The sequence below is a fragment of the Homo sapiens genome, chromosome 8 (genome assembly GCF_000001405.40).
Source record: "Homo sapiens chromosome 8, GRCh38.p14 Primary Assembly".
NCBI classification, from domain to species: Eukaryota; Metazoa; Chordata; class Mammalia; order Primates; family Hominidae; genus Homo; species Homo sapiens.
Genome location: NC_000008.11, coordinates 81,650,717 through 81,762,718, shown reverse-complemented (window position 1 = coordinate 81,762,718; position 112,002 = coordinate 81,650,717). Strand labels below are relative to the sequence as shown.

The 112,002-nt window shown below is 38.0% G+C and overlaps 4 protein-coding genes across 12 annotated transcripts, besides 5 other annotated features; 3 read left to right on the top strand and 1 right to left on the bottom strand.

Moving 5' to 3' along the window:
• Nucleotides 1-3,203: 3,203 nt before the first annotated feature.
• Nucleotides 3,204-30,271, bottom strand: CHMP4C (charged multivesicular body protein 4C). Its single transcript, NM_152284.4, has 5 exons — nt 29,903-30,271; nt 9,478-9,655; nt 7,235-7,349; nt 4,424-4,577; nt 3,204-4,239 (listed from the first exon to the last, which is right to left on the bottom strand). Exons 1-5 carry the CDS (start codon nt 30,090-30,092, stop codon nt 4,175-4,177), a joined length of 702 nt encoding a protein of 233 aa, NP_689497.1. The 5' UTR covers nt 30,093-30,271; the 3' UTR covers nt 3,204-4,174.
• Nucleotides 41,415-61,388, top strand: ZFAND1 (zinc finger AN1-type containing 1). 7 transcript variants are annotated; one of them, NR_033193.1, is made up of 8 exons: nt 41,415-41,492; nt 44,495-44,537; nt 47,605-47,732; nt 47,824-47,915; nt 48,680-48,801; nt 53,890-53,931; nt 59,595-59,750; nt 59,854-61,388. NR_033193.1 is itself a non-coding variant. In NM_001170796.1 (8 exons), exons 1-8 carry the CDS (start codon nt 41,438-41,440, stop codon nt 60,022-60,024), a joined length of 786 nt encoding a protein of 261 aa, NP_001164267.1. In that variant the 5' UTR covers nt 41,415-41,437; the 3' UTR covers nt 60,025-61,388. The 7 variants fall into 7 exon arrangements, 3 of the variants coding, with proteins under 3 accessions (NP_001164267.1, NP_078975.2, NP_001164268.1); NM_001170796.1 differs by lacking the exon at nt 53,890-53,931 and adding an exon at nt 45,431-45,470 and having other exon boundaries at nt 59,616-59,750; NM_024699.3 differs by lacking the exon at nt 53,890-53,931 and adding an exon at nt 45,431-45,470 and having other exon boundaries at nt 41,419-41,492; nt 59,854-61,382.
• Nucleotides 41,441-42,385: an enhancer, noted in NCBI's record as "NANOG-H3K27ac-H3K4me1 hESC enhancer chr8:82632569-82633513 (GRCh37/hg19 assembly coordinates)". NCBI's record gives its function as "activates a minimal SCP1, AML or CMV promoter by ChIP-STARR-seq in primed H9 embryonic stem cells {active_cell/tissue: H9 hESC(primed)}" and the evidence as "EXISTENCE:reporter gene assay evidence [ECO:0000049][PMID:30033119]".
• Nucleotides 41,464-41,513: an enhancer, noted in NCBI's record as "active region_27584". NCBI's record gives its function as "activates an Ori minimal core promoter by ATAC-STARR-seq in GM12878 lymphoblastoid cells {active_cell/tissue: GM12878}" and the evidence as "EXISTENCE:reporter gene assay evidence [ECO:0000049][PMID:35858748]".
• Nucleotides 41,684-41,753: a silencer, noted in NCBI's record as "silent region_19331". NCBI's record gives its function as "represses an Ori minimal core promoter by ATAC-STARR-seq in GM12878 lymphoblastoid cells {active_cell/tissue: GM12878}" and the evidence as "EXISTENCE:reporter gene assay evidence [ECO:0000049][PMID:35858748]".
• Nucleotides 41,784-41,923: a silencer, noted in NCBI's record as "silent region_19330". NCBI's record gives its function as "represses an Ori minimal core promoter by ATAC-STARR-seq in GM12878 lymphoblastoid cells {active_cell/tissue: GM12878}" and the evidence as "EXISTENCE:reporter gene assay evidence [ECO:0000049][PMID:35858748]".
• Nucleotides 61,389-67,660: 6,272 nt separating the features above from the next.
• On the top strand, nt 67,661-69,088 carry SLC10A5 (solute carrier family 10 member 5). Its single transcript, NM_001010893.3, has one exon. The coding sequence runs from the start codon at nt 67,747-67,749 to the stop codon at nt 69,061-69,063; it is 1,317 nt and encodes a 438-aa protein (NP_001010893.1). The 5' UTR covers nt 67,661-67,746; the 3' UTR covers nt 69,064-69,088.
• Nucleotides 76,148-76,648: an enhancer, noted in NCBI's record as "H3K27ac hESC enhancer chr8:82598306-82598806 (GRCh37/hg19 assembly coordinates)". NCBI's record gives its function as "activates a minimal SCP1, AML or CMV promoter by ChIP-STARR-seq in naive H9 embryonic stem cells {active_cell/tissue: H9 hESC(naive)}" and the evidence as "EXISTENCE:reporter gene assay evidence [ECO:0000049][PMID:30033119]".
• On the top strand, nt 76,394-105,805 carry IMPA1 (inositol monophosphatase 1). Of its 3 annotated transcripts, NM_001144878.2 has the most exons (10): nt 76,394-76,467; nt 76,756-76,956; nt 81,135-81,221; nt 81,936-82,069; nt 83,489-83,593; nt 86,440-86,485; nt 88,770-88,878; nt 91,672-91,780; nt 102,052-102,203; nt 103,253-105,805. In NM_001144878.2, the coding sequence occupies exons 2-10, from the start codon at nt 76,804-76,806 to the stop codon at nt 103,366-103,368; spliced, it is 1,011 nt and encodes a 336-aa protein (NP_001138350.1). In that variant the 5' UTR covers nt 76,394-76,467; nt 76,756-76,803; the 3' UTR covers nt 103,369-105,805. The 3 variants fall into 3 exon arrangements, with proteins under 3 accessions (NP_001138350.1, NP_005527.1, NP_001138351.1); NM_005536.4 differs by lacking the exon at nt 76,756-76,956; NM_001144879.2 differs by lacking the exons at nt 76,756-76,956; nt 91,672-91,780.

Sequence of the window (112,002 nt, the reverse complement as noted above, 5' to 3'; positions counted from 1 at the left end):
CAGCCGGGCGCAGTGGCTCATGCCTGTAATCTCAGCACTTTGGGAGGCCGAGGCAGGCAGTTCATGAAATCAAGAGATTGAGACCATCCTGGCCAACATGGTGAAACCCCATCTCTACTAAAAATACAAAAATTAGCTGGGTGTGGTGGACGCGCCTGTAGTCCCAGCTACTCAGGAGGCTGAGGCAAGAGATTCTCTTGAACCCAGAAGCAGAGGTTGCAGTGAGCCAAGATCACACCACTGCACTCCAGCCTGGTGACAGAGCAAGACTCCATCTCAAAAAAAAAGTAGATTCAATGGTACATGCCTATAGTCTCAGCTACTTGGGAGGCTGAGGCTGGAAGATTGCTTGAGCCCAGGAGTTTGAGTCCAGCCTGGGCAATATAGTGAGACCTCATATCAAATAAATAAATAAATAAATAAAAAGAAAGAAAGAAAGAAAATAAAAAGTCAATTCACATACCCAAGGAGTTCTGAACATACTTAAAGTTTTTTAATAAATGAATCGTGTCAGTTTTTACATTTAAACTAACGAAAATTAAATGGAATTATAAGTTCAGTTTCTCAATTGTACTAGCATTTATTGAATGCTCATTTCATGTGGCTAATGGATACTCTTTGGATCTCACAGGTCTAGCTAAACCGGCTAGGTATGTGTATTTTAATTAGAGTAAGGAGAGACATTCAGACATCTCCCAGACTTCACTCATGAGATTTCGACATTTTAACATTCTACAATAACTTTTGTTATTGAAGGATACAGGGATTTCTGCTTGAGGTATGTTGAGTTTCATTGGACTGTGGTTTATAATTTTTAACAAATTTGGAAATTTTTTGGCCATTATTTCTTCAAAGGTTTTTTTCTATTCTGTTTCCTCTGCCAAATCGCCCCTCATCCACCCAGCCCACCGTCACCATTTCAGAACTCCAATTACCTGCATGTTAAGCTGATTGATATGGTCCCAGAGCTCACTCTTGCTCTGTTCTTTTTTTCCTTTTTTTTTTTTTTTAGTATTTTTCTTCATTTGTGTTTTATTTAGAATTGTTTCTGTTGCTACGTCTTCAAGTTCACTCATCTTTTCTTCTGCAGTGTCCAATCTGCTGTTAATGTCATCCGTGATATTCCGCATTTTTCACTTCAGATCATGTATTTCTCATCTCCAGAACTTCAATTTGGGTCTTTTAAAATATTTTCCACTTTTCTCTTCAACACAATCATGCTTTTCCTCTCCTTTCTTGGACATATTTCACAGTCTGTTCCTACTGTTTGTCTCCTGGTTATAGATTGTATTTCCCTGCTTCTTGGCATGCTTGAACATTTTTGACTCAATGCTGGACTTGGTGAATTTTATGCTATTGGATGCCAAGGTTTTATTCATTGTGTTACTGTTAATTGATAGTTTTTATATTTCTTTAAGTATTTAGGGGCTTTTTTCTGGGATGCAATTTAGTCAATTGGAATCATTTGATACTTTTGAGGTTTGCTTTTAGGCTTTGTGGGATGTGCCCTTTAGTCTAGGTGTAATATGGCCCCACTAGTGATAAATACCCTTCTGAGAACTGAACCTAATGCCCCCTGTATTAGGAGGTCTTTCCACTCTGGCTAGTGGGCATATAAGCTATTCCTGGACCCGTGTGTGCTCTGGAGATTGATCCGCCTGTCTTTCCAGCAGTTCTTCTTGGTGTCAGTAGTCTTCTCACACATGTATGCAGATCGGTTCTCAGAGGAAGATTTGAAAGTACTCTCCTGCTGAGTTCCAGAGTTCTCGCCTCTCCTTCTCTCTCTTCCCCCATCCCCCCACCACCACTTTGCTCTCTTTGTCTCTCTCTCTCCTTTTGTCTCCCTCTCTCTTTCTCTGTCTTCTGGGATTGCCATAACAAAACATCATCAACTGGGTAGCTTATTTCTCATGGTTCTGGAGTCTGGGAAGTCCAAGGTCAAGACATCAGCAAATTTGGTATCTTGTGAGGGCTCACTCTTTGGTTCATCAATGACACCTTCTTTATTGTGTCCTATTGTGTCCTCACATGGAGGAAGGTTATGAATGAGCTCCCTTGGGCCTATTTTATAAAAGCTCTAATCTCATTGATCATTAATGATATCAACTCCCAAAAGGCCCCACATCTAATACTATCACTTTAGGGGTAAGGATTTCAATGCATGAATTTAGGGGGTGGGGACACATTCAGACCACAGATAGCTCATGCCTTCCTGCTTACGGCTCTCTTTCTCTGTCTCTCAATCTCTCTCTCTCTCTCAATCTCTGCAGAAACTTCCTTACTAGCACTCTTCCACACAAATTTTCTCAACTCAGCAAGACCACCAGGCTCTACTTGGGTTCCCTTTCCCTGTGTAGGCAGGGGCTGGGGCCATGGAAGTGCTCACATTACTGGTTTCCCTTCCCGGGAAACATTGTCCAGTGCTGCCTGTTGTCCAATGTCTGAAAAAATTTTGTTTCCTGTATTTTGTCCAGTTTTCCAGTTGTTTAACAGTATAAGGTAAATCTAGGTCCTGTTATTCTATCATGGCCCAAAAGATATAAACTGTTAATTGCCATTCATTTAATAAATACTGACTGATTGCCTGCTCATGAGAAAGTGCAGAATGCTGTGAATCAACTATTGAACTAAAAGAAATGCAGTCCCTGCCCTCGTGGCTAGCACAGCTCAGCAGGGAAGAGCAACAATAATTAAAGATTTGTTCAAGTAAATATGTAATATAAACCATGAAAAGAAATGACAGAAGGTAGAGCACTGCAACAGCATATAAGGGAAAAACTGACTTTGGGCAATCAAGCAAAGTTTCCGAAAACAAGGACATTTTTAACTAAGATTTAAGGAATAAATAAGATTGGTACCTGCACTGTGCAGGGTAGGAAGACTGCCAAGGAGAACAGAATGTGCAAAAGGCCTGTGGCAGGAAGGAATCATTAGAAATCATCCAGTCCAATCCTTAAGTTTGCCAGTGAAGAAACAAAGGCTCAGAGAGTCTAAGGCTCATGTTAGTGTCAGAGCAGGGACTAAAACCCAGGACTCCTACCATCGGGTCTAGTGCTCTTTCCATTCCACCATGTTGGTAAGCAAATGTAGAGAATACTAAAATATCTTATTAAATGATATTTGTCATTTGATGGTCCATGATCTATTATGGGTAATACGTAATTTTGTAATTTATTTTCATTTAAAAATAATAACGGCCAACATTTTATTCAAGATGTACTTTTAATTGCCAATATTTTTATGTATTTACAAGAAATATTCTGTAAAGGGTAAATAAATGTACAAGAGAGCACAAAACAGAACAGAAAGAATACTCATGCATTTATACACTGAAGCTGTAACAGCATCATAATGGCCTGGGAGTGTTCACGCAGTTCCCTAAGTGGCTAAATTACACCCAGGAGATTCTCATTCAGCAATATAAGCTGTTAGTGCTTTCACACGTTTTGGGAAATGCATCCATTGCCCCATTCCAAGCTTAATTGGTATAATAAATGTCAATTAAAGCTCCTTTAAGATTTCAAACTGCAAAACTCAAGTGAAACTACTTATGTAGAGACTCATATAAGACTCCTCTACTAAAAGGCTCTCCCAAAAGAGACACAGTATATTTACATTTACCATGGGTACAGGGATACACGTCATTCGCATAGGAAATAACATTATTTCTCCCCCCCACCCCCCGCTATACTAAATGTATTTTTTTTTTTTAGTTTTTGAGACGGAGTCTCCCTCTGTTGCCCAGTCTGGAGTGCAGTGGCATGATCTTGGCTCACTGCAACCTCCATCTCCTGGGCTCAAGCGATTCTCCTGACTCAGCCTCCCAAGTAGCTGGGATTACAGGTGCCTGCCACCATGTCCGGCTAATTTTTGTATTTTTAGTACAGACAGGGTTTCTTCATGTTGGTCAGGCTGGACTCGAACTCCTGGTCTCAACTGCCTCAGCCTCCCAAAGTGCTGGGATTATAGGCATGAGATACCGTGCCTGGCCTCCATCACTGATTCTATGTATGCACATGACTCCTTTTTTACTTTTACTTAGGAGGCTTAAAACACAATTATTCATTCAATATAATTATAAAGCAGAGTCTTTGTTAACTTCTGAACTTGGTAAAAACATTTTTTATATTTTATCTATAGCTCATTAATTTAGGTATCAAAAATGTGTTTTAGTTTAGGTAGCCCAAGCTGCCAATTGTTTGATATCATCATCCTCTTCTTCTGCCCTCTGGGAAGATGCTGGAACATAAAATAGATAAAAATTAGTAATTGGTGACATTCACACTTTCAGCATAGAAAACAGGTATGAATTACATATAAAAATGTGTTCAGTTTGAAATCAAAAACATGTGCTAAAAAGAATGGGCCTGGCTATCATTTTAGGCAACTATCTGACCACATGTAGTTGAGCTGGGTAACAGACCTGCTCGGGATCGACGTGCAGTGGACGACATGCCTGGTTTTCTATTTGGCTGTGCTGGGAGAGAAGAGGAAGGCACATTTGGAAGGCGGATATTTGTCATCTTCTTATTTAATTCCTCCTGTTCCAATTCTTCAAGTTCTGCCATCAACTCATCCTGAACACAGGAGAAAGGAAGAATTATGGAGTTAACGTTTCAAGACATGGGTTTCCTCAAACACAATAACAAGAACATCTGCTACCCAATTGATATGTGAGAACCCAGTGAAATGGAATATTTATTTTAAAACTAAGTCTTTTTTGCAACACTGAGCAATGATTAAAAAATGAATATTCTGGGTTGTGCAAATTTGTTGTAGTTAATCTTCTAATACTTCAGTAAACAGCCATTCAAGTAATTTGTGCTAGCTGAATATATAACCTCCCCACAGTTTCTGGGAAACTTACACCTTGTCTGTCATCTTTCCAATGTGTTCTTTTCTACTGTTTAGAATCCACAAAATGTTAACTGGTGGAAATAAATGTTTTTCTTTGGGCTAATGCGATTGAAAATAAAACAACAGGTATAGCAAAACCATAACGTACAGAAAGTAAAAGGAATTAAAGATACTATGGTTCTTTTATCAAATCACCAAAGCCAATATAAATTATGCTGTGCATTTGGGTTAAGAAAAGTTCAATTCAAGATAGGTATACTGTATTTCCTTCTTTTAGCAATAGTCCGAGAGAGCCTGGTTTAATCTTAAACTACTCTCTGTCCCAAAAACTTTTGAGAGACAAGGCTAGTTTGAGACCTTAAAAATGTAAGTCACCTTATGCCAATTCTGAGATGACTCAGATAGTTCAGATCTCACTGGCTCCATAAGTCCTGAAGTAGAGTCCAACCCCTCTCAGAGAGAATTTGGGAGTCACAACTGAACTTGTCATTGATGGAATTATGAGGTTGTCACTATTAGAAATGACTTGGGACACCTTATATTCAACCAAGTAGATTTTTCTTTCATGGATGAATAACGAATGAGAGAATTCATTCATTCATTATTCAACAAATTCATTGAGCACTCACTCCTGGGCAGATTTTGAACTCAGTGCTGGGATGCAAAGTTGAATCAACACTCCCTATATTCAAGGAGCTTACACTCAAATGTGGGGGGAAGGCACATAAACAAATAATTATCCAATATTAAAGTGAGAGTAATAACACTGTGGGGAAAGAGAGAAGATATTTAAGCCAACCACAACATTTGATTAAGTCAGTGGGTATCAGAATTGCAGCAAGCTAAAGATTGTCTGACCTCTATTAAATTCGCCTCATAAAAAGGGAAGAAAATATGAAGGTGTATAGCATTGGGCCGTATGAAATAGCACAGTCAATATAGTTGTGTACTTGATGGATCTCCACAGGCTATATGACTAAAATGGAACAGAATGAATACCCTGGCGTCCTATTTCTGCTCACAAAACAATCAGGGACAAATACCATAAATATAGTAATGGCAGAACAAGCTATCCTATGCCGAATGTATGCCCACAATTGCCAATAGTGCATCATCGTTATCAACAGCAGCAGAAACATATTAATGTTTTCTTTAGCAATATGGTAACAACAGAGTAATCATCTCCTCCATCATTTTCATCCTTTAGGTACCAAACACTAATTTGACCATTGAGAATAGAATTTTGGAACTTAAGATGTTTTGGAGATAATCCAGGGATCCAAAAATCTTCATTATCACAGATAAGAAAACTAACAGTCAGAAAAGTAAAAGAGACTTACACAAAGTTTTTAACAAATGATAGAGCCCAGATGTCCACATAAGCCCAGATTCCTTTCCACCATATCATAATGTACTCACTAGATGCTTACTAGTCTACATCAGGAGTTGAAAAACTTTCTCTGTAAAGGCCCAAATAGTAATATTGCAGGATTTGCAGGCTGCATGTTTTCTTCTGCCCCATAGTCTCCTTTGTTGTTATTGTTTTCTACAACATTAAAATTGTGAAACCCATCCTGAGCTTTTGGGATATACAAACAGGTCACGGGAAGAATTTGGCCTGCAAGCCATATTTTTGCTGACCCCTTGTCTACACCATTTTTAAAAGGTATTGATACCCCATTCTCATTTTTGGGGATTCCATGGAACCAGGTCTTACTTGCTAAATGTGTTATTTTTAATATCACATAGATGCAGGAAGTTGGATTCTTTGCCATGCTAATCCAAGCTTTGGAAATGTTTCTAAATGTGTACTAGTCCTACTTGTGTGTGCTTTGAGCAGAACAATTGAAATTCACAGTGCAGACATCACCATTATAATTATAGTCTGTCTGTATTATTGGACTGATTAATCTAAATGGAATGTGTGTGTTAATAATGCCACTCCACATTTATTTGGTTTCATAGCCTGAGTAATAAACAGAGGCAGCCTAACCTCTAATTTAACAGCTACAGAGCATGATACGTCTGTTTCATGCAGAATGACGAAGTCTACTTTGTTTTGCCCAGATGTGCAAGCACTCAGTTCCTCGTAATGGGGCTGTTTAGGCTTCAACCACTAAAAGTCACTAACTTTACACAATCACATGCTGTTCTTTCCTTAATAGCTGAAAACTTAATCAGGCCACTGTTTGCCAAACTGTATTCATCTTTCCTTTAAATCAGAGGTACTAACACTTTATTTTTCTCTTAAGAGAAGTACCTTTCTTACAAATATCACTTGTTCTTTCAGTAGTAAGGGAACATGCCTACTATATATGACAGGAAGCTACTCTTTATAGCAGCCACAATCCTGCATTCTTCATATTGGGTTACGTACCTCATCAAAGTCATCACCAAAGCCAACCCGTTGAGAAAATGCTTCTGAGATTTCTTGGGCGATATCCTGTTGCTCTGTGATCTCTTGCATCAAATCATCTATTTTGTTCAGATCCCTGGGAAATCATATTTTGTTGAACATTTTAGAATTTTAACTTATAATTATGAATTTAGATATAATCCTATATAAAAAGTCAGTTCATTTAATATAAATTCTTAGTTATTTGAGTAGGATAAATATTCCTGATGATATTTATAAACTTTAAAGATAACTTATATTTTAAAAACTTAATAATCCATATATTATAAACATTAAGTAAATACCTATTACATTTGGAACTCACTAAAAATAAAAGTATTTTATAACTATCACTATTTGTAAACCCATTTTGAAATTTTGTCTGATAGGGCATATGACAAATTTAAATACATGCTGCTGTGTATCAACTCTGCAGGAAACACTACCACAGACCACCAGGACCACTGTAACTAGATGAGCTTTGGCAGCTTTTAGGAGCCCCTATCTGACAGCGGCCCTTTGTTGAAGCTAAACACTGGGTCTAGAGATCTATTTTTTGTAACACTTAGCAGCTCTGAAATCCTGGCTCCCCAAGGGTTTTTGCATAGCGGTGATGCCCTGAGAGGTTACTAAAGAGAGCAGGATTAAACCTATACAGCCCTCAGAAGAATTAGCAACTGCAGCAAATAAATCTAGGTAGCTACTTGCTCAGGATGGACAGCCACTTTGAAGACATTTTCCAACACCTGAGCTTCACTGGCTCCTAAACACCCGCCTAAGCATGTCGGTGTCTACATGCCAGGTTCTGGTATGTTTCTATAGTAGCTTATCTCTGAGTAATTCCTCCAACTCTGAAACTAGGCCAAACTGATTGGATATAAGAGAACTGACAATGTCCCTCATTATTAAGTAGCCTAAATACCAAAAGTTTGATTCCCAGTGGAAGTAATTTTTTTGTGAGTTTCCCTGACTCTGTAAGAGCTATTTTGACATATTTTCATGCAATAATCAAAAAGAATACTTTTACCTCCCTCTGACCATCCCTTATCTTTAAACCTTATTATTCTATTTATACTGAATATAAAACAAATATATTTTTAAAAGGAATATGAAAAAATGTATGGCTCAACTTTGGGCCTGGGAACAAATTTTTCTCAAATGTAATACAATGGTATGATGCTGCCAAGCTGCCTGGAGGGAAAGGCTGATTTTGTGACACATTTTTGTATCCAAAAGCAATAGAGAATTTTGACTCTGATAATGAATCTAATGTCTACCTGAAGCTGTCAAAATGGAGGCTGATTGTTAATGAATTATTCAGAAAAGAAAATGTTAGCAAAGTTGTCTTCACTGCCCCCAGCCACCACCTTTTTCACCTTTTCCCACTCTACAGAAATTTGTCTGCATCTCTTAGGCACTCATTGCTCTTGTGCATCCTTGCCCCAGGTTCCACTATCACATCCAATATCAGGAAAGGATCCGGTCCCAGACATATTTCCCAGTGTGAATGTAAAGCAAATTGTGAATATTAATTATTGAGTGCTCACTTTGTGCCAGGAACTATACTAAGTGCATTATATCTAGTATCTCATTGAATCTCACAATAACCACGAGGTAAGTAAGTACTATTATAATCTCTAATTTACATATAAGGAAACTGAATAAAGTATAATAAATTGCCCAAGGGATAGTCAGCAGTTGACCTGGGATTATAGCCCAGAAAATTTGACCCCCAAATCCATGCTCATGACTATTCTTCTGTGTCAGTGGTTCTCAGACATTGGTTAGCATCGGAATCACATGGACCCAAACACTTTGCAAGTTCAAGTAGCCTGGGCATCTGTGTTCTCTTTATTTATTCTCCAGGTGATTCTGATTCCCTCCAAAGTTTGACAGCCACTATCCTATAAATCCAACACCCTCACACAGGTTGAAATCGAAGCCTTTTTTAAACTGTAGAATTAAAATATTTACAGGTACAGTTTCCAGCAATCATAAAGTAATGGGGAAACATTACAGGAAAAATGAATGCCCTTTCTTTTTTCATGGTCTTTTTTGTTGTTGTTGCTATAACCTTTAATCTTTCTCTGAGACAGTATTTTATTCAACATGTCAAAGAGCCTCAAATGAGTAAACCCATTCCTGCCAAAACCATCATATGGTTCCAAAGGTTCTTCCCAACACTGAGGGAATTTATGATTCAGAGGGAGACCAGAGTCACTCACATGTTTTCATGAACAGATTTCATCGCTTTTGCTGCAAAGCCCATGTTCCTCAACACCTCAGTGTTGGTGTGTGAGTTCTCCAGGGCTTCTCTCTGGAACTCAATGGTAGAAAGTGTGCCATCAATCTGAGTGAGCTGTTTCTCGAACCTCTTCTTTCTCTTTAGTGCCTGTAATGCAGCTAAATAAGAGAGAAGCCACATTTATTAGGAAAGAGAAAGAGACACTAAATCAAGAGATGTTTGCTCAGCACCACTATGGACTTAGACCTTCTGATAACTAAGGACAACGAGTATACCAAAATAAACCTGAGAAATAAACAACTCATATTGTCCTCTCAATTACCTATACCAACTAGTACCGTCTCCAACATTTTATTATTCTTTTCTTCCAAAGATCTGGCAAGTATAAGCAGATGGAAAGTCAGTTTTCCTATTCCAAAACATATGCCAAAGAAATGTTTTGTCAATGTCAGATTTTAGAAAAGGATAGATAAAAATATGAGTAAAAATCATACAATAGAAAAGTAAACCATTAGAGAACGTAAAGACCTTAATGGCCTTTGATTCTAGCCCCATTTTCTTAAAGGCAAGTTCATTGAGACCAGAGAAGTGAAGTGACTTGCTTAAAGGCAGACAGTTAGTGGTAGCTGCAATAAGAACTCAGAATACTGAGCTGTATGTCTTGGTCTGAAATGATTTTGAGATGGCTATTGAGGTTACATCTAACCGTGAGCATCCATGAATTCAGCACTGCTAGAGTTGTATTCAAGGATTAGATGGCACAATGGTGAGAGAAAAGAGCAGGGCCTTCAGAGAAATGATAACCAAATAATCTTCCCATTAACATTTTAACAAGATAACCTAACTTGCCTCACTCTAAAACCACCAAACAAGTAGAGCCCTCTTGACTGTGGCACCTTGGAAGGCAACCAAAAAAAGCCCTAAAATATCTGTTTTGATAATGCATTTAGGGAGAGAGCAGGAAAAGAGCAGCAGCAGAATGTTAATACGAAAATAAGTGATAATTAAATGGAATTGGCAAAAGAACTCAAATGGTTTTAAGGTTTCAAAGTAAAGCAGGTAAGTTATCACAACAGAGATTTTGGAGAGAAGTCTCTCTTCTAACTGTTTTCGTCCATTTCTTCTTGTAATTGCAACAAATTTGATTGATTCATTCCAGTGCTTTTTCCATGGTGCACAAAGACTCAGCCATTATACTTTCTTGGTGGATTTTATTGTAATCAAGTATTACTCTCTATCCCATTCATTCTTTTTTGCTTTGAATTCCATTTTGTTTTATATTAAGTTAATATGCCAGTTTTTTATTACAATTTGTCTCTAAAAATTTTTACATAGACCACTATTTCAACATTGTTTTATTCTATTTTTATATACATATTAAAGACACCTATATTTCGCTACATGAGTGTTTAGTTTTTATGATTGTTTTTGACCCATTTAGATAGTCTCTGTTACTTAATGTAAGATTTTCACTCAGTCTCATTTATTGTAGTAACTGCTATGCTATCAGTACTGTTTCTTTATTGTCATCTTTTTTGTGTTTTCTGTTTGTTATGCTTTTTGTTCTCTTTCTGCTTTCTTGTCTTTATGTAGATCGATTAAATTGTCTTTGTTCATTTTTTCCCTTTAATTGTTGGGCAATTGTATATACTGAATTTTTTCTCTTAATGGATACCCTTAAGACACATATAATTAAACAAGTTTTCTTCTATGTTGAAAGGAAATTAATCAGTATCTATAATTTATTGTTCCCAAATAAGATTCCCTTCCCACTCCAAACCCTGAAAGGTTTGATTGAAATCATCTGCAATTTTATTAGTTCCTGATGATTCATAGAGTTTTTTTATTATACTTTCCAATTTTAAGGAAATCTTTCTTAACAATTGCCCTAAGCTTCATAGACACAATTTTAACAATCATAAGCTTCATAGACACAATTCTAGCAATCATTTATAAATTTCTTACTATTGCTTCTTGTATTCTATATTGTCCTCTTTCTTGGATTGCTTCTTTATTTTACTGGAGTAAAACTTTACAGTATTATATTTTCCAGAAAAGGTGCATTGATATAAATTATTTGAATGCCTATAAGTCTGAATATGTCTTTATTTTGCCTCAAACTTGAGTGGCAGTTTGGATTTTTACAGAATGCTAGGTTCAAAATATTTCAAAAGATTATCTTTTAATAGCTAACTTTTTAAAAAGTTTGATAATAAAATTATCCTCATCCCTTTGCAAATAATCTCTTTTCTTGTTTCCTCTCCAAAAATGTTAAAGACTTTCTTTTACACTTTGGAGTTAGGAAATTTAACTGGTATGCATCTAGGTATGTATCTTTTGTTTTTTGCTTTTTCCAACTGAGCATTCGGTGAGTATTTTCGGTCTGAAGGCTCAAATCTTCCCTCAGCTTGAAAAAATTGTATCCTATTATTTCTTTTATCACTCTTTTCTCCTCTGTATTTCTGTCTACTATCTTCTGAAATTTGTATTTTTTTATTTAATTATATATACAATTACACACACACCCTGAAAACATTCTGTTTTCTCTCTTTTGAAATGCCTATAATATAAGATGAACATTGTATTCTTTGGCTTTGTCCTATATATTTTTTTGTTTTGACACAGGGTATCACTCTGTCACTCGGGCTGGATGCAGTGGTACAATCACAGCTCACTGCAGCCTTGAACTCCTGGCTCAAGCAATCCTCCTGCCTTAGCTTTCAGAGTAACTGCAACTACAGGCACATGTCACTGTACGGAGTCTTTTTTTTTTTTAATTTTTTTGTAGAGACAGAGTCTTGCTATACTACCCAAGCTGGTCTCAAATTCCTGGCCTCAAGCAATCCTACTCCCCTTGGCCTCCCAAAGTACTGAGATTGCCGGTGTGAGCCACCACACCCAGCCCTCCTTGTCTTTTTGATCTATGTTCTGGGAGAATTCCTTGACTTTATTTGCAGATCACTAATTTAGTCTTCAGCTATATTCATTCTACTTTTTTACCCTTTTTTAAAAGATTATGTTTCTAACTTCTAAAAACTTGTTCTTTAGTTGCTCATTTTTTAATGGCAGCCTATTCTTGTTTTATAGATGTAATAGCCTCTTTAATCTCCCTGCAAATCTCTGCAGCAAGCTTGAATTTCTCCCCAGAAAATGAGGTTTTCTTTTCTATTGCATCATCAGGCTGCAAATTTCCCAAACTTTTATGCTCTGCTTCCTCTTGAACACTTTGCCACTTAGAAATTCCCTTCACCAGATACTCTAAATCATCTCTCTCAAGTTCAAAATTCCACACATCTCTAGGGCAGGGGCAAAATGCCTCCAGTCTCTTTGCATAGCAATAGTGACCTTTACTCCAATATCCAACAAGTTCCTCATCTCCATCTGAGACCAACTCAACTTATGTAAAGCCACATAGCCTTACATGTGAATGAGGGAGCCCAGATTTGAAGGTAAACAACCCTAGAGCATGATGTTCTATTGTTGTCTTCTAGGTACTGTTGTTCTTGTCATGCAGGTGAGGGAACATCACTTAAAATGAGTACAGGTCATGCATCATGATTATTACACACAGGTATTAAGTGGTTTAGGTAGAATTAAAACGTAGGTCTAGAGCTTCAGAGCTCCACCCTTTATACCAAATTGCTTTTCCGTATCTGCTGGTGCATTTATCACACTATAGTAGAATTATGTCTAAAATGTATCCTACCTCACCTCTCCTATGCCTAATTATAAGCCCTTGGAGAAAAGAGACAGCATCTTATTTACCTGTTTCCCCAGCACCTTGTCCATTTCCTGGCACCTGGCCAACAAAATACATAACAAAAACTAACATTTATGGAGCATTTGCCATATGTTCAATTGGTGATAAGTGCTTTATGTGCATTATGTGATTTATGACATTTAATTCTCACAAGAATCCCAAGAGTAGATATTGGTCATTTTACAGAAATAAAATGAATAGATATTAGTGAATAAATTTGATAATTTTGCACATAGAACAAGGACAGCATGATATAATGGAAAGAGTGTGGCCTTTCAACACCAGAGTGCAAATCCCTCTTCCATGACTTCACAGATGTGTGTTCTTGGGCAAGTCACATCCCTTCTTTAAGCTTTAGTTTGCTGTTCTGGAAATAGTGATTATATCAGGCTGCGTGATTATAAGAATTAGTGATAATTTATGGAAAACACCTTATATAGTCCCTGTGAATGATAGGGATGTAGCAACTAAATAAATAGTAGCAATTTATACAACATTCATAATTACTAAGCTTGCATTTTTTTTTTTTTTTTTTTTACACAGAGTCTCACTCTGTCACCAGGCTGGAGTGCAGTGGCGCGATCTTGGCTCACTGCAACCTCCAACTCCCTGGTTCAAGCAATTCTCCTGCCTCAGCCTCCCAAGTAGCTGGGACTACAGGCATGCGCCACTATGACAAGCTAATTTTTTGTATTTTTATTAGAGATAGGGTTTCACCATGTTGGCCAGGATGGTCCAATCTCCTGACCTCGTGATCGCCTGCCTCGGCCTGCTGGGATTACAGGTGTGAGCCATCACACCCAGCCCTAAGCTTGCATATCTTATTTCTGAGACTACCGCATAACAAATTACCTATTTGTTTTTACCATACCTTGTTGCAGGAAGTCAGGGACCCCAAATGGAGGGACTGGCTGAAGCCATGACAGAAGAACATGGATTGTGAAGATTTTATGGACATTTATTAGTTCCCCAAATTAATACTTTTGTAATTTATTATGCCTGTCTTTACTGCAATCTCTAAACGTAAATTGTAAAGATTTCATGGACACTTATCACTTCCCCAATCAATACCCTTGTGATTTCCTATGCCTGTCTTTATTTTAATCTCTTAATCCTGTCAGCCGAGGAGGATGTATGTCGCCTCAGGACTATGTGATATTTGCGTTAACTGCACAAATTGTACAGCATGTGTGTTTGTGTAATATGAAATCTGAGCCCCTTGGAAAAAGAACAGGATAACAGCAATTGTTCAGGGAATAAGAGAGATAACCTTAAACTCTGACTGCCAGTGAGCCGGGCAGAACAGAGCCATATTTCTCTTCTTTCAAAAGCAAATGGGAGAAATATCGCTGAATTCTTTTTCTCAGCATGGAATATCCCTGAGAAAGAGAATGCGCACCTATGGGTAGGTCTCGGGACTGGCCGCCCCGGGGCGTACCTGTCTTTTATGGTCGAGATTGCAGAGGTGAGATAGACTCCGGTCTCCCATAGCGCTCCCAGGCTTATTAGGAAGAGGAAATTCCTGCCTAATAAATTTTGGTCAGACCGGTTGATCTCAAAACCCTGTCTCCTGATAAGATGTTATCAATGACAATGGTGCCCGAAACTTCATTAGCAATTTTAATTTTGCCTTGGTACTGTGGTCCTGTGATCTCACCCTGCCTCCACTGGCCTTGTGATATTCTATTACCCTGTTAAGTACTTGATGTCTGTCACCCACACCTATCCTACCAACGTGTGATGTCTCCCCTGGACGTCCAGTTTTAAAATTTCTCTCTTTTGTACTCTGTCCCTTTATTTCTCAAGCCAGCTGATGCTTAGGAAAATAGAAAAGAACCTATGTGATTTTTGGGGCAGGTCCCCCAAAAATACCTCATCATAACAGAAACATAATATTACAAAACATTTCTACATTTCAATAGGTACAACAAACAGTACTATTCAGCAGAGTATCCTATGAAGCTAAACTCTAAATATACATCCCCACCCAACATACCCGGAAGTGGAATCTTCAGAGTGCATGTCTTCCCTATCTCGTCAGGCTGGTTCAGTGCCTATACATATTTGGAACCGAACGGGTACCCATTGACCCTAAGGCTTTACTCTTTTTTTTTTTTGAGCAACTTTTTTAAGTTCTCCATTTAAAAATATGTCATATTTCTTAGTAAAAATTAATTTTAGATAACTTTCTGAAAATCTAGAAAAGCAATTTGGTATAAAGGGTGGAGCTCTGAAGCTCTAGACCTATGTTTTAATTCTACCTAAACCACTTAATACCTGTGTGTAATAATCGTGATGCATGACCTGTACTCATTTTAAGTGATGTTCCCTCACCTGCATGACAAGAACAACAGTACCTAGAAGACAACAATAGAACATCATGCTCTAGGATTGTTTACCTTCAAATCTGGGCTCCCTCATTCACATGTAAGGCTATGTGGCTTTACATAAGTTGCTTACTGAAAAATGGAGATATAACTCATTTAGTTGTTGAGAAGTAAATGAAATAGCATTCATAAAATGTTTCGTTCAGTGGCACATAGTGAGTGATTACTAAATATTAGGGATCTTTATCATCATCATTTCCTTTGTAGGTTGTCAGAACCACATGGTGGGACTCTCATGGTATGACACTGAACCTTACAATTGTTAGTCATTAGTAATAATAAGTTCTGGTTTGGACATAATTTTAAACACCTATGTTAGCATATGGTTTCTGCTTTTCAAAATATTTGGGAAATTTTTTAAAATTCACCAACATTTGGGATCTCAACTTACACTGTAATTCCCATACCACACACTACATGTTGGCCCAACCAGAGTCCCAAACTCAGAGGGAGCCAGGCAGATAATGAAATTAAGTGAAGCAGCTAGAAGGTCAGGGAAAAGTCCTTCTTTGTTTTTTCTCCTGTGAGAAAGAAAGAAAAAGAGAGAACTGTTTCTCTTCTATAAAAATAAAAACTAGTGCAATGGTGGCAATACAGAGCAACAGACACTGGCCTCAGTATAAGGGAGTCAAGAGGAAGAACTGGAGACCCCAGTGATCTGGGAGCATAAACCTGATCTAATGGAAGCAGCACTGTTGGGATTCAGTGCCAGGCTGCCTTGCAGACCTGTAGTCCCAGCCTACCATGTGTTCAAAAGAAGCAAGACATCTGGATTTCCATGCAAAATTCCCCAATTTTTACATGCTATTTTACATTTTTCTAAAAACCTGTGTGAATGAAACCAGTAACTTCTGCATGGCTGGATCAGGTCCTAGGATACCTGACATTTACTATGATTTCTGCCTGGCACGTTAAGCTTCTCCCAAACATTAAGACAGGAGGCTTTTGTTTTAAATAACCAAGAAGTGTATGTGAGTCTCTCAGTGAGCTGTTCCTTATATGAAACGATGATGCCACTGATACATCATGAGCTGGACAGGCCTTAACCTTGTTCCCTAATAAACAACTTGGGAAAGAAGCAGCTGTATTTTTTCAAAGGCATGCAACAAATGCTGCAAATCAAGCATTGTTACTGATTTGGCCAAAAAGGACATTTTCAGAGCCGTGAAATTTAACCTGTGTAGAAGGTGCAGTTCAATCTTCCAAACTCCTGTATGTGCTTTTAAGCAGCTGATGAGACCTGGACAACATTCTTTCTAAGACAAAGGAATCTACTGTATTCCTTTGTGGTAGAGAAACAGCCAGGGGTTTTGTCTCCTTGCATAACAGTGATGTTCCTTCAGCACTGGAGTTGCCGAACAATGTCGTTTATGTACTATTGCTAGCAGGATACGTGAAGAGTCCTTACTGCAGCCCATTGGGGATTGGAACTAAAATGCAAAAATTATCCATTTGAACCAAAATTTAACTATTCCTATGCAACTCCACTATGCTGCCAAGGGACGAAGGCTTTCAGTCATTTATGCCAAATAATTTAAACTAGCAGAAAAGAGTTTCAATTTCATTGCTCATGTAATGTATAGGACATTTTGGTTTTAAAAGTCAACCTGTTCTTCGTTCCTTTGGGGTGGATAAATGTGCACATTGTTAATCCATTAGTCAGCACACAGGAAGAACCTTTTAGGAACCATCATATCCAGTGAACACAGACAAACCTGTTTTTGAAAGGTGAAACTGCATTATAATAGCTTTTCTCTGTCCCAGGAATGATCTCTAGAGAAGGGCTAAAAGATGAGGCTTTAAAGAGTAAGCCCAGATATGAGAATGCTTAAGAGACATGTCACACATAATTGCTTATGTCATTTTTTGCTTTTAACTGGGAAGGCTCGTGGTCATGTTTTATTTGAGGAACTTTAGTGTAAGCCCTGTTCTTACTCATATACAAATCACCTCATTAATTAAACAATACCTTCAATTTATGGCACATTGTTTTGGTTTTCAAAAAGCACAATCTGAATAAGCATCATCATAGACATTTCCCAAATGGAAAAAAAACAAAATATATCTGCTCAATGTCACAGGTTAGATTGAAAACAACTGGGGAAATAGAAAATTTTAACACGCATTTGGCCAGAGGCATCCCATTATGAATTTCACTGAACGTCTTTACTTTTAAAAAATACCTTTATTCATTCATTTCAGTCACTTAACAAGTATGTATTAAAGATCTATGACATGCCTGGCACTGTGTTAGGCACTGGAGGGACAAAGAAATAAGGCTCCAGTCTCAGAGAGAGACAAAATATGAAATGGGCAATCACCTATTCATCATTCAGTAAGCATTTATTAAGCACCTACTATGCTATAGGCACAGTTCCTAGGGATACTAACGTGTGTAAGTTACATTCTTTACCTCAAGTAGTAGAGAAGATGTAGAGGAGAATAAGAAGAGATATGTACAAGGTGCAGTGGGTACCCAGAGTAATTTGCAGGCTCTCTCTGGAGGGTAAGGGAAGGCTTCACAGACATCGCTGTAGCAGTAACCTTGTTCAACAGGCCTTACTCGGTGAGCAGTTCTATTTACATTACCATTTCTTTTCATATATGGAAAGAAATATGGCTACATTTCTTCTATGTAGATAAAGTCCCCAGTGACTGTCTATATGTATACTCAACACATTGATAAATAAAGAACATGAATGATGAAAAAGGTATTACACAATGGGTTCCTTCCACCCCCAACCCTTTCTCCTACTACAAATCTCATACCACTGAAAAGTTTCTGTCTGAGATATATTAGAAATTGGGAACTATAAGCCTCAAATATAGAGCACATCTTCGTTTTAAAGATTTGCACTCCTGCTTGCCACAGCAGCTGAATCTTATATGTAACCTCCATATTTTTGGAGGTCTCATCAATATTAAATGTCACATGGAGGGTAAATAGCAATCTAGAAGAAGACCAACACACAACAGTGATATATAGGATTATATAATGCTAAAGCAGATGCCTGAGAAAGCAGTAAAAAGGAATGAGATTGCAGAAAGTAAATAAGAGATATTCTAAGGGCATTTGGAAGTGCAATATTGCTATAAGCAAGCTAGTAACTTTGGACTGAATTTTGTGTTTAAACAAGGTGATTGATTAATACTATAAAGTATAAAAGAGGAGAAAAATAGGCTGGCTGATCAGTGCCCTCTCTTCTCCAGAGAGACAGCAAACGGGCAAAGGAAATTAAGGTTATTTTCCAACAGAAATGATGCTCCTTATTCTAAAGAGCTTGAGGTTGTTTTTGAAGATGAGGCAATTCTTGCTACCAGGATATCACGCAAGAGAATATTTAAAAAGGTAAATCTGAGAAGGGAAGTTCATGATCTAAAAGTGCCTTGAGTTGTCAAAAAAGGAAGAAATGCTTGCATAAAAGACTTATTTTAAATACTCACTAAAATTCTCATCTCTTGTAATTAATTGCTTCAGAAGTCAATTGCTGGGCAAGAGAAATTAACATATTTGACCAACATACCAATACACTAATTAAAATCTATTTTATATTCTTTGTAAAAATCTAATTAATTGTTTGATACCAGTCAGAATATATAACTAATTGAATAAATGAGTCTTTTATTTGCTGCTAGTGTTATTAATAACCCCACAAATTGTTAAATTTTGGGGGCCTGTTATCATCTAGAATATTTTTTAAGTATAAGTATGAAGCCATATTTATATATTTAACAGAAAAACTCAGAAATAGCTGATTATGCTTAATTTTACAAAGTAGATGTGTGTACCTACAGATGTAATTTATTATATATAATATATTATGTATATATTTAATATGATTCAATTATCTACTTGTAAAAAAGTATTCCTTAGTCATCTTATGCAGCAATATATCATAGCACTGTGCCTGTGGCTTGCAGATGCTCTAACACGTGAAGTTCAAGAACCAGCAAACTGTATTCCTTTAGCCCCTCTCAGTTCTCACTGTCTGTGGTTCTATGACTATTCCTTTGAGCCCCTAACGTCAAAAAATCTTAAAAAATATATAGCTCCTCAAGTTAACTGTTAGTATTTGAAATTCTTTAAGAATAGATTTACCTTGAAATTGATGATGAACTATACTATTCTTTAATGTTTTCAAATACAAGTAACACCAACAAATCAATATAGTTTTCATAAATAAACCTTTTCAAACTGCTCACAAAATGATAAAGCATAGGCTCTTACATACGGGGTCTTTGAAATACTTGCAAATTAGTTGACCATAATCATAATTTTTTTTCTACAGTTAATACAGTAGAAGTTTTGAGTTACAATAATATCTTTGTTCAAACTCCAAGGTTATATTTACTTTCACTTTATATATATTAAATATATGGAAAGAAATGATAATGTAAATAGCACTGCTAAGTGAGCAAGGCCTGTTAAACAACGTTACTGCTGCAGCAAATAAGACGCACCCAGTATGACTACGTAGCATATAACACCATGTGATAGAGCCAAAAAGATTCACTAAGACTTCATATTTAAATAAAGAATAAAATGTCCAAAGTACTTCTTAAATGTTTAGTTGCATAATTTTACTCCTCTAAATTTCCATCTAGGTTAAACATACACATGTAAACTTTATTTCATTTAAGCTAGATAGCTGACATTGAATTTTAATTTTTAAATCAAGAATTTAACTCTTAATGCAAGGCTTCCCAACTGTTAACAGAGAATGACCTATTTTCCTTGCCTGTAATTTTAAAATTACCATTCTCGTTTGCTTGCTTTTTTGGGGCTTGTTTGTTTTGCAAGTAGTGATTACAGTGTTGGTATTTTAAGTCACTAGATTCTTAGATTGGGGAAGAGATGTTGGAGGTTGTGCAGAGTGATAGTAGTGGGGGCTTCTAGCTACCTGGAAATTCCTACAAATGAGAAATACCTGCAAAAAGGCTTAGCAGTGGTTAAAAAAGCCATTGGTCTAGGTATAATAGCTCTTACTGCTTTAAACCATGATCTTAGAAGCTTTGGACAGGGTCCTAAATCTTTCCAACAAGCAATTCCCTATCAGCACCAATTGCTTGAAGTAAAGAATCAAAATGTCTAGTACAGGAAAAGTCAATTATTCAAAGAGTGGCATACTGTATGTTTCATATTTAATTCAGACTTTTGTTTGTTTTAATTTTATTTTTTCTTCTTCTGCAAACTTTTAAACTAACTGTGTATTTGTTAAAACTTCTCTCAAATGATAAGCAGAAAAGGTAGGAGAAACGAAAATTACCAGTAGGCATGAAAAGTATGAAACTAGTTAAGTTTACTAAAGCAGATGAGACTGTGGCATTTAAAAATAAATCAACAATATCATCTGTATATCTTAAGTTCTGTGATAATTTTATTCCTTAAAAGTACAAATAGATTCACATGTACTTAGGCATAGTACAAAAAACGAATGTCAAAATAGATCATTCTTACCCATTCCAAAGCTGACCCCCAAAGCCAAACCTTATAATTTTTTTAACTGAGTATTAGATCCCTTGTCTTATTTATCACTGGTTAGAGTATCTGGTACTTTTATCTTAAAAAATCACCTGAAATAAGTGGTCCTAAGTACTGAGAAATAAACTAGTAGTACTAAGCACATCTGTAGGTAAGCTCACAGTACTCTCTTGCCATAATTCCTTGTAACTGTGTAAATCCTATGACTTTGGCATAATCATGGTGTTAGTAATACCTTTTCTAACTTATTCTACCTTATTTTGATTGACTCAATAAACTGTAAAATAGTATAAATGAAGGGAATTATATTATTTGCTTAATGTAAATATTTCCCCAAATGTGGTGCCTTTCATCCTTGTGGAATTTAAATGAATAATGATAAATGTTCAAATATTTACAATACTGCTCCAAATTCATGAAAAAAAACTAGATGTAATATTATATAACATAAGAAACAGTAGCAATTGCTCTTCTAGAAGTTGCTACAATCCATCAGCAAACTGTGTCACACACACTAAAAGCAAAATTCTAGAACAAAAATACTCCAGTTTCTGACGAGTTAGAAGATGATGATTACCCTAAGCCAATATGAGTTCATAGCTATGAAAAATACCAAAATAATTTCATAGGCTTCTTTTCTTTTGGTTGCTGGATACTGACTCAAGGAAAAACTGTAGATCATCCACTAGCCTCCAAGCATTACACACTTCAAAATCACCCCATCTTTGAGTACCAAGATCCTGAACCTTATTCCAGATCCCTTGAAACAGAATCTCCTGGTGTGGCATTTTTAAAAAGCTCTCCAGAGAATCTGATGAAGGTAACACGCTATCAGTTCAGAAGCCAGCATTTGTGAACCCCAGGTGTGTAAATACAGTTCAGTTTTAGGAATATTATTCAGAAGGAATATTGAGGGCATTGCTGAATAAAAGAGAAAAAGCTGGAGAAATAAGATGATAAGGAGTAGAAATGTGGGTCAGGTGTATTTATAGCTAGATGAACATCTGAATTCATTGAGTGTTGATCTGTCAAACTGGGATTATGCCTTAGCTCCGGGGGTTCCCAAACCCCGGTTCATGTCCTGTTAGGAACTGGGCTGCAAAGCAGGAGATGAGCGGCAGGCCATTAAGCCTTACCACCTGAGCGCCATCTCCTGTCATATCACCAGCAGCATTACATTCTCATAGGAGCGAGAAACCTATTGTGAACTGAGCATGCGAGGATCTAGGTTGTGCACTTCTTATGATAATCCAGTACCTGATGATCTGAGGTGGAACAGTTTAATTTCAAAACCATTCCCCCTACCCCCCAAACAGCCATGGAAAAATTGTCTTCCATGAAACTGGTCCCTGGTGCCAAAAGGGTTGGGGACTGCCGCCTCAGCGGATGAAACACGGTTGCTATCATGCAAAGGCCATCCTGAAATGAAGTCTCTAGTGGCATGCCAAGGTTCTGTCCTTGGTTCTGTCTTATTCAATATTTTAACAACAACTTCTACAACAACAATAGAGGCTGCAGGTCAAATTTGTGGCTAATTTAACTAAAAGAAATAGCTTGCATATAAGACAATAAAATTGGAATTAAAATCTTAATTCTAAAACAACCGAAAATAAGAGGACATTTAATAGAAATAAATGTCAAATACTAAATGCAGCTGAACATATTGATTTCCACGGGAGTGTGGGGAATAATTTGGCTGGGAGTTTTAGCTCTTTCCACATCCAATGGGAAAAAGGCAAGTGAAATGGGTATCTGAAAAATCATATTCAAATTGAGACAGTATTAACAGAACAAAATAAATAACAAGCCCAGGCCACTCTGTGCTGTCCAGTAACTAAGGGTGCAAGTGCAGTGTTAGTCTATATTGGATCCTTGCAATGGCTCAGAAAAGAGAGGGAGATAGTGGGGAAGCTCAAAGTTTAAAACAACAACTTAAGTGAAGAGGGTTCCCAGGGCTAGGTGCCCATGTCTCAGGTTTTCCTACTGTGGGGTGAAAGCCCAAGTGGAGCTTCTGGTAAGGGAGGGAAATTAGGGATGAAGGTTGAGGGGAGGATCATGTTTCCATTGATCTATCTTTTCCAGGAGAGGGGTAGTTGACTGGAGAGTAAGATCTGGCCTAGGTATTGGTTGTTAATGCCCCAGGGATAAGACTTTTTTTTTTTCCACCCCCCCCCACAATCCCCCAGGCCTTAGAATACCGAGTATGGTACAAAATAATCAGAAAATCAAAGGCACACAAAGAAATGTATTTTAATGACTGATTCTAATTTGAATACTGGATAAGTCTGACACAGGGTGAAAACCGTCTTTACTAAAAATTAAAAAAAAAATAGCTGGGCTTGGTGGCGCACACCTGTAGTCCCAGCTACTCAGGAGGCTGAGGCAGGAGAATCACTTGAACCCGGGAGGCAGAGGTTGCAGTGAGCCGAGATCAGGCCACTGTACTCCAGCCTGGTGATAGAGCAAGACTCCATCTCAAAAAAAAAAAAAAAAAAGGGAAAAGAAAAAAAGAGTAAGCAGAGGGAAAGGTGGATAGATATTTCATCCAATTATCTGAGTGATGATAGAGGAAGGGAGAAAAAGTACGAATGGGTGAGGAAGAAAATAGAATAAATAGAGAGTAATCCCTTCCAGTTTAACAGCTTATTGAATAATACTTCATAAATTCTCAAAGTGGGGAGCAGTCATTGAGTTACTTGTTCAAAGTCCAAATTTCTGGACCCTATAATTAACCTACAAAATTAGAATCTTTAGTGAATACTTATGAGTGAAATAAACAGAAGGAATTGTGATGCAGGTGATCTGAGTATCACATTTTGAGAGATTGTCTTAAGAATGGAGGTTACTAGGTAAGTTATATCTCCCAGGGGAACTTCCATCAAGCTCTTGCAGTCCATGGCTGTGTCGTTTTACCTGAGCCATGGTTTTGCTATCACTAGTTTGACATTCAACTAGCTGAATCTCTTTACACAGATGTCCTTCTGATCTGCAGTGTCTGAGGACTGCAGAATTGAGCTCTATGACAACTATGATAAAAAGCAAAATTAAGAGACCGAGGAGGTTCTTCCCACTGAACTAAGAGTGGGATTGTGCACACTCCTTCTCTCCAAAGAAGATCAAGTCCACATCATGATTCTGAAAACAAATTCATCCTTACCAATACAGCCCAGGCTTCAAAGTGAGAGAGCTTATTCAATAGAGGACTTCTGTCCTGGAGACTCACTTCTCCAAACAGACACCTGATGAAGAGGTAGAACAGCTTCTGAACCCAGTTTTCACTGGAATCGTGTGTAATGATATTGAGTAGGGGTTTTGGCCAAATTTGCTTTCTCTCCATCTCAACCCTTAATCCTTATCAGCCTACAAATCACCCCAGACTAGATCCACTCATTTTCACATATTTACATATTTGGAGTTACTGCTAAGCCTGGGATATGGCAAGCAATAGAGCTAGGACTAGGATGAGGGGGAAAAAGAGGCAAACTGCAAGGAGGCACTCACTCTCAGGGTCACACAACTGTGTCCTAGGCATCTCACCTGCCTCATCCTTGACCTGCCCCTAGTGAGAAAACCTCAGCACAGTAAGGAGTCACTGAGGAGGGTGAAAAAGGTAGGCAAGGAACAGGAGACTTGAAGAATTGATTGCTGTCATAAAATATGTGAAAGGCCTTCAGAGGACAGATGAAGTAGATTTATTTGGTGGTATTCCAGAAGACCAAATTTGGCCAAAAACTGGGCCAAGTACAGCTTTTTAAAATGTAATTAGTTTATACCAAGAGCTAATGTTTATAAAGCACTGCACTGAATGCTTTACCCAATAATGTCATTCATCCCCACAACTCCGAGGATTTATGTCATCGTTGCCATTATGCAGATAAGGAAACAGGATTAGACAAGTCAAATTATTAGTCTAGGGTCATTGAGCTACTAAGTGGCCAGGCAGGGATGGAAATCAAATGTGGGACTTTATTTGGCTGTCTGCTTTGAAGCCCAGGCTCTTAACTACAACACCAAGATACTTTCTATTAAATATGCAAAAAAATGGATTGGGATATTATATTTAAGCAAAAAATAAATCAATAAATAAAGTTGGAATAGTGACCTGTAAGGTGTGTATTGCCAGATCAGTGTGGCAGGAGAGTTCTGCAGTGTGCTGAGATATTGATACCCTTTAGCTCCCAAGGCCGGAAGCACTGGGATAGGAACAGATCTTGTTTTTCCATCTCATTAACATTCCTATGGATTTAGGCTTCCCATCCTTAACCCTGGCCCACAGGTCAGAATCAGGTGGGGGCACTTTAAAAAAAACAGATGCCTGATCCCCACTCCAGTCAATTATATCAGAATAAATGGGGGTGGGCCCCATGCATCCAGGTGACTATTTAAGACGCAGTGCTCAGAAGAAGTAGAACAAAAAATTAAATAATATATAAAAAGTTAGCTTTTCCACAAAGTAGATTACCACCTATAAAGCAAGAGTTATAGCATAGTAATCTAAATAAACTGCATTCAAGAATCTCTGGCCTCCTAAAGTTTTTAACCAAATTATAACTCAAGCTCCAACTGTTACTCTTTTGATCAACAGAGGCTTGGATAGCAACTGTTGCAAAATCAATTTGTTCATGTTTACTCAAATTCTTTTTGCTGGATGATGATGGTAACTGCCAGATAAATTTGAAGGGAGGAGAAGTAGCTACCCCTGTACTATGAGTAGTAATGAGTTGTAATGAAAGCAAGTTTCAGACTAAATTCTGCATATACATTATTAAACAAACATACACTAGCAAGCACAAAAAATAATTTGCCAACCTGTCCCATGAGCTCAATGAAGTCCCAACTCTAGGTACTTTGAGGTGCTCCAATTCACCCTGCATGAAAGGCTCACTGAGGAAGACAGCAATGTTCCCTGGCAGGTGCTGTGCCCTATTAGAGGTGCGCACCATCAGAAACCCACCTAAACTAAGGACTGGACACTGCACTGATTTGAGATCTAGTTTCAGGCACCATTCTAGTGTTAAGTTAATTACACACCTAGTAGATTCATCCTGTTCATACATGGGGTGGGTGCGGAGGGTATTGGAAGTGTCTCTAAACTGTTTTAGCAATCCACATATTTAGAATATGTAGAATTTCACCAATTAGGCCAGGCCCAGTGGCTCTTGTCAGCACTTTGGGAGGATGAGGCAAGAGAATTGCTTAAGCCCAGGAGTTTGAGACCAGCCTGGGCAACATAGGGAGACCTCACCTATACAAAAAAAAAAGAAAATTAAATAGCTGGGTGTGGTAGTGCGTGCCTGTGGTGCTAGCTACTCAGGAAGCTGAGGTGGAAGGATCACTTGGGTCTCGGAGGTCAAGGCTGCAGTGAGCCCTGATCACACCACTGCAATCCAGCCTAAGTGACAAAGCGAGACCCTGTCTCAAAAAAATTCACCAGTGAGATCCCGTTTCTAACATTTATTTATTTATTTATTTATTTATTTATTTATTTATTTATTTATTTATTTATTGAGACATAGTCTGACTCTGTCGCTCAGGCTGGAGTGCAATGGCGCGATCTCTGCTCACTGCAACCTCCACCTCCCAGGTTCAAGCAATTATTTTGCCTCAGCCTCCCAAGTAGCTGGGATTACAGACACGCTCCACCACATCCGGCTAATTTTGTACTTTTAGTAGAGATGGGGTTTCACCATGTTGGCCAGCCTGGTCTCAAACTCCTGACCTCAAGTAATCTGCCCACTTCAGCCCCCCAGATTGCTGAGATTACAGGAATGAGCCACCATGTCCTGCCCCATTTCTAACATTTATTATGCTAATTAAAAGTTTTTCATTTTACCAGTAAAACTCATTTTGACATTTAGAATGCTGTCAAAGCTTCTGTTGTTGTAGAGAAATTGATCTTTGAAGAATCTGAAATGGCTAGGAGTGTGGCCTTTTCTGATATAATGCTACCTGGCCATTCAGAGAATATATTAGCTGACCAACCATCTCTAATAATAAAACTTCAATTGCACATAAATTATGTCACCCTGATTATCATATAAATTACAGCCATTCTAGCAATGGCATTGTGCCACACAGGGGCCATTTAGTAGTAAGTATATCAGGTTTTATTTTACTATTTTATATCACTTGGTGGCTAATAGAAGACAGTTAACTATGTATATGAAGTTATGAAGTATATGAAGTTATCTGGTTTATTTAGAAGGTTCTGATATTGAGCGTGTTACCAACGCAGGAGCCTAAGATTGAATTCTTTCCATAGCTTAGATTACAGATGACCTCATGCTAACCAGCCTCTTCTTACTCCCAGAGTCACTCTAGAAGCTCTGGGAGTTTCTAGACACTAACACCAGTGAAGCTTCTGAAGACAGAGTTAATGACTTTTCTATTAAAAATTAGGGCTAGGCGCAGTGGCTCACACCTGTAATCCCAGCACTTTGGGAGACTCAGGCAGGAGGTTCACTTGAGGCCCAGAGTTTGAGACCAGCTTGGCCAACATGGTGAAACCCCGTATCTACTAAAAATACAAAAATTAGCTGGGCATGGTGGTGCACGCCTGTAATCCCAGCTACTCGGGAAGCTGAGGCAGGAGAATCACTTGAACCCAGGAGTTGGAAGCTGCAGTGACCTGAGATCCTGCCACTGTACTCCAGCCTGGGCGATAGAGTAAGATCCTGTCTCAAAAAAAAAAAAACTTATTTGCCATTCATACTTGCATCTATAACTTTCTTGATTTAAGGAAGTTAGATTGGTAGTCTTAATTAGCACTGTCTTTAAATTTTTTGTCTTTATTCATAAAGTCAAATTGAGATCGAATTTTTGTGCATTGCCAATTGAAGAGTACCTCTGAAAAAAATCAGTAAAACCCACATTATTTTGCACTCTGTCTTTGAAAACAAATTTACATTTTTACCACTTCCTAGAAGGAAATGGTCAATTTTTTAGATTTTTAAAACCAACATCAGCCAGGTGCGGTGGCTCACACTTGTAATCCTAGCCCTTTGGGAGGCCAAGGCAGGTGGATCACCTGAGGTCAGGAGTTCGAGACCAGTCTTACCAACATGGAGAAACCCTGTCTCTATTAAAAATATAAAATTAGCTGGGTGTGGTGGCACATGCCTGTAATCCCAGCGACTCGGGAGGCTGAGGCAGGAGAATCGCTTGAACCTGGGCGGCAGAGGTTGCGGTGAGCCAAGATCGCGCCATTGCACTCCAGCCTGGGCAACAAGAGTGAAACTCTGTCTCAAAACAACAACAACCACCACCAATATTTGCTGAGCAACCATGGTAGACAAAGCTGTACACAGATCCAAATAGATGGCAAAGGGAAGAAAACCCTTGACAGACACTAAGCAAACGTCAGAGTGTGTATCAAACTGAAGAGGAAGGGCCAAGGAGCAAAATGACCAACAACATTTTTAGCAAGCCATAATGACATGGTCTTTCTTTAGAAATTGCCATTGCATAACTTCCCAGAATATTTTCAGACACAAAGTAAAAGTAGAAATCAGTACTTACCTCTAAAACAGGCTATAATATGCACAAAAGTTATATGCAATAAAACAGCCTTCTTATTGTTGGTGGTAAGTGGGCATAAATGTAGCTGGCACACTTTTACAGAAAGAGGCAGAGTTCTCAAGTTCATCTCCTTGAGACTTCATTCCTTTCCTGCATTAAACAATGGCAGCATCCTGTAGAGTGAGCCAAATCTTCCCAAGGCTTCATTATGACTAAAGAAGCCCAACTTGAGGGTGCAAATGTTTGGGTTTGGTGGTAAGCAGAGTCCGATATTGCCACTTCCTTTTCTGGGTCTGCCATGAACCCGGTGTTACAAGAGCAAATCACTTCAACTTCTCACTGAGTTTTTATCTGTGCCACAGGTGCTGTTTAGAGGTATTCCAATAGAAGGAGCAGTATACTGAAGAAATCAGTTAACTCTGGCAAAGAACAGGTGTTCAAGGTGCAACAGGAACACCAAGAATCATTACTGACTCAAAGTCTCTTGTGTGTGCCAAAAGTCAGTGATAGGAAATTTAATAATTAATTCCTCTACCTTTTTTTTTTTTAAGACTTCAACTGCCGAACATCCAGCTAAAGCTTTCCACAGCTGAGGAGCAAGGTAGACCACAACGTACTAGAATATCCTTTTCTGAAGATTTACGTGCAAGTTAAAATGTGTAATTTAATATACAAACATACAGCAGAAAACTTCATGGTTAGTGTTGGAGTCAGCAAGGCTGGCCTAGAAAAAGCTGGACCAGGAGCAAAATTTACAGGGGTGCGAAAACACTCAGTAATCAAGACAAATAATATTTTAATGCAATATTTTTAAAATTCAAAATTAATATTAAAAAATCCACGATGAACAAATCATCACATTATAAAAAATAATTTTAAATAAAGATGTGCTGCACATAACAACATAAGAGCTAGAGGCAAATGAAAAAAATCAATACCAATCTTGTCTTTATTTAAAATTTTGATATTTTCTTCATCATTTCTTTTTTGGCATTGGTTCTGAGTCCTTTAGGTATTGCATTAAAGTATTGTTCATCTTGATTACTGAGATTTTTGGCGGCCCCTTACATTTTGCCATCAGTGCCAGTGTCTAGCTCAACTCACCCTAGTCAGTGCCCTAAGAGTCAGTACCAGTTCCTAGAAAAGACTGCAGGAGCAAACCTGGCCACCTGGGGACCTCAGTGGTGTGGGCCGATTGTCCCCAAGGGAAAGGCTAGAGGCAGATGGGCTCCCGCCTGTGGGCCAGACCCCAGCCTACCTCGCTTATTCTGCGTGCCGTGCTTCTTGGCCAGGGCGATTTCTCTCTGGATTCGATTTTCCAGGTACTCTTGTTTCTTGCCCAGCATCTCCTCAGTCTCCCGAAGTCGGACCAGGGCCTCCTGGGGACTGGGAGCGGCTCGGCTCTTAGAAGAGCCGCCCCCTTTAAAGAACTTGCCCAACTTGCTCATTGCTGTGGAGTTCGGAGGGCCAGCGATCCCGGGGGCCTCTCGGGAGCTCCCCGGGGCCGCGCCGAGGGGACAGGTGAGCAAGGCAGTCCTCTCGGGGACCCAGACCGGAAAGGCGGCCCTCCTGGGAATCAACAAGTCGTCCTGGACAGGTGACACACACTCCAGGGCATTTCCTGGCTGCCAGTTCGGCCCCGCCCCGCTGCACAGCGGCTGGGCGGGGAGGCCACCGCTGGGACGTCGGCTGGCCGGCGCCACCCGGCCCTCTGGGAGTTGAGCGAGAGCAGAGAAAAGTTGAAAAGACCGACAAAGACTGTGGGAAGTTGGCTTTTATCCACACTAGGGACGGTCCCAGGAACGAGGAACTAGTTTGTGAATGGCTCAAAGAAAAGCAAACCGATGTCCAGGGGTCTTGTGCAGGACCTGAAAGTGTAAGTGCGCAAGACTGGATATGCAAAATGCTTTATTCCATGCGTGTCTTTTGTGTGTACGTGAGCATAGTGTTCCTGTATTCAGGCCTCTGTTCTTGTGAATAAGAATATTCAGATCTTTTCCTCTAAGTGTATGTCATGTAGGTATGAGTGTGTGGACACAAAGGCTTCCAGGATATTTGTCTGCCACTAGGATGCAGGTGTGTGGGCAAGCTCGGAGCAGCTGCTGCTACTGGGCTTGTTTCTGCATTTGGTAGTCCGGGCAGGTTGATGTGTGCCTGGATGCTAGTTGGCACAGTGTAGATTCTAGATCATCCTTACAGGACTTGAAGTGGGTGAAAGATGGTGGCCATCTCTTTTCCTAATGTCAGGACTTCTGGAGTGTGTTGGTGGTTGGATTCAACTCTATAACTAGGAATCCGAAGTTTTCTGAATGATCCTCAGTGTATCAAAAACCTTAAATGGGGCTGCCCTGGTGTTTGGCTGTATGTCAAATGCTATTACATAGATACTTAAGTAACAAAAAGTAGAGAATATCCTGGAGAAGAGAAACATTCTTTTGTTCATGCTCACTATCTCAGCCCATCTATTAGATCTGCTGGCAAATAATTTAGTAAGATGAAAGGACAGCCATATGTAATGCTTATAGATGATGCAATACTGCTGCAAACCTGTGTCAAGCACACTACAAAGAAGTGGAATTATCTGTGTTTTACTCTTCAACGATTGCCATGTGCTCTGCATAATATAGCCGTATTTGAGCAACGTTACCCAACATTACCAAAACCTATTTTTGATTGTTAGCCAGCCACTGTTTAAGAGAAAAAAAAAAAAAAAAAACACCCATTACTCTGACAAATTCACCTTGATACCCAAGATCAATAACACAATTTTGTCTGCAAGCATACAAACACAAAGCAGCAAGTTAATCTATTTATCCAACATTGGCATAGATAGCATAAAATTTTGCCAAAGAAATTGAACACTTCCATAGGAGGCTTACAGTAAGCATCTTCTAACACACAAATATGTGAACTTATCATTTCACAGTAACTGCAGCCAGCCACCTCCTATCATTTCCTGGCTGGCCATGTAAAGCATGTATGGTCTATAACACACATTTTGCTCTAATTTCATGTATAAGTTGTCGTAAGTATTGTTTTTCTTTATTATCTAAATATTTCATGAATAAGTTTTGGAGTGTATTTTCTTGATTAGATTTTTAAGGCCCTTGAGAGTTGAGAAGTAGCACATATTCTGCTATTGTTCCCGTTGCTTTTCAGTTTAACTAGCCTTTATTGAGTGTAAGGTACAGGGAATGCAAGTATAGTCTGCCCTCTAAGAGCTTACCTTCCAGTGACAGTAATAACAGCTACCATCTTTTGAGCACTGACTATGTGTCAGGCTTATCAATAAATATATGCTTATCACTAATCCTTACATAAACCCTGCAAAATAGGTATTGCTGTTTCTGTTAGACAGAAGAAGAACCCAAGGCTCAGTTGATAACTTAACCAAATTTAACAGGCAGCAAAAGTGAAAGAGATCTTTCTGTTTGAAAACGCATGGTCTTTTCACTATTTACATGATGGTATTTCCCTCTGTGCAACTTGGACTAGAGGAAAAACTCATTAAGTATTTGTTTAATTAAATAGCATGGGGTGAAGAGGTAATTATTAGGCATTATCTTTAAGGGATCCTCCAAGCATTATTGAATTCATGGAGGAGTGCATTTAAATAAGAACTTATCCAGAATACTAAGGCATTCTTTGGGGTTCGTTAGTTACTTTTTTTGTTGTGAGAACATTGGACAGTAGAACAGAGAGACAAAGTTATAACTGAGGAATTGCCTAATCCACACATCCATGGTTTCATTCAACTGATGCTTATTAGGTGTCTCTATGATCCAGGCATTGTGCTAGTGTTGGGGATACAGGTAAGAGTAAGAAACATTGTCTGTTCCAACAGAGCTTACAGCTTAGGGGAGAACACAGAAATTAAGCAAATTATCTCACAAACAATAAACTTCATAAGTTGGGGTTCTAATAAATTATATAGAGAAGTACAGGATCTATAAGAATAAATAGTAGAGGAACTTGACCTTGTCTTGGGGTCAGAGTGGCCTGAAAAAGTGATATTTAAGCTAGAATTTGAATGATGAATAGAAGCTACCTGGTTTTAGGGAAGGGAAATTTGTATTCCATTATAAGGAATTCCTTATTCATTTACCAATTTATTTATTCATTTATTCATCACTTTTAGATGTAGAGATTCAGCAGTGAATAAAAAGACAAAAATACATTCATTTTTGGAGCCTACTTTCTAGCTAAGGGAAGATGGACAATTAAGATAGCAATGTACTATGTGTACTATATTTTAAAAAACAAGGCAAAGAATGTTGGAGAATTAAAATTTTAAACAATATGTGCAAAAATCTTGAGTTTGAAGTACTAGGGGTTGAGAAAAGGTCACTGTCGCTGGCGCTTGGAGACAGAAGAGGAGAGTAGGAGAGTGTGGTGAGGTCCCTACAAAGGTAGACAGAGTCCAGATTACATAAGGTCCACATGATGTGCTAAGGATCCGCATTTTATTGAAAAAGCAAATGAAAATCAATCAGACATTAAAACAAAGAAGCTAGTCATTAATTTGTAATTCCATAGGAAAAAATAATCAATTTAACCAATTTAATGTGTAGCTCTTTCAGAAACACATGTGGTGTGCAAAGCAAGATACATTTAAATTAAAAATCATTTCCTTCCATTAATACATAAGCTCAAAGAGGAAAAGATAATACTTGCAAGCAAGTAAACCAACCAAATATATATTAGTGTTTAATCCAGCAGCAGGATGTAGAAAATAAGTTTTTAAATCACTGATTTAGAAGCCAAAAATAACACATTAATCTTCATTCAGTTCTCATCCTACAAATGTGGTTTCACAAAGAGTTCTTAGCATCTAGTGTATTTTTCATTTTCTGATCTCAATTGATCTCAGCTAATAAGAGGCTGTTGTTCAAAAGAATGATCTTGTTCAGGATAATTTACCATGATTAACAGGGCAAAGGAAACTGAAATTTATAGATCTGTTAAAAAGACCTAGTTGTCAGGCTAATTGATACATTTTGGCCACCCCTTGAAATTACGTCCACTTTTACAATGCCAAATGAACTCTCTAAGGCAACAGAAGAAGGATTGTTCTTTAAACATACTGCAGAATTCATCATCAAATAGTTATTTATTAAGCAGCTCAACAAGCATGTACAGATTCTTTTTATCAGCAGTTCTGTTTCTTAGAACCAAATATCCATCGTATATAATACTCAATCACACTTGAGTACAAAAGTAGCTATGATTTAAAAAATTATAATTTTGCAAAATTAAAAGTTTGATTACCCTAGTTCATAATGAAGATGGATGGTGCCTATGACTGGGTTTTGCCTGCATAGCTCTTTATTCATGTGTTTCATACCTTTGTTCATCCCTGATCAGAAAGAAGTTAAAGATCCTGAGGTTCAGCTGGGCATGGTGGCTTATGCCTGTAATCCCAGCACTTTGGGAGGCTGAGGCGGGCAGATCACCTGAGGTCAGGAATTCGAGACCAGCCTGGTCAACATGGTGAAGCCCCGTCTCTACTAAAAATACAAAAATTAGCCAGGCATGGTGGCGGGCGCCTGTAATCCCAGCTGCTCAGGAGGCTGAGGCAGGAGAATTGCTTGCACCTGGGAGTTGGAGGTTGCAGTGAACCAAGATCGTGCCACTGCACTCCAGCCTGGGTGGCAGAGCAAGACTCCAACTCAAAAAAAAAAAAAAAAAAAAGATCCTAAGGTTCATCAGACTTAAATGTAAACCATTTCATTTAATGGATCTAAAGTGAAATATAGCCCCCTACCTCAATGTTACTCTTATTGCATTACCTACTTAAAGTTGATTTCTAAACTTTCCTTTACCTCTAGAGTTTCACTATACCGGAGTACAATCACATGAGATTTGTACCTAATCAAGAAATACACCTAATCTCTCCAATCCTGCTCCTCTACCTCTTAGTTAATAACTCCAGGCTTCCTTTTTCTCAGGCCAAAAACCTTGGAGTCAACCTTGACCCACATCCCATCCATCAGCAGATCCCGTAAGTTCTAACTATGATGGAAACCTGACTGCTAGCCACCACCAATATAACTAACACCATGCTTCAAACCACTGTCATCTCTCACCCAGATTATCCCACTAGACTTCTGACTATCCTACAAACACCTTGACCCTATTACAGTCTCCCTACATAGCAAACAGATGGAGACTGAGACAAAAACCTCCAGTGACTTCCCACCTTACTCCAATTATAAGCGAAGGTCTTCACAAATGTCTTCAAGCCCCTACATGAAATAATACTGACTCCTAAGTTTACTTCACCTGTGTCTCCCTTTCCATACATCCCCATCCACTCTGCTCCAGCCACACTGGTGTCCTCACTTTGGCTGGAGTATACCAAGCATACTCTCATTGCACAGGCTGCTCCTCTGCCTAGAAACCTGCCACCAGACACCCATTTCATTCACTTCTTCACCTTCTTTAGATCTTTATCACATTTTTGTACCACCATATCAGAAACTGCAACCCTATTGTCTCACTTCTGTACCGCAAAAGAACTCTAATCCTCTTTCTCAGCTTTATTTTTCTCCATAGTACTTACCACTAACTATCTTACACTGTTTCACATTTTTAAATTTTTATTTTCCATTGCTTCCCCACCACCCCTAGAATCCTGGCCCTGAGGGGAGGAATTTTTATTTGTTTTATTTTCACCAGTATTTTCCCAGTTCCTATAACAGAGCCTGGCACATTGTAGACACTCTATCAATATTTGTTGAATAAATGAATGAATAAAGAAATACAACATAAGTGATAAAATATCCAAATGATTGTACAGCATATGAAAATATTTGGAAACACATTTCCTAGATCCAAGAATCTGTGTTATTCCGATAATACAAAAAAGACACCTATAGTTCTAAGCATCAAATCTTAGAACCAGTATGCAAAGACTCTCACAAAGTGTCTGGCCCACCTTATTTTGGGCAAAAACCCCACAGAAAACCAAAAAACTTTGGACAGATATTGCACCTAGCATTAGAGAAGGAGGTGATCACTTCCTCTTATAAGAAATTTACTCTCTAGGCTGGGAGAGATGGCTCACACCTGTAATCCCAGCACTTCGGGAGGCCGAGGCAGGTGGATCACCTGAGGTCAGGAGTTTGAGAGCAGCCTGGCCAACATGGAGAAACCCCATCTCTACCAAAAATACAAAAAAAATTAGCTGGGCGTGGTGGCACGAACCTGTAGTCCCAGTTACTCGGGAGGCTGAGGCAGGAGAAGGGAGGCTGAGGCAAGAGAATCACCTGAACCCGGGAGGCAGAGGTTGCAGTGAGCCAAGATCGTGCCACTGCACTCCATCTTGGACGACACAGTAAGACTCTATCTCAAAAAAAAAAAAAAAAAGAAGAAGAAGGAAATATACCCTCTAGAAGCTAGTTCATATTTTAAAATATTTGATTCTTTTCATTGCTGAGGATTTTAAGGAGTAATGTTAATAGTGGGTGTTGTTGCAACATCAGAATTTTTTTCTATAGTTAGATTAATTATCTTGAATATCCCATTAGTGCCAAAATGCAATTTAAGCCATCATTTCAAAATAATTTTATGTATGCTTATCAGGACTAGTAAATTTGTCTCTCTAAAGAATAATTACCTGAGAAAATGTTACAAAGTTACCTGCTAAGGCAAACTATTGCTTAAAAAAAATAATGCTTTTCAAAACTCACCCACCCAACTGCCGCCATGATAATAGTAGGGATTATAGTTTTGATGATAGGTTTTCCTTTGCTTGACACCCTTATTTATCTCTACTGCTTCAGCCGTAAACATTATAAACTCTCAGTTTTACATAATAGTTTTTAGTTCCTTCGCCATCCTGCTGCCTTCTTTTAAATATATGCCTCAATTTGCCTCTTTCACATTTGAAGTATGGTTCTCAGAACCAAGCAAAATATTCCCAGTGGTTTTGAGTGGCCAACCATAGTGAACAAACTACCATGTTCATGTTCTTTATTCTGAATTTTATATTTTTATTAATACCGATTGAAAGTATAACAACATTGGGGGCAGTTGTATATCAGTGTTGACTTGTTCATTCATTGATTCAGTGGACAGATATTTTTTGAGGTTTTACCATGTGCCAAGCATTGAGCAATGAGATGGAGATATAATGAATAAGACACAGTCTTTGTTCTCAAGTGACAAAGAGGAGACAGATATTAATCAATAATCATGCAAAAATAAACTCAGAAATTGTGATAAATGTTATGGAAATACTATGAGAAATATGAGAATGTATACTGTGGTAGTTAAAACAATGGCCCTCAAAGTTATATACATTATAATCCATGAACCTGTGACTCTGTCACCTTACATGGCAAAAAGGACTCTGTAGGTGTGATTAAGTTAAGGCTCATCAAATGAGATTATCTTGAAATGTCTAGGTGGGCCCAATGTGATCACGAGGGTCCTTAAGAGAGGAAGGCAGAAGGGTTAGAGACAGATGTGGCAAAAGGAGAAATGGTAAGGGTTTGGTGAGGAAGAGATTTGAGGATGCCACTTTCTGGTTTTGAAGACTGAGAAAGGAATCATGAGCCAAGGAATTTGGGCAACCTTTAGAAGCTGGAAAAGACAAGGAATTTGATCCTGCCCAGAGCCCTCAGAAGGGATGCAGCCCCATCAATACATTGATTTTAGGACTTCTGACCTCCAGAATTTTAAGATAATATTTCTGGTTTTTGTTTTGTTTTGTTTTGTTTGTTTTTTGTTTTGAGTCTCTCTCTTTAGACCAGGCTGGACTGCAATGTCATGATCTCGGCTCACTGCAACCTCCACCTCCTGGGTTCAAGCGATTCTCCCATGTCAGCCTCCTGAGTAGCTGGGATTACAGGCACTCGCCATCATGCCTGGCTAATTTTTTTTGTATTTTAGTAGAGACAGGGTTTCACCATGTTGGCCGGGCTGGTCTTGAACTCCTGACCTCAGGTGATAAGCCCGCCTCTACTTCCCAAAGTGCTGGGATTACAGGCATGAGCCACTGCACCCAGCCTAAATTTGTGTTGTTTTAAGCCACTAGATTGATGCTAATTTGTTAAAGCAACAATAAGAAATCAGTACATAGAACAAAGGACCTGATCCAATTTGGGGCAGATCCTAGATACCTCTTTTGAGAGCTGAAGGATGAGGAGGAGATAACCAGGCAAATGTGGGGAAAGAAGAAAGCATTCTAGACTATAGACTGGTCCCTGAGGTTGGGCAGGGGGACAACTGGTAAGTCCAAATAATTAAGAGGTCAGTGGGGACATGAAAGGAGAGAGTAGTTTTAGATGTGGGAGGGAGCCAGGAGCTGAGTCATTTTTATAAGCCATTCTATAGAATGGGGATAATAGTATCTAAAAGTGTTGTTGTGAAGATTAAATAAAATAATCCTTTTAAGTGCCTGGTACATAGTAAGTAATAATAAGAATTGCAGCTGTTATTATTAAAGTTTGAATTTAGATTCGATTTTGAATATGATATGCAAGATATACTCATATCCAGAAAGGAAAAATGATTCTGTCATGTGAACTATGGAATATCTCACTTTTTATTTGTTTTATTCATTGCTTGTATATTAGTCAGATATTGCCATGATGATGCTGTGTAACAAAACATCCCGAAACCTCAGGACATACAACAAAAGGATTTATATTCATGCTCACAGACCTGCAGGTCTAATGAGATCTCACTGGGCTAGAAAAGACTTGGCTTGGTAGCTCTTCTTCAGTCTGGATTGACTGAATTTACTTCCAGTCTGTGGGCTGGGTTCAGGTGTATTCCACATGTGTTCATTCTAGGGCCCAGATTGAAGAGCAGTAGCTACTTGCCCCATGTTCCTCTCATGATGGAGCACTAGAGCACAAGGGCCAAGCCAAACCTCATGTAAGGCCTCTACCTGGGTCAAATTGGCCAATGTTCTATAGGCCAAGGAAAGTTACATGGCCAAGCTCAAAATTAAGGAGGTGGTAAAGTACACTCTGCCCTCAATGGGATGGAAAGAGAGATATTTGCTGACCCATAATTCAAAGTCACACCTGCTAGTTCATAACACTTTGTAAATATTCATATTAAGGGATAATAACCTCAATTAACAACTATGTTCTATTTTATCCACATTTATTAGTATTATATTTAGCAGAAATTTTTCATATGAGAGATTTAAAATCTATACATAATAATATAACTTATAGTGAATGATCACTATAATATGGAATTTTAATATAAACATCACGGCCTTCTTTTCAAATGTATGACAACACATGAGGCATTTTTCCCCTCTTAATTTTAATTTTTAAATGTTATTCTTCAGCAATCATAACTTTTTTTTAAAGGGTGGTCACAGTCACTGAGGATAACTACAGAGACTAAGTTCTTTTTTTTTTTTTTTTTTTTTTGAGATGGAGTTTCTCTCTTGTTGCCCAGGCTGGAGTGCAATGGCTTTACCTCGGCTCATTGCAACCTCCTCAGGTTCAAGCGATTCTCGTGCCTCTGCCTCCTGAGTAGCTGGGAATTCAAGCACGTGCCACCACGCCTGGCTAATTTTTGTATTTTTAGTAGAAACGGGGTTTCTCAATGTTGGTCGGGCTGATCTTGAACTCCCGACCTCAGGTGATCCACCCGCCTCAGCCTCCCAAAGTGCTGGGATTACAGGTGTGAGCCACCGCGCCCGGCCTAAGAGACATTTCTGAGGGAGAATTGACAGTGTTTAATGGCTACTTCCATGAGAAGTAAGAAAGGAGAGGTGGAGAATAAATCCAAGATTGATTGATTGGTTGAATGAAACAAGTATGTGGCAGGCTGCCTTTGTTAGAAAGGGGATGATATGGTAGGAAATTATCCCATTTTGGGCTTAAGACACCATGACAAATGAATGCACATAGATAGATCTATCAGACAGTTGGAAATAGTTACTTCATGTTTGGTAAAGTGTTCTCAGGGCTGAGAATATGGGTATGAGAGTCTTTAATATGGAAGCCATGGGAATTTCACTTGCATGAGGATGTAAATTGATAAATGGACCAAAGACATAAACATAGTGAAATAGATGTGTTTAAGCAGCACCTAGAGAAGAAATCAGCAAAGGAGACTAAATAGAGAAAGCAGAGGTAGCAACTGCAATCTTGGCTACGCTAATCATCTGATGTTCTATGAGGTGTCCAATAACTGAAAAAATAAAAACATATCCATAATAATTGGACTGATAAAACATATATTTGCCACCTATCTAGAACATTCCAAACACCTAGTAAAATTCCAGGAAACCTGTTATTGATTGATCTGATCAACTTAAACATAAAATCTAGGTAAGCCACTGATCCCTAGATCCAAGAATACCAAAAGTCTTTAGTACTTGCATTTTTTGTCCTGGTTCATCCACTAATGTGAGCCAATCATTTAATGTCTATGAACTGGTTTTCTCATCTTAATAAAAGAAAAGCTATGGAGGCTGGGATAGCCAGATGACATCTTATAAAGTTTCTCCAGAGACTCAAGCAATTCTGAGACGGAAATCTTAAATAGATTGGCTCAAGAGCAAATGCAGAAGAAATGATTCCCCTTTCCTAGTGTCACCCTTCGCCCTTCCTCAGTGATTATTGATTGGGAATCTCCAAAGGTATATAGGAGGCATCGAATACTTTTCTAGTTCCTGTCAGGAGTGCAGGTGATTGTCACCCATCCACGCTGAATGGTGCCTGGCATCACGTTGGTGGAATGGCATTCATATGTACCCCACCCAGAAGTACCTCTCCTTCAGTACCTTTGCAGTGGCTCACCAGGCACCTGATACTCCCCTACATCCCAGTGGAATCCCATAAGCTTTCTTCAGGTAGTTGTGCTAAATGAGTCTGGGTTCTCTGAGGAACTCTGTAAGGTTCAGTACACATTCAGGGGCTCAGGAGTTAAGACTTTTTTTTTCCCCCTACCAGAATTTAAAAAAAAAAAAAAAAAGGACAAAGATAAAGAAATATTAACTTTTTAAAAAGCCTGATGACTGTTTTGCAAGGGGCATGTATGTTACACTACATAATCAAGTAACACTGGTTGAGGGATGGCTCAGGAATTGAATAACCCATGTCTGTCTCTTTTGCTTGATTATTGCAACACTGTGTGCCCGGCACTGTTCTGGTTCCTGGAGTTCTACTAACTTTTAAAAAAATAAATGTGAAGCCGTTGCTGATTTTCGTGGCCGTATGCAGGGAACCGCGGTAAGCAGTCGTCCAGAAAGGCAGGTGGGCATTTCTTTTTCATTTTCTTTTTTTATGTTTTGAGACGGAGTTTCGCTCTTCTTGCCCAGGCTGGAGTGCAATGGTCCAATTTTGGCTCACTGCGACCTCCGCCTCCCAGGTTCAAGCGTTTCTCCTGCCTCAGTCTCCCGAGTAGCTGGGATTACAGGCATGTGCCACCACGCCCGGCTAATTTTGCATTTTTAGTAGAGACGGGGGTTTCGCCACACTGGTCAGGCTGGTCTCGAACTCCTGACCTCAGGTGATCCGCCCGCCTCGGCCTCACAGGGTGCTGGGATTACAGGCGTGAGCCACCGCGCCCGGCTGCAGGTGGGTATTTCTTTAAGGACTAGGCGAGAGGCCTTCCGCTCCGAGAAGAACACTCACAGAACAGTGGCCTTTCCTGGTCACGGCGAATGCACCTAGGACAAATCGCACAGCTGGTTTCCAGGCCCCGCCCCCACCTGTAGACTCCGCCTCTGGGTCCGCCACTCTCCCGTCAGGCGCCGCGCGCGCTCATTGCCCCGCCCCTCAGGCTTTGCCCCGCCCCTTACGGCGCCGGAGAGATGGCGGAGTTGGACATCGGGCAGCACTGCCAGGTGGAGCATTGCCGGCAGCGAGGTGATCCGGGAGCTTCCAGCCCCCATCCCCGGCCGCGGGAGACCAGGGCTCCGCTTTGGCTCCGCGGATGGTGGCGGCGGGTGAAGGGAGGCCACAAGGCTGGGCAGGGCCTGAGGAGCGGGGTGGGAGCGTTTCTTCTGGGGCTGCAGTGAGATCGGTTGGTGCGGGTTTTTTTTGGCCGTGAGCTTTTGAAATGACGTGTGGTCTCCTTGGAAGGAAGCCATGCAATTCCTGAGGCAGGGCCTGAGGAGCGGGGTGGGAGCGTTTCTTCTGGGGCTGCAGTGAGATCGGTTGGTGCGGGTTTTTTTTGGCCGTGAGCTTTTGAAATGACGTGTGGTCTCCTTGGAAGGAAGCCATGCAATTCCTGAAAACGTACCTTGCAGTGTTCATTTTGGTGTTCGAGTGTGCCGTGTCCGAGCAGTGCACGAAGCCCACTGCTGGATCGCGTGGCTCACACTTACTCTGCTGAGCGCGGGTATGGGGACGCGTAGGTTTGGTCTGGGACTGTTGTCTTTTGGCTTTGCCACTGCGACCTACGGCCAGCTACTTTCCCATACTTTTTTTTACTTATCTGTTACGTAGCTGTCAGGAGGAGTTGGGGGAGGTCAACTCGCCCAACTAGTGTTCACGTGGATGTGTGTCCGGAAGAAGGCCCTTCCTTAGCTTTTATCAAATTCTCAAAGGCATCCTGATCCTCAGATTATTCCACCAAATGGTCATCATGCTCTCCCAGCTCTGTCATTCCCTGATTCTCATTATTATTGTTTGAACAAACATTTACAGATTATTGATTTTGGTGCTTGGACCACATAAGGGTGTAAACTACAGTCTTTTACACGGAAGACCTTTCCAACTAGTAAGCTGCATTTTAGAGAGAATTAGTTAATAATATGGCAATGGGCTCTCCCCATTGCACTGAGAGACCTTGGGATATACCTAGTCCAAGGTGATGTGGCATTGGCTTCAGGATGCCATACACCTTGAAAAGGCAAGTTTTTGAAGCATTAGAACCACACAGACTGCTCAGTCGTTGTTACTAGGTTTCACACACTACATAAGGTAGCAAACAGGTTTAATCTCCCCTTGGAACTTCAGTCATTGGTATCAAGTGCCTGAATTACCGTGTCAAAGACTCTTGAGATTTAGCCCAGTTTCAGTGGAGTTCCATAATTGATTAGTGATTTCTACTGTGGGAATGCGTGATAGGACAGGTGACACAATCCCTTCTAGGTTCTTGTTACTTATAGCCATCTATCTATCTATCTTTCACCACTGGCTGTAATAACAAGCCAGTGTGACTTTTTTCATGTGGAAGCTTAGCCATTTGGGTTTTGACTGTGAATTATGTGTGTCTATGCCTGATCCTTCGCTAGTGAGTCCAATACACATTATATGCCATTCATGACATAGTTCATTTTCCTTTCCAGCTATATATGTCTTTAGTGTCAATAACTGAGATGAGGCCAGGCCTATCTGTTTGGGACTAGTGGAAAGCAGTTAAGATTTAGACTACGTCAAGTGTATATCCTAAATTTTATCTACCTTCTGGAGGGATTGAAGGATGGTATCAGGTGCTGGGAAGTTGTCTTGACTTAACTCTTTCCCCTGGGTCCTTCTGGTTTGCATCTAATACTTGATTATTAAAAGTCGCAAAATATTAAGCATCTCCACCCAGTCACTGCAGTATTGTCCTTTTTTGTTTGTTTGTTTGTTTTGTTTTGAGATGGAGTCTGGCTCTGTCACCCAGGATGGAGTGCAGTGGCGCGATCTCGGCCCTCTGCAACCTCTGCCTCCTGAATTCAAGCGATTCTCCTGCCTCAGCCTCTTGAGTAGCTGGAATTACAGGCATGAACCACCACGCCCAGCTAATTTGTGTGTGTGTGTGTGTGTGTGTGTGTGTGTGTGTGTGTGTGTGTTTTCAGTAGAGATGGGGTTTCGCCATGTTGGCCAGGCTGTTTTCAAACTCTTGACCTCAGGTGATCCGCCCCCCTCGGCCTCCCAAAGTGCTGGGATTACAGGCTTAAGCCACTGTGCCTGGCCCCTTGCAGTACTGTTCTGAGTTGAGTATACTCAAAAGAAGTTAATTGTTGTATTATTCTTATTAATTATAGTTACTGTATTACTATTCTGATCTTTCATATATATCTCATTTGGTTTCTGTAAGTACACTGTGAGGTCGGTGTGGCATACAGCATAGATACAGATATAGATACACATGCATACACACATATACATATATACACAGAAAGGATGTGCTTGTATCTTTATATCTGTCTCTGTATCTACCTGTCTATATCTTTCTATTTTTCTTACCCAATAAAAGAGCTTTGGTTTTGTATATGTTTATTTACATACATATATAGAAACACACACACATATACTTTATACTAACTGTACTATATATTACATCAAATTATATATATTTGAAATACCATAAATCTTATAGGTGTATATATAAATATAAATATATTTGAATATAGTCAAGCTTTGGCGATATATATATATATATGTTGTTCACACACATATATATTAGTACACAGATATAAATATATATATTTATTGGATATATATAAAAATATATATATCCAAAGTTTTACTGTTAAGTAACTTGCCTAGCACTGTTAGATTAGTAAGCAGTGGAATCAGAATTGAATCCCAGGTTTTTCACTCCAAATGCGGAATTTTTGCAGTATACAGTCATCAAAAACAACACCTAGTAAATCTGGGAAACAAAACAAAAAAGAAAAAGAAAACCACTAGAACTTATTTTTGTCTGACTTAGTAAAGTTACAAGTAACATCTATTAATACCTTATGTTAATCCAATTACTTTCTGTCAGTTATTGAAGTTGTGATTAATTTTGTTAGAGTGGTTACATAGTGCTTGCTACACTAGGATATTAGTCAAAATGGGAAGTTTTTCCATAGAGGTTGTCTTCTTGCTTAAGAAAACTAAATCAAAATCAGATACTGACCAGTATATACATTTTCTCTCAATTTTAGATTTTCTTCCATTTGTGTGTGATGATTGTTCAGGAATATTTTGGTAAGTTAAGTTTTTATGCAGGATTTGGGAGTAATTTTAGTGTTTATTAATATGAGGTTATTTCTGAAAAGTAGAATGATTTAAAATAATTGTTACTTTAGCCATTGATTATTGATATTCAGTATAGTTATAGACTCTGATTACTTCTCCATATATATGACTGATTTTTAAACTTCCAAAAGTGGGGTTATGTATGTGAATTTTATATAAAAGTTATATTTTTGTCTTTTAATTACAAGGAGAAAATAATATTCACAATATAAAGAATATGGTAAAGATCCAGTTATAATTATTGCTCTTTATTTTAATTAATAAAATGAAAAGAGCCCAACCTATAAATGCCTTAAAATAGGAATCACAGCATTTGACTACATTACATGCCAAGTAAAACCTGGGAATTAATGAAGAATTTTGGAAAATGGATTTTCCTTACAGTTAAACTTTAAAATGTCAAGCATTTAAATTATAAAATAGAGCACTGAAAGAATGAATTTTTTTCAGAATGTAATTCAGAATGATTTGTTGGAAGTAAATAAAAGTAATGTATATTTTTAAATTATTTGGAATTAGAGCACTTTTCACATTTTACTACTGATGATCTTTTAGAAATAAAAAGAGCTGAAAGATATGTTTATATTTTCATGCAACGTAAACGTAATTTAGGGTGGTGAATTGTTTTTACTCATATTGAAGTTGAACATTTGTGTTTTAAAACTTTTGAGACTATAGATGCTCCATCTTTATCTGACATTTCAGTTTTTTCTCATATTCAAAGTTATTAATGTAGTATGAGCATAATGTATCTTAAGTATACTGAACATTAAAATATCGCAAATTTCTGCAGTTATCTTTAAGTATGTTATTTAAATAAACACTTGCTATTATTATTTAAGCCTTGAACACAGAAGCAGGGAGTCTCATGGTTGTCCTGAGGTATGTTAGTATTTTTCCAATCTGATAAAATGTATTCGTATTTATGTACTTTCATTCAGAATTTGATTAGATTTAAAGGCAGTCAGTATCACAGATTAAAGTTTGGCATACTAAACTGATTAGGTAAAGAGGCTTTTGCTTCATTTATATTATTTTTCTTTGTTTGAAAGAAAAATTGTTTTACTTGGTATTTGTAAATTTTTATCCTCATAATTTTTATTCCTTAACATTTGTTTAGGTAGCCCACTTACAGTATAAGGCTATATATTTATTTATTTGTTTGTTTTGTTTTGTTTTGTTTGAGATGGAGTTTTGCTCTTGTTGCCCAGGCTGGAGTGCAGTGGTACGATCTCGGCTCACTGCAACCTCCGCCTCCGGGGTTCAAGTGATTCTCCTGGCTCAGCCTCCCGAATAGCTGGGATTATAGGCACGTGCCACCACGCCCGACTAATTTTTGTATTTTAGTAGAGATGGGGTTTTACCATGTTGGCCAGGCTGGTCTCAAACTCCTGACCTCAGGTGATCCACCCGCCTTGGCCTCCAAAGTGTTGGGGTTACAGGTGTTAGCCACCGCGCCCAGCCAAGGCTATATATTTATAAATATACACGTAAGTTAATGTCCTCCTTATATATTCCCTCCAGTTCACTGTGTCCTTCACTGTTGTGTTCATTTTCACTGATGCCTGCTGATAGGATCTGTGGTAGTAAATCATTCTGGCTCAGTCGACTTAAGACAACCAGGAAGAAACCTATAGTTTAATAAAATTCCTACCCTAATTTTGCACAAATCATAAGTTAAGAAAGGTCTGGCAAATAGAAGTCAAAATATTACCCTTATTACTGGTAAAGATAAGTTGAATGATGAAGTTCAGCATAGAGCAAATGGGTTTGCAAAGAATATCCAGAATTAGGCAGACTTGCCCAGCAGTCACAGCAGTACTGGACCAGGTTAGGCTTTCTCCCTGAAGGCAGTACAGTTCCAAGAGGAAGAGAGAAAGCTAAGCCCACCATGTTCAATGTGTTCTAACACTTTTCAGTGGACATTTATTCCTGCCCACCATTTACCAAGTGCTTTACCAAATATTTTCACATCTGTTCTCTCAGTTATAGAAAGTTATTAAAGTTACATGAGGTTCAGTTGAAATCTGATTCTTTCCAGTTTAAATGATCAGTCAAAATCTGACCCTTTGAAGTTTACGTGATCTATTTGAGGAAAATTTGAATTACCTAGCATGTTGATTTTATGCAGCATTAATTGGAGGAAATATTCAGTCATACAATAAAACTTACTGAAGTTTCTTGCAGTTTATAAATCTATCCTGTGTTTTCTTTTTTCTTAGGATATAATTTGATTCCTCTGAATGTGTCTCAGATAATTAGGTCTCGTTAATTAAATATTGAAACATCATTAGGCCATTGCAACAAGTTCAAAAAGATACTTAAATTAATTCCAACAAGGTGTAACTATTATTTATAAAAAGGAATTCCCTTTGGTTGTAGTTTTCAAGCAATTATTTCCCTACGTTTACTCGTCTTTAGAAACCTGGTTTGTTAATGCTCAGAATAGCCTGGCTGATTTAGAATTTTTTTTTTTTTTTAGTCTTATAAAATCTTTCTTCCTGTAGTGGAGTATTTGCTGGTAATAAAAATATGAAATAGGGCATAGAGAATAATATATGATTATGAAAACCGTCTTTAACCTTTTATCTCACAAATAAATAAATATTTTTTAAGTGTTTTATTCTCTGAGTTAAGTGTTTCATCTCCTAAAATTAGTGTGGAAATTAGGTTGACTTGCCATTTGAGGGTTGATGAGATAATTACCTGAGCATATCATAGGGGCACCTTTGTATGAGACTGTTACAAAGCAGGTTAAAATTATAGAGCGTAATTAAATAGTCATTTCAACTTGACTTAGAAGACAAATATACCACAGTAGGAAAATTATGAAAGTGTGGAACAGTCAGTATAGTAATCATTTGTCACATAAAACATTCTTTATAATCTTTGAGAGTAAGTAACTTGCTCTAATAAGTTTAAGCAAAAATAAAATGAATACTGCCTTCTAGAATAAGACACATTGATTTGTTTTAGGTCTGAAATGTAATACATTTCCTCCTTTTTGCATTTTCAGGTGACTGTAATCAATGAGAGACTGAAGACAGATCAACATACATCTTACCCATGCTCTTTCAAAGACTGTGCTGAGAGAGAACTTGTGGCAGTTATATGTCCTTATTGTGAGAAGAATTTTTGCCTGAGGTGATTGATCACTTAGGCTGTTCACACTTTGTATATCTGTTTAAGTGCTATACAAACACATGAACTAGTGTCACTCTTCTGTTGCTCATAGACACCGTCATCAGTCAGATCATGAGTGTGAAAAACTGGAAATCCCAAAGCCTCGAATGGCTGCCACTCAGAAACTTGTTAAAGACATTATTGGTAAGTATCTAGAAAGCGTGTTTTGTTGCTTTCCTAGTTCCAGAGCTCCTGCTTCTTATATCTACTTTCCAATTATGGGAGGCATCATTAATAACCCCAGTGGTATTCGTATTAACTTGTATTTTGATGATATTCTTGTGACAGTATTTCTTATGAGGTCTACCTGACCGATGGAAATTTGGAAATTATTTGGAGGTACTCCACTGTAAGTACTTATCTCTTTTGCTGAGCCACTTAGATTAGCTAGTTAACCATTGGGCTAGAAATGGTATTCATGAGATTGAAGTAGTCAGCTGCTTTCTCTACAGATTAAACTCTAAGCCTAGTCAGCTGTTCTGTGAATGCTGCTGATAATAAGAGATACCAGGAATGAATGTATCTGTGACTTAAATCAGTCTGCCTGCCAGTATGTTAGCTCAGAATTTTTATTCCATATTAAGGATAGTACCTTTATTACAATCTTGCATAACCAAATCTTAAGGTTGTCTGTAGAAGCATTAATGACTGCTTTAGGTTAAATAGGCTTAAGTTGAAAAGAAGCACATTATAGTGGATTTTTTGATGTGGAGATTGCCTAGATCAATCTCAATGATATTTTTCCATTGACAATGTAAATACAATACCTATACAATGAATGTGGTCTCTGTATATCTCTCTTGTGTGTAATTTATATATGTTTCTGAGCCATAATTAATAAGTGTATTATAATAAAATTCTATTTGTAATGTGAAAGTTTTATGTGATTACATGCTTACACTTCTTAGATTCCAAGACAGGAGAAACAGCAAGTAAACGATGGAAAGGTGCCAAAAATAGTGAAACAGCTGCAAAGGTTGCATTGATGAAATTAAAGATGCATGCTGATGGCGATAAGTCATTACCACAGGTTGGTCTTAGAGATTTTTTAAAACACAAAAATTTCAAATATAGTTGAAGTCCTCTTTGTATTCCTCCTTCCCATCAATTAACAACTAACCTAAACCTGGTATGTATCATTCTTAATGTTGCATGGTATATGTCTGCATAAATAATACAAAGTTTTTTGAGTTTTTTCACTTTATAGACATGATAGTGAACCATATGTATACTTCTTCGAGTTGTCTTTTTTTTTCCCACTTGGGATGTGCTGTTAATGTTTATCCATGCTGAGATTTAGTCAACAAAATTCGGATTTTTTTCAATTTTTTGCTATTATAAACTGTCTATGGTGACCATCCTTGTGTATATGTAGAAGAGTTTCTCTAGGACTGTTCCTTTAAAACTTCACAATATCAGTTATTTTATATAACAACCCAATATATATATATACATACATACCTTAACACAGTTGAGTGTTATATGTGTTATATTATGATATTTGTTATTCTGTTTTAAAGATTGTGGCTGGGCGTGGTGGCTCACACCTGTAATCCTAGCACTTTGGGAGGCCAAGATGGGTGGATCATGAGGTCAGGAGATCGAGACCATCCTGGCTAACACGGTGAAACCCCATCTCTACTAAAAATACAAAAAAATTAGCCAGGTGTGGTGGTGGGCGCCTGTAGTCCCAGCTACTCGGGACGCTGAGGCAGGAGAATGGCATGAACCTGGGAGGCAGAGCTTGCAGTGAGCTGAGATTGCACCACTGCACTCCAGCCTGGGCGACAGAGCGAGACTCCGTCTCAAAAAAAAACGAACAAAAACAAACAAACGAACAAACAAAAAAAGATTGTTAGAACCTATCAGGTTGATTTTCCAATCCCTAATGGATTGAGACTACTGTTTAAAAAATGCTACTTTAGGGAATATACCTAGAAATAGAAAACCTGGATTATGGGCTTTGCTGATCTTCAGCTTTACTAGATATGGTCAACTTCCTGTTGTCAGTGATTGTACTCATTTGTCTCTTTCTGTTAGTGCTTCCAACAATGTCTATTTTTGGCCATTTATTCCTTAATAAAAATTTTAGGATCACTTTGCCCTGTTCGGTGAAATTATGATTTTGGTAGGAATTATGCTGAATTTGAGATTAGAGAGAGTTGACATCTTTAGAATTTTGACTCTTCTCATCTATGTCTGTGGTATATCTTCCCAACTTTTCTTAAGGTTTCCTTTTATGTGTAATTATAGAAGTAACCTTCTATAATGCTTACCATAAATATTTACATACCTTTTCCTAGTTTTATTCTTAGGCTCTTTATAATTTTTGTTGTCATTATAAATAATACCTTTTTAAAAAAATTACATTTTCCTAGCTAATTATTGTTGGTTAATGTTATGTTGCCCTTCTATCCAGCAAATAAATTCCTAATAGTTCCCATATTTTGTAGATTTTCTGGGCTATTTTCTGTGTAGTCATATCTTCTCCAAATGCCAATTTTTGTGAGTTTTTTCTGCAGATTTTCTCTTCTCTTGTGTTCATTATCATTGTTTGTCTTAATGTTGAGATCTTCAGAACAATGTTGAATAATATGGGCAATAGAAGGAATCTTAATCATGTTTCTGACTTTAATGCAAATGTATCTAAAGTTTCATCAAGTATTAGATATACTGTGAATTTGTATAAGTAGCCTTTTTCTTGATACTATTATTTCTTTCTATTCCTAATTTGCTAGGAATTTACACTATGAATGGATATTAAACTTTACTGTAAATTTTTTTATTACATCTAGTAAGATGATCATTTTTTCCTCATCAATGTAATAAATTTTATCGATCAGTTTTTCTGTCGTTAGATCATCAAATATTCCAGGATAAATCACTGACTCTGGTATATAATTCTTTTAAAATGCACTGAGAAATTGATTTGCTAACATTATTTAGTGTGTGTTAGTGACATTAATAGCAAGATTATGCTTAAAAATTAGTTGAGTAGCTTTCTCTCTTCTATTCTTTGAGGTAGTTGTAGAGGGTGGGAATTTGTTCTCAAAGGTTGGTAACACTCAGTTGTAGTAACTCTTGGAGAATTTTGAATACTATTCCAATGTGTTACTTCTTGCTTTATCTGGATAATCTATTTCTTCTGAAGTCAATTTTGGTAAATATTTTTCCAAAAAACTGTTTGATGTAGATTTTTCAGTTTATTATTTTCAACTTGTTCAAGTTATTCTGTTATACTTCAGAATCTTTATGTGTCTTTAGTCATTCTGCTTCTTCCTTAATATTTTTCATTTGTACTTTTCCTTCTTTCTCCTTTAGACAGAACAGCTAGAAGTTTATCCTTATTTTTTCGTAGTGTTTTCAAAGAACCATGATTTGGATTTAAAGACCTCTGTGTTTTGTTTTCTGTTTCACTAATTTTTGCTTTTATATTATTTCCTTCTGCTTTGTTTAGATTTTTCTCTGACATCCTTTTTCCAGCCTTTCACATAGAATGGTAATTTATTGATTTTATTTTCGTTTTGTTTTGTTTTGAGACAGAGTCTTGCTCTGTCGCCCAGGCTGGAGTGCAGTCGTGCGATCTCAGCTCACTGCAACGTCCCCCTCCCTGGTTCAAGCGATTCTCCTGCCTCAGCCTCCTGAGTAGCTGGGATTACAGGCATGCACCACCACGCCCAGCTAATTTTTGTATTTTTAGTAGAGATGGGATTTCACCACGTTGGTCAGGCTGGTCTTGAACTCCTGACCTCGTGATCCACCCTCCTCTGCCTCCCAAAGTGCTGGGATTACAGGCGTGAGCCACCATGCCCGGCAGTTTGTTTATTTTTAATATACTTGTTTAGGTATAACAATATACTTATTTGGTGTCTTTATTTTGTTACCATTTCAAACACAGGCAAGTTACAAACATAGTACAAATAACTTTTCCATATTCTTTACCCAATTGTACCAATTATTTATATTTTGCTGTGTTTGCTTTATCATCTGCTGTCTCTTTCTGTCTATATGTACCATATGTATATGTGTGTACTTAATTTTTTGTCCACTTGATTTATCACTTTCTCAGGTTAAAATCTCCTACTATGGATGTGTTTTTGCTAATTTTTTTATATAACTCTAATAGTTTGTAGAGTTACGTATTATCAAGTACATAGAATTTCTTCATTGTTATATGTTCTTTATGAATTTTGCCTTTAACCCTATTTTGAATTATAATATTGTTTCACTAGCTTTCTTTTGGTGAATATTTAACAAGTATGTAATTTTTTCATCGCTTTATATTTCAACTTTTTTTGTTGTTTTGTTTTAGGGTGTCTCTTGTAAGCAGCATATAGCTGAACTTTGTTTTTTTTAAACCAGTTTGATAGTATCTCTCTTTTGTAGGTGAATTGAATCCTTTCTTGTTTATGGTGGTCATTGGTGTATTTGAACATATTTCTTCCATCATGTATTTTCTGCTCATCACCCTTTTTCTTTGACTCTTTCTCTTTCCTTTTGTATTGAATTTGTTCTGATGGCTTAGAAACAATTGATTACAGTTTTCTTATTTTATTGACTACCCCTGATATTTTCCTTTTTTGAAATTTTGTTTGATTTTTTTAAAATTGCAAAGGTAGTATAAGCTTTTAACAAGTATAACTATCAAAAGATGCATATGGAGAAAAAACATACACACTCCTGTGTCTCTCATCCATTTACATCCCCTAAAGCAGCAGTTCTTAACTGAAAGCAGTTTTGCTCCCTAAGGGGACATTCAGCAATGTCTGGAGACATTTTTAATTGTCACAGTTGGGAATGGGGTGCTACTGGTATTTAGTTGGTAGAGGCCAGAGATGCTGTTAAATTCCTACATTGTAGAGGACAAGGCCGACAACAGAGAATTTTTTCTTGGCCTAAAATGTAAATAGGGACAAAGTTGAGAAGACCTGCTCTCAAGTATTCAGTAATACTTACATTACTTTGCAATTCTTCTATTACTTAAAACATAACAGTAAAAACTTCTATAAGACTTACTTTGAGGCAATCTTCTAACATATTTCATCCTTGCAACAAGTTTATAAGGTATGCACTATTAACTGTTACCCAAAAAGAGTAACATTCTATTAACATAGCTAGTAAGTGGAGAACTACGAATTGAAACTAGGCAGTCTGGTTTCACAAACCATCTTCTTCACACACTTAACAATATATCATAAAGCATTCTATAAGTTTGTAGATAAAAGTTTTTCCCTTTATTATTAATGTTTGTGTGTGTGTAAGTATAGATATACTAGAGATATATGTGGGTGTCTTATGTGTTTATACATACATGTATAATATATACATGCATATTGTATTCATGTATATACGTATATGTGTAAGTGTATTTGTTATATGTGTGTGTATATCATTTTACATAAATGAAAATGTATTCTACTTGTATATGTGTGCAAAGGCATAAAGAATATTTTTCTGTCATTATTTTATAAAAATGGTATCAATCATTTAGTCAACACACTTAAAAAAAAATACTTTCTATATACCAAGCCCTGATAATACAGTAGTGAATAAAACAGAATCCCTTCTGCCCTTATGAACCTAGAGTTCCTGGAGTTTATATGCCACTGGGCTGAGATAGATATTAAATATATAATAATTCATGTAGTGATTAGGGCTATAAATAAAACTAAAGCAGGTTTGGGGTAGACTATATATCCTTCTCTCATTAATGCCTAGTAGAAATTCCCTCAAGTGAGTTGGTGTGGCCCTAAATCATTTTCTTTACAAACTGCATTCTCTTCTGTGGTGTGGGTGTACTGTGGCTTATTTTGTCATTTTTCAATTAATGAGCATTCACTTTGTTTCCAGTTTTGGCTACTGTGCTAAATAGGCTGTGTGGTACTTTTCTTTCTGTGAGATAAATTCCCAAGAGTGTGTTTGCTGTGTCAAATGGTACGCATATTTTAGATTTTAATAAAAATTGTCAAACAACTTTACAAAGAAATTACAATTCACATTTCGAATCAAATTTCATTGACGGATTGCCTATACTAAGTATAGTTTTGTGGCTCTAGTTTTTTAATCATCTTTAGTACTTGCAGCTCTTCTGAGATATATTTTTATCCTAATTTCACAGATGAGTAATCTGGAGTGAAGTATTTTTAAGAGCACTAACTTGGTAAGAGCCTGCCCTTCTAACCAGTTCCGTATACTGCCTCTTGTGGCCAAACATGAGAGTACCCTTTTTCTCCATGGTTTCCAGTAGCTATTAGCATTCTTTTTAATATTTTACAGTCTGGTGGCTATAAAAAGATATTTCATAATTGCTTTAATTTGTATTTTCCTGACTACTATTCAGTTTGGACAACTTTTAATATGTTTTTTAGGCATTTGGGTTTGCCCTTCTCTGAATTGTTAGTGAGTATGCTTTGATCATTTTTCTTTTGGGATATTTTTCTTTTTATTTTGTTTGGTCAACTTATAGGAGCTCCTAGACTATAAAAGATGTTAATCCTTTATCTAAAATCATTATTTGTAAATTGTTTTTCAAATCTATCAGTGTATTGATATTACTTATATTTCTAATTGACATAGCAATATTTTACATTTACATTTTCCAAGTTCTGTCTTTTCTTTCATTCCTGTTGTGGTTTTCCTTTGGGTTTTGTGGGTATGTTTGTTTTGTTTTGCATTAGCCTTTTTTTTTTTTTTTTTTTTGATGGAGCTTTGCTGTTGTTGCCCAGTCTGGAGCGCAATGGTGCGATCTCAGCTCACTGCAACATCTGCCTCCTGAGTTCAAGCAATTCTCCTGCCTCAGCCTCCTGAGTAGCTGGGATTACAGGCATGTGCCACCATGGCCCGGCTAATTTTTGTATTTTTAGTAAAGACAGGGTTTCACCATGTTGGTCAGGCTGGTCTCGAACTCCTGACTTCAGGTGATCCACCTGCCTCAGCCTCCCAAGGTGCTGGGATTATAGGCGTGAGCCACTGCGCCTGGCTTGTTTGGGATTAATGTTTAATCCACCTGTTTTTTTAATTAGCATATGATGTGAGCTGAGGGCTTAATTTTATTTTCTTCCAGTTGTTTAGGTAGTTTTGCCACCACTGATTATTTAATAAGTTATCTATGTTTTATTGGATTGAAATATCAAAATACCACCTTCATGAAAAGTTGAACATTTTATTTCTGTATATGGATTTATTTCTTAATTTTCTGTTACAGTCTACTCATTTATTTTTTACTCATAAGTTAATACCAAATTGATTTGGTGCAATAGCTTTATAGAATGTTCTATATCTGATCATGCAAGTCCCATCCATATTTTTCCATTTTTTTCTTAGTATTTTTATTAGCATTTGTTAATCCATCTGAATGTTATGATTATTATATTCAGATTTTAAAAAATACCACTCTTAGGATTTATAGGTTATCATAATGGGGCAAGGTTGTGAATAACAGACTTCAACATAGCCTGTTAAAGAAGTTGGACTCTTTAAAAGCAAAATGTGGAAGCTGAGAGTATGATTATAAAAAGCAACAGATAGCACAGCATAGTCTTAGACAGAAATGTGGCTTCCTACATCCCCTCATGTTTCCCACAAGGATGTGATGAGTGAATATTGCCTGGAGGAAGTGAGGATTTGACCATTTATTTGAAGGCCCCTTTGCCATTCTCCTGGAGATTTTATACCATCTTGGCCTCCTTTTTTATGTCCTGAGGATTCCAGCTCCTTTCCTGCTCCTAAGCTTCCAGTAATGCATGCAAAACATCCTTAATGAATACCTGAGTGGGTTCTATGAAGTTAGGTGAAGTACAGTTTGAAATCCCAGCAGTATCTACTAGCAAGTCTAGGCTTTTGGCCTGACTCAGAACCATTCCTGAAGGATTCACACTGGATTTGCTTTATATGCCATACATTAATTTTGGAAGAAATGACATTTTTATGACATTGTCTTTCTGTAAGGACCTTATATGTCTTTATTTATTCAGATGTTTTATTCCCTTCTGTAACATTTCATATTTTTCTTCTTTTATATTGTATTCCTTATTTTCATTGCTACTTATTTTACGGTTTTTGTTTAGGTTGAGAACAGAATATTTTCCCCACTTCTATTGCCAAGTACTTATTTCTAATAAAGAGAAAAAAAATCTTCAGCTCTGTATACTCATATTATTCAGCTACATCACCAAAATCTTTTATTAATTTTAGAAGTTTTTTCTACTAGTGTTTTTTAATTTTCTAGTTAAAAATTATTCCTCATTAACAAATAAGAATAGCTTTAATTTTTTAAATAATTATACTCATTATTTCATTTTTCATACTACATTATCTATAATCTCCAATATAATATCCTAAAATGATAATGGTGATAACAACTATGTGCTTACATTCTTAACATATATAATTAAATATCAATGTTTTTCTCAAAGCCTGAAGTTAGTTGGTATTATATCCTCCTGAATACGAGCTTGAAAGGCTTTATCCAGTTGACTCTCTCCTATCCCATCATCTTTTTTTAACATAAAAATTAATTCTAAGTTAATAGCTATTAAAATTTACCAACACTTCTTTTTTTTTTTTTTTTTTTTTTTTGTTTCTCCTTCCTTAGGGCTTACTTGTATTTTTACTAAAGTACATTCTTTAGCAGTTCATTTAATAAAGGTCTCTGGTAATAAACTCTATGAGTCTTTTTTGAACATGTCCTTATTTTGCCCTTACTTTTAGCTGGATTGCCTATTAAACTTTCTCAACACTTTTAATATACTTTGTCATCTATTATTGGAGGAACATCTGTGTCAGTCTTACTCTATGAGTAATCTATCTTTTTTGGTAGCTTTTAAGATTTCTTGTGATATTTTCCAATTTCTGTGGAATGTTTCTACGTGTGGATTTATTTTAATTATTCCGTTTGACACATTGTAAATTTTGACTTTTTGGAAAATTTTACTCATTTTCTCTCTAAATAGTGCTACTTCACCATTTCTTCTTTTCTGAATCTCTTGTCGACATATTTTGGGGATCTATAATTGTTTTTGTTTTTGTTTTGAGACAGAGTCTCACTCTGTCACCCAGGCTGGAGTGCAGTGGCACAGTCTCGGCTCACTACAGCCTCTACTTCCCCGGTTCAAACAATTCTCGTGCCTAGCCTCCTGAGTAGCTGGGACTACAGGCGCGTGCCCCCACACCTGGCTAATTTTTGTATTTTTAAGAGACGGGGTTTTGCCATGTTGGCGAGGCTGGCCTCGAACTCCTGACCTCAAGTGATCTGCCCACCTCAGCCTCCCCAAGTGCTGGGATTACAGGTGTGAGCCACCATGCCCAGCCTATAATTGTTTCTATCTTATGTCTCTTTATGCGGTATTGTGGATGACTTCCTTATATCCATCTTATAATAAATTAGGCCTTTTTATTGAGGATTATAGAAACTTATCTATAATAAATTTTGAATGTTTTACTCCAGAAACTATTTTTTAATTTTCATTTTTTGACTTGGATCTTCATGTCTTTTATGTTTTATTTGTGCCTATTTTGGTTTTATAACTTCTTGTTTCCTTTTTTATCTAATTGTGCATCCTAACTACCTTTTTTAAATGTCTTTTTAAAGTTCAGCTGTCTTCATTTGCCCATAATGAGTTAATCTTCAGTTTGTTTTGAAATTTCAGTTAATGCATTTAAAATGTTCATCTTGAATAGGAGGTTCTTCCTATATTTCTCCTTCCTCTCACTCACAGATCCCTGTCTGGCAATTTTATACTTAAGTCAGCATTCAGCAGTAACTTTAGCTGCCCTTCCTAGAGCAGAGGTCCCACACACTCCTCTGCTTCCGAGCAGGGAGCCTGACCCAGGAGCTTTATACTTATCTCCCTGTGGTGCTGTTATTTCCCACTTACCTATAAGCTGACCTCCTCCTCTTCTGGAGCCCTGAAAGCCTGTGGCTTAGCCAGCCTATCACTTTGCATTTCTGTTTCATTTTTGATCCTCATACATATTTATCTTTTTTAAAAAAAAAAGATAAGGCTATATCTTATCAATTTTCTCTTTCTATATTTATCTTCTTGCTGCTTTCTTTTTGGAGCAGGTAATATTTGATTATAGAGGTGGCTCACAGTTTGAATTTCCAGTGATTTCTTGTTTTTTCTTTTAATACTCGTTACCTGTAATAACACACCCCACTGGTCTTCAACAAATCTAAATTCCTTAGTGCTGAGTTGGGAATTGTGTTGGATTTATTATTTCTCAGAATAATTGTGATCTTTCCCCCACAAGTTAGAGATGCTCCTGTTATGCCAAAATTTTTGTTTTAGCAAGAATTGACCTGTAAAGCCAGCACTTTTAAAAAGCAGTTTTTCGGAATCAGTGAAGAGCAAAGGCCAAGCCTTTTGCTCCTACTCATTCTTTCCTGCTTTTTTTTTTTTTTTTTTTTTGAAATAGGGTCTTACTGTGTTGCCCTGGCTGGAGTACAGTAGTATGTTCACCACTTATTGCAGCCTCGACCTTCTTGGGCTCAAGTGATCCTCCCACCTCAGCCTCCAAAGTAGCTGGGACTACCAGCACACACCACTATACCCAGCTAATTTTTTGTGCTTTTTGTAGAGATGGAGTTTTACCATGTTGCCCAGGCTGGTCTTGAACTCCTGGGCTGAAACAATTTGCCTGCCTTAACCTCCCGAAGTGCTAGGATTATAGGCATGAGCCATCATGCTCAGCCATCCATTTGTTAATTAGGCAAGAAAATACAATATAAGGAGAGGGCAGATAAGATATAGAATACTAGAGAAATCCTTTCCAAGTCCTTTCTTTTGTTGATAAGGTACTTGGGGTTTGGAGGTCTTTTTCTATCTCTTTTTTTTTTTTTGTTTTTAATGTTTCCTTGTTCCGAAAAGTCCTTCTGTCTAAATACATAGTGAGGTCTTTCACATAAAAAGAAATGTTGTATGTGTCAGAAATCTTTGAATTGCAAGTGACGGAAACTTGATTCCAACTAGGAAAATCAAAACAAACTTTTTTCCTCATATAATGGGGAATAATGAATTGATCTGGTCTTAGGGGATGAATTCAGGAACTCAGATTATGTTGAAAGAGCTCATCTGTTTTCTTGTTATTTCTCTTTCTACATTGACCTCATTTTTTCCCATTCGAGGAAACTTTTTCCACATTGGTTCAGGAATGGCTGTTAGGTGACGGGGTTTGCTGTAGGCAACTCCAGGTTTAATTTGATAAAACTTAAAAAAATAAGGAGAGGCCGAGTGTGGTGGCTCACTCCTGTAATCCCAGCACTCTGAGAGGCCGAGGCGGGTGGATCACCTGAGGTCAGGAGTTCAAGACCAGCCTGAACAACATGGTGAAAGCCCGTCTCTAGTAAAAGTACAAAAATTAGCTGGGCCTGGTGGCACGTGCCTGTAATCCCAGCTACTCAGAGGCTGAGGCATGAGAATCACTTGAACCCTGGAGGCGGAGGTTGCAGTGAGCCAAGAACGTGCCATTGCACTCTAGCGTTGGCAACAAGAGCGAAACTCCCTCTCAAAAATAAATAAATAAATAAATAAGGAGAGTGCTCTTTGTCTCCTAAGCTGTTGAACATAAAATCCCAGGAACAGATCTGATTGGCCTAACTTAGGCCACATATCTGTCTTTGCACAGATCACCCTGGCCAGGGTCTTGGTCCTATGCCCATGCATTTATGTGTGTTTTTGGCTACTGTGATTGGTATTCCAAGTAGCAGATACCTTGTTAGAAGGTAATTCTGCTCTGACCAGAAGAGAGGAACGGTTGGCACCAGACAAAAACTGATGTCTATTTTGTCTATGTAATGGTTGTTTTAACTTTTTCTTTTTACAGACAGAAAGAATTTACTTTCAGGTTTTCTTACCTAAAGGGAGCAAAGAGAAGAGCAAACCAATGTTCTTTTGCCACCGATGGAGCATTGGAAAGGCCATAGACTTTGCCGCTTCTCTAGCCAGGCTTAAAAATGACAATAACAAATTTACAGCTAAGGTAACATCTCATTATAATAATATTTCTATATTAATAAAGGTTTTATGATGCTCCATTCAAGCATGTTTATTTATTACAGTATGACTTACTTCTCCCTTCACAGAAATTAAGGCTGTGTCACATTACTTCAGGAGAAGCCTTACCCTTGGATCATACTTTGGAAACCTGGATTGCTAAGGAGGATTGTCCTTTATATAATGGTGGAAATATAATCTTGGAATATCTTAATGATGAAGAACAATTCTGTAAAAATGTTGAATCTTACTTGGAATAGTCATTCAAAGATTCAAGTCAGAAATCACAGGGAAAATTCTATTACATGTTTAAGTCCATTTATTTTACTACAAATACTATTTTTGTAATTTTTAAAAGTTGCTTTTTAACTTATTTCCCCTTATGTCACATTTTAAATTATGAGTTTTCTATTAGAGTTTTTTGGTTTTAAGTTTAATTGTGTACGGATCCTCAATTATTAGCAAATTCTTATATTTAATTAGCTTTCATTAGTTTATGCTGTAGTGACAACAACAAAGATGTATTTCCTGGTGGGGGATGTCAGCTGTTGATTGGCTGTGACACTGCTTTGTGTCATCTTCTTACCATGATCAAAGGCAAAGGAAGGGATCTCTTTTGGGACATTGTGATTGTTTTAGCAGAGAGAGAAAGAGATGAAATACACTTCGGTTTTCTCTTAAAAGATGCATGTATCATACGTGCTTTAAGCAAGTCATGTGGCCAAGCCTAGCATCATGGAGCCAGAAAGTATAGCCTTGCTGTCTGTCTACATCATGATGTATAAATTGATATATCTACATGAATTATAGAAACTTAGAAGTGATCTTTATTCAGTCTTATAATTTTTACATGAAGAATCTTAGGCCTAGGAGGAGAAAATGATTTTCTTTCTATTACCTAACTAGATTGGGGCATATTTCTGATAAAGACCCACCTCTAGTGAGATTCATCTTTTTTGTTTGTGTGACTATATTCCATAGAGAAGAAAGATGGGATAGCTCAACTTCATTATATACCAAAGCAAAACACATGCCAAATGATGACTACATTTTACCAACATATTTAGACGAGTATTCTTGACTAGTGTTTACTATCTATACCCCCAAAACTACTACTATATAGACAGAATGGAAAGTATTTCTATTTGTCCTTTTTTTGTTTTCTGTTCTAATTGTCAGGGACATATGTAGTGGCTATAGGTTTACTTAAAAGGAATAAATTTGGAATGCTCATTTGGTTTATTTCCTTTCTAATTCTTCATATTATTTTTATGTGAGGAATGGAGATAATTTCCAACTTTTATTATGTTCTTGTACTTTCATTCATTAGCATAGTTATTTGAGTTCCCACTAAATGTAGGGATTTGTCCTAATTGCCATGATTAATACAATGATGATATGTATACATACAGGTATACCTTGGAAATATTGTGGGTTCAGTTTCAGACTACCACACAAAGCAAATATTGGAGTATATTGAGCCAGACAAATTTTTTTTTGTTTCCCAGGGCATATAAAAATTATGTTTACACTATACTATAGTCTATTTAATGTGCAATAGCATTATGTCTAAAAAATGTATATACTTTAAGTAAAAAAATACTTTATTGCTAAAAAATGCTAATAATATCTGAGCCTTCAACAATTTGTAATGTTTTTGCTGATGGAGGGTCTTGCCTAATTTCAATAGCTACTGACTGATTGGGGCGGTAGTTACAGAAGGTTGGGGTGGCTGTGACAACTTCTTAAAATAAGACCACAGTGAAGTTTGCCACATTGATTGACTCTTCTTTTCATGAAAGATTTCTGTGTAGCATGCAATGCTTTTGATAGCATTTTTTCCTGAGTAGAACCTCTTTCAAAATTGAAGTCAATCCTCTTAAACCCTGCCACAGCTTTATCAACTAAGATAATGGAATATCTAAATTTTTTGTTACCATTTCAACAATGTTCTTAGCATCTTCACTAGGAGGAGATTCTCTCTTATTTTATTTATTTATTTATTTATTTTTTCTGAGGTGGAGTTTCACTCTTGTTGCCCAGGTTGGAGTACAGTGGTGTGATCTTGGCTCACTGCAACCTCCGCTTCCCAGGTTCAAGTGATTCTCCTGCCTCAGCCTCCTGAGTAGCTGGGATTACAGGCATGCGCCACCACACCTGGCTAATTTTGAATTTTTAGTGGAGACGGAGTTTCTGCATGTTGGTCAGGCTGGTCTGAAACTCCCGACCTCAGGTGATCTGCCTACCTCAGCCTCACAAAGTGCTGGGATTACAGGCGTGAACCACCATGTCCGGCCGAGATTCCCTCTTAAGAAACCACTCTTTGCTCATCCATAAGAAGCAACACCTCATCCATTCAGCTTTTGTTAAGAGATTGCAGCAATTCAATCACATCATCAAACTCTACTTCTACTTCTTGTTTTCTTGCCAATTCCACCACATCTACAATTATAAGATCACTAATTGCAGATCACAAAAACAGATGTAATAATAATGAAAAAGTTTGAAATATTGAGAGACTCACCAGACTGTGACACAGATACACAAAGTAAATGCATGCTATTAGAAAAATGGCTCTGGTAGGTCGGGCGTGGTGGCTCACACCTGTAATCCCAGCACTTTGGGAGGCCGAGGCGGGTGGATCACTTGAGGTCAGGAGTTCGAGACCAGCCTGGCCAACATAGTGAAACCCTGTCTCTACTAAAAATACAAAAATTAGCTTGGTGTGGTCGTGGGCGCCTGTAATCCCAGCTACTGGGGAGGATGAGGCAGGAGAATCACTTGAGCCTGGGAGGTAGAGGTTGCAGTGAGCCGAGATCATGCCACTGCACTCCAGCCTGGTGACAAAGCAAAAAAGACTGCATTTGATTTAATCTGATGCAACACAAAATGGAGTGCCATAACATGTGCTATGTTTGCACTTACATACAAAGTAGTGTAGCGGATGCTAATTTAGTAGATAATCAGTATGCCTATGTTCCAATAACTCTTTTATCAGAAAGTATAACACTTAAATATATGCCCAGATACCAATAAATTTTAGTGACAACTAATACTGTAATGCTTAGCACAATTACTTGCACATACGAGAAGATCAGCACATGGTCATGCAGTTGACTAAAACTATGCCAGAAAAATAATGAGGTTGAGAAGTGGGGAAGTAAGGCTGACAGGAATTGAGTTAAACCTAAGGAGAATGAAGAAGTCCTATCAATGATTAGATAGAAAAGAGACAAGGCAGTCTGGATGGAAGGACTTATATTATTAATATTAGCAGGCTTACTGGTGGTAAGTTAGGTGTGGTCCCAGATAGTGGAGCAAACTAGTCTGGTGGAGACAGGAGCTAGCATCCTTAGTACTGGGGACTGGTGGCTGCAGCAGGAACTGTCTCCTAAAGAGAACAAGATGTGGGAGAAAGGGAAAAGACTCAGTTTCTAGCCTCTATTTCTAAATTACTCAGAAAGCAGACAACTTTCTCAGGCTTTCGATTAGGGTTTTCAGTTGAGGATGCTTAGAAAAATTTTAAAGATTCACTCTCCCCACTCCACTCTAGCATCTTTCCACCTGCTTGCAGACAAATTTCAAGTAGCAAATCCACAAAGAGAATAAAAGTGTTTTAAATTTACATAAGTAATGGAAATAACAATATAATAAAAATGAGTTCTAGTTTAAAAAATCAGGCAGCAAATGCTAGGGAACTTCAAAAAGTTCATGGAAAAACTGAAAGATAAAAATAGGCCAGGGCTGGGCACAGTGGCTCAAGGCTGTAATCCCAGCACTTTGGGAGACTGAGGTGGGTGGATCACTTGAGGTCAGGAGTTCAAGACCAGCCTGGCCAACATGGTGAAACCCATCTCTACTAAAAATACAAAAAACTAGCCAGGCATGGTGGTGCATGCCTGTAATCCCAGCTACCTGGGAGGCTGAGACAGGAGAATCACATGAACCCAGGAGGGGGAGGTTGCAGTGAACCAAGATTATACCATTGCACCCCAGCCTGGGTGACAGAGCAAGACTTCGTCTCAAAAAAAAAAAAAAAAAGGACAGGTGTGGTGGCTCACACCTGTAATCCTGATACTTTGGGAGGCCGAGGCAGCAGGATCACTGGAGCCCAGGAGGTCGAGGCTGCAGTGAGCCATGATCTTGCCACTATACTCCAGCCTGGGCAATAAAGCGAGACCCTGTCTCAAAAAAGAAAACAGATAAAAATATAAAACATAAACTTTATTTTTCAACATAAGCTCCATCAAGTTTAAGACACTTTCGTAAGCAATGACGCCAGCCACTTAGTCCATTGCAAAATAACTGATGGTCCTGGATATTTAATCATGTTAATGCAGTCTGTTTCTTAACTAAAGAAAAATGGGTGCCCTTTAAAGTTTTTTTTTTTTTTTAAAGATTAGGAAACAGGAAGTCAGAAGAAGCAAAATTAGACCTCCTAAGGTAGATGCCTAATGATTTACCATCAAAATTCAAAATTTTCCTTGTTTTATGAGAGGAATGAGCAGGAGCATTGTCTTAGTGGAGAAGCAATCTCTGGTGAAGCTTACCTGGGCATTTTTCTGCTAAAACTTTGGCTGTCTCTAAACATTCTCATATTTTTTTTTTCTTTTTGTAGAGATAGGTCTTGCTATGTTGCCCAGACTGGTCTTGAACTCCTGGCCTCAATGGATCCTCCTGCCTTGGCCACCAAAAGTGCTGAGACTACAGGCATAAGCCACTGTACCCAGCCTCATAACACCTTTATAATAAGCAGACGTTATTGTTCTTTGGCTCTCCAGAAAGTCAACAAGAAAAATGCTTTGAGCATCCCAAAAAATAGTTGCCATGACCTTGCTTTTGACTAGTCCACTTTTATTTTGACTGGACCACTTCCACCTCTTGGTAGCTATTGCTCTGTTTGTGCTTTGTTTTCGGGATTATTCTGGTAAAGCCATGTTTCATCTCCTGTTACAATTCTTGGAAGAAATCCTTCAGGATCTTGATCCCACTTGTTTAAAATTTTTATTGAAAGACAACTGAAATTTTAAGTAGAAAACCCACCAGGAGAACAAAAGTACTCTTGTCTGTAGCTGATCTGGGTGCAATAGTTTCGGTACCCATCAAGTGGAAAGTTTGCTCAAGTTTAATTTTTCTGTCAGCATTGTGTAAGCTGAACCAACTGAGACATCTATGATGTTGGATATTGTATTAGTCCATTCTCACACTGCTATAAAGAACTACATGAGGTCGGGCGTGGTGGCTCACACCTGTAATCCCAGCACTTTGGGAGGCCAAGACAGGTGGATCACCTGAGATCAGGAGTTCGAGACAAACCTGGCCAACATGGTGAAACCCCATATCTACTAAAAATACAAAAATTTGCTGGGCATGATGACAAACACCTGTAATCCCTGCTACTCACAAGGCTGAGGCAGGAGAATCACTTGAACCTGGGAGGCGGAGCTTGCAGTGAACCGAGAGAGCACCACTGCATTCCAGTCTGGGTGACAAGAGTGAAACTCTGTCCTCCCAAAAAAGAATTACCTGAGAGTGCGTACTGTATAAAGAAAAGAAGCTTGACTCAGTTCCACAGGCTCTACAGGAAGCATGGCTGGGAGGCTCAGGAAACTTAAAATCATGGGAGAAGGGGAAGAAAGCACATCTTCACATGGCCAGCAGGAGACAGCAAGTGAAGAGGGAGGTGCTACACACTTTCAAACAACCAGATCTTGTGAGAACTCTATCATGGGACAGCACTAGGGCGATGGTGCTAAACCATCAGAAGCCATGCACATGATCCAATCATCTCCCTCCATGTCCCTCCTCCAACACTTCCTGTCATTACACTTCTGCATGAGATTTGGGTGGGGACACACAGCCAAACCATATTAGATATTGTCTGTGCTTTTTTTCTTCACAAATTGCTGTGAATGGTCTGCTGCTACGGGCTTCATCTTCAACATTGTCTCATCTCTTAAAATGAGTTATCCATTTGTAAACTGCAGATCTCCTTGGGGTATTGTCTCCATAACCTTTATGTGAAGCATCAATGATTTCACCATTCTTCCACCCAAACCTCACCATAAATTTGATGTGTGTTCTTCCTTCAATTTTAGCAGAATTTATGTTTCTCTGATAAAAGAGCTCTTTTCTAAATGTCTTATCATAGTTAGTGTCCCTCACTAGATCCTGTTCAGACATGTTACAAAAAGTTTATTCTGGTGCAAAAAAAAAATTGAAATTCATACACACTTTTTTATAATACATATTTTCCATGAAAATTTAGAAGAACACTTATATAGATGAATGATAGATTATCAAAGTTTTCCTAGATTTGTCAGGCTTTGTTCTTCACGGTTTTCAAATGAAAGGGCCTGGAGAAACCGAAGAACTAAAAGGGTTGCAGAAAGAGTCCTAAGGGGAAAGAAAAACTGATATACTCACATCTTCGACCTAGGCAACAAAAGTTATGAGTCAAGATATTTGGTCACATAACTAAAGATAACTTAGGTTTTATGACATTTTTGTTTTTTGTTTTGTTTTTGTCAGTTAAAATAGGGAAATTTTAACTGAAATATCAATGAACAGTCCCATTCCCTATCCTCACCATTGGTACAGCGGATCTTGTTTTTCTTAATGTGGTACATATTAATAAAATTTATGAGACCTAAGGTCTACTGCATTTGAAAGATTAACCGACATAAATGGTATACTTTTATAAAACTCGTTAAAATGACAAAAAGGTTTCACATTTTTGAGGAACAAATGATCTAAAATACTTAATACAAATTGGCATTACCTTGAACACATTGCATCATGATTACATGAAAGAGCTGCTGAAATGGTCATGTGTTCAGAGACTACTACATCTGTAGGCTTAATAGTAAACGTTTGGTTGGTTGGTTGGTCGGCTGGTTGGTTTGCTGCTTAGCATCAGGACACCCACCCCTTGTGTGGGAAATATACAAGTGTGTGAGTCTATGGGTTGAAATCCAAAAAGCCTGATGCTTTTTCTCATTCCTGGCAACCAAGGGATATGACCAAATTGGGTCAATTGAATGCCCTTGCCCCTAACTGTGAACAGAGAGTAGTGTTACAAACAAGGAATAAAAGATTAGAATCAATGCCAGTGTCTTTCCATTGCCCCATCGTGTCAGGGTCCAAGTGTCCAGTAGCTGTGGTCCCTTAACCAGCCTGTACCTTTGGCCGTGGCACCAGCTACCTACTTTCCCTATGTCCCCAAGTTATCTGGTAACCATTCAGGAATTTTTTTTCCTACTTAGGTATACAAAAAACAGTGTCAGTTTTTGCTTGACAGATTAAATCATCCTTCAGAGATGCAGGAAAACTATTAGCAGCCAAGGGATGCTGCCAAGGCCAGTGTCTGGGCTCTGCAGTTTTCTAACTTGTGATATTGGGTCACCCCACTAAGCTCCAGGAGAGCAGCGACTGCATCTGGCTTAATCATTATGGGATGGCCAGCTCCCAATTCCATGCCCTAGGCAAAGAGACATTCAGTGAATATTGATTTGACTTCGACTTGATTGAACAAAATGGTAACACTGAACTCTAGGTTTCCTCAGTGTCTGTTACAGATTTCTTGATCCTGACTGCTTTTAATTTTTTTTTTTTTAGCAAGAAATAACTAACGAATGATGACACTAAGCTTTAAATTCAAGTAAATAGGAGGCTTTTTTTTTTCGCATAAGCAGAAATGAGGAAATCAAGAGGAAGAGATTAGATTTCTGTTGTGATAAATCGAATCTGTTAAATGCCATGACTTTTTAATTGTCTTAATCACAAGTTAAACCGGTTGTGTTGCTGCTTAGATGGCTATATATTTGTTTAAAAGTACAGCAGTCCCTCCTACTGGACTTTGATCCTACAAAAACAACTGTTATCTAACTCACCCTCAGACTGTCACTGGAACACCTGCATGAAGAATGTTCTTTCATTTTTTAAAAACGATTTTGCATATATGATTTATTTCAGCTTTCAAAATGATTAGAAAACTTTTTATTGTTCTACTTTTGTTGCTTGTGACTATAGAAGAAGCAAGGATGTCATCGCTCAGTTTTCTGAATATAGAGAAGACTGAAATACTATTTTTCACAAAGACTGAAGAAACCATCCTTGTAAGTTCAAGCTACGAAAATAAACGGCCTAATTCCAGCCACCTCTTTGTGAAAATAGAAGATCCTAAAATACTACAAATGGTGAATGTGGCCAAGAAGATCTCATCAGATGCTACAAACTTTACCATAAATCTGGTGACTGATGAAGAAGGAGAAACAAATGTGACTATTCAACTCTGGGATTCTGAAGGTAGGCAAGAAAGACTCATTGAAGAAATCAAGAATGTGAAAGTCAAAGTGCTCAAACAAAAAGACAGTCTACTCCAGGCACCAATGCATATTGATAGAAATATCCTAATGCTTATTTTACCACTAATACTATTGAATAAGTGTGCATTTGGTTGTAAGATTGAATTACAGCTGTTTCAAACAGTATGGAAGAGACCTTTGCCAGTAATTCTTGGGGCAGTTACACAGTTTTTTCTGATGCCATTTTGCGGGTTTCTTTTGTCTCAGATTGTGGCATTGCCTGAGGCGCAAGCTTTTGGAGTTGTAATGACCTGCACGTGCCCAGGAGGGGGTGGGGGCTATCTCTTTGCTCTGCTTCTAGATGGAGATTTCACATTGGCCATTTTGATGACTTGCACATCAACATTATTGGCTCTGATCATGATGCCTGTCAATTCTTATATATACAGTAGGATATTAGGGTTGTCAGGTACATTCCATATTCCTGTTTCTAAAATTGTGTCAACACTCCTTTTCATACTTGTGCCAGTATCAATTGGAATAGTCATCAAGCATAGAATACCTGAAAAAGCAAGCTTCTTAGAGAGAATAATTAGACCTCTGAGTTTTATTTTAATGTTCGTAGGAATTTATTTGACTTTCACAGTGGGATTAGTGTTCTTAAAAACAGATAATCTAGAGGTGATTCTGTTGGGTCTCTTAGTTCCTGCTTTGGGTTTGCTGTTTGGGTACTCCTTTGCTAAAGTTTGTACGCTGCCTCTTCCTGTTTGTAAAACTGTTGCTATTGAAAGTGGGATGTTAAATAGTTTCTTAGCTCTTGCCGTTATTCAGCTGTCTTTTCCACAGTCCAAGGCCAATTTAGCTTCTGTGGCTCCTTTTACAGTAGCCATGTGTTCTGGATGTGAAATGTTACTGATCATTCTAGTTTACAAGGCTAAGAAAAGATGTATCTTTTTCTTACAAGATAAAAGGAAAAGAAATTTCCTAATCTAACAATTAAAGCATTACTGAATTCCTACTCTGGGTAGGGCACTGTGGGAGAGTAAAAGAATAACTATAATGATACCTGCTCTTAAGCCACTTATAATGTAATTAAAAATCTGACATTGGGGGGTAGAGAATACATATATATATATACACACACACACACACACACACACACACATTCGTATATGCTAAGTACTCAATGAGTGGTGGAGATGATAATACAGAAGTTCAGAGGAAGGAGACAACTTTGCAACTGTGTTGGTTTGAGAATGTTTTATAGGCTATGATGTCAATATGATACTTTCAGTGGTCTCCTAAATGAGACAGAGCAATAGAAAACTTATTTAGTGATTATGATATATCCTAAGTATTAAAAGAAGGAACACCCAGATAGCAGACATTTGACAAATTCTCACTCGGTGAATGAATTTGTAAATTTCATTAGCACATCAAAATAAGTATGTTTTAAAGTAAATGTGGCATCTCTGCCCTCAGAGCTAAGCTTTCTCCTGTCTTCCATGTTAACCCACCAAAGGCATTACTGTTTACCCCACAACACAGGGTCAGCTCTTCAACCTCATCTCTCTTCTGTCTTCTTTCTTTCTTTCTTTATAGTGAATGTATTTCCTACAGAAACAGCCTGTAATTCAATTGCCAGTGCTCTTCTCAATTCTCAGTGCTATCACTTTTTTCTGCACTATATTGCTTCTTCCCTAAACCTTTCTAAATTGGCTTCTGGCCTGTCTCTCCACCCTCTACTCACTGTCAGATTAATTTTCCTAAAATCTAACATTGACCATATAATTTCCCAGCAATGAAGACTTTTTGCTTTTTAAATGAATTTGTATTTCTTAATGAGGCATTTATTATACTCTACTGTCTGACCTTAACCTAGCTTCCCAGTTTTATTTATTATTATTATTTTTTTTTTTTTTTTGAGAAGGAGTCTCACTTTGTCACACAGTCTGGAGTGCAGTGGTGTGATCTCGGCTCACTGCAACCTCCGCCTCCCAGGTTCAAGTGATTCTCCTGCCTCAGCCTCACCAGTAGCTGGGATTACAGGCGCCTGCCACCACTCCCAGCTAATTTTTGTGTTTTTAGTAGAAACGGGGTTTCACCATCTTGGCCAGGTTGGTCTTGAACTCCTGACCTTGTGATTCATGTGCCTCAGCCTCCCAGAGTGCTAGGATTACAGGCTTGAGCCACCACGCCCAGCCAGTTTCCCAGTTTCATTATATCTCCTCTCTCACCTCGTTACACATAGTCTTTTACCCAAACAGAATGACTTAGTATGTTATGAGTATTGTTCATTCCAGCTAACCTGGCTTGTTTTATGACTATTTGTGTCCTGTTTTAATTTTCCTATTTTGCTCTAAGTCTTTGAGCATAATAACTATGTTTATTCATTTTGATATTCCCTATCACATCTAACACAGTATCTTCTGTGTGCTTATTCAAATAATGTGTTGAAGCACAGACTAGTGTCCAAATAAATAGTGTGCTTTTCAAAAACCTCCTTTTAATCTTCAGTGAAAATTTTTATTATCTAGGGCAAGTCTACGATCTTGTGCAAGAAAGTGTGGGATCGAGAATAGGAAATATCACTCTAAATAATCCTGCTTTCCCTATTTCCTAGCCTTATGGCAAATTCTTTGATCTTCTTATAGTCCAGTTTTCTCATTTAACAAATGAAGCTAATGGTGTCAACTCCATAGATTGTCCTAGGAATTAAGTGAGAGTATACATGTAATGTGCTTGGAAGAGTGCCTGGGACATAGTAAGTGCTATTGTTTTATCAGTTTTAACTTTCAACCCTGGTAGATCTGCTGCTAGTTTGAAATAGCAATCGTATAACTATGTATGGAGCCTAAAACTTTCAACATTTTCTATCAGTACTATTCACCATCTTGATCATAGAATTAGAGAATTTTTGTTTACTTTGCCAGTTGATAAGATAACCAAGGTTCTTTTTTCTTTAAATGCCACCAAATCCAGTATATGACTACCAAAATTTGTATAAAATCTGATATAAACCAAATAGACATGATAGATGTTTATTTGGTTTATAAAGTGATAATTGTGTATGTAGAATATTTTACTCCTTTAAACTGAAATATCCACTATAGGTTTAAAATAGAATTACATTTGTACAAATTTAACTTACATAATGTTTTGGGTTTTTTGTTTGTTTGTTTGTTTTGTTTTGTTTTTCTGAGACAGAGTTTTGCTCTTGTTGCCCAGGCTGGAGTGCAATGGTGCGATCTTGGCTCACCACAACCTCCACCTCCCAGGTTCAAGCGATTCCTGCCTCAGTCTCCTGAGTAGCTGGGACAACAGGCATGCGCCACCATACCCGGCTAATTTTGTATTTTTAGTAGAGATGGGGTTTCTCCATGTTGGTCAGGCTGGTCTCAAACGCCCAACCTCAGGTGATCCGCCCACCTCGGCCTCCCAAAGTGCTGGGATTACAGGCCTGAGCCACCGTGCCTGGCTGACTTGTTTTTTTTTTTTTTCTTTTTTTTTTTTGGGCGGGGGGACGGAGGCTCACTCTGTTACCCAGGCTGGAGTACAGTGGCATGATCTCCACTCACTGCAACTTCTGCCTTCCAGGTTCAAGCAATTCTCCTGCCTCAGCCTCCTGAGTAGCTGGGATTACAGGTGACTGCCACAATGCCCAGCTAATTTTTGTATTTTGGGTAGAGATTTTTGTATTTTTGTATCTGGTTTCGCCATGTTGGCCAGGCTGGTCTTGAACTCCTGACCTCTTGGGCTGCACTTCTAGCTCCATCATCTTACCAGCTGGGGAACATTTTGGTCAAGTTACTTGATTTCTCTATGCCCAAATTCATGCTGAAAATGGCGATAATGGTAGTACCTACCTCGTGGTATTATTGTGAGGATTAAGTGAATTAATATGAGCAAGGTCCTCATAAGAATGCCTGACACATGGTAAGCCCTATTATTATTTTTGTTACATTATGCATATTTAAATGATCTTATAAAGCAGTTGCAAGGGCATGGATGGAATTTGGAGTATATTTTATTTCTTTAATAGATGTATCAAGGAGGACAGATTTTACATAGTAAAACTTGTCCAAAAATATGGATAGGGATGGGGTGACCCAAGTTATTCCTTTTTAAAAAAATAAGAATGAGAGGCATAAAGCAGACTGACTAATCAGTTGAGTTCATACCAACTATTTTCCACAGCCACGATTCTATAAGATAGAATAACGATCCAGAGATAGAATGGTTATGCCAATTTTTAAAAAAGTTTCTTTCCAGCTCTTAAGAGATGATTCTATGATACACTCTTCCAAGAATAACAATTTTATGATATATATTTTTATATCTTGGAAAGCTGTTGGCCTTATAAGGGTATGTCAAAGTCTTAACCAATATATGCAACTCCAATCTGTTATATCAAACATGAGATCTTATTAGATATCCTTGGACACTCCACCCCTGAACAGCTGCCATGGTGTATTTATATTTGATCATTTAAATCAAAGTCCACTTAAATAATTATTATAACCAAGAACGTCTTCGCATGTGGAACCTGAATTATTTTTTAGTGAAGAGAGTGGTTATTTAAAAAGAAGTCATCTCCAAAGACTAAGTGTAGTTGGCAAGATGCCCACAATTTCTGGGGAAGGAATTCCTATGGCCCCTCTTTATTGTACAAATACAGAACAAGGAAGCACCTATTGCCCACTGGGAAGGATGACCAGACCACTTTGTGGCTTCACAGGGCCACCCTTCCCTAGAACTCTCTTGTGTACACTCAGCTGTCTGGGGAGGTGTCAGGGGCATTGGATCTCACCTCTCTTTCATTCTGAGGTTCAGCGTAATTACAACCTCTCTCATAGATGGGAGTCAGCTGACAGGAAAGGATACCAAAGGCCTCCAAGAGGGAACTCCCCTTAGGGAAGGTTGGAAGAGTGAGGAGCTGGACATCATGCCAGGAAGCAGAGTTTGTGCTGCTGTCCCCTGCCCCCGACAACCACCTGGGCACAGCAGATATTCTTAGGTTTGGGAACAATGGCTGCAGATGGGACTGTAGTTTTAAAAAATGCCCCTTTGGGAACTCAAGGGCCATGCATCCTGTACTGAGGTCTCTGCAGCCATGTGAACTACCTTCACAGCATCAGAGAAAAGATCCTTTGGATTTGTGAGACCAGTTTCCAGCCCCACTATAATCGAGCCTGAACACTAAGACTTCCCTGTGCACCGGCAGATTTTCACTTCACTTTCGGTAAGGCATTTGGAAGCAGAACGGCCTCTTTGGACTGAAAAATACTGAGTGAGTTACCTGAGAACCAATGTGAAGTAGCTGTTGAGGTGAGGCCTCTTGGAAAAACTGGACTTCCTGCTCACCTGACATAGGAAGCTTGTAAGGTTTTCATTTGAAGGGATATTTGATATTTAGTTTATTTTACTTCAAATTGTTTATGCTGATTTTAGCAGTTTTTTCAAGTCACTGAAACCACATTCATTTACATAAACTTAGATGACCGATGACTTTTCTGTTAAAACTTTGGAAATATTAGTTGGTTACGAATGAGCACTTGTCAGCATGCGGTTGGCAATATTTTTATTTTAAGAAGATTGGCAATGAAGAACCGAAAAACTAGCCTCAGAAGCCTTTTTTTTTTTTCTAAGAAAATAAAGTATCATTTGATAGACATCCAAACCGGATACCTAAGGCATCACTCTTTTTGGATTAAAGATGTTTATTGGTCCTTGTGAGGTGTGAGAATTGAGTCCAGTCCAAATTACTCATCTCTAAGACATTTCATTTGAAATATATTGGTGACATTTTGTCTTTTGATTAAACAAACAGAAACAGTAACTTCCTAAGCAAAGAGCCAAATAACTAACTTACTTTCCTGGTCCAGTTGTAGCTAGGACATCTTATATCTGTGCAATGCTTTTTGCACTATGATGGTGTATGTACCACGATGTCGCTCTTTCTTTCTTTCTTTCTTTCTTTCTTTTTTGAGATGGAGTTTCACTTTTGTTACCCAGGCTGGAGTGCAATGGCGCTATCTCGGCTCACTTCAACCTCCACCTCCGGGGTTCAAACGATTCTCCTGCCTCAGCCTCCCTCGTAGCTGGGATTACAGGCACCCACCACCATGCCTGGCTAATTTTTGTATTTTTAGTAGAGACAGAGTTTCACCATGTTGACCAGGCTGGTCTTGAACTTCTGACCTCAGGTGATCTGCCTGCCTTGGCCTCCCAAAGTGATGGGATTACAGGCATGAGCCACTGCACCTGGCCAACTCTTTCAAGAAGAAGAAACATTTTAAGACCATAACTAGTCCTTGTACCTCATATAATGTGATCTCATTGTGCCATATATTCTCAGTGTGTAAACTTTTGTAGGGCCAAAGAAAAAACTTCCCTTTTGTCCTCTGAAGGTTTGGTGAAAATCAACTGACAAAAGGCAGATAAATAGAAGAAAAGGATTTTATTTGATCATAGTTTTATGTGACTTGGGAGCCTTCAGAATGAAGACCCAAAGGTATAAGGGGACAGTCCATTTTATGCTTAGTTTCAACAGCATATGGACAGCTGTGTAGAATATGGTTGGACAAAGAGGGTATAACCTAATGCTATTAGACTGGGGAAATCCAGTAAGACCTGTCTGCTTAGATTCTTCTTGGCCTCTCTCCATAGGACCCTCTTTGGAATGGGGGTCTTATGACCTAAACTCAGACAGGGTGAGTCATATAATTTCTTCGTGGTCAGATTTTACATAGAAACACAGGGAGAATGCTAGAGTAATATCTATCTATCTATCTATCTATCTATCTATCTATCTATCTATCTATCTATCTATATCTCTCTCTCTATATATATATATTTTTTTTTTGAGACGGAGGCTCCCTCTGTCGCCCAGGCTGGAGTGCAGTGGCGCGATCTCCACTCACTGGAAGCTCCACCTCCCAGGTTCATGCCATTCTCCTGCCTCAGCCTCCCGAGTAGCTGGGACTGCAGGTGCCAGCCACCACACCCGGCTAATTTTTTTGTGTTTTTAATAGAAACGGGGCTTCACCGTGTTAGCCAGGACGGTCTCGATCTCCTGACCTCGTGATCCGCCTGCCTTGGCCTCCCAAAGTGGTGGGATTACAGGCGTGAGCCACCTTGCCTGGCCTAGAGTAGTATTTTTATGTTTTATGGCTGGCTTTATAAAAAAGGGGTCCTGATTTCTGGGACCTGATTTGGGAAAGAGGAATTCTAGCTTCTATGACTAGTCTGGGGAAGAATGTGGGACCAGAGACAGGAGACCAAAAGGAGTCAGAGGAAAATTTTTCCTTCTAAGGCTGCTTCTGAGGCCTTCATTGTGGGGTATCATTTTCTGAACCCCAAAACTTTGAACTCAGTGTGTTTCACTCTCTGCTCTTGCTGTGTGACCTGAGGACAAATCACTTAACTACTCTGAGCCTCAGTTTCCTCATCTGTCTGACAAAGCTAATCATACCTTTTTCAAGAAACTGTTAAAACTTTAAGGAAAATAATGCATATAAAAACACATTTCGGCCAGGCGTGGTGGCTCATGCCTGTAATCTTTGGGAGGCCGAGGTAGGCGGATCACTTGAGTCCAGGAGTTTGAGACCAGCCTGAGCAACATGGTGAAACCCCGTCTCTACAAGATACAAAAATTAGCCGGGCGTTGTGGCAGGCGTCTGTAATCCCAGCTACTCAGGAGGCTGAGGCATGAGAATCGCTTGAATCCAAGAGGCGGACGTTGCAGTGAGCCGAGATCGCGCCATTGCACTTCAGCCCGGGCGACAAAAGTGAAATTCCGTCTCAAAAAAACAAAACAATAAAACCCCACACAATTGCTTGAAGCATAGTAAGTCCTCAATAAATAGTATGTAAGTAAATTATCAAGAATTGGGCAGTTGGTTCTGGTTATCAGTTTATTTTTTTTTAATCTAGTATAGGTTTACCAGCTTTAGGTTAGCACCTAAAAGCTGCATAATCGGAATCATATCTGCAATCTGGGTTTTGTCAAAATAGTACTATAGAATAAATGGGAGAAAGAAGAAAGCAAGCTAAATGGGAAACCGTGAATGAATGGAGGACGAAAGAAGAAAAAGGCAAAGTAAAGAGAGAAGTAATGTTTAAAAACTGAGAGATGAAAAGACAAGCAGGAGAAAAGAACCAGAAGCTAGAATGAAGAGGCAGTATCCCATGCTCCAGCGCGGGTCAGGACCCGGCCCGGCCTGGCAGAGGCTCGCAGGGCGCAGCTCGGGGCGGGGCCCAGCAAAGCAACCACGCCCCCTCAGGAATGGAGTTTTTAAGGGCGGAACTTCCTGTTGCGAGTAGCCCCTCTACCTCCGGAAGAGACGAGTGCGGTAACACCGTTCACAGAGCTAGCCGGACGTCCTCCGACTCAAGGTGAGACCGTTATTTTCCTCACCGCACCCTCCGGGTTCAGCGGGCGCTGTGGGTTTCCAGGGAGGCCCCTTCCCTCCTCAGGAGCGGGCGCGAGCGCCGTGCGCGGTCGGCGCCTAGGGTGGAGGCAGCCTCTGGGTGACCCCTGCCTGCTGCGTTATCCGGAGCTGCCCTGGGCGACCGGGAACAGTTCCGGCATTGGAGTAGCGGTTCGCTCACGCGACCTCACTTAACCTCTGTGGCGGCTTCTGTGGAATAATTGCCCCTTTTTATGTCCCCAACTCCGAAAAGCTCCTAGAAACTTGGTGCATCCCCAGGCCCAGGTAGTCACTCTAAGTGATGGGGCAGCGCCCAGGTCCTGTGCTGCCCGCAGTCGCGGTGCTGGGACAGGTGGCAAAAAGGAAGGTGGCCTGGCTCCTACGCTGGAAGGCTGTGACCAGGACAGAAACAGCAGGAAACAGTTCAGGTGTTTATGGCTTTGGGAAAATGAAAGTGAGTAAACTACGGACCCTGCCCATCAATAAATGTACTGTGATTTATATATATATAACTATTCATATATTATATATAACTATATATAAAAATATATATAAAATGTACTTATATACTTTATATATAGTACATAAATATACTTATGTATAGTATATATACTTATATATAGTACATAAATATACTTCTGTATACTTATATATAGTACATAAATATACTTACGTATATATACTTATATATAGTACAGAAATATACTTACGTATATATACTTATATATAGTACAGAAATATACTTAGGTATATATACTTATATATAGTACAGAAATATACTTAGGTATACATACTTATATATAGTACCTAAATATACTTAGGTATATATACTTATATATAGTACATAAATATACTTACATATATACTTACATATAGTATATAAATATACTATATGTATAGTACATAAATATACTATGTATAGTATATATACTATATATACTATATATAGTATCTATACTTATGTATAGTATATATAGTATCTAAATATACTTATGTATAGTATATATAGTATCTAAATATACTTATGTATAGTATATATAGTATCTAAATATACTTATGTATAGTATATATACTATATATAGTATCTAAATATACTTAATGTATACTATATATAGTATCTAAATATACTTATTTATAGTATATATATCTAAATATACTTATGTATAGTATATATACTATATATAGTATCTAAATATACTTACGTATAGTATATATAGTATCTAAATATACTTATGTATAGTATATATACTATACATAGTATCTAAATATACTTATGTATAGTATATATACTATACATAGTATCTAAATATACTTATGTATAGTATATATACTATACATAGTATCTAAATATACTTATGTATAGTATATATACTACACATAGATACTATGTATAGTATATATACTCCACATAGTATCTAAATATACTTATGTGTAGTATATATACTCCACATAGTATCTAAATATACTTATGTGTAGTATATATACTCCACATAGTATCTAAATATACTTATGTGTAGTATTTATACTCCACATAGTATCTAAATATACTTATGTGTAGTATATATACTTATGTGTAGTATATATACTTATGTGTAGTATATATATACTAGATATATATATCTAAAGATACTTATGTGTAGTATATATACTACACATTAGTATCTAAAGATACTTATGTGTAGTATATATACTACACATAGTATCTAAAGATACTTATGTGTAGTATACTGTAGTATCTAAAGATACTGTGTGTAGTATACTATATATAGTATCTAAATATACTTATGTATAGTATACTATATATAGTATCTAAATATGTATGGTATATATACTATATATAGTATCTAAATATACTTATGTATGGTATATATACTATATATAGTATCTAAATATACTTATGTATGGTATATATACTATATATAGTATCTAAATATACTTATGTATGGTATACTATATATAGTATCTAAATATACTTATGTATGGTATATATACTATATATAGTATCTAAATATATAGTATATAAAGTATATTTACTGTATTATATATGTGTATGTGTGTGTATGTGTGTGTGTGTGTGTATGTGTGTATGTGTGTGTGTGTGTATATATATATATATATAGTTTGCATCCACCATTCCTGGCTCATAACTCCCATAGCCCTTGACAGGAATCTTGGCCCACCTTTCTGTCTTAGAACTAGCCATGAAGAAATTCTCTGACCTACCTTGTCTGACTGTAGATCGTAAGACCTCCATTTCACAAGGGGTCTTGCCCCATATACAGGAGAAAGGAATGCTGGACAGAGAGGCCAAGATGAATCCGAATGGACAGTCCTTGCTGGGTTTCCACAGTCAGTCTGTTCCATTTGGATCATACTGATTTTGTGGGATCACATTTCTACACAGTTGTCAATCATGCCTATCCAGTGATTATCCAGACTCAGGACCTCAGTTGCTGTCTACTCAAGTAACTTACATGTTTCTACATGGAGGCCATACCTCTCCTGTGAGCTCAGGATCCATGATTCAGCTGCCTAACTGACATCTTTTGATTTTACAGAGGCCTCTCATCTTCCGCTAATTAAACTCCTGATCTCTCAAACTCCTACCTATATCCCAAACTTGACTCTTTTTTTGTTGCTCCCTGTTTCAGTAGACTGTGACGGTTATCCATACAGTTGCCAGAGTGGGAAATCTGGACATCCAGATTCAGAGGAAATCTGAACTCTTCCTGTCCCTGGTACTCTGTAGCCAATCTGTTAGATTCCCTCAAAACAGGTATCTCTGACTCTCTTAACTTCTCTACCAGCAAAACTTCCCTCCCAGGTTTCAGCCAATCATCAGGTATCCTCCCACTACTGCATCCTGAATGTAAATCTGCTGACCCTCTACCAACACCCACTTTCTACCCTTCTGTTGAGTAGCCACAATGAAGTGATTCTTGAAGCCCCTTCAATCAATGTCTTATCCCTAAGGCCCCCCTGTAGAGGATGATCCCCACTACCTCCCCAGCTTTATCTCTCCTGTTTCCCTTAATCTGAGCTGTCACTCTTAGGCTGTTCAGTTAGTCTTCATGTACCAGGCATCCTGCAGTTGATTGAGTTCATGCCTGTTCACTTGTTCTCATCTTGGTTTAATCTTGTCTTCAGGGAAACCTGATCTGATGCCTAAGTCCAGGTGAAAGCTCCCCTGTTAGATGCTTCTCATTGCACTTCTTCTCCTTAACTTATATTATTCCAGTTGTTATTTTGCATGTAGTCTTTAGTTTTTGATTGATATTGAGTCCCCTCCTAGAAAGTGTGAACAGGACCTGATTTTCCTCCCCATGGTGCAGTGTATAGCATACAATAGGTATTCAGTAAACATCTATTGAAGGATGAAGGACATAGTGACTTCTGGGTGGAGAATCCCTAGAAGTAGCTTTTGAAATGGGTCCTGAAGAATTTGTAGAGTTACATTAGTGCTGTTAGAAGGCGGGGGTGTGAGTGGCTTGAGCTGTTTCTGGCAGGAAAGCAGGTACAGCTTGAGAACATCTAGTTCTGTTAAGACTAGTGGAGCAGAATGGGAGTAAGAGTGAAAAAAAAAAGTTTGGAAACAATTCTTGAAGAGCTTGAAGGAGTTGCTTATATGACTCATAGAGTGGCTTCCTTTAAAACAAAATTTTAAAAAATGCTTTAATCAGGAAGAAAAAGCATCAGGAAGAAATTTAGCGTGTGGGTCTTTTGCCCTCCTTTCCACTCCTGTCCTCTTTCCTATAATGTGGGCCCCAAGATAGGAGTTTCTGAATAGTCTTCAAGATGTAACTCTGTGTCTATTATTTTCTATTGGAAAGGAGACAAAATTAGGGTTGTTTTATAAATGGTGCCACAGTTTTTAGTCTGACAGCTTAAAAAGCTTTACTGTGCTAGGTACAGACTTCAGAGTGTGATCAAGCCAGTGGTGAGTTATTTTAGTCTTCAGAAGTCAGTGGAAAACTGGACAGTTTAGAACACAAATATATGTTGGGTTTTTTTTTCCCTCTGTGAAACTCAGGGAAATAAATTTGCTTTTTTCTTATTTTTTTTGGTCCTGGAATTTTCTTTTCTCAGAATGTTATAATAGAAAGAAAAATGGACTTTAAAATCAGAATTGAATTCAAGTTCTGTGTCATTTGTCTGTAATTTTGGGCAAATTATTTCTCATCTCTGAACCTTAAGTTCTTCATCTTTACACATAATTTTTTCAAGTACCTTTTGCTGCTTCCCTTCAAGCTTCTTTTATTTCAGTATTCCCAGTGTTCTTTCTCGTTTTCACTGTATTCTCCTCCAAAATATTATCCTAACTTTTAAAGTATTTCTTGTGTTGTTTCTTATCTATTCTCCAAACGAATGTTTTGGTTTTTTAAAAAAATGTAATATGGTACAGACACACTGGGAAGCAATTTCATAGAATAGTCTTTATGAAAATAATTTGATATAGAAATTAGGTAATTTAGGTGAGAAATGTTTTTTACTGGGTATAGGCATAAATCTTGGGAAAAACTCTAGGGCAGGGGGTGAATCCTGAAATGACAGTCTGTTTCTAATTAAGACGTTTTTGTGAACTAACTATTCTATAATTAAGACTTCTAAGACAGTTATAACTACTTTGTACAGATATTTGTCAAATATTTTCAGAAGATGGCTGATCCTTGGCAGGAATGCATGGATTATGCAGTAACTCTAGCAAGACAAGCTGGAGAGGTATGAGCTAAGATTTTGTCAATTATAATCAATTATAATGTGATTGGTGGGTATACTGTGTTGTTGCCTTGTTTTGTTTGTTTCGATTTGGTTTCTTTTTTTGAAACGGTCTTGCTTGTCACCCAAGCTGGAATGTAGTGGCAGGAACATGGCTCACTCCAGCCTCAACTTCCCAGGCTGGGCTCAAGTAATCCTCCCACTTCAGCCTCCTGAGTAGCTGGGACTACAGCAGGCATGAGCCACCATGTCCAGCTACTTTTCATTTTTTAAATTTTTGTGTGGAGATGAGGGTCTCGCTGTGTTGTCCAGGCTGGTCTTGAATTCCTGGACCACCTTGGCCTCCCAAAGTGCTGGGATTACGTGCGTGAACCACCATACCCAGCCTGCCTTGTTAAATAAAATATACACTTTGATCAATCTACATTTATTTTCATTTTACTAAATACTCTTGCGTGTATACCCTAATTTTATATGATAAAATTTTCTGTGATGACAGTTGTGAATCTAAAATAAGATGTAAGATTATATAATTTTTGTTTTTAGAAAGACGTAACTATTAAAGGCTTATTTTATAGATATATTTGTAAGACATTTTTAAGAATGTCTTTAAAGAATATTATTTAAGACAGATTGAATGTCTTAAACCATTTATGTATTTTATCTTTTTGTTTAAAATTATGCCTTTTCTATTTGCTTACCAAAACCTCTTTTTAGGTAGTTTGTGAAGCTATAAAAAATGAAATGAATGTTATGCTGAAAAGTTCTCCAGTTGATTTGGTAACTGCTACGGACCAAAAAGTTGAAAAAATGCTTATCTCTTCCATAAAGGAAAAGTATCCATCTCACAGGTATTTTTATTTACTGTGTACAAGAAATGTTTATTATCTCACCATTTCTTGGGGTTCTGCATATGAGAGTAGCTTGACTACACGGTTCTTGCCAAGGTCTTCCATGAAGTTACAGTCAAAGTGTTGGTCAAGGCTGCAGTCAACTGAAGGTTGGACTGGAACTGAAGGATCCATTCACTCACGTGATTGTTGGCAGATGTCAGTTCCTGGGGGAGTTGTCTGCTGGTAGCTTCTCTCAGTTCCTTACCATGTAGCCTCTTCACAGAGTAGCTCACGACATGGAAGCTGACATCTCCTAGTCCAGAGCAGGTGGCACAGGAAGGGAGAAACAGAGTGAACCAGATGCAAATTAGAGGGGCATTTTGTGAACTAGTCTCCAAAGTTTTGTATACTGTCACTTACGCTTTATTGGTTAGAAACAAGTATCTGCATAGCTCACGCTCAAGGAAGGAATATTAGGCTCCACCTCTTGAAGGACGGAGAGTATTAGAGAGTGACCTTTTTTTTTTTTTTTTTAGACGGAGACACGCTCTGTCAGGCAGGCTGGAGTGCAGTGGCATGATCTCACCTCACTGCAACCTCCACCTCCCAGGTTCAAGTGATTCTCCTGCCTCAGCCTCCTGAGTAGCTGGGATTACAGGTGCATGCCACCACGCCTGGCTTATTTTTGTATTTTTAATAGAGACGGGGTTTCACCATGTTGGTCAGGCTGGTGTTGAACTCCTGACCTCATGGTCCGCCCGCCTCAGCCTCCCAAAGTGTTAGGATTACAGACCTGAGCCACCACACCTGGCCCCTATTTTTAAAATCATTACATTTCCTTAATGATTTCTTATCTGCCGCAAATGTGTGTGTGCACACACCTTACCCTAGTATAACATCTTATAATTTGAATTTTGAAATTTTTCACATCGCTTTATTCATGGGGAAATAAATTAAAGCTTCCTTACATTTATCAGTCTTTACCTGAAGGAAGAAGAAGCAACAATAGAAAAGTGTAGGGTACAGACTTTTGCTATTTTTTTTTTTTTTTTCCTGAGACAGAGTCTCTCTCAGTTACCCAGGCTGGAGTGCAGTGGCACGATCTCGGCTCACTGCAACCTCCGCCTACCAGGCTAAAGCCATTCTCCTGCCTCAGCCTTCCAAGTTGCTGGGATTACAGGCGCCTGCCACCATGCCCGGCTAATTTTTGTATTTTTAATAGAGATGGGGTTTCACCACATTGGCCAGGCTGGTCTTGAACTCCTGACTCAGGTGATCCGCCCTCCCTGGCCTCCCAAAGTGCTGGGATTACAGGCGTGAACCTCCACACCTCGCCTGCTATGTTTTATAGTACTCTGTGTAGCTAAGGAAATGTTATGATTTGGAAATTGTTGAAATCAGTGTAAAGATTAAGAGTTTGTCCTACTTGGCTTTTAGTTTCATTGGTGAAGAATCTGTGGCAGCTGGGGAAAAAAGTATCTTAACCGACAACCCCACATGGATCATTGACCCTATTGATGGAACAACTAACTTTGTACATAGGTATGTTTTAAAATGTCTAATATAATTACTCTTTGCATATTAACTGGATTGACCTATAGATACTCTATTTAGGAACATGTACACTTTAGAAAATTGTATACTTCGTTTATGCTTCTTTATTCTAATAAAGTATATATAAAATGTAAAAGTGGAGCAAAATGTATTATGCAGACTTATCAGATATGGAGGAGGTAAAGAAATACTAATGTGATCTTGTCCTGTGGTGCCAAGTGCCCCGTTCACCATTCTTTTTCCCACTGTTGGCACTATCTAAAAAGGGAAGCAAACAACATTGCTGCTTTGAGAGTGGGAAGGGCACTTTGCACTGCATGCCATTTTCTATTCTTTGAGTGGCATGTACCATAGATCTATATGGATCTACTAATATGCATCTATTAGTAGTAACTATGTAAAAATATGGTTTTTTTTTTTTAAGATGGAGTTTCCCTCTTGTTGGCCAGGCTGAGATGCAATGGCGCAGTCTTGGCTCACTGCAACCCCCACCTCCCGGGTTCAAGCGATTCTTCTGCCTCAGCCTGCCAAGTAGGTGGGATTACAGGCACCTGCCACCACACCCGACTAATTTTTGTATTTTTAGTAGAGGCGGGGTTTCACCATGTTGGCCAGGCTGGTCTTGAACTCCTGACCTCAGGTGATCCTCCTGCCTCAGCCTCCCAAAGTGCTGGGATTACAGGCGTGAACCACTGCACCTGGCCAAAGATATGTTTTCAAAGAATAAAAATAAATTTAAAAAATTATAAACTGACTATGTTAAAAAGATTGTATTTTAGTAAAACTAATGAAGTCACTCTTGGGGAGTGCTGTCGATATAGAATGAGTTCAGTCCAGGAGAAAAAACACGGTTAAAAAGTGCAGAGGAGGCCCCTCTCCTCAGCCCTTAGGGTGACGGGGATGGGGATGGGGCTGGGGCTGGGGCCGGCAAAAAAAAAAAAATTGCATGGGTGTTAGGATGAATAGACGTGCATTCTGGTATTTTTTTACGGCTTTTTCACCTTAGGCAAGTTAGTTAACTTTTCTAGGCCACAATGTTAAAAAACATTTATAAAAAGGCCGTATTAATAGCACTTGCCTCGTAGAATTGTAACTCAACTCTATGAGTAGTACATTAATGTAAGAACTTAGTATAGTGCCGACACAGAGTAGGTATATGATATTACTAGAAGAAAGCCTGGTGGAATTGCCCATGAGAGTTAAAATCAGTAGCCGCTTCTGGTGGGATTACATATAGATGTCATATTTGAAGTTCCCATGTAGTTGTACACATCTGTACTATATATACAATCCTTGAAATCTACAAAGCTAAGGTTTAGAATCTATATGTGATAGAATGTTATATCTTTTAAATGTGGAAAGATGCTAATATATTTTCACAGAAGAGAAGACAGTACAATACAGTGTGTATAGTATCTTATTTTTGTTAAAATAAAAACTTTCTTACATATTTAAAAGTTTTTATTTTCAACAGCTTTAGCTTCAATAGTTGAATGTTGATCTTGTCTATTTCCTTGATCTTAATTCTCTTGTGAGTCAGCAGTTACAACCTGTGTTCAGACTGTCATGCAGCTATGGAAAAATTTTGGCTCAAAGTCTACTTTTCAGAGGCCAAGCCTAAAGTTTGCTGTTGGAGTAGAGACAAGTAACAGCCATTTATTTTGTCCAGTGCAGTATTTGTGTTTATCACGGTGTAGGACATAGGAAAAAAACATCACAGGCCAGGCGCGGTGGCTCATGCCTGTAATCCCAGCACTTTGGGAGGCCAAGGTGGGTGGATAACCTGAGGTCGGGAGTTCGAGACTAGCCTGACCAACATGGAGAAACCCCGTCTCTACGTAAAATACAAAATTAGCCGGGTATGGTGGCACATGCTTGTAATCCCAGCTACTTGGGAGGCTGAGGCAGGAGAATCACTTGAACCCGGGAAGTGGAGGTTGCAGTGGGCTGAGATCGTGCCATTGCACTCCAGCCTGGGCAACAAGAGCTTAACTTCGTCTCCAAAAAAAAAAAAAATCACTAAAATATATGCTTTTTAACCAAATCGATTTAAAAGTTTTTACAGTTTTCTTTTTTAACCAAATTGATTTAAAAGTTTTTACATTTTGGCTTTTTTTTTAAAGGGGGACAGCATCTCTGTCACCCAGGCTGGCATGCAGTGGCATGACTATGGCTCACTGCAGCCTTGACCTTCTGGGCTCAAGGGATCCTTCTGCCTCAGCCTACCGGGGAAGCTTGGACTATAGGCGTGCACCGCCACACTCAGATAATTTCGTGACTTTTTTTTTGTAGAAACAGGATCTTGCCATGTTGCCCAGCCAGGCTGGTCTCGAACTCCTGGGCCCAAGTGATCTTCCTGCTTTGGCCTGCTAAATTAGTGCTGGGAGGAGTGAGCCGCTGTGCGTGGCCATGAAAAAATATTTTTACATAGCTACTATATTCATAGAATTTGACCTTCAAAAGATAGAAAACGCAGTGCAAAATGCCCTTCACACTTCCATTTCTGGTTTCCCAGGATCCATCTCTGGAGATGACCACTGTTACAAGTTTCTCGTGAATCCTTTCAGAGATGTTTCATGCCTATAGAAGCATCCTGTGTGAACGTGTGCCTGTGTGTTGGGGGGAGGGTGTGTGTGTATAATACCTCCACTTTATCCTATTTACAAAGGGTTGTATACCATACAAACTGTTTTGCATCTTAGATTTTGTGGGGAGTGGAGATGAGACTTTTTATAGGAAAAATTTTAAGAACACTTATATTATGAAAAGATTAATTTTATTAACAAAAGTTCTATGTTGGTTAATTTGTATTTTGTCCTTTTTTTTAAAAAAAGATTTCCTTTTGTAGCTGTTTCAATTGGCTTTGCTGTAAATAAAAAGGTATGATTTTTTAAACGTATAGTTGATTATATGCCTTGCTCTCATTTTCTGAGAAAAAGTAAATGTGTTTTCATAATAAATTCAGGTTTGTCTGTATATTTGATTATATAACTGCATTATTTTGAATATAAGCTACAGGACTGTTAAAATTTTCATGATACATTTGCATTGGATAAAATTTTATGTATTCTGAGAAGCAGGAGTTGTAAGAAGAAAATACACACAAGTAACTGAAATACAACTCAGTATTTAGTAACCATTATATGTGTGATAGAGTCAGATGGGATAGAAGTTTATATGTGATCTTAAATGCTTCGTGGAAGAGGTGAGATTTGAGCTGGGAATGCTTTAGTAGGTGTTAGTGAAGAAATACATTTAGAAACCAGCAAGTAGCAGGGGCCAAAGCATGGTTGGAAAATACAGACTCTCTTTAGGAACCTACACATAGTTCAGGTTGTCTTATGTGTAAATACTTACATCTAAAGCCTAGCAGAATAAAACATATAGCTATAGCATTTCCTTGCTGTTTGGCTCCTTAGTTGGTCAAACAGTAAAGGATGGTTACTAACATTTTACCTACCTATCTTCAAGGAACTTTTGATATGTAAGATCAACATGTATAACAGCAGTTATAACATTTCTGAATATAAAACACATATTGGACAAATGACAGCTTAGCCCCAGGGTTGTATTAATTAATGAGAATGTCCAGAAGAAGCTACATGAGCTTTCAGTATATAATCAGCTCTGGGCTGTATGCTGGCCCTGCCACTGAACTCAACAGCTCAGCACAAAGTTAGATGTGTGAACAGGTAAAGATGATATGTGGTAGAACCATGAAAAAAAATACTATGGGAACACAGGATGTCACCAGTTCTGCTGAGAGTGGGTTGGGAAAATCTTCATAACAGCAGGGGTCTTAGAAGTTGATCATGTGTTGGCCCTTAGAAAACTAGGGGTTTCCAGATTGGCGGGGGTGGGGGGGTGGTGGGAAGAGGAAGGCGTTTTAATCAGAAAGAACAGCTTGGAGAAATTGAAGACCATTATACGTGTGGGGAATGGTGAGATGTTCATGGAGAGGGAAGCACTGCAAGTGGCCAGGACAAAGGTTAGTTTGGCCTTGCTGTGAGGCACTGTGGCCAGTCCATGCAAGAAAATTTAGTTTGTGTTTCAAGGTAGTTGGGAACCAGTAGAGGTTTTGAAGTGGAAAGTGACAGATAATTCTAGCAATGTAGAGATTATACTGGGGTGTGGGTGAACTAAGTAGAGGCAGTGAGAATAGCCAAGGAAATGCCAAAATTGGAAAGTGTTTTTGAGATTAAATTTGAAGGAGATTTATGGGGAAGGAATGGGAGGTGATCAGGCAATGAATGATTTTGTCTTTGAAATTCTGCAAGACTAGGTTTGGAACCGTAGGTTCTTCCCCCGATTATGAGGTTGATGGGAGCCAAAATGAATTTGTGGACTGTAAAAAACCAACCTGTGTGAATATGGAGAGCTAAAAGGGAAATGGAAGCAATGGGAGAAGGAAGAAAAAAGCCTGAGGTGCCTAACTTTTCAGGGTGAGGCAGAAAAGAATGTTCTAAAATCATAACTGAAACGAATTAGTAGGTGAGGTAGAACTAAGAGAATAATGGTGGGAGCATGGAGGTAGTGAATTAAGTATTGAATAAGTCTTGAGCCAGTAGACTCCAATTCTTCAGACAAGGCATTTGAGGCAACAAAGAAAGTTTGTTGATACTCTCTTTGTGGGACTTTCAGAAGAATGAGTGATCAGGGCAGAAGCCACATTGTAATGTATTAAGAGGAGAATAGGAGATGCAAAGTTACTCATTGGCAGTGAAGGGAAAAGGATAGAATAACATTTCAAAGGTTTTGTAAGGAGGAGAGAAACTTAATGAGAAGGTATAAGAAGAAAAATCCAAGAGACTAGGGAATCAGCTGATGGAGCAGTTTTTCAGAGAATGTATGTGAGGGTAGGAGTCCTAACACCGGAGAAGCGTTCACTTAGAAAATAGGAAAGCCCTGTCTTCCGAAGCAGGAGGAAGAGAAGTAAGGTGGGTGTTCTTAGATCTGGACTTGGATGGGAGGAGAGTCAAGGATATCAGTTCTGGTGACCTCTTTCTCTTGATTAGTCTGGAAATTAACATTTTAAGTATCCCACAGTTTAGCCATTTCAGTCCATTGTTACTAGTCAGTATACCAGATTGTCTTGTTATTTTCTTAGAAAAAAGTGGATGAAACATACTTAGGTTTGGTAAAGGAAACTTGTTTTCCTCTGCAGATAGAATTTGGAGTTGTGTACAGTTGTGTGGAAGGCAAGATGTACACTGCCAGAAAAGGAAAAGGTGCCTTTTGTAATGGTCAAAAACTACAAGTTTCACAACAAGAAGGTAGGATTAATTCCAATTTTTGATGCTATTCATATTGTGTGCTCAATATTTTATTGTTTTTTAATATTCACCTATGGAATTCTCCAGGTGTTAACTGATTCATAAATTGTGTTTATTATCTCTTTATTCTTTTTGACTTCAGCTTTGAATGTGGAATGGAAGTAGGGAAAGAAATGTAATTGAGCAAACACTTCAGGCTCAGCATTGTATTTTGTGATAGAGATAGGAAGATGATTAAGACTGGCTTCCTATTGTGAACCCAAAATATCTGAGACAGGTCTCAATCAGTTTAGAAGTTTATTTTGCCGAAGTTAAGGAGTTAAGGTGACACAGCCTCAGGAGGTCCTGACGACATGTGCCCGAGGTGGTTGGGGTACGGCTTCCTTTTATACATTTTAGGGAGTCGTGAAACATCAATATGTGTAAGATGTACATAAAGGCAGGACAACTAGAAGTGGGGAAGGGGGCGGTGTTCAGGTTATAGGTAGATAAAAGACAAATGATTATATTCTTTTAAGTCCGTAATCAGCCTTTAAATACACAATTGAGTCTGGCTCAGTGAATCTGCATTTTTACATAAACAATAGGGCAGATGAAGCAATCAGATATGAATTTGTCTCAGGCGAGCAGAGGGATGACTTTCTCTCCCACACCTGTGAAGATAAGCTATCAGTCTACATTGCCAGGGCAAAATTCAGCCAGAACTGTTTTAGGGTAAAGATCTTGAGGTCCACAAGGAATTTCCTTGTGGGCAAATTGTAAGGGAGGTATGTAGCTCTTTTGTCTTTGTAGGTGTCTTATTTAGGAATTAAATGGGAGGCAGGTTTGCCTGACATAGTTCCCAGCTTGACTTTTCCCTTGGCTTAGTGTTTTTTGGGTCCTCAGATTTATTTTCCTTTCACACTGTCCTTGTGGAATTCATGGTTTATGTTTTATCTACTGCTTCTAAAATTCTTTATAGAATTCCTCTGATCTGATGCCCCAGGACCAATTACTACAAAGTAAATGGGTGGAAAAAAAGCCCGTTAAAGCTGGGAATCACTGAAAATGAGACATATATATTTTATAAGCTGAATGGCAATTTAAGTTCTTTCTTCTCTATTACATCTGTTGGCCTCAAAAAAGGAAGTGCAGGCAAAATTAATGTAGAGAGTTTATTTGGGCCAAAGTTGAGGACTGCAGCCCAGGACACACTTCTAGATTACCTTGGAGAGTGCTCCAGAGAACTTAGCAGAGGCTCAGGTTTTTAAAGAAAAAGGGACACACTGGGAGAGGGGATGATGAGAAAAGTTGTACTCAGGAATTCTCATTTGTTTACAGAAATAACATTGCTTAGTGATTGGCTATACACTGTTGAATTATAGGGTGCATGGCATTTTATGGCTGCTTGGCATCAGTGAGTCTAGAGCCCCCTGTAGCAAGCGGCTTCAAGTGGCAATTATTTAACTCCAGGGGAGTGAGACTGTCTGCTGGTATATTTTAAATGCCTCTTCAGGCTTGATAATTTAAAGGTACTGGCATTCTGCAGATTAAAACTTTTCTTTTTCTTTCTCACAGCTTATTGAGGTTTTGAGTTACTGTTCTTCCATAAACCACACCAAACATTTTCCACAGTTTGCACATTGAAATTCTTTTCAGTGCAGCAAGAACTTAGAGGTACTTGCAAAACAATTTGAGTTTAGAATCTTTCTAGACTTTTATACCTTTTTCCCTCAAACACTTAATTTAAGAGCAGATTTTTAGGCTATTTCCTTTTCATTAAAATCTAAGACCCCATGAAATGGAGGATGCATTCTTATTTTTCTAGATGTCATCATGTGAGAAAATACAAATCTTGGACCGAAGGAATATGGTAGCTTTGATAGAAACAACTCTTTTCCTTTGCATAGTCATTCTTCACTTTACAAAGTATTAAATTATGTAACTTTTATTTTTTTTCCTCCCGAGACAGAGTCTTGCTCTGTTGCCCAGGCTGGAGTGCAGTGGCGTGATCTCGGATCACTGCAACCTCCGCCTCCCGGGTTTAAGCTATTCTCCTGCCTCAGCCTCCGGAGTAGCTGGGATTACAGGTGCGCACCACCATGCCCAACTAATTTTTTGTATTTTTAGTAGAGATGGGGTTTCACCATGTTGGCCAGGCTGGTCTCGAACTCCTGACCTCGTGATCTGCCTGCCTCCGCCTCCCAAAGTGCTGGGATTACAGGTGTGAGCCACCATGCCCAGCCCTAAATTACGTAACTATTAAATGTAGTACAACAGTTACAGAAATGCTCAGATCAAACACAGCTGGTGAACATACATCTCCATTGGTGGGAGGAGGTGAGATCTAGGGTGTTGGGTGTGTCCTGAGCTTCAAATGGAAAACCTTGGATAACCTGTCAGCCTTGTAAATGGATGTCAGAGAATTTTACTTTTGTTGTAAAAGTAAAATTTTTACTTTTACTGTAATTTTACTGTAATTTGTTTTCTTCCAAATCTATACATAAATCCCTTATTGAATTTAGTCTCTCCTTTTTAAATATTTAAGACATTTGCTGTTTCCCACTAAGTATTATGTATGCAGGCAAATTGGTTACATTATGTACTTTTTCAGGAAGGGCCTAAGCAGCTGGACTCTGATGCTTATAAAAAGGATCACATAGGGATAATTAATTTATCAGTATTTTATTATTTAAATGCTTATAAAGAAACACGATAAAACAAGGAAGAGGGATACAAATGCCCTCTTCTGAATTACAAGTGTCAGGTATTTTCTAGAAGTCTAAATATTGAAACCTAACACTTTCTTTTTAGATATTACCAAATCTCTCTTGGTGACTGAGTTGGGCTCTTCCAGAACACCAGAGACTGTGAGAATGGTTCTTTCTAATATGGAAAAGCTTTTTTGCATTCCTGTTCATGGGTAAGCTCTTTACCATTATTCTATCTCTCTCTTTGTATACGTGTGTGTGTGCACACACCTTTTTTTTTTCCTGTACCATTTTAGAGTAAATTATATACATCATGGTTTCTAAAGAATAGGGAGATTCTGTTCCATAACCATGAAACCACTGATTTCATAAATACACTTTTTATCTAATTTGTCATCCATATTCAGTTTTGTCAGTTAATCTGCTAATGTCCTTTATAGCATTTGCCTTCCAATAAAGTAGGATTCAGTCTAGAGTCAGCATTATTTTTAGGTGTCATGTCTCCTTAGCCTTCTTTGATCTGGAACATTTCCACAGCCTATGAAATTACTTCCTTTAAGTTTTCAAATTATTTGCATAGAAGTCTGTAAGATAGACTCTTATAATTAATTTCTGGCTTCTCTATATCAGTGGTTATTTCCACCTTGTCACTTATTTTGTCTATTTGTGCTTTTTTTCTTGTTCTTTTTTCTCAAAGAACCAGGATTTTAATTTAAGCTGGTTTTTTCTTTTCTGCACTATTATTTTCATCTTCGTGCTTTCTTTTGGTTTGTTTCCTTTTTTTTCCTTTTTGATTAGAAAATTTATTATAATTCCTTTATGTTTATTGATGTAGATATTTAGGCTATGAATTTCATCTGATCATTGTTTTCATTGTATCCCATAAATACTGATACTTACTGTTTTCATTATTTTTTTCATAAATTCTGTAATTTGCTTGTATTTCCTCTTTTACTGAGAGTTATATTCTTAAATTTTCACAAGGAGAGTCTGTCTTAGTCCATTTTCTGTTGCTTATAATACCTGAAACTTGGTAATGTGTATGTATAAAGAAAAGGAATTTATTTCTTTCAGTTATAGAGGCTCAGAAGCCCAAGGCTGAGGAGCTGCATCTGATGAGGGCCTTCTTGCTGGATTCTTTGTAGAGTCCTGAGGCAGCACAGAATGTGACATGGTGGGGCTGAGCATGCTAGCTCAGGTCTCTGTTCTTCTCTTTATAAAGCCACCAGTCCTAGTCCTATGATGACTCATTAATCTATTAACCCATGAGTGGATTAATCCATTCATGAGGGCATAGCCCTCTTAGAGACCCCACCTTTCAGTACTGCTAGATTGGAGATTAAGTTTCCATATGAGTTTTGGAGGGAACAAACATTCAAACCACAGCATTCCACCCCTGACACTCCCCAGATTTGTCTTTTTCCATACAAATACACTCATTCCATCCCCAGGGTCCCAAAGTCTTCACTTGTTCTATCATGAACTTAAAAGTTTAAAGTCCACAGTCTCATTTGTGAGCCTGTGAAATCAAAACAAGCTATCTGCTTCAAAGATACAATAGTGACACAGGCATAAGACAGGCATTCCCATTCCAAAACGGAAAATTAGGCAAAAAGAAAGAACAGGCGCTAGGCAAGTCCAGAATTCCAGCAGGGCAGACATGAAATCTTAAAGCTCAAGAATAATCACTTTTGACTGCATGTACCACCTCATGGAGACACTGGGGGTTGAGGGCTGGGTAAAGGCCTCTGGCAGCCCTGCCCCTGTGGCTTTGCAGGGTACAGCCCATATGGCTACTGGCATGGGTTGGAGTCCAGTGCCTGAAGCTTTCCAAGGTGTACCTTGCATGCTGCTGGTGACTCCACAGTTCTGAGGCCCAGGTAGTGGTCCTGCTTTCATGGCTCCACTAGTTAGGCATTACCCTAGTGGGGACTCTCTGTGGTGGCCTTACTTCCTGGGCTCTACTAGGCTTTACCTTGGTGGAGATTCTCAGCTACCACTAACCCCACAGTTCCACTGTGGCTCTGCCCTTGAGACAAGTCTGTTCCCTGGCTCCCAGGCTTCTGAGGACAATCTTTGAGGCCAAGTGGAGGCTGGAAAGCCTCTACAGCTCTTCCTTTATGCAAGCTTGCAGAATTAGTATCATACTGCTAACATTTACAACTTATACCTTGTAGAGATGTGGTATAAGCCACACCTAGGGTCACTTGACCTTGGCTGGGATGTAGGGAGCACAGTCTAGGGTGGCCCTGGGCAGCCAGCATTGGAGAGTATCCCAGGCCTGTTCCATGAAACCATTCTACCCTCCTTTGGGCCTGTAAAGGGAGGGGCAGCCTTGAAGATCTCTTAAATGCCTTCGGGTTCTTTCTTTCATTGTCTTTAGAAGTAACACCTGGCTCCCTTGTAGCTGTGCTAATCTATTTAGCAAATGGTTCCTGGCTAACCCTCGGTTTCCTCCTTTGAACACACCTTTTCACTCTTGGCCAGGCTGAGTTTTCCAAATTTTTTTGCTCTGCTTCCTTTCTTTTTGGTTGTTTGTTTGTTTGTTTTGTTTTTTGGAGATGGGTTCTCACTCTCTTGCCCAGGCTGGATTGCAGTGGTGCAATTATAGCTCAGTGCAGCCTCAACCTCCTGGGCTCAAGCAGTCCTCCTACTTCAGCCTCCCAAGTAGCTGTGACCACAGGTTTGCATCACCACATCCAGTTAATTTTTATATTTGTGGTATTTTGTATAAAAATGGGGTTCGCCGTGCAGCCCAGGCTGATCTCCAACTCCTGGGCTCAAGCGATCTGCCCAAGTTGGCTTCCCAAAATGCTGGCATTATAGGTGTGAGCCACTGCATCTGGCCACTCTGCTTCCCCTTTAATTATTCATTTGTCTTTAAATTACTTCTTTGCTTGCAAATCTCAGCATAAATGGTCAAAAGTAACCATGCAGCTACTTCTATAATTTGTTTAGAAATTTTTTTCTGCCAGATACCCTAATTCATTACTCTCAAGTTTAGGCTTTCAGGAAACCCTGTCAAGTTGGCTGGCCATGGTGGCTCACGCCTGTAATCCCAGCACTTTGAGAGGCTGAGGCAGGTGGATCACGAGGTCAGGAGATCGAGACCATCCTGGCTAACACGGTGAAACCCTGTCTCTACTAAAAATACAAAAAATTAGCCAGGCGTGGTGGCGGGCGCTTGTAGTCCCAGCTACTCCGGAGGCTGAGGCAGGAGAATGGCGTGAAACTGGGAGGCGGAGCTTGCAGTGAGCCGAGATCGTGTCACTGCACTCCAGCCTGGGTAACAGAGTGAGACTCCATCTCAAAAAAAAAAAAAAAGAAACCCTTAGTCATAGACACAGTTCAGACAAGTTCTTTGCCAGTTTATAACCAGGATGGCCTTTCCTCCAGGATCCGATACCTTGTTCCTCAGTTTTATCTGAGACCACATCAGAATACTGTTCCTATTTTTATTAGCATTCTGGTCAGAGCTACTTAACTCAATCTCTAAGGCATTCCAAACTTTCCCTGGCCTTGTCTTCTAAGCCCTCACCAAAATCTCCCTTAATGCTTCATTCACGGAAATGCAGGCATTTTCTAGCCTGCTCCTCTGAATTCTTCTGTCTTCTACCTATTACCCATTTCAAAGCCGCTTCTGTTTGTTAATCAGCATCACCCCACCCTTAACCTATAAGCCATGAACCTAGAAGGCAAAGCCCTCATGACCTAATACCTCTTAAAAGGACCCCACACCAGTACTGCCACATTGGGGATTAAGTTTCAACATGCGTTTTGGAGGGGACAAACATTCAACCATAGCAGACACCTTTTTGGATTTTTAAAAATTTCATCTTTAATCTCCAGTTTTATTACATTTTAACAGTTCTACTTTCTGAAACCTACTGATGGTTTCCTTGTGCCCTGTTCTGTGATCAATTTTTGTAAGTTTCATATGCACTGAAAAATAGTATAATTCCCTATTTCCAGGGTATGACATTCAGTATATAGCCAAAAGATTTACCTAATTAATTTTTTTTGTCTATTTGCCCTGTCTTATACTGAGAGTCTCTGATGTATCAGTCTTTTATTATTAGTGTGTTTCTCTGTATTTCTCCTTGCAACTCTTTTATGTAGGTGGAAGCTGTGTTATTTGATGTTTATTCATAATAGTTACATACGTAGTTCATTGTGTAATTTTTACGTATTCTTTGTCTTGTTTCATGTTTTTGTGCTTGAAATTTACTTTGACATCAGAATTGCAATTCCTGCTTTTTTTTTTTTTTTTTTTTTTTTTTTGAGACAGAGTCTCCCTCTGTCACCCAGGCTGGAGTGCAGTGGCACAATCTCGGTTCACTGCAACCTGCGCCTCCCAGGTTCAAGCAGTTCTCCTGCCTCAGCCTCCTGAGTAGCTGGGATTACAGCTACGCACCACCATGCCCGGCTTTTGTATTTTTAGTAGAGACAGGGTTTCGCCATGTTGGCCAGGCTGGTCTGGAACTCCTGACCTCAAGTGATCCACCCACCTCTGCCTCCCAAAGTTCTGGGATTACAGGCGTGAGCCACTGTGCCTGGCCCCTGCTTTCTTATTTTTCCTGTTTGCCTGATAAATCTTTGTCCACCCTTTTATTTTTAGTCCTTTGAACCACTGCATTTGAAGTGTGCCTGTCATATACAGCATTGCATGGAATTTCACTTTATAAGTCAATTTGAAAATCTTTTTCTTTTAACAGATAGGTTAGGCCTATTGATTTATTGATATGACTGTTTTTGTCTCAATTCTGTTGTATTATTGTGTGGTATAATTACTGTCTGTATGATGTTATAGTTACTGCGTTCATTTGATGTGCCTTCTCTGCCTCTTTTAAAATTTATTTTTGTATTTATAAAGATTACATTTTATTCCAGCAGGTTTCTTTTGTAATACAACTTTTATAGTACCTTTAATATTATTTTCTTACTTAACTATTTACTATCTAGAATGTTTTGGCTTCGCCTATTGCCTATGTAAGTCTCCCATTCCCCTTTTCTCTCTCTTTATCCCATTTTTAAAGTTGCATTCTGTCTACTTTGCCAGAACATATTATATTTACATATTCTTCAACCCATGACCCCGCTTTTTGATCCTAGTTCTTCATTTAACATTATAAAATGCTCACAGTCCTTTTGTGAAGTGTTGCAGGCACCTTTTTAATTGGTTGAAGTTCGTCCTCTAGTAGATTCCTTGGGGGAGGGCACATGTGCACAGTTTTCCCTGAGTTTGGGTATTTTCCAAAATGCTTTTCTGTGGCCTTGAGACTTGAAGGACAGCTTGGCTGGATATAGTATCCTTAATGAAAGTATAAATTTCTTGAAAATGTTCTTTCACTGTTGCCTTGCTTTGTATATTGTTTTTGAGAAATCTGATGCAAATCTAATTTTTCTTGGCTTTTACATTATTTTATCTTTTAACTGGAGGCTGTTTTTTTTCCCCTGAATTTTTGGCTAACAGTTTTTAAAGGATATATCTTAGAATTGCTCATTCTGGGTCAGTCGTGTGTTTCAGTATATAGGTTCATGTCTTTTTAATTTCTGGGAAGTTTCCTTAAGATATAGTTTAAGTACTAGTGCACTTCTGTTATTTTTTTCTTTAAAGACACCAGTGGGAATGCTCCATCTCCTTTGTGTCTTCATTTCAGCCATTTTCTCTCTGTCTCTTTTTACTTCTTTCTTTTATTGCTTTTCCTAATTTCTCTTTATTAAGTTTTCTTATCATCTGTTCTTTTATTGGCACCTTGTAATTTATTCTTCGTTCCTGACATAATTTTGTCTTTTATTTCCCCCCCATTTCTTTCCTGAGTTCAGTCATCTTGTTTTATGTACGTATTTTGGTCCATTTGTGCTCTTAGTTTCTATATCGCTGATGTAACATTTTTTTCAGTATTCACAAGTTTTTGTTTGAAAATATTTAATTCGGATTCGATTGATATTCATTTTATTCCCCTTCATTGTTGGTTTTGGGGGAGAGACTTTACAGCAAAAAGAAAAAACAAAACCATTTTATTAACAGCGTTCGATGTTTTGCAGTAGTTTTGTGTGAATGTGGTCTACTTTTTTCTATTTTCACTTCGTTTTGTGATCAGGGTTCCTGCTTTCTGAATTTCTTATTTTGCCAGTTGTGCCTTTCTGTGCATTTTCTTTTATGAATACCTGCTGGTTGTAGATAGAGTTGGCTTGTCTTGTTTATCATTCATTTCTGCAGGGTCCTTAAGTTTTCACTCTTTTTTTTTTTCTTTTTTTCCTTTTTCTTTTTTTTGTTATTATTATACTTTAAGTTTTAGGGTACATGTGCACAATGTGCAGGTTAGTTACATATGTATACATGTGCCATGCTGGTGTGCTGCACGCATTAACTCGTCATTTAGCATTAGGTATATCTCCTAATGCTATCCCTCCCCCGTCCCCGCACCCCTTAGTTCCTACTTTTCCTTCACTTGTTTCCAAGGAGTACCATCTCTGCTATCTTATTTGATTCTCCTTCAGAATCACAGCTTCTCTGAGGCTGCCTGGTCAGGTTCTGAGTGTTTTCTAGCCCCTTACCTCTAGCCAAGACTATGAATTACCAAGTGCTGATCTGTGCTCAGTGTTTTTGTTTTTGTGTTTATTGTCTCAGTGACTCTTTTCTGAGGGTGGTTTTGTCTTTGTTCCCTGTGGGTCCTCTGCTCCTCCTTGTTCTTTCTCACAAAGTCTTTTCTGCCTTCTCTGCCCTACTCTGTGTATCTACGGGCTTCCGGTGCTCTGTTAGAATTTATTTATTTGTTTTTCTTCTACTTAGAGGTAGTTTGAGAGTTTGCATTTCCTGATTTCTATCTGAAAGAATGGGTCCTATGGGTTTTATTTGTCCTCCTGGTTGATTTCATTTTATTATTTTCCAGGAGGGTATACAGGGAGTTTCAAAATCGTCATGCTATTATTATTCTCCAAATCTCAGAGTCCCTCTGTAATGACAGTTTAATAAATGAAGAAATTAAAAGGAAATATTTATCCTTACTTTTATCCTTAAATCTTCAAGAAAAGCTAAAGGTTTGAGGTCCTTAACTTTAATATAGTTAATGCTATATATTATTTTATTTTTTATGTATTTATTTTTTTTTCTGAGACGGAGTCTCTGTCGCCAGGCTGGAGTCCAATGGTGCAATCTTGGCTCACTGCAACCTCCGCCTCCGGGGTTCAAGTGATTCTCCTGCCTTTGTCTCTGGAGTAGCTGGGACTACAGGTGCCCGCCACCACGCCTGGCTAATTTTTTGTATTTTTAGTAGAGATGGGGTTTCACCATGTTAGCCAGGATGGTCTTGATCTCTTGACCTCGTGATTCACCTGCCTTGGCCTCCCAAAGTGCTGGGATTACAGGCCTGAGCCACTGCGCCCCGCCATTAAATAGTATTTCTTTGACCATAGTTGTTTATATGAAAAATCATAATAAAAATCCTTTATTGAACAAAATCTGGTGAATGTAAATAACAACATAATATTTTCACCACCTACTATTTCTGTCTTTTTCTTTGTGAAAATATTATCAATGAGTTATAAGAGTCCTAGAACTGATCAAAGATCATCTAATAATCCAGCCTTATTTTGTAGGTGAGTTGACTGAGATTCAAGTAGGTGATGTGGCTGCTTGAGATCGCACAGCTGGATAGAAATAGGGCTAGAATCCTGGCTCCCAGATCATTTCTGTTTCTTCAATATTGGACTTCTCTTAGAAGTCAGACCCTTCAAAATATAGGTTGACCATGTACAAACTAATTATGTACTATGCATATGTGGTCTATATAGTAATGAGTAAAGTAAAAGAGAGCCTCTGTCAATAGCTACAGAACCTCCCAGAATGATGCCCTTGAGAGAAGGGCAATAAACTTGCTGCTACAGTGTGCTGTCTTGAAGCAAGGACTTTAACCATGGGCTATAAAATGGTTATGTTACTCATAAACGAGTTGCAAGAGGTTTACAACTTTAACCTTTAATTTTGCTGTTGGCTGAAATAAAAACTAATTTTTACTTCAGATTTTTTTCAAAAGTATAACCAGGAAAATATTACTAAGAAGTACTGACTTACTGATTGCTTTTATGATCTTTTGCATTCAGCTGATTCTTCAGCTTTGCAGTGGGATTTCAGAATCACTTATACAAAACAATGAAACTAAAGAGAGTTATAATCTGAATGAATGCTTTAAATAAGCAGAAATAGTCTAATAGGTTCCTAAGAACCAACATTTATGAGGCAAAGTACGTTATTCTGGATCAATTTCCTTTGTTTAATTTTCAGGAATTCATGTAGATGAAATTCACTATGTATGGTATATGATATTTTCTGACATCATGGTTTAGAGAACAATTTTATCATAAAAAAAGCTATTTTTATTATGGACATTTTATATGCTAGGCACTCTGCTAGGTGCTTTACAAATATTAGCTGTAGTCATTAGTACATTTGTCTAAAGTAAATTGGAATCCTTATTTGATGACATGACATGGGAGCAAACTCAAATCTTTGTGACATCAAACATAATCCTTTTTACAATGTGCCATGTTAGCTGCATAGGCGGACCACAGCTGTATAGGAGGACCACATAAGATAGGATTCAGAACACATAGTGCAGAATCTACACCATAGTCTTAATTATCTGGTAGTTAAGTAATCTGTTTGGTAATCCTTTCATAGTATTTTCCATAAAAGAATATTCTCTTGCTGATTGTAAGACCATTTGCTTGAGATCCCATGGTGCTCATTAGAAGTGACGGAAGCACCGCTAGTAGATATCACTGTTGTTTGGCTAGCCTAGGATTCTATATCTGAATAGAGTACCAGGGAATTAATTATGAAAGACCTTGGTATTTGCATTCTATGATATGAGATATCAAATATCACATATCTCATGGGAGAAGTGGGGAAATGCACTTTTCTTTATAACTAAAAAACTGCCACTAAAGTTAATTTGATTTTATTTATCTGGGAAACAAACATCTGTGGAAATTTGGTGCACTTACTACTACTTTCTCAAATTTAATGTGCTTCAAAAACATATGATGGAAAACATGCCAAATCAATGACATCATGTTATTCTAATCCTTTTTAAAATTTATTTGGCATAAAGGATGTACTTAGGTGCAATTTTTTTATTTTTATTTTTGAGATATAAAACAAATGCCACATTAGTCATCAGTTTTCCATGTTTTTAAATAAATAAACTGTGAAAGATCTCATTGAACAGAACTCACTCCCTTATTACCATCGCTTTAAACAGTTGGAGAAGGAATTTGTGTAAAAACCACTTGAAAGTAACTTGTAGACATGATGACGTTTGTCTTCTAAATACACATTTCAGCGTGTGTGTCTTTAATAAAAGGGACATTGTCTAACATAGCCACAGTACAATGATAAAAGTAAGGGAATTAACATGGATACATAATCTAATATAAGACTTTATTCAAATTTTGAAAATTTTAATCCAACATCCAGTCTAGAGTCATGTATTGCATTTAGTTGTCATTTCTCATCAATTTCCTTTAATTTAGAACTTGCTTAGTCTTTGTCTTTTATCACCTTGACATTTTTCAGAAGTATAGGCCAATTATTTTGTAGTCTGTCTCTTGAATTTGAATTTGTCTGGTTTCCTCATGATTATATTTGGATCATGGATTTTTGGCAGGAATGCCGCAAAAGTAATGTTCTGTCCTTCTCAGTGCATTTTATCAGGCACATTTCTTTTTGTCCCATTATGAGTGATATTAACTTGGATAACTTGGTAATGGTAGACCATTGTAAAGATGCTATTTTTCCATTGTACTTATTATGTATCTTGTGGAGAGACACTTTGACACTCTGTAAATTATCAGACTCACCCATTAATTTTAACATTGATTCTTTACTGAATAAATTATTACTATAATTGCTATCAAGTGTATTTATATTCAACTTAACTTGTATTCAAGGAAGAGGTGCTATGAGAGGGCAAACCTGCAGTAATTTTCCAAGGCAGGCTTAGGTCTTTGCAGAGCCTGGCATGCTGTTGTTGCTTTAGGCACATGTATGACGCACACCCAGTTGAAAATGACCCATACCATGATATTTTACACCTCCTAGAGACTATTTGCATTGTGGGTATGTGTATATGTGTGTAAAATAATATAAGCTTTAGTAGCTGGATTTAGACAAATATTAATATACTTGCATTTCATTATTGTAGAATTAAGCATTGTCTTTATTTTTTATGAAAAATTATTGTTTTAATGTTTATCTTATTAAATTATTGCTTTGTGAGGGTTTTGTGATTTATATAATATACGATGATAATTAGATTTATACATATTTTTATTTTACAATTAGATATCACCTCTTAAAATCTTTATCCTCTAGATCGTTCCAAGTTTCTTCAATCGACACTTAAAGTGAAGTTAAGGAGGAATATCTTACTTGAAAGGATTATTTTTTCCAATTTTATTTCTAAATTCTATTTGTTAGGATCCGGAGTGTTGGAACAGCAGCTGTTAATATGTGCCTTGTGGCAACTGGCGGAGCAGATGCATATTATGAAATGGGAATTCACTGCTGGGATGTTGCAGGAGCTGGCATTATTGTTACTGAAGCTGGTGGCGTGCTAATGGATGTTACAGGTAAAATTATGGAGAGTGAAGCAGATCTCCACACATCTGTTGGACTTTTGTCCATATGTAGAATTTAAAAAACTTTTTGATATATGTTATACTGCAGTTTTTGAAGCAGAAACAAGCTATATAATTGTGTGCAAAATCAAAATAAGCTTTAGGAGATAGAGGTAAGGATAAGAGGTAATGGTAATGTGAGACTTACAATGATAAATGGCTAATCCTTTTCTAGTGTGAGTTTCAGGTACTCCTGAAAGGCTGTAGAAAAAGCCTAGACCAAGTTTGTCCAACCTGCAGTCCATGGGCCACATGTGGCTCAGGATGGCTTTGAATGTGGCCCAACACAACTTTGTAAACTTTCTTAAAACATAATGAGTTTTTTGCGATTAAAAAAATTTTTTTTAGCTCATCAGCCGTCATTAGTGCTAGTGTATTTTATGTGTGGCCCAAGACAATTCTTATTCTTCCAGTGTGGCCCAGGGAAGCCAAAATATTCGACACCCTTGGCCTAGACAGTCACCGAGTCTGAGGCTTATACCCAGAGCTCTTTGAATGGTGACAATGGTGATAGTTGATGATGGACTTCCTCCACCATCACTTTCTGTGTTGAGACTAGAGAAGTTAAATAATTGCTTTCAACTGATGGTGAAAATTTTAAACCGAAGGGTGAATCTGTGCTGAAAGAATTCACCAGTGATCTGGGAGAAAGGCAACAAAGAAATAAGGAAATGGGAAGGACAGTGGTATGAAAATGCATTGGATTCACATTTTCTGTCCATAGATTCTTAAACAATAAAGAGGTAATAAGAATGCACAAAAATAGAGAAAATATGACATTTTCTAACTGGTATGACTTCATTATTTACTCAAAAATTATGCTTAGAAACAGTTATATATTGTCTAAGCTTATACATTGTAGAAATGTAACAGTAGATTTTTGTTTAAGAAAACTGAAAGTATTAAAATGTTATGTGACCATAGTACATATTGCTATACTTGTTTTATATGAATTATTTTTGTACCAGATAAAATTATTTTTCATACTTGTTTGCTTTTAGGTGGACCATTTGATTTGATGTCACGAAGAGTAATTGCTGCAAATAATAGAATATTAGCAGAAAGGATAGCTAAAGAAATTCAGGTTATACCTTTGCAACGAGACGACGAAGATTAATTAAGGCAGCCTCATAGTCAATCCCAGTTGCTTTTCCCCAGATTTGGTGACTCATCAATGGATATGTGTTTTGGATGTATGATATGCTTGGTTTAAATTCTCTTTGTCCAGGTCAAAAATTTGGAACTTGTTTCTTATTTTACTATGTCTAGGTTTGCAAGAATTGACATAATGTTTGTTTCACTGATTTAAAAAATTTTGCATGTAAGAATGTACTTTAGGAAACATACCCAGGAAGTACAGTTGATAAATATAACATCAACTGAAATAGTCAATTAGCAATTTTGTGTTTCTAAATATCTATGGTCCCCTGAAATTTTGACTTAGTATATAGGTGCAGAGACACCCACTTAGAAAGTTAACTGTTTGGAAAAACATTTCTCTTTAGTTTCAAAAACCATATATAATTAAATTTGTAAGGATATACTGAGTACCCTAGGCCAACTTTTTTTTCTTTGCAGAGAACCTTTTTTGTTTTATTCTTCAGTGTTCATATAGCACCTGGCCCATTACATATCTAGGCAACTAAAAACAAACATTGTAAGAATGAATATTTTTAATGTAGTAATTCCTAGTTACAATAGATACATAAAGTAATGAACTCAGCATTCTGTACTTTTGCTTCAGGTTTGAAGTAAAAATTATCTAGTTAAATTTTTTTTATTTCACGTTACCATGCCATTTCACATTACCATACCATCAGATAGCATGGCTTATTGTGGGCATTTCTGCAGTGAATACATTTTCCAAAACAGTTAAATTGTCTGTTTGGATTTGCTTTAAAGTCTTGTGTAAGAGAGAAGAAACTATTTCTATAATAAAAAGCACTCTCATCAGATATCTGACATAATTAGATACAATATAACATTTTACTAAGTTCAGTATTCATGTTTTAAAGGTGTTTATACTGATTTGATTGTGCTGGCAAATATACTGTATTGTTAATATTGAACTGTTTATTTTTCTCTTAGTCTTCTTATTTAATTAACTTCATTGCCGCTGGATTCTGTTCAGCCTTTAAAAATATTTCTTAGTGGTCATTGCTCTGCAGAACTCAAAAAGAAAATTGTACTTGTTCATAGACATTTTTAAAGGGTTAATTTATTGTTCAGCCTTATCCCTTGGCACGTAAACAGACTACTAGACTTATTGTAGGTTCGTTTGAGCTTTGTGTTGTAAAATTAAAAATGCTTCTGTAAAGTTTTCAAGGTAGGGAGTGATTTTATTATTGTGTATATCTAATATATTAAGTATGTGTGATACTAAGGTTTGACTGCTATAATTATTTGTACTGTTGATCACATGTACTTAAAACATCTGATACTGTATTCTAAGACAGGTTGTTTTTGCAATTAAATTTATTTTAATAAGACGATCATGAATAAAACTTTAAATTGATATTTTTATTATTATTACCATTATCATTATTATTATTTTTAGATTCAGGGTCTCGCTCTGTTGCCCAGGGTCTGTCTCTGACTGTGCTGTGGTGCAGTCATAGCTCACTGTATCCTTAAATTCCTGGGCTCAAGTGATCCTCCTCTTTCAGTCTCCTGAGTAGCTGGGACTATAAGTTCATGCCACCATGCCCTACTAATGTTTTAATTTTATTTTTGTAAAGATGGGATCTTCCTATGTTTTCCAGGCCCCTTGGCCTCCCAAAGTGCTGGGATTACAGATGTGAGCCACCGAGCCAGGCCATGATATTTACATTATTAAAGTTAATAGTTCAAACTACTTTTAGAGGCTTTGTTTTGTTTTTGTTTTTTGAAGACAGTGTCTTGCTCTTCTGCTCAAACAGTAATGCAGTGGCATGATCACCATTCATTGCAGTCTCAACCTTCTGGGCTCAAGCAGTCCTCCCACCTCAGCCTCCCTAGTAACTGGAACCACAGGCACATGCCACCATGCCTGGCTAATTTTTTAGTTTTTGTAGAGACAGAATCTTCCTATGTTGCTTAGGCTGGTCTCATTGGGCTCAAGTGATCCTCCTGCCTCAGCCTTCTAAAGTGCTGGGATTACAGATGTGAGCCATTGCACCCAACATACTTTTAGAGGTTTTTGTGTTGAGTTACAAATATTTGAAACTTGCAAATGTAATTTAATATATGTTCTTATTTTTTGCCTGTAATCTTTCCAACTTTTCTAAAAACCTATATTTTTTTCTACAATAGCTTTTCCATCTGTTTATTCTAAATGCAGTTGCATATTTTGTGTCTGAAATTTCTTTAGATGCTGAAAAAGGATGATCGACAAGTGAATTATCTAATAATATTTGAAAATATTTCTTTGAGTAACAGGACTTCTTAGACTTAACATGTATATTTTGTATCAGGGTATATTATCTTTCTGCATGTGGATACATACACAGATACATACATAAATATACATAAATATATGTACTTGAACACATAAAATATATGTACTTGCCTTTTAACGAAATTGTGTTCATTCTATCCTATACTTACTTGTGAAGCATTATTTGGCTTTGTTATGAATTACCAGCCATTCTTAGAATTGGTTTACAATGCTAAGTCAGAAGTTTTCCTGGGATATGTATTATTCTGACTAATTTGTCCTTAATTTTAAGATCTAGTGTAGAGCCTAAAATACCATGTTTGAAGAAAACAAAAATAATTATTTTAAACTGTTTCCTTTTACCTCAGTTCCCTATGTTTACCCTGCCTCATTTAGAAAAAATACGTACTTTTTATTACTGTCTATTTAGTCACACACATAGTTTAAAATTTCAAATACTGCTACACAGTTCAGAATGAAAACCAGCATTTTCCTGTTCCATTCTATCCCACCCTAGTTTATCTCCTCAAACTCTTTTAGCAGTTGTTGCTGGTATTTACCTCCATCTTTGAAAAGGATAGATATGTTCTACTAAATCTTTATTTATTGGCTTCACTCCATCTCAGTTAACTTGGTATTATGGAAGCAGACCCCATGAGTTGCTTTTCTGTCCTCTTTTCCATCCTTCTACAATAGTGATATATAAAATTTTTTGCTAAAATTATGTCCATTGTTTAACTTACGACTTTTATTAATTGGTTAGCTAGCAAGTAGTGTGTTATGATTACAGTTTCTTTCCTGTGCAACTTTTTATACTTTCTGAAATTAACAGATTTCTCCCAGGATTTTCCATTGGTTCACCATACTTAAGTATTCTGTTGTGTGAGAACTATTTTCTTTTCTCTCTGGAGATAGCCCTTTTGGGGCCCTTTTCCTTTTCTTCTGTTTGAACTGGTTTCTGGCTGGGTATGCTGCACTGTCCTTCAGGGCTTGCCTCTGCTTCTATGCTGAATTTTCCATATCCTGGGTCTTTCTTAGCTCATTTTGATGAGCCCATCTTCCAAGTGCTTCCTGTGAAAGGTACTTGGGAGGTAAAATTTTGTGATCTCTGGTATCAGCAGATGTCTATTCCTGCTTGCTGCATTCATAGTTTGCCTAGGTCTAGAACTCTAGGTTGCAGCAGTGTTTCCCTCGGAATTTTTAAAGCATTGCTTCACTCTCAGAGCTTTCAGCATTGCTGATGAGACACTGTTGTGACGGTCACTCCATCAGTGTGTACTCTTTTCTGTTGAAGATTTTAGGATTTTCTCTTATCTAGAGTTTTCTGATTTCCCTGTGATGATCATTGACTTACGTCTTTTTCATTCTTTGTGTTAATTTTTCGTGTCTTTTTGTGCTGGAAATTCCTCCAGTCTTAAGGGTTTTGTTTCTGTGGTAACTTCCCCCCTTCCTTAGTCTCTTTCTTCTCTTTCTAGAATTTCTGTTATTCAGTTGTTGAATCCTCTATATTTATCAACTTATTTCCTCTGTTTAACATCTTTTTGCAGCTGGGCACAGTGGCTCACGCCTGTAATCCCAGCACTTTGGGAGGCCGAGGCAGGTGGATCACCTGAGGTCAGGAGTTCAAGACCAGCCTGGCTAACATGGCGAAACCTCGTCTCTACTAAAAATACAAAAATTAGCTGGGCGTGGTGGCGGGCGCCTGTAATCCCAGCTACTCGGGAGGCTGAGGCAGGAGAATCGCTTGAACTTGGGAGGTGGAGGTTGTAGTGAGCCGAGATCGAGCCACTGTACTCCAGCCTCGTCAATAAGAGTGAAACTCCATCTCAAAAAAAAACAAAAAAACAAAAAAAAAATCTCTTTGCTTTAGTTTCTAGGAGATTTCCATATCTTTATCTTCCAACCTATTAACTTTTAAAAAATCACTGTGTTCTGATTTCATTGACTAAATATGTTATCTTTCTATGATATTCTTTTATATATTTTAAAACATATTCTAGGTCCTGCATTGTCCCTTTCAAGTTCCTCAATTTTTAGTTGCTTTTTGTTCTTTGGTTGTATTTTTTATTTGTTCTCTTTCATTTTTTGGCATCCTCAACTATCTAATGGTCCTTTGTTTTATAAATGTACTAAAATGTATGAGATACTGGTAAAAGTACTGCTAATAGGGAAATCTATAACCTTAGCTGGAAATTAGGGAAATAGAGGGATTGACTGTTAGAAATAAAAATATTTCATAGTCTATGTGATTGTCCACTTAGAAAATCCAAAAGAATCTGCAGACAAACCATTAGAATTAGTGTCTTTAGTGATGTCACTAGAGATAAGGTCAGTGTACAGAAATTAACTGCATTTGTATAAGCTAGCAATACTTAAGATAGAATTTGGTGAAGATAGCATTTACAGTAATGTTTTTTAAAGCCATCAGATACCTAGAAATTGTTCTGACAAACATGTAAAAACTCCACACAGGAAAAACTACAAAGCCAAAATATTGCTGTGAAAAATATAAAAGATCATAGTAGATGGCATAATATACTATGTTTATGGTTTGGGACACTCAATATTGCCCAGATGGCAATCCTTCCCAAATTTATCTGCAGATTTAAGAAAATCTCAGTAATGCTTGGGGGAGGGAGTAAAGAGGGAGGACTGAAATGTATATGAAATATAGAGAGCCCAAAATAGCTAAAACCATTTTAAAGCAGAAGAGCAATGTTAGAAGACTAGACCACTAGATACCAAGACTTGTAGAGCTCTGTAATTAAAACAGTGATATTAGCACAAGGCTAGACAAATAGACCAGTGGGACAGAGCGTCCAGAAATAAACCCAAATGTATAGAACTATCTAGTTGATGAAAATGATGTCATTGCAATGTAGTAAGGAAATGATCGTCTTTTCAATAAGTGGTATGGAAGCAGTTGGATATCCATATTAAAGGAGAACATAGAATATTGGTCCCATCATGCCATGCACACAAATCAATTCCAGATGATCCTAGACCTAAAAATAAAAGGTGAAAGAAAGCTTCTAGAAGATAGCATATCTTCCTGTCCTTGGTAGGCAAAGACAGGGTACAAAAAACAGGATACAAAAAAGCACTGACCCTAAAGAAAGACTGACAAATTGGGCTGCATTAATAGGTTTGCATCAAAATACACCGTTAAGAGAGAAGGGCAACCCACAGAGTTTGCAATACATCTATCTGAGAAATTATAATGAGGCTATAAATAACTCCTATGTAGCAAAAAAAAAAGATCCAATTACAAAATAGGCAAATAATTTTACTACATACTCCACAAAATTATATATTCAAACAATAAAAAATAAAAGTGTTCAATGTTATTTGTCATCCCAAAAATGCAAATTAAAACAATCTTATACCACTACATACATCAGAATGGCTAAAGCAAATAATAAATCCAGTGAACACATAAACTAAATAACCCCCCAACATCATATGCTATTGCCGGGGATGTACATTGGTATAACTACTTTAGGAAACTCTGGTGGTATCTACTAAAGCTAATCATCTGTTTGTCATAGGATCCAGCAGCTTCATTCCTCTGCACCTATTCAGCATACATGCACACATATATCACCAAAAGGCACATACAGCTATGTTCGTAGTAGCATTCTGTTATATGAGCCCTAAACGGTAAACAATGCAAAAGTCTACCAGTAACAGATGGATTTTCTTTTTCTTTTTTTTTTTTTTTTTTGAGGTGGAGTCTCACTCTTGCCCAGGCTGGGGTGCAGTGGCTTGATCATGGCTCACTGCAACCTTGAATTCCTGGGTTCCAGCAATCCTCCCACCTCAGCCTCCTGAGTAGCTGGACCTACAGGCAGGTGCCACCATGCTCGGCTAATTTAAACAAATTTTTTTCTTTTTAGACATGGGGTGTTGCTGTGTTGCCCAGGCTGAATCTCAAATTCCTGGGCTCAAGGATCCTCCCCCCTTGGCCTCTCAAGTGCTGGATTACAAGCCTGCGCTACCGGGCTGGGCTGGTGGTTTCTCTTCTATCAAGTCACTGTAGGGAAACTCATGCATGCCCCATGACTTCAATCATCATATCCATTCTATTGACTCAATCTTGACCTACAGCCCATATTTTCTTTCTGAATTTCACCCCTTCCCTGCCACTGCCTCTGCTCTGCCCTGCTCCTTCCTGGATGCCCCCTTCTGACCATCCTCTACTTGATTTCAATATGTCTCAAATAAAACAAATGAATTTTTGCTCAGAATTTTCTGCTACTCAACTGTTTTCATTTTTCTCTGCCCTTTCAAGTTTAGCATTTGATATATTTGATGTTTCTCTTTCCCCAGTCCTCACATCCAATTTTTCATAGCCAAGTTTTTTTTTATCATTTGACCCCACCTAACATTCCCACTGAATACTCCTGCCAGACTGGACCAATAGCTCTTCACTGGCCTCCTCTGAACTTTTTCAGGTGATATTCCTTCTGCCCAGAACAGCTTACAGTAATAATAGGTTAATTTTTTTTATGAGTGTGAAGATAAAGTCACAGTGATTCTCCTTTCTCTGGGAATTGCTCCCAACAAATGGCTGTGCTTACTGTCACCATGTCTGTAGTTGGTGTGACTCTGTTCTCTGTTTACTTCAGAAGAGGATATCTGACTCAACAAGACAAGTGAAATTTGCTAGGGTATTGGAAATTTTGAACCCAAAGACAGATTGGAAATAATTGGAAATCACTTTAGGTCAGCACTGGATAAGAAGTAACATGTGTCTCAGGAGGCATCCTTCAGATTGAGCTGGGTGTCAGCATTCAATTCCACAAGGCTACCTGTTTAAGAAGAATGGAAATATTTCATAGGTAATATGTTCTAATTTCTAATATGTCATATGTAATATGTTCATTTCTTAGGTAGTTTCTTCCTCTAAATAGCTCTTAAAATATTTTCCTTGATAATGTTATTTATGATATTTAGCATTTGTTGAGTGCACTGTACCATGTGTTGTGTTAAGCACTAAATATTCATGATGATAATTAAACCTCACAATAACACCAGGAGAAGTTATTTTCATTGTACCAAAGCACATATTTAATTAGCCCAATTTCCCTGCTAAGGTGACACAGGTAAGTGGTGACACTCCTGCAGTGACACAGCGAGGGTGTGCAATCTTAACCCCCCTGCCCAGGGATCCTCCCCCTCAAGCTGCACATGGGAACCACCTGGGGAGGGTACAGACCGTCCACTGCTGGGGTCCCTCCTGAGTGGATCTGACTGACCAGGTTTGGAGGGTCGCCTGGCCATCTGTATATTTTTTTAAGTTTTCAGGTAACAATATCAGGCAGCCAGGATTGAGAATTATTTTGTTTTCCAAGAATAACTGATTTCTTAGAAGTAGCCAACTCACCTACTCACCCACCTCAACAAACCTCAGAGGGTCTTAGGGTATGACTTGATACCTTTACAAGGAAATGTTGCTGTGAGCCATGCCTTTGCCACCTGATGAGCCTGCTTGGAAATTATTATACCTGCCTTTTTTATTTCCACAAATTAACACTAGATGGCAAACTGCACACAGGGAATCATATTAAACATTTCCATTTCTGAAACACTTTATTTTTTCTTCAAATAACCTCATTAGCCAATATTTGAGTTTAGTAATATAGTATTAAAACCAAGAGAATTCTTCATAAATTGAATTACTCCAGGTCATGGGTTAACTAGCATTCCCTTCAGCAGAGCCGTAGGCACCCTGTATACACTATGGCTTGGATTTCAGTTGTCTTAAAGGTTCAGCTGTTAAAATATGTTTATTAATCATAAACATATAGAAAACAAAATACTTCCTTATCACACCTGAGAACACTTTTCCAACAATATATGTTAATATCCCTATTAAATAATTGACTCACTAATAAAAACGTTTACAAATACCTGCCTACCTTTCAGGGAGCTTTTCATATCTCTAGGGATACAAGGCAGGGGGTGCTTTGATACTACTATATGCCCACTTTCCTGTTCTTTTTCCTCAGAAACTGTTTGCTTGGATGATGAAGTAATGGAGGTGGGGTATGTGAGAAACAGTATGAGAGAAGTATACATTACTTACGTTGAGGAGCAGTGTAATAATATTGTCATTTATTTAGTCTCTCATAACTGGTAAAATACCTTCATATCCCTGACCTCGAAGTGGCAGCACTCATCCAGCTACCTCAGAGTTGACAACATCACTCATCAGACCTTACACATAAAGGTGAGGTGTGGGGGATTTGTTTTTTTTTTTTAATACTTTATGTATGTGTGTATGAATGAATGAATGAATGACAGTGTCTTGCTCTGTTGTTTAGAATGCAGTGG

Bases quoted from the DNA above. Each gene is read 5' to 3' on its own strand.
- SLC10A5 (NM_001010893.3), top strand. From the start codon at position 67,747: ATGATTAGAAAACTTTTTATTGTTCTACTTTTGTTGCTTGTGACTATA.
- CHMP4C (NM_152284.4), bottom strand. From the start codon at position 30,092: ATGAGCAAGTTGGGCAAGTTCTTTAAAGGGGGCGGCTCTTCTAAGAGC. The intron at 7,350-9,477 runs GTGAGTGACTCT...ATGATTTCCCAG, and splicing joins AAATCTGTTCATGAAAACAT to GGATCTGAACAAAATAGATG. The intron at 4,240-4,423 runs GTCTGTTACCCA...TTTATGTTCCAG, and splicing joins TGCACGTCGATCCCGAGCAG to CATCTTCCCAGAGGGCAGAA.
- IMPA1 (NM_001144878.2), top strand. From the start codon at position 76,804: ATGGGGCAGCGCCCAGGTCCTGTGCTGCCCGCAGTCGCGGTGCTGGGA. The intron at 86,486-88,769 runs GTATGATTTTTT...TTTCCTCTGCAG, and splicing joins GCTTTGCTGTAAATAAAAAG to ATAGAATTTGGAGTTGTGTA. The intron at 102,204-103,252 runs GTAAAATTATGG...GTTTGCTTTTAG, and splicing joins CGTGCTAATGGATGTTACAG to GTGGACCATTTGATTTGATG.
- ZFAND1 (NM_024699.3), top strand. From the start codon at position 41,438: ATGGCGGAGTTGGACATCGGGCAGCACTGCCAGGTGGAGCATTGCCGG. The intron at 45,471-47,604 runs GTATGTTAGTAT...TTGCATTTTCAG, and splicing joins AGTCTCATGGTTGTCCTGAG to GTGACTGTAATCAATGAGAG. The intron at 59,751-59,853 runs GTAACATCTCAT...CTCCCTTCACAG, and splicing joins ATAACAAATTTACAGCTAAG to AAATTAAGGCTGTGTCACAT.